Below are 144,179 nucleotides of genomic sequence, written 5' to 3'. Positions count from 1 at the left end.
CACATGACACAAATCACGTCACACTCCAGCAAGGAGGACATAGGCTAGCCAGTGTTGGGGTCTTTACTCATTATTTCTCAAAAGTTATTATTTCTACACTACTTGCTCATGTATCAAACAGGTGCTTTCTCTTCGTCCTCCGCAAATTAAGCTACAGTAGGAAGTTCGGTAGAGAGACGTTTTAATATATTAGCGTTTGCGATTGACAATGCGATTGACAATGTTGTGATAAATAGGCAATATTAACTTTGTAACTCGTTACCCCCAACACTGGACATAGCAGACATATCTCTCAAGTATGCAGATGTCCGTGGCAGAGACTCAAGAAGAGAACGCGAGCGAAATGTCCCAACCAAGCACCAGCAAGGAGGTTGGTAGAAACAGGTAGCCTAGTGCATCCCAAATTTTTCAACATTAACATTTTAATATAACATTATAGTCATTATGGTCTTTAAATTTTTTTTTGGGGGGAGGTGGGGTGGTGCACAATAGGCCCCTGTGGCGCGGCTTAAGCTTTTGTCCTTAATGGCATTTTTTTCCTTACATTACTTTTACTTTTATACTTTAAGTTGTTTTACACTTTTACTTGAGTTGATACTTCAACTTCTACAGAAGTCTTTTTAAACCCTAGTATCTATACTACCTGAGTAATGTGAACACTTTTGACACCAGTGATTATAGCAACACCAAGTGGTGCAGCCCCACCTCTTTTTTTGTGTGTCCCCCATAAGCATCAAATTCAGTGAAAATATCTACCAGTTCTAGACATTTATATGAATGAACACATAAAAATTACCTACCCACACTTGACTTTGATTGTATTTTTTTTGCCACTTATTATCAAAATTTTGATATTTGGCCATTAGCATATAGTCAACAACCTATGTTTTCGATTTTCCTACGGTGATTTCATCTTGATCGGTTTCAAAGATACTTGCGAATGTTGTTTAAACACTAAATCATAATGTTGCACTAACCATAAGGTGAAACCTAGCAGGATTCAGGAAAATAAGGAGATGACTTCCAAGAAAATAAGTCAACCACATCAAGTTATAAGCATGTAAATAATTTTTCCAAAACTTCTCAGACTCCTTCAGGGCATTGTGACAGTGACCCATACGGACTTTCGTAATGATACATTCATGCCTTTATAAAATACAGCATTTTACTACATAATTAAAATGGTAAACGCCCAAAATGGCCGATTTGTGAAAATTGGATATCATTGGACTCAGCATGATGCCCCGAATCTAACAAGACCACTATTATTTTTGGACAAACTGTTCATATGTATAAGCAAAAATAGCCATTTTGCATATCTCCGGACCAGTAGGTGGTGCTGCGCTAAAACGCAGCAGATAACCCCAGGTCATGCTTGTGATGACATGTACCAAGTTTGGTCTGAATACGATAAAGCATTGAGGAGATAGAGACTTACATCTATTTTCACAAATTTGTTTTTCAAAAATGGTTTGACAAATTGACTTGAATTCCATAAATTTTTGTTGCCATGGTCTGAAAATGATCTGGTTCAATTTTCGTGATCAGAGCCTAGGAGGAGTTCAAAAAAGTAGGTTTTTCAGAAAATGGGAGTGAAATCGCCAAGGAATCAAATTAAAAAAATAATTTTATTTTAAAAGTTATTAGCACAAACGAAAGTGCAACTTTGGACAGTTGGTGGCGCTAGAGCGATTGAGTTAGAGACTCCAAATTTGCTATGGTGACAGTTCAGACTGTCCTCTATCTGTGTGCCAAATGTCATAACTTTCCCGCAAGCAGTTCTGTAGCACAAAAGAAGAAGTACAATAATAATAAGAATGCCAATGTTTCAACAGGTGCCTACGAACCTTCAGTGCTTGGCCCCTAATAAACTGTGACATCTAGATTGTGAAACTAGGAATGTTTCAATCAAAGACCTAATTCACCCATTTTTGAACTTTTGAAAAGAAAGAAAGAGAGATGGTTTTGTACCAAAACATTGCTACTAAAGTTTTGAACGCTATGAACGTATGCCTGCAATCAGTTTGTTTAGATTTTCTGAAGTGTTGTTGAGATGTTGAAGGGTTTGCCAGTGCACTGTGTCTGTGATCTTCTGGTCTCACTTGGGATCCTCCTTCAATGTGCGTCTAGAGTTTTTTTCACTTGTTTTCTGGTTTAGCAGGTGAAAATATGCACTGATCACCTCAACAACATGATTTAAGGAATCATTCTGGAGCACAAACACGGCAGGATGATGCACACACTCAACTTTAATACTTAAGGTATGACATTTCTATCAACCTAAGAATAATGATGTATAACTTAAATAGACCCCTTAAACATTCTAATAAAGTCTTGATGTTGAAAACAGTTCTTGTTTGTGAGTATGTGTGTGATGTTTATGCCGTATACAGGACGACAGTGTTTTCCGCCCCCTTCCTCTGGTGATAATTGATTCATGGTGAGTTGTGCTGATTGGTGAGAGGCCCCCCAGAGGCGGGACAGACAGCAGCTGCTCTCTCTCTCTCTCTCTCTTCTGACCAGCTCTTGTTCTCACTGTCTTTACTCCTGTCTTATTCTCTCGTTGTGTTTATCTCTCTGCCTTTTACATTACGACAAGTATCATCTAAACCAGTCAAAAGTTTGGAATATTTAAACAGTAAAAACATTAATATTGTGAAATATTATTACAATTTAAAATAACTGTTTTTCTATGTGAATATATTTTAAACAGTAATTTATTCCTGTGATCAAAGCTGAATTTTCAGCATCATTACTCCAGTCTTCAGTGTCACATGATCCTTCAGAAATCATTCTATTATGATGATTTGCTCAAGAAACATTTCTGATTATTATCAATGTTGAAATCAGTTGTGCTGCTTCAGATTTTTGTGAATTTTTTCAGTATTCTTTGATGAATGGAAAGTTCAAAAGAACAGCATTTATTTGAAATAGAAATCTTTTGTAACATTATAAACGTCTTATTGTCACTTTTGATCAATTTAATATGTCCTTGCTGAATAAAAGTATTCATTTCTTTCTTTTTTACCCCAAACTATACAATGATGGATAGTGTATCACAGTTTCCACTAAGATATGAAGCAGCACAACTGTTTTTAACATATAAGAAAATAATCTTGAGCACCAAATTTGCATATTAAAAATTCTTAATTATTCCAAACTTTTGACCAATAGTGTATATATACATATTTCTATATTACATGCATATGGTTAATGATTTAAATAAACCACTAACCCTAAATATTAAATGTAACTCATCCTGCTCTGTTTATGTTACAGACGTGAATTATTCATCAAATCATACGGCTTTATTGAAAGGGGAGAACACTTTGTCAACCATATTTCACAACCCATAGTTTTTACACACAAGAACCACTTATGTTTTCACACATATAATCAAACACAAGTTCTGCCTGCACAGATGTAAATGATGACAGACAGACACACTCATGAGGAGAGCGGAAGCTGGCACAGACAGGCTCTCGGAGCAGATTGTTCCTCACAGAGGCAGTCGAGGGGTGTGAGGGTGAAGGGCGCACGGCCCTGTCTTTATCCGTTTATATGTCTGTGTTTGCGTTGTTTTGTAGGATAATCATCACTGGTCAGATCCCATGAGTTCTGTTGAATGTTCTTGGAATGAAAATCCCAGAGTCCCAGAAAACAATTTTAGGTTCTAAAAATGTGTCAAATATTCTGTTTTGGTTGTGAGAATACACTGTAAAAAAAATCCCGTTGTTTCTACGGAAAAATACCGGCAGCTGTGGTTACCAGAACAATACTGTAAAAATGACATCTAACCGTAAACATACTTACGGAGTTACATGTGAATTTTACATTTTAAATCTGTTAAATTTACGGTAAAATAACGTATTTCATTAACTGATATAATGTTAATTTACCAACCTAATGAAGTACTAATATCTGTTTTGTACCTTTATAATACACTGACAGTCACCAAACACAGTGGTGATGAGAGTCACATGATGAATCAAAGTTCATCACAAGCAGCTTTTCCACAAGCTGAGGAGGACAATACTAATATATAGAAGGCGCACAGTGTCATTCACACACACACTAAACACCATCATGGTAACATGCATGAAATTTTAAAAATGCAATAAACATTAATTTAACAACATTAGATGTAACATAAAACCCTAATGTACATAACTGATTAGAAAAAAAATGAGAAAAACTAAGAAGAAACAGAGTTATTTCAACGAAAATATATCAAATGTGAAGTGTCACGCAGGGAATTGTGGGAATGTCAATATACGGTTTTTCACTGTAAATTTTACAATGAATTGTTATTTTTCACGTCCAAAAACTGTGAATTTAACGGTATTTTACCGTAAAATTACATTAAATGTACCGTTAGATCTATTACAGTTATTCACCGTATATAGTACGGAAACTTTCTGTAAACCAATCAACAGTTTTTCACCGCAGCATTTTTACAGTCTTTTACTGTTAAAATCACGGTCATTTTTTACAGTGTAGAGCAATTTCCTTTTTTTGCATGGAAGCAAAATGTTGTTCATAGGTTAGCATTTCAATGTTCTCACAAATTTAATTCATATTAATAAAAAATTTATGAAAAATAAAAACCATAATGATAACAAACAAAAAATATTCTTGACAATTATTAGCATCAAATACGAATTGATATTTGTTCAAAGATATTATGAGAGGGAATATCTGACATAGTGTCTGATGCATACAATACAGACAGACAGACATATATATATATATATATATATATATATATATATATATATATATAGATAGATAGATTGATAGGTAGATAGGTAGATAGATAGGTAGATAGATAGATAGATAGATAGATAGATAGATAGATAGATAGATAGATAGATAGATAGATAGATAGATAGATAGATAGATAGATAGATAGATAGATAGATAGATAGATAGATAGATAGATTGTCTTAATTGTACTTAATTTTTCTGCCGGCAAATATGCAAGTATCTTCTGTTGCTTCCGAAGGGCAGTACTAAATGAAAAACAACGATATTTAAACAAAATAAGAAAAATTGTGACATCTTCATCCTGTTCAAATGTTTTCACCCCCCGACTCTTAATGCATCGTGTTTCCTTCTGGAGCAACAGTGAATGTTTGAACCTTTTTTTAATAGTTGAGTTTGAGTCCCTCAGTATGAAAACACAGATCTCAAAATCCTACAGTCACTGCTGGAAAGGGTTCAAATATGCAAAAATGCTGGAAAACTGAAGAATCTGCAGGAGCTGGAGGATTTTTCTGAAGAACAGAGCTCAGTTTAACTGCTCAGAACAAACAAGAGACTCATGAACAACCATCACAAAACATAAAAACAGTCGTGGATCATCAGGTAACCACACACAGTATTGACAATCAATGCTTCACATACTTATGAATGGGGTTATTTTAATCAATTCAGCTATTGTTTTGTCTTGTGAACTAAATGCAAACAACTTTTATGTAAAATATCTTACTCAGGACAGTACTAAAAAAAAAATAACATGCAGTTTTTATTATCCCTCTTATTTTATTAAAATAATTCTAATTTTCACAGATTCTATAAGGGGTTCACATACTTTTTCATGCCACTGTAGTCTCAACTCTCAATGTTATACTGTGCACATGAAATGTGGAATGTTAGAAACAGTTTCTCTGGGATCTAATATATTCCAACATTTGAAAGGATATTCTTTAACAGAACACTGTGAAAACTTTTACATCCCTCTTATAGATTTTGTGAAACTCATAAACAGGATCCTCATCCCTGAACAAAGATTTATATTCCAGTCATACTGTCACTGTGCAAAATGAGTTTTTACATTCAGCCACATGATCAGGTAAAACACCTCAAACTTTTATCATTTGAGGAGTTTAATCTGTAGTCTTGACACACCTCAGATCAAACACTGATTTAACATGACAGGGTAATAAAACCATTCAAATGGTGAAAATTTGACAACTTGTTTTCCTCCTTGTTCCTCTTCCACACCATGGTTGCATTAATGCTCATTCTAAATATTATTTTGCATCTCATAATGAATTGCCTGGGGATGTTCTGGGGAAGAGGGGTGTCTTTTTACTTGTACAGTTAAAACATAATATGTAACAAAGAGGTCTGTGGTATCAAGACACAATCCAACTATATGGTGAAACTAAACTATTTCATAATTTTAATACCTACTGTATGTACTTGACTTTGTTCTAATCCAAACATTTGCATTTCTATAAAATGTATTTTGATGAAAGAAATGAATTTTCAACCTTCATAAAGTACATTTTATAAAACATTTTGTTTAAGTTTAACGTGTTTACATTGAAATAGCTAAACGTTATATATATATATATATATATATATGAGACACAGTTTAGTGTACCTGCACAGTCGAACGCACAGCCTTGCAAAGTATGCTTCATTTCAAAGTATGCTTCATTTGACTCATACTCATACACAGGCATTCGACGCATGCGCTGTTTTGAGCAATCTCTCGACAAGTTACAACCCATGTAAACAATTTCGTATTCTTTCATTCTAGAGTTGTACAAAGGAGGGTAATTTACAACCTCTTTGCACAATCTCTCGTTTATGTAGGCCTCCATCCTCACTGTAACTTGCATGCTTTCCAGTCTGTTCTATTTATGCAGTTTTTCTTTGACTACCTTGTGAATTGACGCCATTGACATCATATAGGTAGACGCCCTATCGAACGCTACTGCCTATTGGCATGGACGAGCCGTGGAGCCGCCATCTTGGACCGGTCGCCAGCTCCACTCAGTGTAACTTGTTTGACAGGTGCAATGAGCTGTCAGCGCATTTAATTAATCATATCTCACTGAATACCTAACTGATTTTGACGCAGGGTTTTTTTTTTGCTGCAAAGGTCATTCATGTAGCTATGATACAGGACACATTGTTCAGTGTATTTTAATATTCATAGTAGGCTTAACAGTTATATAATATTCTGATATAAGATATAAAGTGACCATACATCCAAAATCAAAATATGTGATGTAGGATATAAGGTAATTTATAAATCACACACTATAAATATGATAAAGAAGCAGAAACAGATAGTTGCAGTAAAATAAGATATCTCAGTACTAGCAGAAGTGGCAGGGGTAACTCGATTTGCGCTTTGCCGTCATGTGTGAATACATTGCTTCCTGATATCACGTGCACAAACACAAATAACAGTTATTATGTCCGGTCGAACAATGTATGTATAACTTCAGATTGGATTGTGTTGGTAATAGGCACTTAACGTTACCTAACGCTAAAAGTAAGTTTCGTGCATTGAGCGCATTCTAACAAGTGCTTTCGAACTTCTTTCTGATCTGAATAGTAGGCTAAATTATGTGGAAAACACTTGCGAGGTTCGACGGTTAAGCAGAGCGGTTAAGATAAAGGGGCTTGAATAATTAATAATCAATATAACCTGACGAAAAGATATTTATTAAATGTTATCCACATTATATTTCATCTGCAACAGCATTGTGTACTTTTATAATGATGCGTTGGTCATTAATTTTTAAATGCATCATTATGCAAAGATGAGGAGAATTCTCTGCATGAAAGACCCATGACTGGCAGATCAACGTGCGACTACATTTCTCTCCGAAATGGTAGGAAAATAAATTTAATTGAATGTGGAGGATTTTAACTGTGACAAGATGATTGACAGGGTAGTTTAAACAGTTATAGGTTGCGTAAATAAGCGACGGAAACGTCAATTAAAGATGCAGTTATGACGAGGTAGTATGTCCCAAAGCTTGTCTACTCTTCTGCTACACACTTAAAAGTATGTACTTTTTCTTTACAAAAACAGTAAATGCTTTTAGGACGTAGTATAAGTAGGCGAATTGGGACGCAGCTTAGGAATACGACCGGTCTAAAATGGCGGCCGCAAATCTCAGCGCCCAGCGGCCAATAGGGCGTCTACCTATATGATGTCTATGATTGACGCCCCCAGGGCACAGTTGCCACCTTGTGGATAAACTAATTACTGCAAAAAATTATGCGCATGTGCGCGTACAAGTACGCACGGTTGCAAAAATCCGGCGGTGGCATATTCCTCTGATTATGAAATTCGCGTCACGCGCACTGTAAACTGATCGAGTATGCGTAAAAACTGAAGTATACTTAGTGGAAACAGAGGTGGATGCTGTTGCTGGATCGGCCTGAAAGGTAAAAAAAGTCTGTCCTCAGATTGTCAAACGCAGCTGCGTGCTAATCTGGCATAATCGCAGATTAATTGCCATTAGTTTGAACACATTGCTCATTAAAGGCGCTAATAAGCTGTGATGAGTTGCTGGAGTCTAATGACTGCAGGTGGAGGCATGAACGCAGAGTAAAGACACAACAGCTTCAGGGAACTCGTACGTTTGAATAAAAAGCCGAATAAAACTATGAGGTGAATGTTTCTACCCAGTGAGAGCGGGAACAGTGAGAAGGAGAGTTTCTGTGCTGTCTCTTTGCGCATCGACAACAGTAATTGGCCTTTTAAGTGACCACACACACACACACACACACTTCTTTCACCTCAAACACTCACATATACACACACAGGTCTGGTGATAGATCATTTTTAATCGCTGTGAAATGCATTAAAATAATAAAGCGTATTGGGAGCGGCCAGGGTGATGAATAGCCCCCTGCCTTCTTTATCTCATTAGCTACACTAACAGAGATATTGCGACCAGCGCGCGCCCAGACATATGTGCCACTTTCCCAATAACTAAAGTCGCATATTAAATTCCAACACACTAACCAGGGATAAAGGACCAGAGAGAGACAGTGGGTTTTATTTTGCTTTTGTTAGGACTGTGATGCTATATTCCAGGGAATTGCTTTACAGCAGATCACACCCTTGCATTTGTTTGATAATTTGTTTGTGGTTTAATTTGCTTAATTATTTATGTTCATTAAGATCCAGGTAGTGGAATAGATGCTTCTTGTTCATGATAATGCTATTTATTATGCCTATGTGTGTATAGCCTACATATATTTGTATATGCCTGTGTGTGTTTATTGTGTGTGTGTGTATTGTGTGTGTGTGTATATATATATATATATATATATATATATATATATATATATATATATATATATACACACACACACACAATACACACACACACAATAAACACACACAGGCATATATATATACATTGCCTTCCATAATTATTGGCACCCTTAGTAAATATGAGCAAAGGCGGCTATGGAAATAAATTTGCATTGTTTATCCTTTTGATCTTTCATTCAAAAATCTATAATGTTTCATTGAAGTAAAACAATTGAAAGTGCGGGGAAAAGCTCATCATGAAATAAATGTTTTTCTCTAGTTCACATTGGCCACATTATTGCAACATCCTTTTCCCAAGATAACAGCTCTAATTCTTATACTATAATGCCTGATGAGTTTGGAGAACACCTGACAAGAGATCAGTGACCATTCCTTCATGCAGAATCTCTCCAGATCCTTCAGATTCCAGCTCCATGTTGGTGCTTCTTCTCTTCAGTTCACTCCAATCATTTTCTTTAGGGTTCAGGTCAGGGGACTGGGATGGTCATGGCAGAAGCTTCATTTTGTGCTCAGTGACACATTTTTTGTGTTGGTTTTGATGTTTGTTTTGGATCATTTTCCTGGTGGAAGATCTAATCACGGCCCATTATTGGATTTCTAGCAGAAGTGGTCAGGTTTTGATTTTTTTATCTGTTGGTATTTGATAGAATCCATGATACGATAAATCTGAACAAGATGTCAAGGACCTCCAGCAGAAAAATAGGCCCACAACATTAAATATCCAGTAGTATATTTAACCGTGAGCATGGGGCACTTTTTATCCATGTGTGCGCCAAACCCATCTGGTGGGTTTGCTGCCAAAAAGCTCTTGTTTTAGTTTCATCTGACCATAGATCAATCCCGTTTGAAGTTCCAGTCTTGTCTGACAACTGAATATACTGGAGATTGTTTCTGGATGAGAGCAGAGGATTTTTCTTGAAACCCTCCTGAACAACTTGTGGGGATGTAGGTGCTGTTTGATATTTTTTTAGGTTTTCTGAGACTCAAGACTCAACTAATCTCTGCAATTCTCCAGCTGTGATCCTTGGAGAGTCTTTGTCCACTCACACTCTCCTCCTCACCGCACATTAGGATGATTTAGACACTCGTCCTCTTCCAGGCAGATTTGTAACATCCTTAGTTGATTGAAACTTCTTAATTATTGCCCTAATAGTGGAAATGGGGATTTTCAATGCTTTAGCTATTTTCTTACAGACACGTTCTATTTTGTGAAGCTCAACAATCTTTTGCTGCACATCAGAACTATATTCTTTGTTTTTTCTCATTGTGATGAATGATTAGGGGAATTTGGCCTTTGTGTTTCCTCATGTGTATATACCTGTGGATCAGGAAGTCATCGCTGTCATCGTCATGTTCATGATCACCCTGGTTTGCTAAAAAATTTAAATATGAATGGGAATATATTTCAGAGATATTTTACTCATAAGAATTTCTAGGAGTGCCAATAATTGTGGCCAACATGTTTTGGAGAAAAACATTTATTTCATAATGTGAGTTTCTCCCCACTTTCAATTGTTTTACTTCGACGAAAGGTTAGAATTTTGTGAATTTTTTGAATGGAAGATCAAAAGGATAAACATTACAGATTTATTTTCACAGCCGCCTTTGCTCATATTTACTAAAGGTGCCAATAATTGTGGAGGGCACTTTATAAATATGTGTAAATATTAATTGATATTTGTTGTCACTGTCTTCCAGTTCATTATGGAGACTTTATTATGCGAATGCAACTTGTGTGATCAGGACAGAAGTCACGTTTTCAAGGAACTAATCTCTGGATTTGCCAAAGTTTGCCAGGTTAGTGACATCAGATATATTTGAAATATATTTCGATTTTGCTTGAGCCACATGTCAAACTCGATAACAACAACCAGAACGATATATTCCTCCATGTTTAAAGTCTGTCAAATAATCCTATATGCTTGGATGGACAGAAATTCTCATTACATACTTTTCCCCTCTATTTTTCCACTGTGTTTTCTTCAGAAAAGTTTCCTGGTGTAGTATTTCTTGGCCAGAAAAAGCTACATGTCTTCCTCTTCATGTCTTCCCATAATTCCCCTCCTTATCCTCCTTCAGTATTTCCTGAGGTCAGGGATCTGAGTTACTGAATTACTCTGTGTGTGCTTTTGCCCTTATATTATTTGATGATATTTTGATGACAAACCGGGATGACGGATAACCTGAAAGTGTCTGTGCTGATTGTGTGTGTGTGTGTGCACAAGTTTTGCTGTTTGATATGTGTTAAAGACATTCATCACTGGTCAATTATCAATAGTTGGTCAGTCAAATCAGTCAAAAGAAAGACATACAAAGGAATGAAGGAGTCTTGTTGAGGTAGAAATCAATACGACAATACAACATATAATATAAACAAGAGATTTTTTTAAAAAAAAGCTCACATGAGGAAAATACTGAAGAGCACATTTAATTTCATCCCTCATTTCATTGTGTATTTTTAAATTCACTTCCCATTTGCATTCTTTAATCTAGATTTTAGACTCATGCACATGCTCATCTCACGACAGACTGTTTATCATCTTTACAGTCATACTGTACTCAGACTCTTTAAATATTACCATGCAACAATATTTTTCTGAGAGAAAACAAGACAGAATTCTTAAACTTCCACATATAAAATAAAAAAATAAATAAAATAATACAAAGAAATTAATTCACTGGTCCACAAGAGAATCCCTTTAAACCTGCAGAAGAGTAAATCTCATGAAAACATGTCCAGGTCACATTTTTCCGCAGGGACATTATTTTCATGACAATCAAGTACATTTAGCCTTTATTTTCTTTGATATATATGCATTTATGTATGTATATCATTCATTCATTCATTTTTTTATTTTTTATTTTGGAATGAAATGTGACCTTGACAAGTTTTGTTAGTGCTTCTTGTTTCTTAATGCTTCTACATGATCTTGTTACCACTCATGTCCACCAGAGGGCGTCAGAAGAAAAGCAATTTGGTAATATGAAAAGTTACAGTTTGCAAATTACAAATTTTATTTACACTTTTCTGTGTATTTTTAAGTTACACAGTCTTAATACTTGAGGTCCCTGTGGGCTGCCGACAGACAGTTAGTAAATGAGGTATGCAGACAATAAGACTGCTACAGTCTGTTCAATGTTGCATCATCAGGTTTTGTTTCTCGTTCTCTTCATTCAAACTGGGCAGGTGTCGAGACTATCACACGTCAGGGCAGGGAATATGCGTCTAGGTTTTGTGTAATGTTAAAATACCTCCCATAAAAGAAGGCTGCATGAATTTCCTTGACCTGTTATAGAGACTATCGATCCTGTAATTACTCTGTTTTTAGATAACAGATCTCAAATATATTACATTAGATTCTGATTGTCACCTGTATGTCGATTGTCAGTCACTTTTGGATGGCTGATCACTTTTATTTAAGGAGGTAGATTGTTGAGTTAAAATGTTATGGCCTGGTGAGAAAACAAAAGAGAAAGAGATTAAAAAAACAACTGGCCTTTACTTACGTTTTTAAAGAAATAGTTCATCCAAACATGAAAAGTCGGTCATTATTTACTGACCCTCATGAACACACCAAAATTTTATGCTGTTAATAATTTTCCCATCCACTGAAGCTATTAAATCTCATGGAGAACGAGATTTGAGAAAACATTCTAGAGCTACATAGCAAGATGTTTAGCAAATAACAACTTAAATTTCAGACTTTTCCTCACATAAAGCTGTCATATGGCTTCAGCAGACTTGGAGTATAGAGCATGAGTTGTATGGACAACTGTTATGCTTTTATGATGTCTTTTTGTTATTGTCATTTTTAAACAAATGTTGTCACTTAAATGTCTTTGCATCAGAAAGAGCTGTGCTCCATGGAATAAAAACACCCTTTGGGAAAGGCATAAGGTTGAGTAAAAAAAAAAAAAAAAAAGCAGATCTTAAAAACTGTAATACTGTAATGAATTCACCAGCCCTTTAGTTGAATCTCTCTTTAAACCTTCAGTAAAATTAATTTCATGAAAACATGTCCAGATTACATTTTACACCAGAAAGAAAAAGTAAATTAGGAGTAAAATTCTTTGACGTTGTGACATTGTTCATGACAGTTAAACTTGTATAACCGCAATTCTCATGACTTTAATGCATCCAGATGTTTTACTATAATTGTAAATTTACTGACAATACTGACAATAATATTGAAATGCAAAGGTCTAAAAGTAGGTTTCATTTTCTTCATGCTATATATAATATATACATATATATATCAGTCCAAAAGTTTGGAACCACTAAGATTTTTAATGTTTTTAAAAGAAGTTTCATCTGCTCACCAAGGCTACATTTATTTAATTAAAAATACAGTAAAAACAGTAATATTGTGAAATATTATTACAATTTAAAATAACTTTTCTATTTGAATATATTTCACAAAGTAATTTATTCCTGTGATGGCAAAGCTGAATTTTCAGCATCATTACTCCAGTCTTCAGTGTCACATGATCCTTCAGAAATCATTCTAATACAGTATGATGATTTGCTGCTCAAGAAACATTTAATGTGTACAATTGTACAAAATATTTGTGTACAATATTTTTTTTCAGGATTATTTGATGAATATAAAGTTCAAAAGAACAGTGTTTATCTGAAATCTAATCTTTTGTAACTTTATAAATGTCTTTACTGCCACTTTTGATTGATTTAATGCATCCTTGCTGAATAAAAGTATTAATTTCTTTAATTTCTTTAAAAAAAATATAAAAATAAAAATTCTTACTGAACCCAAACTTTTGAACGGTAGTGTATAATGCTACAGAAGCTTTGTATTTCAGATAAATGCTGTTCTTTTGAACTTTCTATTCATCAAGGAATCCTGAAAAAAAAGTACACAACTGTTTTCAACATTGAAAATAATCATAAATGTTTATTGAGCAGCAAATCAGCATATTAAAATGATTTCTGAAGGATCAAGTGACACTGAAGACTGGAATAACGATGCTGAAAATTCAGCTTTGCATCACAGGAATAAATTACTTTGTCAAACATATTTAAATAGTACACAGTTATTTTAAATTGTAATAATATTTCACAATATTACTGTTTTTTACTGTATTTTTAATCAAATAAATGTAGCCTGGGTGAGCAGACAAAACTTCTTTTAAACACATTAAAAATCTTAGTGGTTCCAAACTTTTGGACTGTATATATATATATAGTATTCAAGTGTGTCAAATTTCACCCTTAAATAAATAATTTAATTAATTAGATTTTTTTGTTTGTTTGTGACCTAGACATGTTTTATGAGGTTCACCCAGCAAATGAACGGCAAATCTACATTATCTTGTTACCTCTTATGGCCTCCAGAAGGCGACAAAAGAAAAGCATTTTGTTGTAGAAAAAGTTACCAATTAATTACATTTTTACTTTCCTTCCCATGTGTACTTTTAAGTTACATCATCATATTAAAGGGGACCTATTATGCTCCTTTTCACAAGATGTAATATAAGTCTCTGGTGTCTCCAGAATGTGTGTGTGAAGTTTCAGCTCAAAATCCCCCACAGATCATTTATTATAGCTTGTCAAATTTGCCTCTATTTGGATGTGAGCAAAAACATGCAATTTTTGTGTGTGTCCCTTTAAATGCAAATGAGCTGCTGCTCCCGGCCCCCTTTCCAGAAGAGGGCGGAGCTTTAACAGCTCAACAACAACAAAGCTGGAGAAACTCACGCAGCCAAAATGAGGAAAGTGTTCAGCCTTACATTGTTCAAACCGGAGTCGACACTGATGGAGAGACTCAGGAAGAAGTTACAACTTTTAGAATGAAACTGGACGTTTCTGAATGGTTAGTGGTTAAATTATATAGTTGCTGTGGAGTTGATTCAATTCATCCACTAGCATGTGTCGTCATGTTCATCTTTTGTGCAAATCCAGCGTTGAATTGACACTCGTTTGTGAAGCAGTCCGGCGTAAAATGATTTGCGCAAATATAACACTTTACCGACATTCTTTGGCAAATTTCTTTCATAATTGAAATTCAACCACGGTGTCTTCAGTGGCTCTGATGCAGAGAGTCTATTGAGACTCTTATGTTCGTTGGTACATAAGAGTAGGAGTAAATCTGGAACCGTGTGTTTGGAGAGACTGCTTCTGATTTATGGGGATTATAAAAAATGGAGTGGGTGGATTTTACCATTATAGGCTGGTTGTTTACACACACACTGTGGACACACATCTGTGTTTAAACACCTTAATAAAAGTGAATTCTGCATAATAGGTCCCCTTTAAGTTCCCTGTGGGCTGCTGACAGATCGCCAATAAACAAGCAGATACGAAGACAATGAAACAAAAAAACACTAAGTAAATGTTATTTTTTACAATAAATAACACTTTAATTCCCATTAGCTACAATGGTAACTGTAGCACCAGTTGTTGTGTTGCTATCGACCTTCTTCCCGTTTTCAATCTCTTGCAGCAGCACACAAGTTCTAGGCTGAAGCCCTTCCTTTAGTGGAGGAGGGGCGTGTCTACTCATTAGCCCCTCCTCCATTGCTGATATCGGTGTTCTCATCCGTGTTTTACACCTTTGTCCTCCACAGAGCAGCTTGGTGTAAGCGGACCTGAAGTCTCTGTTGAGCATGGCGTAAAGTACGGGATTTAATGCAGAGTTTGCATATCCTAGCCAAAGCACCACCGACTGCGCCGTCCGTGGCGGATTGTCTTCGTTGCGTATCCCCATTATCGTGAAAAATGTGAAATATGGGAACCAGCACACCACGAATGCACCCAGCACCGCCGCAAGTGTCACTGTGGCTTTGTGTTCACGCAGTGCAAGAATCGTCGCGCCTGGTGACAACGACGAACCCCGTCGAGTAGAAATGTTCCGTTTCGCCTGCATCCTTGCAATGAGAAAAACTCGGTGGTAGCTCCAGCACATGGCCACCAGGGGGAGATAAAACGTCGCAAAGGCATCGACCAATACGTACGTTGGATTCAACTCGAATCGGCAGTCTCGCGCAGGGTCGCCCTCTCGAATATTTTGCACGCTCAAGTCACGCGTATTCCAGCCCAGGTGGATGGGTACAAACGAAACGCCTACCGAAACCAGCCAGATTGTCGCTAAAATCACGCCAACGCGCCACGGAAGCAGAAGCATTGGATAGCGCAGCGGGGCGGTGACCGCAAAGTAACGATCCAAGCTGATAGCGAAGAGATTTAGTATGGAGGCAGTGCACAGCATGACATCCAACGAAATGTAGATGTTGCAGAAGTGCGCCCCCAGTGGCCATTCACCCGTAACTTGGTAAAGCGTGGAAAATGGCAGCACGAGGGCACCCAGTAGAAAGTCTGTAATTGCTAGCGAGACGATGAAGCAGTTGGTGACGTTACGCAGGCGTCTCGTAGAGTACACAGCCAGGCAAACCAAAATATTCCCACTGACTGTGAGAAGGATAAGAACGGAGAGCGTTACAGCTAGCGCTATCTGAGATGTCATTCTTTGTTTAGTTTCGATATTTTCTTCAGTTTTATTGGTGGAGAAACACTAGGTAGACATTAAGTTGTGCGTTTGATTCCAGGGAATGCACATATTTGCATCTGCCAAATGCAAGGCATTTTTTTTAGGTCAAAAGCGTGATTTCCTTCACAGAAATCTTGGTAGAGAAACACTAGTAATGCTGCAATGCAATACTTGTAGGTCAAGATTATTAAAAAGGTCTCTGGTGTATATTCCCAACGGTTTCCTTCCACACTCCAGGGTACGTCCACCACCTCCATTCATCCATCTGTTCATCCATCCACCTTCCGTCCAACTATATTCTTGTCCCAGACCTCTGTTAGACTGAAGTGTGTCGGCCTCTGCTGGACATAGTGAGGTACTACATATTCTCTCTCTCCTGTTTAAAATAAAACAGAGATGCTTTTAGATGAGAGGTTGTCAACTTTTCCAAGCTAAGGGCCCTCTAATATAATATATTCTTTTTTTCAGTAAAATTGCATAATATATTCCATTAATAATAATAATAATAAAATTCAGCTTTGATCACAGGAATAAATTACATTTTACAATATATTTACATAGAAACAAGCATTTTAAATTGTAATAACAATTTTACATATTGTATATTTGAAGTAATTGCAGCCTTGGTGAGCAGAAGACTTCTTTCAAAAACATAACAAAATCTCACCGACCCCAAACTTTAAATGGTATCGTCATGATCCTTTACATAAAGTACCACATGCAACACAACTAGTTTGACAGTCAAAATTACATCATACACATTCTTCCACATTACTCAGAGAACAACAAACATTCATGCATCAGTGTAAATAATGCATAAAACTGTAAAAACAGTTAACAATGAGGCAGAATTGTGCATGAATTATTCATAGAGCAGTGCAGACTGGGAAACAGTCCTGTATCCATCAGGTTGGACATCATAGGTTTACTACATAAAAGGTATAAAACCCCTGCTCTTTATAGTAGAACTTTTAGAAAGACATTTTGAAATGCTGTATATAGAATATTCTTACAGTTCTTTCTAAAGCAGGTGGTTTTATTATCAGGTTTCAACTTCCTTCACACACACACACACACACACACACACACACACACACACACACACACACACACACACACACACACACACACACACACACACACACATAGCAAAAGAGCAAAAATGTGTGCATGACTGAAATTTTAAGATGAGGGAGATAGTGCATGTTTGTTTGCCTACAAGTTGATCATGTTAAAGACATAATTGCAGAGTAACAAAATGCTTTCTCAGGCAACCACACTGTGTTTGTAAGTTGAAAGGGAGCACAATTCTCTAGCACTCATAGTAGTGTAGCACAACACAAATAGCACATTATGATCAAAGCCTGAGTGGAGATAATGTCATATCTACACACATTAGCTTTGTTTGGTGTTCAAAGTAAACACACTCTTTTCTTCTTCCTCTTAGAGACTTTATACGCACTCGTTAGTGGCATATTCTTGGACTGATATTCTGTATGAAAAATATATTCACAATCTTGCTGTTTTTCCTTTTTTAAAATGCTCACAGACCATATCCTTGCATCTGCTGCTTTTCTACGGTGTGTGTGTGTGTGTGAGAGATTAATGTCCAGTCTTTTTGAAGAGCTGTCAGCTGGGTAAATTCTGCTTTGCAGTATGTTTTCACGTCTACATCATGTGTCTTACTATATTGCAAAAAATATTAAACTTGCCTTTTCTGCTGATGGCTATCATATTAGTTCATTTTCTTTTATCACAATACTATAATGAAGCGAATTTGAACTCATTGTACTCCTTTACTTAGAGTGGGTATTCATTTCTGTCATGTCTTCGGGTGCTGTACTGATGTCTGACATGAAAACTACAAATTTATTTAGTAATATTCCATTTTTTTTCTTTCTCTAATCAAAAAACTTGTTGTTTATTGTTGTTTCTTCATAAACACTTTTTGTTATACTGGTTGAAACTCTCTTCACATCCTGATAGCAATCAATAATACAAGTGGTCTAAATATTAAAATGTTCATATATCTTCTTTTTAAGTCTCAGGACCAAAAAATGTTTGTCCAATCATTGCAGTCTCAGGTACCCTTTACTTAAAGGCAAAATATGTAAGATTTTTGGATTCGAATATTCAAAAACCACTAGAACAATGTTATATATTTTTGACTTGTGTACTTACATTATCCCAGATGTTTCCAAGAATGTTTAAATCCAGAGAAATAAGCAATTTTATACCGTGTCCGTGTGTCGCCTATCAATTACATCATTCCTGCGTTTCCGCAGAATGAATGTTTGGATACATTAATAAACAGAAAACTAATTATTGTTATATAGTTCAACATGTTTAGTCTTATTGTTTGAATCTCGTTTTCTTGATTTTCCACGAGTACCATGGTTTTATACACTATTTTGTCAAGTAGCTAACAATCACATAAATAAATCAGATGCAGTTTTATTTTTAGTAACAGTAATACAGCATTTTCTCCATCATAAAATATGTTTTTAAAATAAATTGCATGCCATTTATCAACACAAGGCACCCAGCATTTATTAATATGATATTCTAATATTGATCTATCTTACTACAGTGCGCAACAACACAGTCAAATGTATCTAATATGATAAACAGCGCTGCTGTACCACATACGCTCGACTGGATGAAGCTGAACCGGCGACTGTGGCATAATAAAAGCTCCTCTGCTCTCGAGCCGTGTGTCGCGCTCATCTGTCATTAGCAATCACTCCAGCGTCCTCGTTCAACTCGGCCCTGCTCTGCTTCATACTACAGTAACGTTAATAATATCCATGAACATGATTTCAGCCTGAGTCCTGTCCCGATACTTTTCCACCGGCTTTGAGGTGAAGACCACAACTCCCATGATTCCGCGCTCAATCTCGGCGTCGTCAAGCTACGCCTTTGTTTTGAATAGGCGACCTCTTTATTTGACTACAGTTTCCGTGACCCACTCAAAACAGTCTTGTGACCCACTGGTTGAGAAACACTGCTAGAATTAATGAGACCCCTCAGATGAACAGACTAAGCCTGCGTCTCAATGTGCATACTGTGCTGTCTATCCTAAATAGTATGTGACATTAGTAATATTCAATAATATTTAGTGTGGATAGTATGCACATTGGGATGCAGGGTCAAAAAGGAGGTGCGCGCAAATTACGAGTATTCAACGTCATTGTTACGTTGTCAATTAGTAAGTCATGAAATTATCAAAAAGTACCAATAAATCACAACTGGTACATCTTGTGTTATCTGAGAAGGATTACCATGATGTTCATTCTATTCATCAGGATCAGGGTCCACATGTTTTATTAACAGTTCCTGTTAGTATAGGCTACTGTGTATTACTATGGTAACTAGTTTCAGTAACCTTAACCCAAAATAACACTTTATTTTCACTTTGTGTTGTTTTCTATATTTTTGATGACTGTGGTGGCTAATACCAGCTTATTAACTTTATTGAATTAACAAAATCAGTTTGGGACTGCTATTTAATAGCCTTACTGTTTATTCAACAGTTGAGAACCAGTGTTGGGCACGTTACTTTAAAAAAGTAATTAGTTATAGTTACTAGTTACTTCTCACAAATAGAGTTAGTAACTGAATTACATCATTAGAAAAGTAACTAATTACCAGGGAAAGTAACTATTGCGTTACCCATTATTAACCCATTATTGCCCCCATTATTAAATATAAGTCTAAGAATAAATAATTCTTGAACCGACTCGTGGCTCATGATCCGCTCTTGCTTATGAAATTTCTCTGTACTGTCATTAAAGAAAATGTAGTTTCATATTTATGTTTAAATAGTCCTATGTTATGTTTTAAATTAATTTACTTGATTATGAAAAGTGAACAGCATAAGCATAAGATGCATCATAAGATGCGCAATATATCGGGAGACATGGAGTGGGTCAGACATGATTTTGACCACTTCATAAAGTTTTATTTTATTGAAAGCCTCTCTTTAAAGAGAATTTCGTTTTGTAAAAATTGTATCTTAATTTTAATCAATGTTTCATCAACCAATTGCCTGGATTTAATAAATAAGAAGCAAATATAGCAGGCAATATAATCATGGATGCGCAGGCGCGATCACTGGCGCGTGAACTGGAGCACGTCTTACAGGCTAAATGAACCGAAACTCAGCTTATAGGCTGCTTGCCTCGCAGACATGAGAAATATATCTATAGAAAGCTTGAAATATCTAAAAACGAATAGAAATAGGCTACTCTGATTACGTATCCTAATCTAAATGAAATGTGCATTTTCACTCTAAGCTTGTCCAGTAGGCCTATTAAGAAAACATTAATAAACAATTAAAATGTCTCCTTGCTGTTTTGGTCACATTCATAATCATCAATTTTGCCGGTTCTTTGTGGCAAGCTTTATGCGTGCGCTAGGCTAGCCTATATTACAATCATTATTATGGTTTATTCTCTCCAGTATTTAAGAAATTAGATTAATATAAATGTGATTAGTCATCTAATGGCTTAAATGAATGAAGTTTCTGGAGGTACTTTGACAGATTGGAGTTGCTGTTTTCGCAGTAGATAGGACCTAAAGGTTTTTGTCTTTATGCTCAACTAAAGTGAAATAATGAGCATATTTCCACTTTGGGAAACTCGTCTTGCTCTCGCCTTGACTCGCCATGACTGCCGCACATACTTGAATAAACGGAAACGCGCCCACAGTGCGTCTTCGTGTTTACAGTGGTACCTCGCTGCTGTAAACAGGTTAGGCTGTATGCTACACTTCAGCCAAAATTAATTAATTTTAAAAAGTAACGGACAACGCACCATATGGTAACGGAGTTAATTTATTTAAAAAGTAATGCATTACAGTATTATTTACTGTCAAAAGTAACTGCGTTACTGCCCAACACTGTTGAGAATCACTGGAGCAATATTTCAGTATCTCTCATTCATTCAAGTATCAGATTGGTCTCAGATGTTTCTCCTAAAATGTCTGACTTTTGATTGCTGACTTTGGCGTCTTGGCAAATTCTTCTGAAACTCTAGGGGCCTTTTTCTCAGGAAAAACATCTGAGAAGCAGGAGACTTCAGCAAAAATCTCAATTGAATGTAATTACATTTTAAAAGAAACTAAGAAATAGCTATTCAGCATCAAAGCAGGATCAGACTGTTCTTACCTATAAAAGTAGATCCAATTTAATGATTTAGAAACATATGGACTGTTTCATTAACTTAATTGTAAACTTTAACGCTTTGCTTGCTGTCTTCAGTACCACCTGTCTCTGTCTCTGCAGCTCATTGAGATGCACATTTCTCCTCTGATATTGCTAGAAACCATCTCCATAACTGCATGTTAAACTTTAAACAGATAATGAAATATTTAACATTTCCTTCGGCAATTACTGGTATGTCAGCATGGCACATCTGCCTTCTGACAAACCCTTTTCATTTAACAGCATTTTTTCTCTTCTTCCTCACAAGCAATGATGCAATTAAAACTTTGACATTTTCTGAAGAAAGTGTGAGTGGTGTTTACAAAACTCACAGCCAGGATGCTACAGTAAGGTGTTGGTGATTTTTGTCTAGTCACATTTATTTGTATGGTGCTTTATATATTTTAAGCGAATAAAATTTCAGCTGTAAAGCAGCTCTGGTACTTTAATAATACTCATAATACTTTGCACGTTTAAGGGTTTATTTTTTTTTTTTTTTTGTAGTGATAAAGTATGTTTACGAGTTATTTCATAACATTTAATTGAAATTAAAAAAAAGTATTAAAACAAAAATTAATGGATTCATTAAATCTAAGTCCATAAAATGATGGCGGAACCCCTAAAAAATTCTATCTATGAAGTGCCAGACAGAACTCTTTAAGATTCTAAATGGAACCTTTTCATCCAAGAGTGATACATTTTTTAAAATTAAACACGGCTGAAATTTTTTGTCAATTACCTTGTTTAAAAGACCACAGGTGGCGTGTTTCGGTGTTATTTTGATAATTTCATGTACCTGTGCGTCTAAGTGGCCGCTCTGCTCCGATCATTGATTGGCTTGTAAACACATTTGTCAGTGTTCCTCCTCATTTCTGAGGCTGTCAGGAAGTCTGTGAGGAATACAGACGGCCGTCTTTTGATTGCTTTTGACAAGCATGGTCGTCATGGGTGTTGGGTTGCTAGGAGACCACATCCTTTTAAATGTTGAGATGATTTGTTTCTTTTTTCTGAAGTAAACTGAAGAGGTACGATGTGAAGAGGACACGTGTTTCATCTTATGATTCCTCTGACGCACATAAATAAATAGTCTACATTGATCTGTCTCAGATCAAATAGACCGTGATTCACTTCTTTAAACATCTTCTGCAGAGATCCGACTCTCTCTCTCACACACACACAAATGCGATCGAATGCAAAAGCTCAGGCTTAAAAGGCAGATCAGATCAGATCAAGTCTGTCTGGACAGATATAGCATCAAGTCTTCTGTTGAAGAGAGCAAACTTCTAATGAACGTCTAAAACACAATAAACCTCAGCAAGCAACATTCTGGACATCTGATTCCTTTATCAACAAAGTCACAAACACACTCATTCCCACAGCGTCTACATTTTTTTTCTTGACCTTCTCCATGAATGCATTTATCTGTCATTTTCATGTACTGTAAACAGCTGTCAGGATTAATTCGTTCAGCAGCAGCGATTTGAACAGGTTATTCTAGTCTGCATTATCACATACAAACAATGTTGAGCGTGCAGTTTTTATGTTGGAAAGATTTTGCTAAAATGATTAGATTTTACATGTGGTGCAGTAGCAGCGTAACTTACCTTGGACGACCTTCATTCTTCTGTTGCTCTTGCCCTCCTCTCTCTCTCTCTCTCTACACACACACGCGCTCACACACACACATACACACACACAGTTTATAACTCAACACACTTTTTCTTCAGCCAATCAGATGCTTCTCTCTCTATCTCTTTCTTTGCTTTTGTACTGTAGAAAGGGAACGTAAGACTTAAGGAGGACGGACCAGGACTCTCTGTGCGTATTGTTTAATTTTTAAAAGCTGTGTTTTTCTTTATGACAGAAGGGATATTTACTGTTTTGTTCATCTCCACCTTGACTACAGAAAGTATATGTGCAAAAATATTTCTTTAATTTCATTGAGGATAAATGTTTTAAAAGGGGAAAGTCGTGTTACAACCCTTCATAAAGGATTAATGAGGCTTGTAACACAGGTTGTAATGAGGGTTGTAATGATCGGACATTTTCTAAGAAAATTAAAAATTGATATACTTTTTAACCACAAATGCTCATCTTGCACTGCTCTGCGATGCTCCACGCATTACATAATCACATTTGAAAGGCCACGTTGTTGTTTTACCTTTTTTTGTAAAGGGCATTTGACTTAGTCTTTGCACGTTCACTTTGTAGACACTGGATCGGTATGTCTGCTACGTCACGCGTGACCTTTCCAACGTGATTACATAATGCATGGCACATCGCAAAGCAGTGCAAGATGAGCATTTGTGGTTAAAAAGTGTATAATTTTAGATTTTTTTTTTTTTTTAAATGACTGATCGTTTCACTAGATAAGACCCTTATTCCTTCCTGCACTGAAACTGACATTTGGACCCATTGAACCCCTCCAATACATGGAGGAAAATCCTAGAAAGTTTTCCTCAATTTCTTTTCGACTGAAGAAAGAAAGACATAAAAATCTTGGTTGACATGGTAGTGAGTAAATTATCAGGAAATTTTAATTCTGAAGTGAACTAATTCTTTAAACATTTAGGTGAAAATAAGTGTAATATATGAAATTAAACGAATAAGAATAAGAATATGCTAATTCAGAAGATACCCCATGCAATTCTGTAATTTGACATGCATAACCTGACTACATATTTTATTCTGAATGATACCAACCCACAATCTGACTTGTGATGGAGCCATGAATCATAACTATGGTCCCCCGACTGAGCCTGGTTTCTCCCAAGGATGTTTTTTCTCCTGATGGAGTTTGGGTTACTTGCCACTCACTGGGTTTCCATTACAGATTTGCCCAAAACTTTTGCGATACTTTCTAAATGTTGATAAAATTTATTGCAAAATAATGCCGTTTCCATTAAAACAACTTTTTCCTCTCATGAGAAGTCATTCCAGAACTCATGGCAACGGATGTTAGTAGCCACTGCACTAGCTTTTATTTTTAATTTAGGCATGTTATCCAAGCATTAATGGCAAGGAAAGCCCCTTATACTTGTGAGCGTTCATGTATGAGGTGTTTCTGGGTGTTTCTCCCTCATATCTGCTTCAAGGTCTTGATAAATTATGTTATTTCTTTAGAATCCAGTGTTCCTGTAATTCTTTTGTCTTTTATGAGTTTAATAAAGAACTCTGTCTCGTCTTCCTGTCCAAACTTACTGCAACGTCTTTAACGAATGATCGAATTTTACGTACGCCAGGTGACCTGTAAATGCGAAAAAACTGTTTCCATTGCAGTTTTGCGAAATATTATTTTTTCGAATTTCTTGGAAAACCACCTCATGTGAGTGCAAAAACTTTTTTGTGATATATGGGAGTTTTTTTGCGTAATTGACGTTTCCATTGGGTGTATTTTCAATTTGCGCAATTTGAAGGATAAAGGAAACGCAGCTAGTGTCGCCTTTGGCTTGCTTAGTTGGGGACACTTAATATTCAGCAATATTATTGATTTGACTGCACTGATATTGGATGAGAACTGATCTGGACGATGACATTTTCTCCAGAGCTGCTTTACAGAAGAATTGAATTCTGTTTGCTTCACTGAATCATTATTTCCTTGTTTATCACTGTAAAGCTGCTTTAATGTATAAAGCGCTATAGAAATATAAAGGAGACTTGACTGCAAATGTAACCACAGCCCAGAAGTGAAGTGCTGATTTTTCTACTTTATTTATTTGTTTGTTTGTTTGTTTGTTTGTTTGTTGGTTGGTCCTGTAAGTGATTTTATCCCTAGACCTTGATTTTGGGTTAAAGTTCAAACCAGTGTAGGCAGTTTGATTTTAGTGTTGTTCTACTTCTCTTTTTTTTATTAAAGTGGCTCTGAGAATGCCATCAGACAGAACCAGAGTCGCAGTCAAATGCAAACATGGTCTTCGTCTGGCCATGCAGATATTCAAATACGAAATAAATTGCACACTATTGTAAAAGACCCCTTTGAAAGGTCTTCAATAAGCTGCTTGATATTTTCTGAAGGTCAGAATCTGATGAAGGATTTTCAAATGACTGAACTTTAACCAACTAACTGCCATGTTAACATATTATATTGTGCGCTATTGATCATGTGTTCATTCACTCTCTCTCTCTTTCTCAGACGCGCGCACACACACGCGCGCACACACACACACACACACACACACACACACACACACACACACACACACACACACACATTTGCCAACTTATCAAGTGTTTATTGTCATTGTCGAATTCTAATAAATCCACCTCCACATCTTTATATGCTAATAAATTTATATGCTATTACATTTACTTTGAAGTGTTTCATTGATGCTTTACAATTAGCTATTGATTGTTATTATTGATTGTTATCCACATAATATATTGTATAGTTGCTGTGACTGTGTCTAAGAGTGTTTTTTGATCTCTTGTTCAGTGGTGAAATGATGGATTGGACCTGCAATGTTACTGTAACAGCGCAGGGGTTTAATCAATGTGATCCTGGCAGCAGCCGACATGCTGGTGAGTATTAAACAAAGGTAACTTTTATATCTGTACAATGCAATATATATATATATATATATATATATATATATATATATATATATATATATATATATATATATATATATATATGTATATATATATGTATATGTATGTATAAATATATATATATATATATATATATATATATATATATATATATATTTTTTTTTTTTTTTCTTTTTTACACAAACTACCATTCAGAAGTTTGCCATCATTAAGATGTTTTAATGTTTTTGAAATGTTTTTTTTTTTTATGTTTTCTGCTCATCAAGGCTACATTTATTTGATTAAAAATACAGTAAAAATGTGAAGTATTATTACAATTTAAAATAACTGTTTTCTATGTGAATATATTGTAAAATGTAATTTATTCCTGTGATCAAAGCTGAATTTTCAGCATCATTACTCCAGTCTTCAGTGTCACATGATCCTTCAGAAATCATTCTGATATGATGATTTGCTGCTCAAGAAACGTTTTTTCAGTGAAACATAATTACCAATCTTGCATATGTTTTATTTTATTTTTATAAAAATTAAAACAAAAATACAATAAAATAAAATAAAACAAAATAATTTACATTTATTTCTAATTATAATATTGTAAACAAATAAATTATAATTGTTTTTAAATATATAATCTTAATCTGTAGATTTGCTTTGTGGTGAAATAAGGCTTTATGTTCTCTGATCCAAATTAAAAGCCCTCACATTATCCACTTGAGGAAACCAGTGGAGCTGTTTGGACCTCTTTAAATCAAAATGAATGATGCATTATGGGGCGTATTAAGAGGTGCTTTGTGCTTCAACAAAAGGCTGTGTTTATTTCTGTGGGAAGCTGTCCTGTTTTTCAGCACAGATCACAGAAAGAAAGCATAAAGCCGAGCGTTTAATGGCCTCCAGCCAGTTAGAATTGCCACATGTATAAATGTTGGTATTCATTGATAAATCCTCATATATGGAATATAATGCAACTGAAATTTGACATATTCTGAACATAACTGGATGTTCTGAGCAGCTGCTTGGGTCTTCTGGTTGGTTGCTACTTCGTGGTTTCTTTCAGGTCCAAGTGAAAGGAGCCCCTCAAATATGTCTCTAAATATGACTCCTTCAGGGGGTTTTTTTACACAGAAGTTTGACCACTTAAAAGTATTTTACTTATTCATATTTGAAAAAAATAAAATACAAATAAAATAATAATGGCAAAGCTAATTAAAAAGGACACTTCTAATTTATTTTTTCTTTAGCTCTTTTATAGTGTAATTAATGTTTTGAATTAGCTTTTGTTTTTATATTTTTAGTTTCCATTTTAATTTTTTTCTTAATTTTTTTGTAATTTGATGTGCTTTTGTGATTTTTTTTTTTAAATATTGCTGTTTAGATTTTATTTTTATTTTTATTTCTGTTTAGTTTTTATTTCCAGTAAATAATTTCAGTTTATTTCCAAGGCAACATTTCTATAAAAAAAAGAAAAGAAGAATAAAAAGTACATAGACATACTTATTATTAAAAATAATAATACAAATGACACAAACAAACAATGAAATGTTAAAACTTTAACTAAAATTTAATTAAAAATATTATATAAGACACTTCTATCAGTTCTGTTTAGTTCTGTAATAGTTTAATTAGTATTTTGAAATTTTGATTTATTTTATTTTTGAACTTTTGTTCAAAATATATTTTTTTAGTAATTTAATTTTTTAAAATGCTGCTATTTAGATTTCAGTTTTAGTTTTTTATTTCCAGTTAATAATTTTAGTTCTTCAACTTCTTTCAGTTTATTTCCAAAGCAACATGGTTTCCAAAAACATGGTCTTTGAGTTTTGTTTTATTTCAGCTTTATTTCGGTTAACAGAAAAGTTTTAATATTTTTTAGTTTTAGCTAATAATAACCCTGCTTCTATTCAGGAAACTGCATGATTAAATCGGTGTATTATCTCTCAGTGAGTGTTTGCGGTGCCCTCTGTAGACTACCATAGGTATTGCGCTTGAATATTGACATTGTTTTGGTGGTTGATGAGTACAGATAAAGAGCAGCTTGTTTATGTGTTTGTATAGACCTGCTTGCATTAAGTCTCTCAGATGCATAAATCAAACATCTTAGTGGAATCTCTGCTTTGTCTCGTCCCATACCAGATGTCTCCCCCAGCATTAAAGATTCATAAACGATGATTTATGTGCTCCATCACACACCCTAATAGATCAGAGCAGAGTTTGAGACGCAACACATACATGATCTTCAGACATCGATCGATAAAAGCCACTGAAATGTGTGCTTCAGTCACACTGCTGAAGTTGTGCTGCATTACGTTTGTCAACCGATGGAAGGCCAAAAGAGGAAGAGGAAGAAGCAGACAGTCAGACAGAGAAGAGGAGGAGCACTTGCTAGTTATTTCTCACACCCTTACCCATAAAAAACAGCTGGTGTAGGACATAAGAAAGGAACTTAGATACGCCGAAAGAGAAAATACAGACAGAAAGAGACATAGGAGAGCGTTTTATAGGCCAACCAATGGCTCCTTGGACAAAAACTAGTTCTGAAAGATATGGCGTTGGTGAGTTTGGCTTTCTTTTGTGTGTGCATGTGATTCACCTGTGCAGGAATGATCGTTCAAATGTTTTCTGTGCATTTCCGTGTGGGTTTGTGTATATTCCCGCCGCCCCTCGCAGCGGCCATCTATAGTTGCTTTAGTTCAGTTCCTATTTCTCAGGAAGTGGGCAGAGACGGATCAGTCAAGTGGCCCAGCAGTCACTGGCCTAAACAGATTGCAGCGTTTTATCATTTAGCACTTGTTTTGCTTTGAAATCCTGCAAATATTCAGATTTATTCCGCTATGATGGTGCAGTTGTGGAATGCTTGATAGAAATGCACTGAACAAAAGTGCTTAGAAGCATCTGGTTTATTAAAGTCAAAATATCACTTAATGCAGCCCAATCAAACTGAAATAACGTCTTAAGGAACCTCTGCACAGTTTCACTTTTTACAGTCCAAAGGATTTGTTTCTTTAGCCTGTTGAATGATTGTGCTTTAAGGTTTCTCAACATTTAATAACACAAGAGCAACATTCGATTTTTAGAGGAGACCTGCGTGAAATGAGATCTCTTTGTTGTTTCTCCTAGACAGCAATGAGAAATCAGATGTTTGTCCTGAACAAGGAATCTCACACAAGCCTCTTCTAGTGCTTCATCTCACGATTGTCTCAAAATTAACTCATATTCGCTCAAGTGTGCAATCAAAAATCAGAGATCTCAGTTTGAACTCAAACGTTTCTCATAAAATGATGTGAGCTGTTCTCCGTATTTGGTTTATAGCTCTCTACTCTTAATGTAGGACGACTATTGACGCATTTGTTTAAACATGTTTAAAAAAATAATAAAAATGACCAAAAAAAAAACATTAATTCATATAAATATAACAGAAAATACAAAAATATTCAAAAATAACTTTAGATTAGGGTCCAATTCTCACTCTTAACTAACTATTAACTATGACATTTGCCTTAATAAACTTGCTTATTTATAGTTGTAAGGTTAGTTAGTTAAGTTTAGGTATTGGGTAGGATTATGGGATGCAGAATATAGTCATGCTGAATAAAGGCTCTTCAAGTCTTTGGTTATTGTGATCAAGTAACCATCTTTGGGAAGAAATATTTTAATTTAGAAATCCCTTTTAATCACCTGAAGCTCATTTGTGAAGCGTCCAGGAAGAGCAGCAGTAGCATAAGATGGTGACATTGATTAAAGCAGCTTTATTCATAAGCAGAGTTATTTTTGAATGTAGAACTCACACCATGCGAGTTATGTTTGTGCTAAACAGTGTTGAAATGAAGGCAATTGTGGCTTGACTTCTGATTGGCGACATTAGTGCCTCTGGTTCTGTTGTTATGCGGTGTAGTGAGCAGTTTTGTTGCTCAAAACTTATGAACTAATTTATTACAAAAAGCTGTCTGCTCATGTAAATGCATATGAATTGCATTTTTAATGTTATTTAAATTGTAAACATGCTGATGGCGGCGTGTATGGGTGTGTGTGTGTGTGTGTGTGTGTGTAGTGGTGCACAGGAAGCTGCTCTGAGAGGAAGTAGGCCAACGATCTCGTACTTGCAGAAATGAAGTCTGTGTGTGTGTGTAATATGATGTTCTCCATCTCTGTGGATGCACTTTATCTTTTCCATGTCATTGATGTTGGCTAAAGAATCAAAATTCAGCGTGTGTGTCGTCCTGCAGCGTTTGTGTTCAATACATGAATTGCTGGACTCTTTTCATGCCAGATGAGAAGAAAGCAAAGTAGTTGAGGGCAGTTTAGACGGAGGGAATTATCGTTTGATGTCTTATAGAAGCATTAAATGATCCCATTCTGCAGTTTTGCTGAGCATCACTTGAAAAATAAATCCAAACCGTGACTACGCTTTATGTATTTTCAAATGCATCTGATGAATTTCATGCAATTTCTATTTTCTCTCTTTTCCCTGAAGTTAAGTGGAATTTCACCGCCAAAGTGGAAAAGCAGTTGTCCTTGTCTATCGGGGACACGGTACACATTCAGGAGTCATGTGAAGGTGAGGGATTCTGGGATATTGCATTTCCTTTTATGCATTTATGCAACAGAATTTTCCCCAGTGATTAACATTGCCTGCAAATGTTTGATCAGTTCATGCATTCCCTGGGAATCAAACCCATGACTTTGGCATTACTTGCATCATGCATTGAGCTGGGGTTTAAAAGACACTTAATATTCAGTAATTTTATTGATTTGACTACACTGACACTATCATATGAGAACATAACTTGAGTTGAATTGAGCTGAATCTACATTGAACTGACTCGAGCTGAATAATAACACCGTTGTCTTCTGTAGAGCTGCTTTACAGCAGAATGTGAGTTTGTCTCGTATCTAATAAAGTTTGCCTCATTGATTCTCTTATGCTATTTTCCTGTGTATTACCATAAAGCTGTTTTGAAACATTCCATTTTTGAACATTCCATTTTATTGTTTTGCAAGCATTATAGGAATGTTACATTTGAATGTTCTCTAAACATTCTGAAACAAGTAGTAACATTTAAAAAATGTTAGACGAACAAACATTCTATTAACTATATGAGAACAACATAACTTTGTTCACAACTTTGAGAGAACCTTTCCAGAACGTTCTGAGAATGTTAAAGCACTATATAAATAAAGGTGACTTGACTACAGAAATGTTCTCATAGATCTAAACCAGTCTGTTATTTTTCCAGGATGGTATAAAGGTTACGTGATCAAGAACAAAGAGAGAAAAGTGAGTAAATGCATATTTATTTGATAGAGTTTGTTCAAGAGCAGAAAGTTCTCTTCCTGAATATCTGACCTGAACTTCCTCTACGACCTGTTGGCTAATTTATTTTCTTCCTTTGTTTAAGGGAGCATTTCCTGCAAGCTTTATAGAGCTAAAGGAAGTCATCGTCGAAAAGAGAGGGTGAGTATGTTCCTTCCATCAATCCATCCATTCATCCATATCCATATCCATCCATCCATCCTCTCTTCTTCTATAGAGATGAGGAGATCATAACCTCTGCTGAGATGCCCCTGGTGAAGGAGGTGACCACCACACTGAGAGAATGGGGCAGCATCTGGAAACAACTCTATTTGGTAAGACGTTTAAATGTGGGTATGTTAAAAATAAAGGTTCTGTATTGGCATCAATGATTCCATGAAGAACCTTTAAAGTCCCCCTAAAATCAAAATGTAAGTTTTTTAGCTTTTAGTATGAATATGGTTATGAATAAGCTGGTGTGTTCCAAAACAATGACAACATTTGCATTTAGGAGATATAAGCATTCGAAACTTACAGTCTCTCACTTCCGCTAAAATGGATCACGGATTTTCATGACATCATCACAGACTTCAGCTTCTCATCAAATCTTCTGTCCAATCAAATGCTGTCTAGAATCGGAAGTCCCGCCCCCTCCTACACTATCAACAGACGCTGAAGCTGTGGCTCGGTCATTTGTAAATTCACACATTTACTAGTCTCTATAGTGAATGGCACATAGTGCACTAAATAGAGGATAGGGAACGATTCAGACAGTGTAGACAGTGCTTTACATTGACACGAATGAAGTCTGTTTTCGCATTAGTCATGTGAACCACCACAGTGCGAGCACAGTCTGCTCTGGTCCAGAGACACAAGAGCACAGAGTGGATTGTACGCGTGAGTCGGCACAGAGTAGACCACAAAACGTTTGAATTCTCCAAACAATGCTATATTTTAAAGCAACATAGAGAAGAAACAGTTAGAGATTATGAGCTCGACGGCTCTGTTAAAGCTGTGATCTAGGTGAAATGCTGTTGACGATTTTGAAAAAAGGGGAGGAGCTTCTAGGTATATCACAGTGAATATTATTATATTATTATATATTAGGTCATCACAGTGAATAAAGCTACGCGTTCCAAGATTTTGCATTATAAAAAAAGGTTCTTTATATTTTTAAAAGATGTTCTTTACACTACACTCTTAAAAATGATTTTTTGTAGTGATGCCATAGATGAACCATTTTGGTTCCCCAAAAGAATCTTTCAGTGAACAGTTTTTAAAATAACCATTTTTGTTTATTTTTAAGAAACTTTTTCAACTATAAAGAACCTTTTGTATAATGGAATGTTTCCGTGAATGTTAAAGGTTCTTTATGGAACCATCAATGCCAATTAAGAACCTTTATTTTTTAAAGAGTGCAGGGGAAAAAATGTTTACTGATAGGTTCTTTGTGGAACCATAATGTCTCTTCTATGACATTGTTGCCAAAACCTCCTTTGTAACCTCAATTTTAAGAGTATGCTATTTTTGAAGTGTGCATACTGTGTTCAGTATGGGTTTTTGTTTTCTATTGCATGACCTGCTAGAAAGTGGTGACATCAAGCACAAAGTCACAATGAAATCAGAAGTGACAAAGTTTACAAAGCTTATTCCGATTCCTCAGAAAAAAAAAAAAAAAATCAAATTTGATAACTTTCTGCATACACTATAAATTATTATTATTATTATTAAAATTCTATGTGTATAAATACACAGTGCATTTATTTTACATATAGTGTAATTTATTGCAGTGCATTTATTTGCATATATTTATTTTCTTTTTTTGTGGTTATTCCCTGACAGCATCATAGTGTCGGCCCAGATCCAGCCCACATCTGATCCGTGTGTAATCCACATGTACTAGATGTTGGCTGGATCTGGGCCACATGATCTTGCTGTCTGGGTTTCATTCCTGTTTAGAATTCTTTAATGTTATATACCTGTCACCAAATAACATTGTATATCATTTCTCTTGTGTTAAATAATAAAAAAAATTTATTTCCTCTTTAGTTGACCTCAAAATTGGAAAACATAATACATCAAAATAAAAATACATCCCGTTATGTAAGTAAATGGGCTGTGAATGCCATTTAAGTTGACTTCATTGTCTTTTTTTTAAAAATCATTATTTGGTCAGACTGACAGCAGTTAAAAAAATTTTTATACAAAATTTAATTAGAAATTAAACTAAATAATTGAATGAAATAATTCAATTGAAAATCCAACCATGATAACTGGACACCACTCTCTGAATTATACATAATGCTTTAATGAAGTCATGTGACAAGAGCCGCTCTTCCACCGTCAGGCCGACCGGTCGTAAGAACGGTAAGGAGCGATTAAGCAACGAGAAAGGTTTGGCTCGACGGTTGAAAAGCGGCTAAGGTTGCATACTGCTGGATGCTTCAAATAAGTCAAACAACCAAAATAATAAGTCCAATATGTATGCACAACCTGGACGTCTGATCAGTGATTGTCTTTGTTTCCCAGCAGTCCAGTAAGAAGGAGCGTTTCACTCAGGTCCAGAGGCTGATGTGGGATCTAATGGAGTGGCGTTCCCAGCTCCTGTCCGGGACGCTGCCGAGTGACGAGTTTAAAGAACTCAAACAGAAAGTCACCTCAAAGATCGACTATGGAAATAAGTACATATTCCAAGTGTCTTTTTGTGTTCATGTCTGTTTATCAGTCAGGGTATATGTGTGCATTTTTGACCATGACAGTGCCATTGCATTGTTGGCTTTGGAGGATCAAGCACATACCATAGTATATGAAAGTAATCATACAATATTACTGCATCTAAAAATGGTACAAATACCGTGCCTCTATAACAGATCTGATAAAATGTAGAATAATAGGATCCAGTCAGCTGATTGAATTTCTCTTCAGAACTTCTGTGATATTGCTCTGGGCTGTTGTTAATGTATTGGTTAATTTGTATATTAGCATTAAGGAATTAATTAGCAAACCTCAAGGGGATAAAAATGTCTTTCTGACACCTGAACGGTAATGAATTACTGCAGGGAAAAACCTCCCTCACTGTGGCTGTTTTGTGTGTCATGGATTCACATGATTACAAGTTAATTCTTGCTTTCAGTTATGTCCTCATCATGGGATATTTAATATTGGTAGATGTCAATGTAAACTGTTGGGAGAAAATCAGATGTGTGTCCATTTATTGGATCTGTGCAATAGTTCTTAAAGTGACGGCAGCTCATAAACCTGCTGCTGCTTGTCAACTAAGCAAGATAAAAGTAGGGTTGCTGGCCGCATATCATATTAGCTATTAATCACATTCTATGACTCGATCAGTAGTCAATAAATTTGGCCGATTACATGAACCGATTGCAATTTAATGATGTAAATCCGTTAAAAAAGCCAAGACATGCATGCAAGTAGCATACAGATAAGGCTTTTGCACCACATTCTTGTTTGTAACTGCTAAAGCTATAGGACTTCCGGAATCCGATCGTGTCGTGATCCCTTTTTTTCTGGGTTTCTCAGCAGTCTTATAAAATAAGGACATCCAAACATGATCAAAATCTATCAAATGAGACCATGTACTTGATGATACCTTGTTTTCTTCTTCTTTTTTTGTAGAGTTGTAAGTCATTACTTTTAGGTATGCCACTTAGGGCCAGATTTACTAACAGTTTGCGCCAGTACAATCTCTCTTTTGCCGTTAAAAAACTACTGTCAGGATTTACTAAAGACACGCAGTGAGAAATTAGTGGTGAAAAGGCATAGACACAGATATTTATGCAACTGACCTTATTGCATTTGCATTTGTAAGAGTTTCCCTTCCAGATGCAAACATTTTGGGAGGAGAGTGTTTAAATTAATCATGCAAAGTGATTTACTAAGGTTTGCACTATTCAACTTACTGGTATTTGCACCATTATTTACTGCCCAAAAAAAGCATGTCTTAAATCAGACGCTAATTTGCACTGCTCCTGGTAGATTGCATTAGTCATTATGGAAATGAAGCCAGTGACAGTCAACAGAGAGATTACATATCACTTATATACAGCTTGAATGATCAGGATTGGAATTGGTGATCATGTTTTCAAGAAATCAATTGTCGTATCAGCTGCAAAAATCCTGTTTCTGTCTGTGATGTTCAAGAACAAGTCTTAATAAAATGAAGGAAACCTCTCCTGTGGTGCATCATGAGAACACAGCATTTCACAGAGATCCGGGCAAGAACACATCTGTCAGATTATTTCAAGGATCTGTGTGTGTGCTGAATAATCATGTAGATGACGTGTGAGCGAGTACAAACACTTGAGTCCAATCAATCGTTATTCTGCCTGCAGGATCTTGGAGCTGGATGTGGTGGTTCGGGATGCTGATGGGAATATTCTCAACCCCGAGCGAGCCAGTGTGATCAGCCTCTTCCGAGCACACGAGGACGCTACGGCCAAGATCACAGAGAGAATTAAAGAAGAACAGGTTCTCGTTTTCCTTTCATTTAGTGGTTTACAGACGAGCCTCAAAGAGCTTCTCACATGTTCAAGCATCATGGCGAGAGTTGGTAGATTTAATGAGACATTTTTAGATGTTCAGGACAGCTGAACTAATAAAGCAATGAGCTCCCATGGCTCTACCTTCCTTCGGTCAAGGTCTGCTGTGAATTCACGGTGAATGTAGAGGATCCTCCTGATACCCCACTGGAGTAACTTAATGACCTTAACTGAGTTGGATCGAACTAAACATCTTCCAGAACCTCGTAGCAACTGCATAATAATGACCTAGCAACCATTTAGCAATGCCTTTGCAACTGCCCAGACACCCTAGCAACCACATGATGCCCTAGAAACCACTTGGAAATGCCTTTGTAGCCACCTGACACTCTAGAAACTGTGTAAATAATGCCCTAGCTACCACTTAGCAGATCCTTTGCAACCACCCAGACACCCTAGCAACCAAATAATGCCTTAGCAACCGATTGGCAAAACCTTTGCAACCACCCTAACACACTAGACACTGTATAATAATGCCCTAGCAACCACCCAGACATCCTAGACACCCCTTTGCAATGTTTTGGCAACCACTCAGAACACCCTAACAACCACCCAGACTCCCTAACAACACCTTAACAACCACCAAGAACAGCCTAGCAATCACACAGAAACTCCATAATAATGTCCTAGCAACCACTTGACAACATTTTCACAACCACCAAGAACAGCCTAGCGATCACACAGACATAGTAACTCTATAGTAATGCCTTAGCAACCACTTGACAACACCTTCACAATGACCTAGATACACTGGAAACCACACAGACACCCTAGAAACTGCAAAATGATGCCATAGAAAGCATCCAGACATCCTAGACACCCCTTAGCAATGCTTTGGCAACACCCTAGCAATCACCCAGACTTCCTACCAACACATTCACAACCACAGAGAACAGTCTTGCGTGATCACCTGGACAGCCTAGTAACTCCATAATAATGTCCTAGCAACCACTTAGCAACACCTTCACAACCACGAGAACAGACTAGCGATCACACAGAAACTCCATAATAATGTCCTAGCAACCACTTGACAACATTTTCACAACCACCCAGAACAGCCTAGCGATCACACAGACATAGTAACTCCATAATAATGCCTTAGCAACCACTTGACAACACCTTCACAATGACCTAGATACACTGGAAACCACTCAGATACCCTAGTAACCCCATAATAAATCACAACCACCCAGAACAACCTTGCGATCACCAGGACACCCTAGTAACTCCATAATAATTGTCCTAGCAACCACTTAGCAACCCCTTCACAACCACCCAGAACAGCCTAGCTATTACCCAGATACCCTAGTAACTCTATAAAAATGTCCTAACAACTGCTTAGCAACACCTTCACGATTACCTAGACAATATAGCAACCACTCAGACACCCTAGTAACTCCAAAATAATGCCCTAGCAACCACTTGACAACACCTTCACAACCAGTCAGAGCAGCCTAGCGATTATCCGGGCACCCTAGCAACTCCATAATGTCGTAGCAACCACTTAGCAGCACCTTTACAGCCACCCAGAACAGCCTAGTGATCACCGAGACACCCTAGTAACTCCATAATAATGTCCTAACAACCACTTGACAACACCTTGACAACCACCCTGTTCTGTTGTTCTCGGTGCAGTCCAACGTTCAGATGGATCATTCCGGAGTGTCCGCACGGATCCAGTCATCTCCCACACACAGCCTCTATGTGTTTGTGCGTAACTTTGTGTGTCGAATCGGGGAGGATTCTGAGCTCTTCATGTCTCTGTATGACCCCAACAAACAGACAAACATCAGGTGCGTCTCACTGACACGCTCTTTAATAATTCTGACTCTAACTGGTGTTTGTCATTAACACACACACTCTCTCTCTCGCTCTGCAGTGAGAATTATCTGGTCAGATGGGGAGATAAAGGTCTGCCAAAGGACATTGAGATGCTCAACAGTCTGAAGGTTGTCTTTACAGTAAGTCGTATACAGAGGTCACTTTCTGCCACATCAGAAAAAAACTTTGGTAAATTATAATTGTTACATTAAAAAGTCAAAATTATGAAATAAAAATTTAAATTATGAGATATACAGTCCAAATTATGACATTATAATTGGGTTATTATGTTATCAATTAGATTTTGTTTTGTCATACATTTGACTTTTTGTCATAGTTGACTTTTTAATCACATCATTTTGACTTTTTCCTCATAATTATTACTTTTTATGTAATAATTTTGACTTTTTTCTCACAATTGACTCATGACTTTTTAATGTCATAAATTTAAATTTTCTATCATAAATTTGACTTTTTATGTCATAGTTGACTTTTCAATCTCATAGTTTTATCTTTTCCTTATGATTATGATTTATTAATCTCAATATCTAATTTTTTTCTCCAATTTATAGTTAATACATTATACTCACAAATTTGGCTTTTTATGCCATAATTATGAGTTATCTCATAATATTTACTTTTACTTTTTAATCTCAAAATAGTATTTATTTATTTTCCTCATAATGACTTTTTAATCTCATAATTTGACTTTTTCATAATTTTCTTATCATAAATGTGACTTTTAATGTCACAACATTTGACTTCTAATGCCATAATGATGACTTTTTATGTCATCATTATGTCATTTTATGTCAGAATTATGAAATTTTGTGTCATACTGTAATTTCTACATTTCATTTTTTATTCTCATAATGATGATTTACATAATTATGATGGAATTAGGCTTTCATTAAAGTGCCATTAATATTACAAATAAATGTTTATTTTATTGATGGTAAAGTTTTTTTTGATGTCCTAAAGATCGAAAGAGTCTCTTTCTCTCTGTAAAGGATCTGGGGAATAAAGACCTGAACCGAGAGAAGATCTATCTGATCTGTCAGATTGTGCGTGTGGGCCGTATGGATCTGAAAGATACCCCTCATAAGAAATGGACGATGGGCCTGCGGAGGCCGTTTGGTGTGGCTGGTAAATATCAGGGGGAATGTTCTCATTTGATCTGAATTTGGCATAGAGATGCACAGCTGATATATATCTGTGCTTACTGGCAGTGATGGACATCAGTGACATCATCAAAGGAAAGACAGAATGTGACGAAGAGAAGCAGTATTTCATTCCATTTCATCCGTAAGTTTCTTCTCGTCTCCTCTTCGCCCTGTCTGATAGGAATAGTTCACCCAAACGTGGAAGTTCTCTCATTGTTTGCTCACCGTAACGTTGTTTTAATTGAGTTTTGATTGATTTGATATCAATTTTCACAGTTTTCTTTTTCTGTGAATCATAGCACAGTTGATCCAAACACATCTGTCATAGTTTGAGACCTGATTTTAGTCCTTTAATATACAGTAACAGTTCATGCCCATTCAAATATGAATACATTTGTACATATAAAATGTTATATTTTTATATTTTAAATGACATTTTCTATTCCTAATTAACTACTTATTTACATTTGCATGATGCTGTTGTTATTATTATCAAAAGTATCTTGGATAAAACCAACTTTAAGTCAAGTCATAGACCAGTACTTCATGTCCATTCAAATGCTATTTACAATACATTTTGTTTATTAAAATATAATGCTATAATTAAGTCAATATGACATTAAAAGTAAAATGTATGACTTTTGATCTCTAAATTATTTTTTTTTAAATCTCAGAATTGTTTGTCATCATTTTCATTTTGTCATTTTTGTCTCATAATATATAATTATGACTTTTTATATGAAATTTTCTATTTTTAATTTGTTGTTACATGTACTAATGACCAATTTTAATTTATATATATATGTGTGTGTGTGTGTCAATGCACACATTTGTATGTAAAGATTTCTTATTAATGTACATTTACTAATGCAAATTTACCGTGATGTTATTATTGAAAGTAATTAGTGTTATTATGTTCTTCTATTCTTGTGTTCTCATGTCTGTGTGTGTTTCTTATGTTCTTGTGTTTGTGTGTGTTTGTAGGGTCTTAGCTGAGAATGACTTTCTGCACACTCTTCTAAACAAGGTGACGACGTCCCGTGGTGACAGCGGAGGTCAAGGTACGACTCACTGTGGTTATCTCTGCTCAATTGACAGCACAACACCATTTCCTCAGCTAATGCTTTAATACTCGTAAATAATCCCATCTACACACACACACACACACAATACCGGCAGAACAGAGTGATTGAGCTGTGAGAGAGAGCGGTGAGCTTCAGGACTTTTAAGTCATTAACACAGACATTAGAGAATGAGACGAGGAGGAAAGGACAGTGGAGAGATGAACAAAAACAGCCTAACACATAATTTATGATGCTATTTTACTCCATCCACCACCTGTAGTCATCAGTGTTTGGTGCATTGCTAAGTAATTAATTTCTGTAATTTAATTACTTTTCCCTTGAAAAAGTAAAAGATTACTCTTAATTACTCTGTAATTTAATAATACTTCTGATGTAATTGCATTAAATACTGTATAGAGACTATAGAACAATTTTATATTATACAATAGTGGATTTAACATCAAAATTTAATGTCTAATGTTAAAAATGTATGTTTTTAATGTAACCTTATGCCTTTAAATACTTTTGTCAGTTCAAGAATAATTTATGTAATTTAATATTATTTATTTGAAAGAATTAAAAGAACAGTTTCATTTTTCTATCCTTGTATTGTTCAACTGGTCAAGGCTGATTTGGGATTTACAGTGGCATGAAAAAGTATGTGAACCCCTTGCAGAATCTGAAAATGAGAATTATTTTAATAAAATAAGAGGGATAATAAAAAATGCATGTTATTTTTTGTTTAGTACTGTCCTGATTAAGATATTTTACATAAAAGATGTTTTCATTTAGTTCACAAGACAAAACAATAGCTGAATTGATTAAAATAACCCCATTCATAAGTATGTGAAGCATTGATTCTCAATACTGTGTGTGGTTACCTGATGATCCACGACTGTTTTTGTGTTTTGTGATGGTTGTTCCTGAGTCTCTTGTTTGTCCTGAGCAGTTAAACTGAGCTCTGTTCTTCAGAAAAATCCTCCATCTCCTGCAGATTCATCAGTTTTCAAGCATTTTTGCATATTTGAACCCTTTCCAGCAGTGACTGTAGGATTTTGAGATCTGTGTTTTCATACTGAGGACAAATGAGGGTCTCAAACTCAACTATTAAAAAAGGTTCAAACATTCACTGATGCTCCAGAAGGAAACACAATGCATTAAGAGTCGGGGGGGTGAAAACTTTTGAACAGGATGAAGATGTCACAATTTTTCTTATTTTGTTTAAATATCGTTGTTTTTCATTTAGTACTGCCCTTCAGAACCAACAGAAGATACTTGCATGTTTTCCTGGAAAAAAAAGGAGCTTCTGGAGCATCAGTGAATGTTTGAACCTTTTTTAATAGTTGAGTTTGAGTCCCTCAGTTGTCCTCAGTATGAAAACACAGATCTCAAAATCCTACAGTCACTGCTGGAAAGGGTTCAAATATGCAAAAATGCTTGAAAACTGATGAATCTGCAGGATCTGGAGGATTTTTCTGAAGAACAGAGCTCAGTTTAACTGCGGGTTAACTGGGGTTATTTTAATCAATTCAGCTATTGTTTTGTCTTGTCAACTAAATGCAAACATCTTTTATGTAAAATATCTTACTCAGGACAGTACTAAACAAAAAATAACATGCAGTTTTTATTATCCCTCTTATTTTATGAAAATAATTCTAATTTTCACAAATTCTGCAAGAGGTTCACATACTTTTTCATGCCACTGTAGAAGTAATTAGTAATAAGTAATGCAATACCTTACCAGAGTAATAAGTACAGTAATCTAATTACACTGCTTAGTAGCTAGTAATTAATTATATTTTTTGAGTCATTTACCCAACACTAGAAGTCATCACATAAATCATACACTGCTCTAAATAATGTTGTGTAATAATAAGTTTTTACTGTTGAAAAATTGTTTGCATTTTTGTCATGATCCCGATTCCAAAACTGCTATAAAATATTAACAAACATACTGAAAAAAATTGGCTTTGAAACAGTTTTCATTTAAAAATTACTAGTAAATTTCTCATATAAGGACATGACAAGTAACACACTGAATTAAACATTAAATAAAATTTTGAAGTAGAAAGACTAAAATGGTATTTTCTTATAAAACGTTGTTTTATTTACAACTTCGAAATATCATTTTTTAGAGTGTGTTTTTCATTGACTCACATCAGAGTGTGTTTCTCCTGTCACGCAGGTCTGTGGGTCACCATGAAAGCTCTAGTGGGTGACATCATCCAGATCCGAAAGGAATATCCTCACCTTGTGGACCGGAGCACTGTGGTTGCTCGAAAACTGGGTTTTCCTGAGATCATCATGCCAGGTGACATCCGTAACGACATCTACCTCACGCTGCACTCCGGAGACTTTGACAAGTACAACAAAACCACACAGAAGAACGTGGAGGTCATAATGCTGGTGTGTGACGAGGAGGGGAAGGTCGTGCCGGTGAGTGAAACCTCTTAACATGAGGTCAAAGGTCAGCCGATGGGTTAGACAAGGAAATATTCTGATTGGGATAGGGTTTTTTGTGTATACATTTTATATTTTTATATATACTTATATATATTATTTGTCATAATATTTGTTCATGCTATTATTGAAAGTATCTTGGTTAAAATTTATAACTTTAATTCAGTAGAGTAGACCAGTAGTTCATGTTTATCCAGTTTTTTTTCAATAAATTCTTTTTTACTTTATGTACTTTAATATAAAAATTTAAATACATTTAAAATATATTTAAAATGTACTAAACTATTTCTTTACATTTAATAATGACCTGTAATAATATTAGTTCATGTTATGTTGAAATGTATAATTTTAATAAGTCAAATCATAGAGCATTAGTTCATGTCTGTCCAAATAATATTTTCAGTAATTTTTATAATTTATATATATATATATATATATATATATATATATATATATATATATATATATATATATATATATATATATATATATATATATATATATATAATATGCAATTTTAAAATGCATTCAAAAGGCATTCCTAACGATTGGTCAAAGGTCAGCCGATTAATTAGATGAGGAAATAGTCTGATTTGGGTGGGTCTTTCTGTGTTGATTGACAGCTCACTTGTGTTCTTATCATACAGAACTCAATCTGTCTGGGAGCTGGAGATCGGCCTGTGAACGAATATAGGTCAGTCATTTACTACCAGATCAAACAACCTCGCTGGATGGAAACTTTTAAGGTGAGAGAGAAATTGAGCATTAAACAGCATTCACAACCTATTTTTCTTCCATCACATGACATGTTTATGTTTGAAACATGATGTTCAGCAAGAAAAATGTTGTGCATGGCTTGATTTCATGCACACATTCTAACCATTCAACCATTTTTTTATCCATCCAATCCATTTATGAAGCCAGGTGATTTGGAGAGAAGGTTAAAAAATAAGACCAGTAAAATGCATAAATTAAATGGGTTCATGTTGACACTAATGTTCATTTCTAAAGTGTAAATCCTCTTGTATCCGTATCCCCAGTAGTTCAACCCTGCAATACCAGAAGATGCAGTTTCAGGACTGCATATAAATCATCTCTAAAAATTAATAATACAAATACAGAATTAAATAGTAAGTGTTACTAAGTGGTAGTACATACAAATAACTAGGGTCCTAGATATGCAGTCCTGAAACGGCACAATCCTGCTATTTTTCGGCTCGGTTTCAGTCTGTATGTAGTAACGCCTTCCTCCGGCCTGTAGGTGGCGATTCCTCTGGAGGAGATGCCCAGAATCCACCTGCGGTTCATGTTTCGTCATAGATCCTCACAGGAGTGTAAGTTTCACAGTTCCTACAGTATTTTTCTGTATGGAAGCTTGTTTATGCCAAAATGTAAAAAATAAAAAAGTTAATTATGACTTTTCATTTCACAATTCTAAATTTTTCTTGCAATTGCGAGTTTATAACTCTCATTTCTGACTTTTTAACTCACAATTCTGTTTATAATGTGAGATATAAAGTCACATTTAACTTTTTTAACTCCGTGGCAGAAACGAGCCTCTATAGTTCTAAACTACAATTTAAAAAATGTGAAAATATTGATTATCAAGTCATAATATGATAATTTTATGACCAGTACTGCCTTGCTGTCTTGCCACATATTCAGTAGTATATACTTTACTATCAGCAGTTTTGCAAATGTTCTACAATTTTTATCATATGTAACTTTAAAACATCTTGTGTATTTTAAATATATTGTACTACAGTAACCCTCTACTGCACACATGTTGATGACACATGAAAAACAAAAATATTCCACATCATTTTTTTGGTTCATTTGGGAACATTTTATTGATAAAAAATGTTTTCACCCCCACCCCAAAATAATTTTTGTTGCCCTGTGCAACAATGGTACAGAATCATAGATCATCAAAATCACCATTTTTTTTTTTTAAAAAAAGGTTAAGAAATCATTAAGTAAAAAGGGAAAAACACTTGAAATTGAATTTGATATATGCATAGGTTTGTATCATGTAATGTGTCATGTCACATAATGTACTACAGTACATGTAATAAGATTTCAGTCCATATGAAACTTCAAAAAGCACTTCTTCTCGGCTGTGAAATAGAGGTGTATGTTACAATTTTTGCACATCACTTTGGGTGTTCCTGCGCACCCAGGAACCCTGCATCTTCCCTTCTTATAACACATTATGGCCAATGTGATGTATTGTCCAAAACATCCTTGAAAAGTACCGCACAACGTTTTCCTGAGGCAATGAAAAGAAAAACTGAATTTCTGAACATGCAAAATAAAATAAAAACGTCATAAAACCTGACAAAAGTCTTCTCTACATATACATGAGATTTGACCACACACTCACTTGCAAAAAGTTTTTATTAACCAACGTTTCGCCACAAAGCCTTTGTCAAGGTATGAATTTGTGCCGAAACGTTGGTTAATAAAAACTTTTTGCAAGTGAGTGTGTGTTCAAATCTACGGAAGAGGATTAGGGCCAAGCAATAATAAAAAAAATAAAAAAATAAAACCATCCTGAGATTAAAGTTGTTAAATTTCGAGAAAAAAGTGTAGATAAAATGTTGAGAATAAACTCATTAAATTTCGAGAAAAAAACTTGTTAAATTTCGAGAAAAAAGTCGAGATAAAATGTTGAGAATAAACTTGTTAAATTACGAGAAAAAACTTGTTCAATTTCGAGAAAAAACTTGTTCAATTTCGAGAAAAAAGTCGAGATAAAATGTTGAGAATAAACTTGTTAAATTACGAGAAAAAACTAATTCAATTTCGAGAAAAAGTCGAGATAAAATGTTGAGAATAAACTTGTTAAATTACGAGAAAAAACTCGTTCAATTTCGAGAAAAAAGTTGAGATAAAATGTTGAGAATAAACTCGTTAAATTATGAGAAAAAAACTGGTTAAATTTCGAGAAAAAGTCGAGATAAAATGTTGAGAATAAATTTGTTAAATTACGAGAAAAAACTCGTTCAATTTCGAGAAAAAAGTTGAGATAAAATGTTGAGAATAAACTCATTAAATTTCGAGAAAAAAACTTGTTAAATTTCGAGAAAAAAGTCGAGATAAAATGTTGAGAATAAACTTGTTAAATTACGAGAAAAAACTTGTTCAATTTCGAGAAAAAACTTGTTCAATTTCGAGAAAAAAGTCGAGATAAAATGTTGAGAATAAACTTGTTAAATTACGAGAAAAAACTAATTCAATTTCGAGAAAAAGTCGAGATAAAATGTTGAGAATAAACTTGTTAAATTACGAGAAAAAACTCGTTCAATTTCGAGAAAAAAGTCGAGATAAAATGTTGAGAATAAAGTCATTAAATTACGAGATAAAACTCGTTCAATTTCGAGAAAAAAGTCGAGATAAAATGTTGAGAATAAAGTCATTAAATGACGAGAAAAAACTCGTTCAATTTCGAGAAAAAAGTCGAGATAAAATGTTGAGAATAAACTCGTTAAAATACGAGAAAAAACTTGTTCAATTTCGAGAAAAAAGTCATTCAATTTCAAGAAAAAAGTCGAGATAAAATGTTGAGAATAAACTCATTAAATTTCGAGAAAAAAAACTTGTTAAATTTCGAGAAAAAAGTTGAGATAAAATGTTGAGAATAAACTCATTAAATTTCGATAAAAAAGACGAGATAAAATGTTGAGAATAAACTTGTTAAATTACGAGAAAAAAGTCATTCAATTTCGAGAAAAAAGTCAAGATAAAATGTTAATAAACTCGTTCAATTTTGAGAAAAAAACTGGTTAAATTTCGAGAAAAAAGTCGAGATAAAATGTTGAGAATGAACTCGTTAAATTATGAGAAAAAAACTGGTTAAATTTCGAGAAAAAGTCAAGATAAAATGTTGAGAATAAATTTGTTAAATTACGAGAAAAAACTCGTTCAATTTCGAGAAAAAAGTCGAGATAAAATGTTGAGAATAAACTCATTAAATTTCGAGAAAAAAACTTGTTAAATTTCGAGAAAAAAGACGAGATAAAATGTTGAGAATAAACTTGTTAAATTACGAGAAAAAACTCATTCAATTTCGAGAAAAAGTCAAGATAAAATGTTGAGAATAAATTTGTTAAATTACAAGAAAAAACTTTAAATTTCGAGAAAAAAGTTGAGATAAAATGTTGAGAATAAACTCGTTAAATTACGAGAAAAAACTTGTTCAATTTCGAGAAAAAAGTTGAGATAAAATGTTGAGAATAAACTCGTTAAATTATGAGAAAAAACTTGTTAAAGTCGAGATAAAATGTTTAAATTATGAAAAATCATTAAATTATGAGAAAGTCATTAAATTATGAGAAAAAAGTAGTTAAATTACGAGAACAAATTCGTTAAATTACGAGTTTATTCTCAACAACTTCCATCACAACAATTTAACAACTCTAATCTCGAGATGGTTTTCTTTTTTTATTATTGCTTGGCCCTAATCCTCTTCCGTACAAATCTCATGTATATTTAGATTTATCTCTCTTGACCTGCAGCTTGGATGGAGTACGTCAAAAGGCTTCACTACACCATAGGCACACACATATTTTTATGTACAGTTCATTTCATTTTAAATAAGATTTCTAAAGCAAATAATCTTGCCTTCTTCTCACACCATGTGCTCCTGTGACCATGTGTCAGAACAGGATGTCCCACCTTTAAATGGTGCTTGATAGGTACTCCCACACCTTACTGAACTGTTCTCGACCTTTCTAATTGGTTGTAATCATTTAAAGAAAAATTGACTAAACATAGGGCTTAAGAAAACTTTCCGTTGCCCTCGCTGTGCTGTAGAGGGTTAAAGTTCAGCTGATTGAAAAAAAGTTCCTAAAGGGGAGGGGCATCCTAATTCTAGAAAGCATGTGATTGGATAATGCAACATGAGTCATCAATGTTTTGATGTGTGCACTAGCATAGAGATGATCTGAAAGCTATTGAATTAAAAGCATCATAACTATAATTTAGACTCTTCATGTCCAATCTGTCATATGGTACAAGATATGATGCTGAATGATAGTGGAAATTAAGTCAGATATGAATAAATGTGTGATTTGTGTTGTGCAGCAAAGGACAAGAGTGAAAGAAACTTTGCGATGGCGTTTGTGCGTCTGATGAAGGAAGATGGAACCGTTCTGAGAGATGGCATACATGAGCTCACTGTCTTTAAGGTCAGAAACACATATGTACCGAGTCTCAATGTGTCCAAAAAAGTGGTAAAAATGATTTAATATCATTCTTACATGGGTTTTTGAGTGGATTGTAATGGTGCAAAGCATTTTTATGATACGTTTTTCTTTAAAACAATTATAGGCCTAAACGATGCATTAATGAGATTAAAAATGTGAAGACTGGATTAGATTTAAATCACTTAAAAGAGAGAAGCCTCATTTAATAATATTTAATATGCAGAAGGTTTACCAATTATTTACACATTAATATCTTAAAGGTATAGTAGCACAAACTTCCTATTCACAATTACAATTACCGATATAAGCGAACATAATCGTTTCTAATGTCTGTGAACTTTTTAGTTACTACACCTCTATGATTTCAGTCAATACACAAAGTGATCAACATTCATTTCCAGAAAGCAGATGTTTACCTTGGAGCAAATGTAGATGTCCTTATTGATCTTAAGCATGTTAAGTTGGGAAATAACACCTATTATAAGTGTAACAAAATGTTTTCTATATTTAGTAATATCTGTAAAATTCAGTTCCAAATAGATCTTCCATATACTGCCAACAAATATTTTCTTACTTTGTATTTTTGCCTTGTTTTCCATTAAAAATATCTAAACATCTTTTAATCAAGATACATTTACTTGAGCACAAAAATGAGTTAAGATACAAAGTCTTGTTTTCTGAAAAATTGATCAAAATTAAATGAGATTGATTAAACAAAACAAAAACAAAAAAATCTGTCAATGGGGTAAGAAACATAATCTTATTTTCCCTTTGAAACAAGTTTATTTTTCTGACACCACTGACAGATTATTTTTCTTGTATCAAGCTTAAACTGTGTTTAAAACTATTGTCTCATAATTATGCAGAAACAATAAATAAATAAATAAATGTAATAGTTGGAAAATAAATAAAGGGATAAATAACTTGATAAAACAAATATAACTAATTTAACTTAATCATGAATTTATTTTTGTATAATTTTTCCCCCCATCATGCAATTGGTTTATGATCAACTTAGGCTCGCAATGCTTTTGGGATTTTCTCTGTAATTACAAAATAAGCACAGGCATTTGACCAGAAACCTACCATCCACTGGGTGTTTATTTTTCATTTCTGTAGGTTTTGGCTTCCATAAATAATATGACAGCTAAGTTAATCAGCTAAATTAATCAGTTTTACACGTTTACCAGCAAATATGGACATGCTGCATCTCTTTTCTGTCTTTCTGTAGGGTGACAGTAAGCGTATGGAGGAAGTCAGCTCCTATCTGTCCCTGCCGTCTGAGCGCAGTCACCCCGACGGTCACAAGGGGGCGACGCTGATGCGCAGCTCCAGCAGTGTGGGCGGGCTGTCGGTCAGCTCCAGAGACACGTTCATCATCGCCACGCTTGTCTGCTCCACCAAACTCACTCAAAACGGTGTGTGGATGTGTGTGCTGGAGGGAAGAATGGGGGAAAATGTGTCATGTAGGCTAGCTTTTATATTCAAAATGAAATGACATTCACAGTCCATTTCACTTCTGCAATGTTATGAATTTCCATGAGAAAAAAGATATTCAGCGAGGAAAAACATGTAGGGCAGAATTTTATTCATCAGGTGGTGAAAAGTGTTTCTATATGACAGGAGGTTGAAAAATAAGAGGTCTCGATGACATCAGCTGAAAAGGAAAGTCGTTTCAGAGGCGAAACAGGTTATTACATTGTGATGAAAGATAACAAGACAAACCGTTTTTTACAATAACGTGCACTGATTCACAAAAAGGCCAGGAATGCCTTGTTTTGAAAGAAAATAGATCAATCAATTTATATATAAACCATGTAAAGCCTGACGTATAAAATAATAGTCAGATTTTTTTTTTTTTCTAATGAAACTGTTTATTGTGCCTTTATGCAAAATCTAAAAGGTTTGCATGTTTTTTGGTTGTTGTTGAAAATCATTTTTGACACATAAGGCTTTTTGGCTCATATGATATAGTGAGAATATAGAGCTCAAACTTGTGGAGAAAAAACAGCTCAGGTTTATTCATATTGAGAAAAAATATGAAATTTAGATGCTGATATTTATACGGACAAAAAGTAAAATGAAATTCTGATGCTCGTAATGTAAGTCAATGAGATTTTTATAACAGTACAGCACATTTATTTAAAATGCATATAAATATCAGTCGTCATTCTAGATCTCATTCTTATTAAGATGATATTTAAATGCTTAGTTTTATGAAAGCTCTGTAGTTTAAAACATATAATGCAATGCAATACAATGATGACTGACAGATGAACAAATAAACCCGATGATCATATTTGATTCTCACATCTGAGCATGATTTTCCAAAAACATGATGTATGGATAATCAGGTAAACCAAAGTTGCTTCAGTAAGTGTTCATCTTGAAATATTACTAACAATATAAAAGTTATTCTTGTTTAAAAATCAGTAAAGATTTCACAGATTTCACTATTATATTAAATTATATTATACTATTATGCTAAAAGGCCTTTTACTTGATAAAAAGTATAAACTATCAATCAGTTGACAGAATGACTATAGTAGATTATGTGCAACAGGTTTATCAACAAAGTTTTGATCGGGTTAATCATTTAGAGGCCTTCGAAATTTGCACATCAAATAAGATACAGTAGGCTTTATAGGGTAAAATCTAAATGTTTAAATTTAGTTTGTGTCTGTGTGTGTGTGTGTGTGCACTATTGTTGAAGGACACACACTCATACACACACAGACAGACGCAGGTGTGCTGTAACAGCTGTTCTTGAGAAAGCCCGTTAATCACGCTAATGAATCTTCTGGATACATCCATCACAATGCAACCCTAACGAACACACACACACACACACACACACACTCTGACATATTCACTGGTAAACGCATGAACTAAACAGATTCATTAATGCATCCTAATTAAGAGTCAGTTGAGGATACACTGTCTCTGTCTCTCAGTTGGTCTGTTGGGTCTGCTGAAGTGGAGAACTCGTCCTGAAATGCTGAAACAAAACCTACAAGAGCTCAAACTCATTGATGGAGAGGAAGTTGTGAAGGTGTGTTCAAAACTCAAATTACACATGAGCATCTGTAGCTCAGTATGCATGTTAGTTTACATGTGTGTGTGTGTTTGTGTGTGTGTGTAGTTCTTGCAGGACACCTTGGACGCCCTGTTCAACATCATGATGGAACATTCTCAGACTGATGACTATGATATTTTGGTGTTTGACGCTCTGGTAAGCAGCATCCACACACACACATACGCACACACACACACGCACGCACGCACGCACGCACGCACACACACACAAACACACACACACACATTTGCACTCTTGCAGAAAACAAATGTTCCAAAAGAAGGTTTTTGCAGAAGAATGATTTTTGGTTCCCCAAAACCTTGTAGTTCTTAATAGAACCTTTTTTCCCCTTAGTGCAAAGAATGTTCTATTATTCGAAAGAACCTTTTTCTACTATAAAGAACCTTTTGTGCAATTAAAAGGTTTCATGGATGATAAAGGTTCTTTATGGGACTATTGATGCCAATAAAGAACCTTTATGTTTAAGAGTGTAATTTCTAGCTGCTTTGTGGGCATTTCACAGACTTTTGTTGTGTTTATATAAAGCTAATTAAAGTAACGACTAACCCAACCCCTGCAAGAAAACTTAAAAAACATTATTTAGTGTATTTATGAATCACTTTTCTAAAATGAGGTTGCTCCAAAATGTCCCTAAAGGGAGGTTTTGTCCTATTTAGCTCACTTCTGCTGAAAGATTCTAGTCCCTAAATTATAAACCATCCATCCATCCATCCATCCATCCATCCATCCATCCATCCATCCATCCATCCATCCATCCATCCATCCATCCATCCATCCATCCATCCATCCATCCATCCATCCATCCATCCATCCTTTTTAAGTATATAAAGTCTTTTTTTTTTTTTTTTTTTTTTTTTTATAATTACATTTTTAAACATGTTAAAAATGTTCTTTGGAGCTTTTTATGTCCAATGAATTTACATGACTTTTCCAGTCATTTATGAATACAGGATAATCCTTTTTTTTTTTTTAAATAATTTTATTTTAAATGGATATTTATCAGTAATTTCTACCTGAATAAATATTTTAGAGCTTGACATAGATAGAAATTTTCATAACTTTCATTTTATTCATATATTTTATTTTAAGTCTAGAAATCACAAAATCACAGTCTTCTAAGACTGTCTTCTAACAATTGTCGGAGGGGCAAATTAAAATAAGACACATAATGACATTCCTCTTGATTTTTAGATATAGCTAATTTTTAAGTTTATTTTGTCTTAAAATTATTTCAAATAAGCCATCTTGCAGCCCTCTAGTTAGGAACCACAGTTATAATTGATGCATTGCAGATGAGTGTCTCTCTCTTTCTCAGATCTATATCATCGGTCTGATCGCCGACAGAAAGTTTCAGCATTTTAACACTGTGTTAGAGGCCTATATCAAACAACACTTCAGCGCCACACTGGCTTACAAGTAAGTCAAAAGCTTTCCATTGTGCTTCTAAACACTAGATGGCAGTATGTGTGTGAGTCCAAAATGTACATGAATATCAGTTACACAAATGATTAAAGATGACCTATTATGGCCTTTTTTAACCTATTATGCCCATCTTGATTTTGTTTTTGGGCTCTACTAGAACAGGTTTTAATGCTTGGATGTTCAAAAACACATTATTCTTCCCATTTTTGTCATAGTTGCAGCTTCTCTCTTAGCAGTCTGTCAGTAACACTGTTTAGTTCCTCTATGAAGCCCCACCTTCTTAAAAGTTCAGTGCGCTCTGATTGGTCAGCTGGAGCAGCGTGTTGTGATTGGTCAAGTGCTTCGAGCTGCCAGTTTCAACCCACTACTACTAACTAACTTAACCAGGCCCCGCCCCTTTATTCTGCATATGCCTTTGGCAGGAATTATTTAAAGGTGTAGTCAAGAGTTCAGTACATGGAAATGACATACAGTGAGTCTCAAACTCCATTGTTTCCTCCTCCTTATATAAATCTCATTTGTTTAAAAGACCTCCAAAGAACAGGCGAATCTCAACATAACACTGTTACGTAACAGTCGGGGTGTACGCCCCCAATATTTGCATATGCCCGCCCATGTTCCCAACATTATGAAAGGCATTACACAAGAGCAGCCAGTATAAACGTCTGGATCTGTGCACAGCTGAATCATCAGACTAGGTAAGCAAGTAAGAACAATAGCGAAAAATGGCAGATGGAGCAATAATAACTGACATGATCCATGATATCATGATATTTTTAGTGATATTTGTAAATTGTCTTTCTAAATGTTTTGTTAGCATGTTGCTAATGTACTGTTAAATGTGGTTAAAGTTACCATCATTTCTTACTGTATTCACGGAGACAAGAGCCGTCGCTATTTTCATTTTTAAACACTTGCAGTCTGTATAATTCATAAATACAACTTCATTCTTTATAAATCTCTCCAACAGTGTAGCATTAGCAGTTAACCACGGAGCACAGCCTCAAATTCATTCAGAATCAAATGTAAACAATATAACGGTATACAATACTCACATAATCCAACGCATGCATGACGAACACTTTGTAAAGATCCATTTGAGGGTTATATTAGCTGTGTGAACTTTTTTTATGCACTGTTCAAGGCAAGCGCGAGCTCCATGGGCGTGGAGCACGAGAATTAAAGGGCCAGTAGCCCTGAATCGGCTCATTTATAATGATGCCCCCCCAAAAAAAATGTATTAAAAAAAAAACTATGGGGTATTTTGAGCTGAAACTTCATAGACACATTCAGGGGACACCTTAGACTTATATTACATATTTTTAAATGAGGAATACTGTGATGTGCTCATTCCTGGAAGAAATGTCAAGACTACAATGGAGGCATTTCAGGGAGTTCAGAAACACTGACACTGATATAGAGAAGAACTCCTGCTGAAGGGACCTTGTGCTTTAGAACTTTGCAGACATTTTTCATGCTCAAACAGCAACATTACACACTAAAGAAAGATGAACATGGAAAAGGCAGAATAGGTCCTAGATGATGAGATTATGTCATAGTAGCATTAATGTTGACATATTGCATTACTAGTATGTTCTATATGATTTATGTGTATGGTCTTATCTTTGTCTTAAAGTATCTTTATTTTGTAGTTTAATTAATTTAGTTTAAGTTATTTAGATAATTATTGGTGATTACTGTACCTACAAAACCTCATGAACACACACAAACTCTCTCTGTCTCTTTCTGTGTGCTGTAGGAAGTTGATGTCCGTGCTGAAGAAATATCTGGATGTATCCAGTCGAGGAGAGGCCTGTGAACCCATCCTGAGGACGCTCAAAGCCCTCGAGTACATCTTCAAATTCATCGTCCGCTCCCGAATGCTCTACTCTCAGTAAGTTTTAATCAGTTTTATGCATGAAAATCTAAAAAAAAAAATCAGACCTCAAACTTTTGACCCTGATTATGTTTAATTAAGAGATTGGCGTCCAGTTATTGTCTCAGATGTAAATACGGTTATTTTGCATTTTTTCAATTCATTTTATTATTCATAATTTTTTTCCTATTATATGTAAAGTTTTCTGACTGTCTAATCAAAAGAGGCAGTTGCCATTGATATTTTCAATTTTGACACACTGGAAGTGCATTGCATTGTGGGATACAGTTTTGTTTTGTTTTTTTATGCAAAATATTTCTCACTTTTTCCTTTTGAATTCGGCTTGAAATATGACCTGCTCGTGTTCTTGAAAACAGCAAGAAACCCAATAAGAAAGAGTTGTGATGAGTAGTCTGCTAGAGCGGAGTCTGTGACTGTTCATTCATCTGAACGTGGGCTGAAAGCAAAACAAAACACACGGAAATGAACGTCCAGCTGCTTTGGGCTGAGATTAAGGCAGACGTTTTTAAGGCGCCGTGGTCGTTTTTTAGGGGTTTTGACAGGGTCGCATGTCCTCCAGCACGTTCTGTCTGTGGCGTTTTGTCGAGGAGTGTAACAGCAGTGCCTGACGGTCATTAAGGGCCCGTGTCTGCCTGTGATTTATGACTCTGCCTGTGGGGCCCCTGGATGCTGTCATCGAGCGGCACTGCAGAAACACAGGCTGTGGCTGATGCTCATTCACACTGCCATTGCTCTGATAGTTTCACACTTAACTATGCAAACACACAATCAGCAGTGATTGCCAGGTGTGCATCCTTTTATATGGCTGACATAAACATCTCAACCATTCATTAACTAACTTTAACTTGCTCAACAAGACTCTCTTCAAACTGTTGCTCTGCTGTGAAGTTATTTGAGGAGAAATAGAAAACTGTCTCTCTAATGCTCACTATAGCATCGTTTGTATACTTGCATTGTGTTATTAATGTTCTGGCACGTTTTAAAATGCAGCGATAACGGCACGTGAAATTGTGTTGCCATATGAGTCTGCGGTTCACAAACTGTGTGTATGTTGTACAGTGTGTTCAGTCATCAGGTTTGTGTAGAAGCTGATTGCATCATTAATTTGCCTAATAGCCATTGATGCCAAAACAGCTGCTAAATGAATCTTAATGAGTGTGAGTGTGAGTGTGTGTGTGTGTGTGTGTGTGTGTGTGTGTGTGTGTGTGTGTGTGTACGCACTAATGACCGTCAGAAGAAAGCGACAGATCAGTCTCACTGCAAACAACATTTGATCACAATAAGCACTTTAATTATGCAATGCAATCATCTTTCTTTCTTTCTTTCTTTCTTTCTTTCTTTCTTTCTTTCTTTCTTTCTTTCTTTCTTTCTTTCTTTCTTTCTTTCTTTCTTTCTTTCTTTCTTTCTTTCTTTCTTTCTTTCTTTCTTTCTTTCTTTCCATCCATCTCTCTCTCTCTCTCTCTCTCTATCTCTCTCTCTCTCTCTCTCTCTCTCTCATATTAACTACTCTGTTTAATGCCGTACACTGATGCATACTAAGATCTCTAGAAATGCAGCCCCATCACGGCCGGATCATTTTTCAGTGTTTATTAGTCCGAAGGCTCTCAGCAGGAGTGTTTTTGCTCTGGATTCAGTCCCGGCAGGAGGCGATTAGCTCTGATAATGGAGTTTGATGGAAAGCGTCATTGCTCTGCACTTTTAAAATAACTCTCTGATACTTCCAGATTAAACCGCAGACGTTAAATTCCCAGAGCAAAGAGTGTTTTCACCATGTGGGTGTGAGAACGCCTGGGTCGGGTGCATGCTCTCGAAATGTAATAAATCCTTTATATTAGATGGCTGAAAAGAGGTATTGGATGAGGAAATCACCCAAAATTGTTCATGAAATAATTATTATTTAGATATTTGGGTTATTCTTCAATTTAGAGAACGTTTCTGTCCTTTAACATAATTTTAAATGCTTAAAAAATAGATGCTTAAAAAGCTAGAAAGGTAGATTATAGTATATTTTTTGCTCTTTTGTTTTAAATGTGTTGAAAAGTTAAATCAAACAAGCTCTGTTTTAGGGTTACATTTTTTTTCTGAATTAAATTGATTCATGTCGTCCTTTCACTAGTGTGGGGTTTCCCAAACAGATATTGTGTTGATTAAAAAGATAAATTAAATCATAAAAATGTTACATTTAAATAAATAAAAAATAAATAAATAAAATACACAAAAAATTATTAAATATTTGATTTGTTTACCTGCATGTCATGTGAACATTACTGACATCAGAGTAGTTACTTTAGTATTATTTATATAAAGTATTTATTAATGTTTTGAAAATGCTTTTAGTTTTTATTTTCAGTTTAATTTTTATGCACTTTCATTATTTGTATTAGTTAATACAATAAATATTACTATTTATGTTTTTTTATTATTATTTCAGTTTAGTTCAGTTTCAGTGTTTATTTCCATTAAATGATTTGGTAGCACTTTACAGTAAGGTTCATTAGTTAACATTATTTAACTACATTAGTTAACATGAACTAATAATGAACTGCACTTATGCAGCATTTATTAATCTTTGTTAATGTCAGCATTTACTAATACATTATTAAAATCTTGTTAACATTAGTTAACATGAACAAACAATGAACAGCTGTATTTTCATTAACTAACATTAACGAAGATTAGTAACAAATACAGTAACAAATGTATTGCTCATGGTTAGTTCATGTACATTAACTAATGTTTAACTAATGAACCATGTTGCCGATTATTTTATTGCTTAAACTTAAATTTATTTTAGTTTGTTGCAAAGGCAACATTTATAATTTTCCTTACTTGAAGTTTTTCATTTATATTTTAAAACAGTTTCATTTTAATTAACAAAAGTTTTAAATAATTTTAGTTCTAGTTAATGATAATAGTCCATCAGAAAACCAAGAACATGCAAATGTGTTGTTAAATTATTGAAATATTAACTAAAGTAAATATTTTAGCTCAGAGGACTGACAAACAAGTTTAGGAATCTATGCACTAGTAGATCTAATGGTTAATAGATGACATCAGTGTGTGTTTAACACTGCTGGAATGTTGTGTTGATTAATCAGCATCCAGAACCAGGATGTTTGTGTGTTTGTGTATTTGGTGGTTTCTTCAAGGGTTTTCATCTTCTCACACATTCTCTGTGCTATTTGTGTTTTATCTCTTTGAGTGGTTGTTTTTATGCTCTAATGGCTCTCCATCAGGATTAACCCAGTGTGTGTGTGTGTGTGTGTGTGTGTGTGCGCTTAGCCTTGGGCAGCATGAGCAACTTTGTCAAAACCCATACGGTGGTTTGCTGCCGTGTGTATTTGTTGTGTTTTATGAATATATAATGTCTTTGCATAAGTGTGTTTTTTTTGCTGTTAGAATTATTTTTAGGTGATTTTATTGAGGATTAAGTTTGTCGGTTTGCATGCGTTTGTTCTCTGTAGGTTTACTAATTCTAGTAAATGCACATCTACTTGTTTTGATGTATGTATATACAGTATGCATCATTGTTTTGTGAGTGCGTGTGTGTGGTATTGTGTGGGGTCGGAGGTGGTGTATTAACTGTGGCTCTCATGTGGATTAGAGGAACAATGCTTCAGTAATCACGTCTGTTCTTCAGCGGTACCGCGGTAAATACTGTCGTCTGTTACAGCATAATCTCCACCCTCAGAAACCCCACCGACTATAACATCTGTGCCGAGTTACTCCTGACAGACAGACAAAGAGATAAACCAGAGAGAGAGAGAGAGATCTCCACACAACTGACCTGATGGACAGAGACAGGAGAGAGAGTGAGACAAGAGAAAAACGCCATGAAAGAAGAGCATGAGGGTCTCAGAGAGAGTGAGATGAATCTTTGGGCTGTGTCTAAAATGTGATTGAAGAAAGTTTCAGTCACTATCAGAACTGCCACCACACTATTTTTGTATCTGTCACTTGAAACACAGCCATATCTCTCTCAGAAACAGATGTGTTTCTACTGAACAATGCCATAACTGACCCACAAACTAACTAGGCTCATCGCGCTCTTTATCCTGACTAGATGCTTTGCAATAAAGCATTAAGCAGTTGAAATGCCCCTATTATGCTTGTTCAGATATTGCCTTTTATGTAGTGTGTAATAGAGCTGTCTGTGAATGTAAAAGGTCTGCAAAGTTTCAAAGATTGAAGTGCATGATAAATGGAGTTATTGTGTCCCAAAAGAAAGAAGCAATTCTGATTCCTGATTCTGATTGCCCCGCCCTCAATCACTGTAGTTGCATCTGAGACTGGAAGAGTTTGGTTCGTGTTGTTCATGATCTTAACCAGTATCAGTTTGATATTGTAGTTCAGGGTTGCCAGGTTTTCCCACCCAATTGGTACTCAAAAGTAGCTCAATCATGTTCCAGGGGGTAAAAATCTGCGTTTTTGTTGGGGTTCCTCTGGTAAAATCGCTTCAACCCGCGGAAACAAGTGTTAAACTAGCCCAGTTCCACCGGAAAACCGTGGACTTGGCAAGACCGCTGGAGTTGTGTTGCTTCTGTCTAGCATATTTAGTTGTATTTAAAACATTCCAAACCAGCAGGTTTAATGGCTGATGTGCGATACACTGATGTGAGATGTATTACACTGCTCACAAATGTTCTCTATCTCTCTTCAGACTGTATGAAGGGAAGGAACAGGCCGAGTTTGAAGAATCTCTCAAAAGTTTATTTGAGTCCATCAATAACCTGATGAAAAGTGACTACACCACTACACTACTGCAGCAGGTATGAATGTGTGTCCATTCTGAGTGCTGTACTACTGTATTTATTACTAAATTAAATTAAATTATGCATAATTCACACATTAAATGATTGATGATGCAGTGAGGTACAAAAGTCTGGGATCACTAGGTTCTGGGTTTACCAGCTGTCAGTCCTGAAAATGTATAATCAAGCCAGTTTGGTATTGAGTTCACATTATAAGTGTCACAATTTAGCTTTATTGATTAGTGACCTGGAATTGATCATTTATTATTGTTTTAAAATATTTTAAAATATGATTGTATACACATATAATTAAATATGTATATATACACAATATATAATGGATATAATATGGGTATATGTGTAACAGGTTACATTAATTAACATGAACTAACAATGAACAATTAGTTAATTTTAATTGCTACATTTATTAAAACATTATTAAATAAAAATTTGTATCTGCGAGCTAACATGAACAATTAACAGATTCATAAATGCTGTAAAAATATATTGCTCATTTTTAATTCATGTTAACTAACGTTCAGAAATTAGACCTTATTGTTACCAATTATAATATGTATATACAGTATGTTAAATATTTTATATTATATAAAATGTTATAATAAATTATTTTATTGTGACATATATTCTTTTTATATTATGATTTTTTTAAATTTAAAATTCTTTGATTTGTCACATAGTTTTATAATGTTATACAATTTAAAATATTTCTTATGTGTGGGTGTGTATAGGTGGCTGCTCTGAAGTACTTGCCCACAGTCCTTCAAGATGTGGAGACGGTTTTCGATGCTAAACTCCTCAGGTGAGTCTCATAACAGCCTAAAACAAGTCCTGACACAGTCTCGTTCTCAGACGCCACAAACCGCTCTTAACTTGACCTTCTCAATATGCCGTATTGACTGATGTGCTGGGGAGCTTAACAGTTTCTACAAGTGCTTGATGACACTTTGATGACCAACATCAAGTTTGTGACATCAGTAACTGCAGAAATCAATCACGACAAACGCACAGATTCTCCTTCGTTCTGATGCTGATGGTCTTTAATGCACCTGTCCTCCTACATTTACCTGAGCTTCCCTCAAACACTAATGTTATTATAACCGTAATGTGACTTTAACCAGTTTAGCTGCTCATGCGGGTAACTGAGGCAGATGTCTGATGTCTCGGCTCGAGTTTTTAATGAGTTTGAGGAGACAGTGGAGCGAGTTTCTCTCATACTGATTGCAGAAACAGAGTTTATTTTGAGTGTTTTATCTAGTTAGAGCTGAGAGTGTGTGTTTCGCTTCAAGTGACGTCCGATTCATCACTGTACACACAACACAGGCGATTCTCGCCGCTCTGAAAGGGTCGATATGATACAGTAGTTTCTCACAGACACCGGCGGCCTTCAGACTCGATCAATAAAGCACAGGTCACTTTTTCTGCCCTCAGCAGCTTTAGCATTAATTTATGGATTCATTTGTTCTATTTTTATCTTTTATTAAATACTAAAAATACAAACTGAGAGGTTACTGTTCTCCACTAAAACATCACAAAATTGATTGCCAATGAGAAATTAATTGTATGAATTACTTTTGAACTTGTTTTTTGTGCTTTGTTAATGTCTGTTCCTGTTTGTCTGTGTGCAGTAAGCTGTTGTATGATTTCTACACCTGTATTCCTCCGGATAAACTACAGAAACAGAAAGTGGGATCCATGACTGAGATAGTGGGCAGCAAACTCTTCCAGAGACAAGGTGAAATGCATGCACGCGCACACACACACACATTCGCACACACACACACACACACACACACACACACACACACACACACACACACACACACACACACACACACACACACACACACACACACACACACACACACACACACACACACACACACACACACACACACACACACACACACACACAGAGACACAAACTATATACACTGTAAAAAAGCAACAGGACCTGTAAGACATAAATATTTATAAATATGAAAAAATACTTGAAACTATTTTAAAAACCAACATTCAACTACATAAAAAATGTTAGACCAACAGAATTCTCCCAACTAGTCAAACAGTTGTCTGAACAAAGAATTTTGCTGAAAAATTAAGGGGTTGTGAGTTCCCAGCATGCATTGCGGCATGTGAATAAATTATTCATTTACTGTTATAGGATTATTTTGTTACTGTTAGCTGAGTTTTTTAAAATGTTTTTTGATGCTTTGTGATTATTGTTAGTTATTTGTTGTTGTTGTGATATTAGTTGCTTATCTTTTTACATTTGTTGATTGTCAACAAATTACCAAAATTATCAGTTTGTCGCTAATTGACACTTTGCTGAATTAGAAATCTGTAGTTGCCTTAGTGAATTTATTTGCTGAATGTGGCATTTTGCATTTAGTGAACGAAAAAAAAATCAGTGTAAATGTTTTAGCACTTTGTTAGAGGAAAAAAGCAATATTTAATATTCTGCACTATTTTTAGACCCCTATAGTCAAATGTAAATTTTTCAGTTAAACTTTCCAGTCAAATTTTAAATTGCAAAAATTTCATTAAATAGCAGAATATGAATAGAAAACATATTGAACATATTGGACATATTGGACCTCATTGAATAAAACTAATTCCTTTCCTTTCCTTTCCTTTCCTTTCCTTTCCTTTCCTTTCCTTTCCTTTCCTTTCCTTTCCTTTCCTTTCCTTTCCTTTCCTTTCCTTTCCTTTCCTTTCCTTTCCTTTCCTTTCCTGCCCACAGGTTATTTCATTTGTTATTTTACACTGTTTCTTTTCCTCCGCTCTTTCTTTCTCTAGGTTTATATGATAGCCTCTGGCCTGCTCCTGCCAAACGGCCTGTTAACTAGATGCTATAAAGTGATGAATGGTGTGTGTGTGTGTGTGTGTGTGTTTGTGCTCTTTAACTTCATTGAGTTGCAGATGGATGATGAATGTGTTTGTGTGTGTGTGTGTTTTACTAAAGAGCCTGATGATTTTGCTCATGAGAGTCGTGATAGATTGTATTCGGGGTGTGTGTGTGTGTGTGTTTGATGATAATGATAGACAGATACATCATCCAGGCCCATTTAACTTAAAGTGTGTTAACCCTCCCTTGTATTTGTTGTAAAATCTACACTCTTGGGTTATTATAGTTAACTAAAACTAAAACCACAAAAAAACAGGTTTGTTACTTGAAATAAAACGAATGTTAACTGAAATAAAATAACTTATATTATTTTGGATAGTTGCTAAAGGAACAATACCAATTTTCATTTAGGCCACATCCACACGAAGCCAGACTCAAAACGATGTAGTATACATGCCAGATCAGTATGTGGCGCTGTAATTCTGCCACAGAGGTACACTTAAAATGGGGAATAAGACTTGAAGCATGCACATAAACCTTGCACACTGTATACAAACTTTAGTAAAGCTTAGATCAATAAAGCTTTATTTTAGTAAAGCTAATAGGCTCAGTAGCTTCTGCGGTAGGAACACAAGCATGTAGTCTGCTGTTATTGTTGTTGATGTTAGATGATGTAGTGGTGTCTGACTCGGGTCGAGACGTGGCGTGATATCATCATCGTTTCACAAAATATACGGATTGGCTGTACACACGAAAATGCAAGGGTGTCGTTTTCAGATTTATCCACTCAGGGACCCGGTTTCAAAAAATAGCGATTTCAGGCTCCCAAAACGCCGGATTCGTCTGGAAGAAATTCCGCTACGATACAAAATTTTTGCTATAATATTATCTCAATACTACAGTAACACTGTGTATGTGACACATTTTTTCACATTTTTTTGGTTTTGATATATATACAGCTATGGAAAAAATTAATTTTTTCCATAGCTGTATGTATATATATATATATATATATATGTATATATATATATATATATATATGTATATATATATGTATATGTATATGTATGTGTATATGTATGTGTATATGTATATGTATGTGTGTATATATATGTATGTGTGTATATATATATATGTATATATATATATATATATATATATATATATATATATATATGTATATATGTATATATATATATATATATATATATATATGTATGTATATATATATATATATATATATATATATATATATATATATATATATATATATATATATATATGTTATTGAATATTGAGTAAAAGATCATTCAACACATTTATGTACATCTCAATTGACATAATTGTGGCAGCTTAAACTATAACTATATAACTATATACTAATATATAAATATATATAATAGATTTGCATGAGACATCAGGTTTCAAAATTAAATTCATGCATTTTATGAGCACAATCACAAGCTGCCCGTTCCATATGTGTCTGGTGCGTTTGTTCATAAATATTCATGAGTATTGCTTCCTCGCCTCTACTGATTGGTCCAGGGTTGCTTGATATCACAATGCGAGGATTCCTTTTTTGTCCTGCATGATGCAGCAAGCTGTTTACTTATTCATGTGTCATTTTATTTATTTTTGAATAACCGTGTTCCCCGTAAGCCTCCCTGACAGGCATTTTAATTGAAATTTATCCGGCCGGCCACTGGAAAACGAGGCCCCATTTTGTGAAATGTCACTCTAAAATGGGTGCGAGAGCAATGAGACATTTATATGCTGTACAATTACCTCTACCATATTAGCCTCATCTAGTGTGTCCAGCCCTCATCTGGAGGAGAAACAAGGCATGATGGGATCAGCGACAAGTTGCAGATGACGATGGCTGAATCTCCATTTGCAAAGTGTTCATAGTAATAGTATGCAAGATTAACATTAGTGCATTAAGAGCAATATGCTAAAGGTGATTGGTAAAGTTTGTAGAGGATTTTTAAGCTATTTTTACATGTAAAATGATAATGACAAGGTAATATTTCCCAATAGTGCCATACAGTCTTAGTGCATGCTCTAAAAGTGTAGAATTTGAGTTAGTACAGACACTAATGTTCAAAAGTTTTTTTTTTTTTTTTAAGAAACTAATTATCCAGGAAGGATGCATTTAGTTGATCAAATTGACAGCAAAGACAATTATAACATCACAAAACATTTCAAATAAATGCTGATTTCAGATCTAATTATCAAAGAATCCCGAAAAAAAATTATTTTAAAAATATTTTTATATAAAAGTATGGCATGCAGTAGCTTCAAACAATGGTATAAAGCTATTCAAAACATCATTCTATGTAAATTGTGATAATCGTAATTAATAATCACATTTACATAATAATCAATTATGATATTTGTCATAATCGTGCAGCCCTGTTTATCACTATAAAGTTGCTTTAAAGGTGCAGTGTGTAAATTTTAGTGGCATCTAGTGGTGAGGTTGCGAACTGCAACCAACGACAGCTCACCCCTCCCTTTCGAAGCTAAATAGAAAAGCTACGGTGGCCGTCTGACCGACAGAAGTCAAAGATGTCGTCTAAGACAGCAGAGAGTACTTTAGCCAGTCAAGCAATGAGGTTTCTTCTTACTTCTAACAAAGAATGGTCTCTGCTTCTAATAACCCAGATGACTATAACTACTAGTTATTCTTTGTGCATATTCAACGTAGTGACGATGCAAGCTGCCTCTAAAAACATGAACAATTTAGAAGAAGAACAACATAGTGACTAAATGCACTCTGTAGAGTGTTTGTCCGAAAAACATGCCCACTGTGTATGTAGATATAAATAGCTCATTCTAAGGTAATAAAAACATAATGGTTCATTATGTAAGGCATTTATACACCACTGGAAACATAGTTATGTATATTATATTGCATTTAAGTCAATAGATCCTCCCAAATTTAAACATTGCACCTTTTAAACAATCTGTATTCCATAAAGTGCTATGGAAATAAAGATGACTTGACTTGAACCTGGATGCATCATAGATGACAAAATCAAAACAGAAGACTGAGGAGGTAATGTACTGATTTTAGATGAAAGATTCATCATTTTTAAAAAACTCTCGCTGCAGTGTCCGGTGTAGTGACCGAGCAAGAAAGATCACAGTAGATTCACTGTCAGCTGTGACACGCAATTCTGAACTGAACTCCATGAAGCATGAAAGAAAGAAGAGCTTATAGTGGCAGGCATGAAAACGGGTCAGGGGTGAAAAAGGTGAGAAGGATATTCCCCCCCCGGAAGAAAAATTAAATATATCCAACCTGGGGAGAGCTGGAGAAACTCAACTTCAGCCATGAGTCAAAAATTATTATGGCCTCCTTACTAAGTATTATGAAGGGGGATCGAGCGGGAATCTTTATTGGTGCAGATTTTCAGTCTCTTTTTAATGATAGACTTTACGCATCTGTCAATCAACCCCACTTGTTATTTGGAGGAAGAACCTAGCGCTATGATTGGTCGAACTCTTCTTCTTTTGCTGTTGCTTGATTTGAGGACTGCACGTGCACAGAGGCGTCACCAGGTTTTTGTGTAGTTTAGAGTGACAAATCGTACCAGCGTACTTTGAAGTCAAAATGCGTATCCGCTACGCTGAAAGATAAATAACAGCTTTTCCCTGTCCTTACACCCCTAATCTCCAAGGTTAAATCCTCATTCTCCTTTCATGTGACAACCCCTGCTTTCTTATTTACGTCCCTTACAGTTGTCTTACTTGCCAACCAAGAATAATAACCCCAAAGGTTAAAGGTTTCTTTACCTAAAGTTTCCCATACATCACACAACAGAGGAGGGACGTTTAGCTGCACAGCTCTCACTAGCTGGCCTCCATTACACTCGCCCCCCTAAACCTCACACACATCCGGGTCACGGCACCAATGTAACCCCTCCGGTCCTACTCACCCCACTCTGAGCGGGACTTGAACGGTGTCTCCGGCATGGGAGGAGCATGCACTAACAAGTAAGCTAAAGACCACAGTCTCTAGCATCATTTGCCACTACGCCTCTTGAGGTCAGGGGAGGTTTACTTGCACAGCTCTCATTGGTTAACCTCCGTTACACTCGCCCCCCTAAACCTCACTCCTATCAGAGTCACGGCACCAATGTAACTCCTCTGGTCCTACTCGCCCCGCTCTGTGTAGGACTTGAACCAGCATCTCTGGCAAGGGAGGAGCGTGCAGTAACAAATATGCTAAAGACCACAATCTCTAGCATCAGTTGACATTGCGCCTCTTGAAGTCATGGGAGGGAGGTTTACCTGCCCAGCTCTCACTAGTTGGCCACCGTTACACTCACCCCCCTAAACCTCACTCCTGTCCGGGTCACGGCACCAACGTCTTGAACCAGCATCTCCGGTATGAGAGTCTCTAGTATCAGTCACTAGTGTGCCTCTTGAGACCATGGGAGGGATGTTTAGCTGCACAGCTCTTACTAATTAGCCTCCATTACATGCGCAACAAGGTTTTGCTTCAGGAAGAATTGGCAGAACAGCAGTTTCTTTCAGATTTTCCCCTCCATTTGGCCTAAAACTCTGCGTCGTCCAGTTTGAAAATGTTGACTACAAACATGCATATTTTTCGTCGCAGCGTTCTCTCCATATTTATGATTCTTTGCAGCCTTTAGCCGCTGCCTACAATGCGTTGGATCCTTCAATGGAAACTGAAACTAACTCACTCCTACAGGGGTTCAGGCTGTAAGGTTGCCGAGCGACTAAAGAAACTTTATCAGCAAGATAGTAGAAAACTATACATTTCTTGTCTATTACCACCCACTGCAACTTATACCAACGACGGAAATAAGCGCAGTTATAATAGCAAAATATGTGGGATAGCGTTGCTATAGTGTGACAATATTGTATTGCAATAGGGAGCACATTAATGTTAATACTAAATCAAAACTAGTTGGCACAAATAATTTGTAATTGAAAGGGTTTAATGACAATGTCTGATTATGGTTACACTTAAAATAATTACAAAATAGATGTATGAGATGATAAAATTATATACCATTAATTGTACCCAGCATGTATGTAAAAAGTTACCTGAGAGTGAGAGAAACAGAGAGAGGGCCAGAGAGGGCCCAAGAAAAGCCAAGAATCAAAGCGCCAGAGCAATGGTTACAATCTTCTTTTATCCCTTTCTTGACCATGTGACTGAAACCCAAATGTGAGACATTCAAACTGACCAATCAGAAGATTAAAACTTCCCCCACTGTATTAAAGGTGTGACCATTTGTAGACCCCCGATGTACACACATCTTGGCCTACAGGCCTTGATCACTATCAGCACCTCTGAGCCTTTCAAATGGCCCTTGTAGCAAGAGAGAGAGAGAGAGAGAGTAAAGCAAATGTCTTTGTTCATTTTCAAGGTGCCCTAGAACATCTTTTTAAAAGATGTAATATAAGTCTAAGGTGTCCCCTGAATGTGTCTGTGAAGTTTCAGCTCAAAATACCCCATAGATTTTTTTTAATTCATTTTTTTAACTGCCTATTTTGGGGCATCATTAACTATGCACTGATATATAGGTTGCGGCCCCTTTAATTACTCACACTCCCCACCCCTGGAGCTTGCGCTTGCCTTGAACAGCATAAACAAAGTTCACACAGCTAATATAACCCTCAAAATGGATCTTTACAAAGTGTTTGTCATGCAGCATGTCTAATCGTGAAAGTATGGTATTTATTTGGATGTTTACATTTGATTCTGAATGAGTTTGATAGTGCTCCGTGGCTAAAGCTAACATTACACACTGTTGGAGAGATTTATAAAGAATGAAGTTGTGTTTATGAATTATACAGACTGCAAGTGTTTAATAATGAAAATAGCGACGGCTCTTGTCTCCGTGAATACAGTAAGAAACAATGGTAACTTTAACATCATTTAACAGTACATTAGCAACATGCTAACGAAACATTTAGAAAGACAATTCACAAATATCACTAAAAATATCATGTTATCATGGATCATGTCAGTTATTATTGCTTCATCTGCCATTTTTCACTATTGTCCTTGCTTGCTTACCTAGTCTGATGATTCAGCTGTGCAGATCCAGACGTTCTGCCCTTGTGTAATGCTTTGAACATGGGCTGGCATATGCAAATATTGGGGGCGTACATATTAATGATCCCGACTGTTACGTAACAGTCTGTTATGTTGAGATTCGCCTGTTCTTCGGAGGTCTTTTAAACAAATGAGGTGGTATTTGACTCTAGTCAGTCTTATCCATAGCAGACTGGTGGGAGTGGCCTTGGCCAGCAGCATGCCTAGTGCATTATGGGTATTAGGTACTCTAGTTAGGTAGCATTTAAAAAAAATAATAATTCGCCTTTCTACTGTATAGGCAGACAAGTTTTTATTAAAAGCCCATTTTGTCAGCCGTGAAGGACATTTATGTCAAACATCTCATGACTCAGTTATGATAATTATAATGATGTGCAACTTTAGGTCTTGGAACGGAAAACACATACAGACACACTCAAATGTGGATCTGCATTTGACACATTTAATTTCCACTTGAGGTGAAATTAGATTCATGCATAATAATATGAGAGCAGTTAGCTCAAATTATTCCGCTCTGAAACTAAACTGAAATTATTGAATCGTTAAAAGAAATAAAGAATGAGTGAATTACCCAGAAACTCTCATCTGCCCACAGATCTGCCGCATTCTTTTAAATCACGTTGTCAAAGAGATCTTTAAATCACAGCTGGTTTTGAAGAAGCGTCTACTGATGTGAGAGCAGTTTGATTCTTTGAGATCAGAACAAACATACAGACCATATGTCCTGGAGTCCACATATGTCAGATAAATACAAGCAGAATCACCATGCATAAAAGCCAAAGATGGAGATTAGTTTTAATGAAAGCGTTTCATAAACTCATCTGTCCTCTGACTCAGAACTTTATCTGAATGTCTGACATTTTATTTCACTTTTCAGTGCACATGAATAAGTTATCATTTTTATGATTATAAAGTCTAATATAAAATGCACACAGAGTTGTGTGATATAATAATCTTTATTTATCCACCTTTCATTCCTAGTTTTTTAGTGTGCCCTTTACCTTTGTGAATTGAAACCCATCAGAGCGATGAACCTCTAAGCAGCTCACTATAGTTTTGCACACTTTCTTTTGTAATACTTTATTACATTTTTTCCATGCGTATGTCTGTTATTTCAGTGTTATTTACATATTGTTAGACTATTATTAATATTTAGATTTTAAGCTTATTCTTAGTAATTTTGCTGTGCTTTTTTTAATATATAAATTTGTGCTTGTGTGTTTGTGTGAGTTTGTGTGACCCTAATGATGAATTAATTTCTAGGCTTGATGATCATAATGAGAATGTACATTACATAACTAGAGTAATATAGAAATCAAACACACACACACACACACACACACACACAGTAATACACAAATTTGCCATTATTCACTCTCTCTTTGCCGATGCATTAAAATGATGAAGTGCGCCAAACACACACACAAACACACATCTCATCTGACTAATTCAAATGCAGTGAAAGTGAATTAAAGTTTTTTCCACTCAGGCCTTAATGTGGCTGTTGTTATGGTTACGGTTTGCCGAGGGCTTTTCTGACTATTTATCCTGCTGGGTTAAAAGGCATTACAACAGAGAAAATGCATTTCACTCTTATTTGTTAATTTTTTATTATTCTTTTAGGTTTCCCCCTGTTTTACTGTGTCACCATCTGTTGATGGAAGTGATGCACTCGTTTCAGGATCTGTGGGCAGAATTTGTCACTGTTTTCAACTGGGCTCTCAGACAGGGAATTTAAATGGGAATATTTCTTGGAATCAATATTGATAATCGAGACTTAAAGGGGCTTTAAGATCCTTCAGCTAAAACTTTTCAGCTTGAGCAAAACAAGTAATTCCCCTGGCAGTGAAACTGGTCCTGACTTTAACAGCATTTGCCAACTAGATTTTTACATTTTGTGAGTCAGTGGTGCTTGTTTGTGCAGAAATCACAACCATGATGCTGGAGAGTTTGCTAGGATGGTTGCCAGGGCATTGTTATGCAGTTGCTAGGGTGTTTTAGAATATCGAGTATTTATTTTCTACCCGGCAATACAAAGATTGATGCATAATATACATCAGATAAATTACTACTGAGAGGTTAAAATTACTCAAAAATGCCCACCAAACTCATAGTAAAGATCGACATGTAAAACAGTGTAAATGTGAATAGTGTAAACATTTTAAAGGGTTAGTTCACCCAAAAATTAAAATTCTGTCATTAATTACTCACCCTCATGTCATTCCACACCCATAAGACCTCAGAACACAAATTAAGACTTTTTTGATGAAATCCGAGAGGTATATGACTCGTCTATAGACAGCAATATAATCAACACTTTCAAGGTCCAGAAAGGGCATCGTCGATGTGACTGCAGTGGTTCAACTTTAATTTTAGGAAGCGACAAAAATACTACGTCAGAACCGACTCATTATTGGCCAGCTCCTGCATCAGCATCACCCACATGCGTCGTGCTGCTCACATGATCAGCTTTGGCCAATACTGAGCCGGCATTCGGATATAAACACGGAAGCCTTCGTTGTGCTTACTGCGTCATCTGCTTAAGGATAATGACAGGGAAGAGAAGAGATTGATTAATAAAGTCGTTATTTTTGCTTTTTGTTCATAAAATTAAGGTTAAACCACTGCAGTCACGTTGACTGTTTTAACGATGTCTTTAGTACCTTTCCGGATCTTGAAAGTGGTGATTATATTGCTGTCTATGGACGACTCGTATACCTCTCGAATTTCATCAAAAATATCTTAATTTCTGTTCCAAAGATGATCAAGCTATCACCATATTTCCCCAGTTAATTAATCACAGTTTTTGTATTACAATTTCTTCCAAAGTGTTGTTTAAAATGTTAATGACTAGGGGTCCGACGAGATCTTGTGCTATGAGATCTCGCAAGATTAAAATGTGACAAGATTTCTTGTCGAGGAGAAAATCTGTCTCGTCGTATTGCTATGACGGAGTGTCAAGGTGAAATTAGGATAGAATATCCCACCACTACGTTTACATTATGCCTCCATTGTTGTTTTGCTTTTTATAGAAATAAAAGCCATTTAATTCAGTTGGATAACAGTCGCATCAATCCCATCCAGCTCATCCAACATGAGCTGCAGAGTCGTATGTAGTGCAGCAGGAACCACAGTTCACTGATTCACAGATGATGAGATGACTGACAAGACCATAGCAGAGGATTCGTTGCACAACAAAACCTAAGCGTCTGACAAATGTCTTATCTTGTAGAATGCGCTCAGCACCGCCGCTCCCTATTCACAGAGTACGCGCAATCGCGAAATCTAAAGTAAAACACAAGCGCGCATTCAAACGAGATTTCAATACCCCACATTTTGAAAGCGGCTCCGTGATGCATGCAAATATCTCCCAATATGAAAGCTATCTTAGGCTGGGCTGTGTAGTTGTAACCATCTCTTAGCTCTTAGGTCTCCATTTGCACTTTTAATATTGAGCTTTATACTTTGATTATGGTTGCACTTATCGTTTGCACTTAAGACTAAGAGAAAAATTTATTCATTTTTATTTATACTGTTTTTATTTCTATGATCAATTTGTTCAGTTAGGAGGTCAAAAGTTCTCATGAAATCAGTTGAGTTTGTGGGAAAACCTTTCACAGTGCTTAAGTATTGTTGTCTTTTACAGTACTGCATATGATTATTCATACTCAAACTAGAAATGAAATGACATTCATTACAAGATGATTAGTTAAAACATTTCAAAGGCACCTTCAGACTATATATATATATATATATATATAATAAAATATAGGAATAAAACTGTAAAATTTGCCATATAAATGAGCTGCTGAATTGGAGATTTCTGCCTCACTTTGAGGAAATGGCCTTTAAAGATATGCATTGTAATTGAAATCTACAGACGCAAATAGATAAAGTGTAATAAACACTTAAATGTGTATTTTGATGTGTTCTTACCCCTAGTCTGAAAGAAGACAAGATATGGAAGCAGAATAACCCAAAATTGAAAAAAACAATGGTTTTGCCTGTTGTGTCTTGCATTAAAAGTCTGATACTTGTTTGAATGCTGGATGTTTTTCAGTGCCATCGCAGGTTTAGACCAGCTGTTGTTGTTTTTGCTCTGAAAGTCCCATCTTCATAAGAGGCATGGAAATGATGCACTTTAAAGTTTGTGAAGGGCCGATGTCAGAGCCTCCGGCTGCAGCTGTCATCAGTGTGTTAACAACATTTTAGACAGCCGAGAATCCAATTTACAGCTGCGCTCTCGTTCCGCCCTGTAGGAGAGAATTACAGGTGAATTTGAAGCTCAACACATTTCATCAAGGAGAAATATATATATTAACAGCGTGACGAAACATGTTGAGTGTTATTGTGCACGAACATCTAAAATCTTGGTAATAGAAAGCAGATTGAATTAGACCTTCAAGTGCTGCATGAAGAGCCAAAGTCAAAGCTTATTCTCATTTCAATCTTCAATGTCCATGTCATTTCAAACACACACACACTGTTCTCTCTGGCACGGTATGGTGAGTCCGTCTGGTTTAGGCCAGCATCTTATTGCATCTTATTACCATGTGAAATAGTTTATTGTGAACTCTCAGGATACAGCGGCAGATGAAAATGAACGGAGGTTTCTTGCCGAAGAGAAAAGGGCTGAGTTATGATTCTTAAGGGAGCAGTTGTCAGGATCTTTTTCTCCTGAGAGAAGGACAGACACTTGACTGAGATTAGATTAGTTTTTAAATACTCACACAGGGTTTTCTTCAAGAACAGAACAGCAGCGCTGTAATTTAGTCTTCAGTTCAGCCCTAGGGACTTTCAGTTTAGGGACCTTGTAGAAAGATCCAGCAATAAAATCTATCTATCTATCTATGGTTCTATCGTTCTATCTATCGTTCTGTCTATCGTTCTGTCTGTCTATCATTCTATCTGTCTGTCTATCATTCTATCTGTCTATTTTTCTGTCTGTCTGTCTGTCTATCGTTCTCTCTATCTGTCTGTCTCTCGTTTTGTCTGTCTATCTGTCTATCGTTCTCTCTATCTGTCTGTCTATCGTTCTGTCTGTCTATCTGTCTATCGTTCTGTCTGTCTGTCTGTCTGTCTGTCTATCTATCTATCTATCTATCTATCTATCTATCTATCTATCTATCTATCTATCTATCTATCTATCTATCTATCTGTCTCTCGTTTTGTCTGTCTATTGTTCTGTCTATCCTTCTATCTATCCTTCTATCTATCTATCTATCTATCTATCTATCTATCTATCTATCTATCTATCTATCTATCTATCTATCTATCTATCTATCTATCTATCTATCTATCTATCTATCTATCTATCTATCTATCTATCTATCTATCTATCTATCTATCTATCTATCTATCTATCTATCTATCTATCTATCTATCTATCTATCTATCTATCTATCGTCATATCCCAACACACTGATGTAGTGAGTGATGAATGCAGGCATGTATTCAGAGTCCTTTCCTTCGGCATTCGTTCAAATGTTGTCACTGGTGACGCTCGGTAGTGCATATGTAAACTGTGACGTGTCTCACCTGATCACTTATGAGTTGTGAACAGATCACCCTCATTTCACTCCTCGCAGGAAACAGATTGCTTTAGACTGATGTGTTTAAGACAGACAGAGAAAACAATAGAGTATTCTAAAAAAGATAACTGGCAGATGTGCAGCATTTACCATCATTCATTTCCACGTTCCTTGAATTTCAAAATGCATTATTTGTAGAAGTCATCTGATGCATGAAGCACTTTTGGCTGTCCACTAGCGTGGCTTTCAGCCAGGATCAGTCCTCAGTAATAGAGAGTCTGTTGAGTAAGTGTTTTTTCCTGTTAGGTAAGAGCGTTTCAGCTCAGCCAAGAATACCACGAGTGTGAACTCCTGATGTTAAGCATGTTCGGGTCATTCTAGATGTGTTATGTGCATGTACACATGATGCTAAATGTGAAAGCTGTGTGTGTTTTTCATGTTTTAATGGTTCATTTGGATCATGACAGCAATAAACACACACTCGCTGAGCACTGCTTTGGTCCAGGAGGTGAAAGGGTCAGTGTGGCCTTGAGAAAATGCTGGACGGCACATTTTCCTGTTGTTCTTGCCGGTGATATTGATGATGGAGCGGGACACTATAAAAAGCGACACCAGTGAACCCTTCATGAGCTCAGATCGCTCAATATTTCCTCAGGGACGGATCCACAGTAGCATTTATCTCTCTCTCTCTGAGGAGTCCCGCTCTCCATCACTCTTTATCTCACAGGGACATTAAGTGTGACAAATCCAATTACCATTCGCCTCAGTAATTAGCATTAGTGCCGACGTTTATGATTGTCATTTATTTACCTGACTCAAAGTGTAACAATACTGTAAGTGTACGTTAAACTGCCGGTTCACTGCCATGATGTATGTCGCTCGGTCGGTAATCGTGAGTGCCTGAAACTCATTGCATTTATAATATCAGCTTTTTCTTGATGCATCACGCTCATTTTAGAGAAAAGCGCTCCCGCTGAGACTCATTTTGAGCTCTGGGAGAGAGAGATGGCGTTGAGAGGAAGGGTCGTGTTCCTGTAGGAAGCTCAGGTCGATGGCAAATGTTCATATACTGATGTGTACATGCACTGCTGCATTCTGGTTGGACTTTGTTTCTTTGACCTGCATAGATGTGAATCTGGTAAACCAAGTTTTTTTGAGCCATTGTTAATAATTATGTATTTTTTTTAAATCTTAATAATAAAAAGTAATATTATTTCTCAAATTTTAATACCCTGAATCTTTTGTGTTTACATATATGTGTGTGTGTATGCACACACAGACATATATAATAGATATAAATATAATATATACACACATAAATTATGTGAACACAGACTTTTATGTTAGATGCAGTTATTCACGATTAATCAATATAATACACACACAAACACCATGGTATTAAAAATTTGGAAAACAATGTGTCCATCATTGTCTGCATTATCTTCTCTTTTTCTCTCTGACTCTGGCTCTCTCAGCAAAATCAGATTGGCTCATTACCAACTGATTATCAACGATGATCAGAGTTTAAATGAGCTTTTGATGTGCTGATTTTAAAAGGCAGAAGAAAAGATGCTTAAGTAAAAGTCAGTCATGAAGTGCAGCAGATTCTGGATTGGTTTGGATCCAGTATAGCCGTCAAACAGACCCCACCAACACTCTTCAACTGTGGTATCAATTACTGTAGATAACTGTAGTCTTTTATTTTTTCACGACCATTTTGTTCTCATTTATGCATCTATACATTTAAGAATTTGATATTTAAATGACAAAATACAGCATTTCAAATTATGTCCATCCTGGTTCATATGTATAATTTTTTGGCATAACATTTTATGAGTTTTATGTATATACACACACTCACACTCACACACACACATATATACATTTAAATAATTATATTTTTATTTTTACATAGAATGTATATTTTCATATTTTAAATAAATATTTAATATTACTTACATGTATTACAAAAATTTAAAATAAATAAACTTTTTATTTTATGGAGATGAAAAGTTGTTTTAATGTATTTATTTGACTATTTTATTTTATGAATAGACTGAGGTGTTCCGTTATGTTGTCATTTCCAGACTGCCGTGACATCTTGTTACCCATGATGCTCAGGGAGCTGAGCGGGGCGTTGGCTGTGGTGGGGGAGGGAAATCAGGATGAGAAGCGGAACAGCGTTGAACTCCTGAACAACATCCTGGAAGTGCTTAGCCGTAATGATGTGGTAAGAGCCAATCAGAGATCAGCACACTAATTCACCATCCAATCACAGCAGGAGTCAGTTAGGCAGGAAAACTGGAAGGTTTATTGATACACTCACACACTGAGAGATTTCATTCTATTTTATTCAATACTGGAAAAAAATATTGATACAAATAGTTAATTTTCCATTTTAGAGTTTTTTTTTGCACAGTAATATTGTGTGTTTTATAGAATGTGTAGTAAAATATAAAGAAATACTTATTAGTATTACTTATTTATTAACCACCCAGGTTACCATAGCAACCACCTAGCGACCACCCAGAACACCCTAGCATCCGCCTAGCAACACCTTAGCGACCACTCCAAGTACCTTAGCAACTGCCTACCAACACCCTAGCAGCCACCGAGGTTACCCTAGCAACCACCCAGAACACCCTAGCAACTCCTTAGCAACCACCCCAAGTACCTTTACAACTGCCTAGCAACACCTTAGCAACCACCCCAGGTTACCATAGCAAACTGCCTAGCAACCACCCAGAACACCCTAGTAACCACCTAACAACACCTTAGCAACCACTCCAAGTACCTTAGCAACTGCCTAGCAACTACCCAGGTTACCATGGTAACCACCTAGCAACCACCTAGAACACCCTAGCAACCGTCTAACAACCACCCAGAACACCTTAGCATTTGCCTAGAAACACCCTAGCAGCCGAGTTTTGCCACTGCAAGCATCATTCACATTTTCTTTAGGAAATGTACATTCTAGTTTGTGTTGCTATCATACATTCTGATCTAAATTTATTATAAGTATATTATGTTACTACTATTGCTGAATAATAGTAATCATTTTATATTTTAATATTATTATTATACTTATTAAATTATTGTTTTGTTATCATACATTGTGATCTAAATTTATGTATGACACTGAGAATTCGACATCAAGCATTCATTTGCACTTTTTGAATAGGAATTTGGAAGTTTCTGAGGATTCAAATCTTCCAACTTTTCAAGGATTATGATTATGATTATAAAAATGCATCTAATCAAACACACACACACTCACCTCGATGTAAAACTGGAGCAGGTTTTTAATTACTAAAATGACAGCGGATTACACTCGGGTTCTTTGAAGTCTGATGCTCTAATCTCACTTTCCGAAACGGTGATGCATTTAGACACTGAACTTCCTGAACTTCTACTTCCAAAGAAACCGGTGAGACGGAGAGAGATGGAGATAATGAAAGAGGTCAGGACACAGCCATGTGTTTATCAGCGCTGCCGGTTTAACCACAACTGTTGCTCCATCTTTCACACAAAAAATCATTTGGGTGTGTGTGTGTGTTTACATCAGCACTGGTCCTGCTGCTCTTAGAGGAAAGTTCTGGGTTCAAAACACAGACAGCGCTGTGGCATAACTATATGCAAATAAGTGCATTATTTTAAAACAAATAAGTATGCAGTAATAGACTACTGTATGGTCAGATTTAAAAGTTGAAATGTAAAGCTTAGTACAACACTTGAACTCATCCGCATATGAATATGAATGAATATGTGGTAAATATTATAAATTGTGTGTAATTTCTTATCATTACAATAAGTTTCATTAGTTAAACATTAGTTAATGTATTAACTAACATGAAGCAATACATTTGTTACAGCATGTACTAATCTTCATTAACATTAGTTAATAAAAATACAGCATGTTGGTTCACAGTGCATTAACTAAAGTTAAGATTTTAATAATGTATTAGTAAATGTTGTAATTAACATTAACAAAGATTAATAAATGCTGTATAATTGCACTTCATTATTAATTAGTTAACTTATGTTAACTAATGAACCTTACTGAAATATATATATATATATATATATATATATATATATATATATATATATATATATATATATATATATATATATATATATATATATATATATATATATAATATACTGTACATATACTATCTTAAAATGTATATAAACATTTCAGTATTATGCAATTATATATAATTGTTTGTAAATATTTACAATTAATATTTAATGTCTTAATTTAAAAAAAAATCTATAATTGTCACATAATTATATATGCATATTTGTATCAATATTGCTTACTATTTATAACATAAATATATTCATATTAACATATATATATATATATATATATATATATATATATATATATATTCATATATATATATATATATATATATATATATATATATATATATATATATATATATTCATATATATATATATATATATATATATATATATATATATATATATATATATATATATATATATATATATATATATATATATATATATATATTCATATATATATATATATATATATATATATATATATATATATATTCATATATATTTATATATATATATATATATATATATATATATATATATATATTCATATATATATTCATATATATATTCATATTTATATAATTATTTTAAGATATATTTTAATGTCTATATTTAAATAGTTATACAGTTTTTGTAATTATATATAATTTGAAATCATTGATATTTAATATGTCTTAATATTGAAAAATTATATGTATTATATTTAATTGAAATTATGTTTTAAGACATTTTAATAATATTAAGACAATAATAGTAAAATTCATGTATTTATTTATTTTACGGGGTTGGCTTTATTCATAAATTTAACAGTGGGACTGCTTTTATAGAGAGACTTCTAGATATTTGTTTAAGGTTTGATTTATCTCTCTGTATGTCGTCCTTCATTTTCAGCGGTAATCATTCAGTCATGCCACAAGTGCTAAAGAAACACAGCAATGTTCAGCCACAGTGTTACACTCTTCAGGAAGAACTAGATAGTTGCCTGAGTAATATAGTCTTGGATATGTGAAACTGTTTTAACATCGCACTAATGGCACACTTCACTTCTAACTTGTATTGAACCCATCAAATTCCTTAAGGATCTGTTTGTGTTTGAGTGGAGAGGAGAGGTGAGCGGGTCAGACCCGTGTGATTATATGATGATCATCCAGATGAGCGACTGATGAGAATGATGGAGTCTTGAAGAGAGAGCAGAATGAAGATGTGACGGGGTCGTGACCTCTCCTGCTTCCTCTCGTTTGCTCCTTTAACAGGATTCTGAGAGCGTTTCGCAGTTCAAATAAACAGCAATGAAGAGAGACGTGTGAGGAAGATGCTCTCTCTCTCTTTCTCTCTCAGGGCATGTTTCACGCTGCGGTTTAAATTAAACTCTCAGAGAGGCTTCAAAACATTATTCACCTCAAATGATTCTTCTAAAAATACAGATGAGAGAACATCTGTGAGAGCATGTGATTGTAGAGTGACACACACACACATTATGGTGATGATGCTGTCTAGGTATTCCAGAGTGTGGATGAGACGCGTTCAGAGCTGTTGTAAAATGCAAAAAAATACACAACCGTTTTATTGGAATGTGACAAGTTATGTTGCTTAGCAGCTGTAAACTTCCTTCTAATATATAATGATAGAATAATTAAGATAAAAAAAAGTGTCCATGTCATATTTCAACCCCAAATCACAAGACATTATATAAACATATACACTACGGTTCACAACTTTGAGGTCGGTTTTTAAAATGTTTTCGAAAGAAGTCTCTTCTGCTCACCGAGGCTACATTTATGGCCTTCATTTATTTAATCAAAAATGCAATAAAACTGCAATATTATTATAATTTGAAATAACTATTTGAATATATTTTAACATGTAATGTATTCCTGTGATCAAAGCTGAATTTTCAGCATCATTACAGGTCACATGATCCTTCAGAAATCATTCTGATATGATGATTTGCGGGTCAAGAAACATTTCAGATTTTTATCAATGTTGAAAACTGTTGTGCTGCTTCATATTTTTGTGGAAACCTTGATACAATTCTATCAGGATTCTTTGATAAAGTTAAAAAGAACAGCATTTATTTGAAATATAAATATTTTGTAACATTAAACATGTCCTTACTGTCATTTTTAAACAATTTAATGCATCCTTGCTAAATAAAAGCATTAATTTCTTTCAAAAATAAGTCTTACTGACCCTAAACTGTTGGACAGTAGTGTATATACAATGTAAACAATTGTTCTCACATGGGCTGGGCTTGCTTGCTTGTTTTTTTATGTCCAAAAAGTTATATTTCTGGCAAATATAAAGGCCCATTCACACCGTTACTTTACTAGTTACTTGAAAAAAGTAATCTGATTATGTAACTCACGTTACTTGTAAAGCGTTACCACAACACTGTATATATATATATATATTTTTTTTTTTTTCATTACTGTAATGCAACATTTTACTTATCATTGTCAGTTTCTATGTTAATTTTCATTAGATTCTCATTACTGTGATGACTATTTAATCAGCATAACATCACATACTACCATGATGTTTAATACTTTACAACTGAAATGTTTATCATTTACACATTAAATTAAAGGTGCCCTAGAATCAAAAACAAGAGTTCAGTACATGTAAATGACATACACTGAGTTTCAAACTCCATTGTTTCCTCCTCCTTATGTAAATCTCATTTGTTTAAAATACATCCGAAAAACAGGCGAAACATAACATCGACTGTTACATAGCAGTCGGGATCATTAATATGTACTCCCCCAATATTTGCATATGCCAGCTCATGTTTAAGGCATTAGACAAGCCAGTATTAACGTCTGGATCTGTGCACAGCTGAATCATCAGACTAGGTAAGCAAGCAAGGACAATAACAAAAATTGGCAGATGGAGCAATAATAACTTACATGATCCATGATATCATGATATTTTTAGTGATATTTGTAAGTTGTCTTTCTAAATGTTTCGTTAGCATGTTGCTAATGTACTGTTGTGGTTAAAGTTACCATCGTTTATTACTGTATTCACGGAGACAAGAGCCGTCGCTTTTTTCATTTTTAAACACTTGCAGTCTGTATAATTCATAAACACAACTTCATTCTTTATAAATCTCTCCAACAGTGTGTAATGTTAGCTTTAGCCACGGAGCACTATCAAACTTATTCAGAATCGAATGTAAACATCCAAATAAATACTATTCTCACATGATCCGTGCGCATGCATGACGAACATCTTGTAAAGATCCATTTGAGGGTTATATTAGCTGTGTGAACTTTGTAAATGCACTGTAATATAGTCGAGAGCTCGGGGGCAGGGAGCACAAGATTTAAAGGGGCCGCTGCCTGAATCGATGCATAATTAATGATGCCCCAAAATAGGCAGTTAAAAAGATTAATTTTAAAAAATATATGAGGTATTTTGAGATTAAACTTCACAGACACATTCAGGGGACACCTTAGACTTATATTACACCTTGTAAAAAAATGGTTCTAGGGCACCTTTAATTAGTATTTGGGGATAAAGTTGTCATGAAAATACAGATTTAATGCAAAAACTCTAAAACAGACAATATAAACAACTCTAAAATAGACATAACATCAGCAAAAATATAATTTTTCTTTTGATTTTGGGGTGAAATATGAGCTGGACAGACATGCTGTTGATGGGTGTCATGAGATTGATGAGTGTGATATGAGACTGATGAGGGAGCAGTTTTGTGAACAGAGAGAAAGAGAAATGGAAGCTGTACCGTATGACAGGCTACAGGTGACATAGATATCTGCGTCCACACACACACACACCCCGCAGGGATTATAGGTGTACATGATTAAGCCGTCATCCACTGACCTCTGAGAAAGAGAGAAACAGATGAGAAAGACTGAGGATAGAGAATGAGAGGCACAGAGAGAGAGAGAGAGTGTTTGTGTTGGCAGCCGAAGTGAAGAGCTATTGATGCTGAGAAACACAATATGAAATGAAATGCTCCATGTAGAGATGAACAGATGTTTCTCTCTCCCTCAATCCCTCACTTTATCCGCCTCTGCGTCATGAAATTAGTGAGGGGGTGGTAAACACACACTCACACACGGGTCACTTTCCTGTGATTCTCACAGACAGACAGAAGATGTTTGTCGATGAAGGCTTTTGAACATCCACTTTTACATCACTGATGTCAGATGCTCAGAAACTTAACCTACTCATGAGAAGGAAGCAGAGAGATACTTTTAAACTCATTCAAGTGTTATTTTAGTATTATTTATATACTATTATAGAATTTATTGGTAACACTTTAGAATAAGTTTCATTTGTTAACATTATAAACTACATTAGTTAATTTGAAATAACAATGAACAATACTTGTATAGCATTTATTAATATTAATATTAATGTTAATTTCAACATTTACTACTGCATTTTTAAGATCAAATGCTGTATCTCATTAGTTAATACACTGGTAACATGAATGTGAACATATTATTTAATAATGAATGCTATAAAAATATACAACTCTTTTGAATATAAACCTTGCTCTAAAATGTTACCTATTATATTTTGAATTAGCTTTTATTTTTGTATTTTCAGTTTTCATTTTAATTTTTAGTTTAAGATTTATTAATTTTGTTCTGTACTTATGTGCATTTTTATTAACTTTTAACATATTTTTTTATGTAGCTTTAATTTGTTATCTTTAATTTCTTATTTTTTATTATTTATTTATTTGCCAAGGCGACATTTCTAATTTTCATTTAAGTTTTTTAAGCTTGATATGTTCATCTAATAATTATATTTTGTTTTATTTCAGCTTTATTTCAGTAACCAAAAATTATTTTCAAATACTTTTAGTCTTAGTTTTAGTTAACAGTAGCTATGTTTCCATCCAAACGTATGTGCAAAATTGGAATATCGCATGAAACATTCAAAAATAAAGCACCATTTCCATCCAGTGTGTTCTAGAGAACAAAATCCTCACTTCTTGGGAAATTGGCACAAAATATCAGTAATAAAAATGGAAGTTGCTGCAAACTGTGGCTCTTTTTTCCTCCATCATAAATGACTTGAGTCTCAGAGCGGCAGACGAAACACAACAAACGCTGTCATGTTATCTTGCGTTCAGATGCTGGTGTTTGGGAACACAGTCATGTAAGACGCTTCTGGGAGGGAATTAAACCAAATCATTGAAATTGAAATTCTCAAGCATTTCAGAACGACCAATCCAACATATGAAATTCTGTGCGATATGATTAGTCCGCTGGTTAGTCCAGTTATCCAATCACATCCTCTGTTGAGGCAAAGTCATGTGAGTTGCGCGTCAAAGGATTTATTCCGTAAATGTGTTTCCATCATACTTTATGTGCATGCTGCTCAGAAATGTGATGTCATGCCATTACGAGTGACATTTTTCTTTCTTTGGAGTAACAGGCTGAATTGTACAGCAAAAGATCAGACTTTTAAGAGACTCAACATTTTTTAAATGGACTATTTTTGGGCCCAGATGGGTTTTATACTCTCCGAATTGATTTAAAAACTGAATAAAAAGAAATTAAAGGCCTTTAGTTGACATCATACACACACACACACACACACACACACACACACTCATCTGGGCCGTTCCAGAGCTCTTCAGTACGATCAATACATTTAAACAATAAATCAGTGTGAAGGAGCCAGAGAGACCAGACCTGCAACTGAAACACGAACGCACAGTTCACTCTTCATTTGTAGCGTATAGTAAAAAGAAATGGTTGACCAAACAAAAAAATGCGAATTCTGTTATCATTAAATCATGTCGTTTTATGCTGCTCCTTTCTGTGCAAATGTTGACCAGGGGCTGTAAAGGTTCATAAATGAAAACATCACGACAGTAGTCCATGTGACTTATCAGACTTATCAGTAATCAACATCTTCTGAATTCTTTATGTGAGAAAGCAACACAAATTTAAATAGCTATTTATTGAAAATAAATCTTGCTTGACAGCCGTGCTCACCGTTCACTTTGATTTGTATGGAAAAAGAGCTGCTTATGATGACAGAATTGACACTTTGGCTGAATTATTCCTTTAAGATTTGTAGCTCATAAACAGGAAACACTGAGGTGAGGAACTCAAGAGTGAATCTGTGTTTGTTTTTAATTGGGTTACTTAATGAGAAAATCTTTGACCGTTTGGATGCAGTGCGGTTCAGTGCTAGAATACAAATGACGAGCGTTTTTGTCTTTTTCTCTTCCAGGGAGACACATTTCAGCACATTCAGGACATTGTGTCATCTCTGCTGAGGACGATAAACCGCACAGTCATCACGATGGGCCGAGAACACACTCTCATCGTGAGTTAAAACCTCTACATCCTCTCCATTCCTTTTCCTTGTTTTCCAGTTAGTGGTCTTTACTAAGACGAGTATCGCATTAATATTTCTCATATTTAGAGTCAAGGATGTATAATTTGATATTTTGAGGTTTACTTTTACTTGTGATGCTCTGTTATTGTTATTTGTGACCAGACCAGAGACATTTACTGCATTAAAATACACAATTTTATTGACGTCATCTTAAATATCTCAATTACAAACAGGTGGAGGGAGGAATAAGTGCATTGTGGGAAATGTAGTCTTAGACTATCAGAATATTGGCGTATAAAAATACATTGATTATAATATTTGTTATTCTATATATTTGTATATATATACTATATATTTTCAAGTCTGGACATGTAGACAGGACAGATACGGAGTGGAAGACGAGTTTGAACATTACATACTCTAGGAAGCAAGAAGTGCTGATCTGTGTGTAAGAAAGTGTGTATCAAACACAGAGAAAAATATATCAGAACAAATCTAAACATTGAAGGTACAATGTCTGTGAGAACACCGAACATTTACACTTTAATTAAGTCTTGTGTGAGTTTGTGAGGAAATCAGCGGCTGTTGCATTAATGGGGCGTCCATGTCATGATGAAATTACCATAATTACCAGTTTCCAACTAAAACTTGCTCATGTTTTTGTCAGACTTGTTAATTATAAGTCAAAAACTCTCAATGTAACAAAAACTCTTGACTTCTCCCACTTGACCGATGTGTCGTCATGTAGAAACAATCAAAATGGCAGCAGCTTCAATTACAGGCAAATGTTAATGTGCTGCTGTAACTCTAGACAAGACATATTACTGTTTCGCTTGATTTGATATAGACAACGTTAATTGATGCACATTTAAATGTTACTGTCATCATCAATGAAGCTGCACATGCAGTAGTGTTGGCGCTACACAGCAATTTTAGTGTTGCAATAGAAACAAATAATTTCTGATTCAGAGAAACTTACTCTTGAGCAGAATCTCTTTTAGTAATTATGGTAATTTCAATGAGACTTGAAGGTAGCAATAAGGGCTGTTCACATACATTTTAAAATGGCGCAAGGGAACCGAACGTGTGTTTCAAAGCGCTTTTAAAAATGTAACTTCTTTTAAATTGAAACAACCTTAAAAATGCATGTTTATGTACATAGACCAACTAAAAATGGTGCAGATGTAAAACGAGAACAGCAGGGCTTGACATTAATACCCGCCAAATGTGCGTGGTGTGTAACGCAGTCTCTGTGGCAGCTTGAATTTTTTATATAATATATACATTTTTCAATTAGTCTTTTAAAAAGGCATCTCAAATAATAAACCAAGTACAATGGAGTGTTGTCAAAAATATTGATTTTTCGATATATATCAATACTTAAAGGTACAATATGTAAAATTTTTGCAGTAAAATATCCAAAAACCACTAGGCTAGTGTTATATATTTTGTCCAGCTGATTACAAACAATATCTCTAATGTTTTCAACTACTTGTAAATCATGAGAAAATTCCCATTCTAAAACAGTGACACGGGGCAGTGCAGTCGCCTGTCAATGACGTCAGTTACCTTTGTTACCGCCTTTACTGACGTAGAAACCACATGACAACAGTGCCGTGGACAAATGCGGGAGTAGTGTCTAGCGTCCAGCAAACCACTAGCTTGCTTCAAGCAGTTCCTTATTTACTTCTTGCACGTTTTATGGTGGATTGTGTTACTTATTTATGGAACATAGTTACTGTTTACCATCTGCCGCTGGTTCTGTCGACAAGGACAGCTCCCGTAAACTCATGACCGGAAAAGCGGAAGCGGCGCCGGCGACTGTGTCATAATAAAAGTCCCGCTGCTCGTGAGAAGTGTGTTGATCAATCGCTCCAGCTCCTCGTTCAGCTCCCGCAACACTCGGTCCTGCTCTGCTTCATACTACAGTCACGTTAATAATTGCATCCACGAACATGAGTTCTTCCAGACTCCAATCCCTATTCTTTTGCACCGTCCATTGAGATGGAGACCACATGTCCCAAGTTTCCGCTCTAAAACTTGGCGTCATCAAACTACGCCTTTGTTTTGAATAGGCTTCTAGCGACCTCTAGCAGAAAAAAAATATCACAGATTGTACCTTTAAATATCTGAAACGCTTCCAATACTCATTTTCCTCTCAATAGATACACTTTCATACGCTCTCTCTCATCTCTCCGACAGTGAGTTTGACACACAAACTCACCTCTCCTCACTCAGTCCTTTCATTTGCTCCAGATGAATATTGTTGGTGTTTCAGGGCTTGAATTTCATCATGGGGTTGCGCAAATTGCACATAATTTTACTCATTCCCGCAGATTTTGTGCTCACACCCAAAGTGTGTATGCATAAACCTGCCTCTCGGTACTAAAAGTTCTTTTTCGCTGCTTATTGTGCTTAAACAGTCAAATAGACAAAATTGTCAAAATGCCGGTCTTGGTGAGTATTCACATAAACACATTCAGTTATGTCTGAAGTGATCGTAAACAGTTGAGAAAGAAAACACATGTGTAACAGTATAATGGATCCGTGCTTCAGGTCTTAAAGTGACAGCAGCCTAATATACAGTACCTGCTGCCAAATTATGAGATTATAATAAAAATATCCATATGTCAGTTTTTCCCCATGGTACTGATGTCAAAATTAGGGCCAGTGAAAATGCTGATTGGCTAGTAATTTTGGAAAATCACTAGACAGTGGCTGGTGAGCAAAAAAGTTAATGTCAAGCCCTGGTGTTCAGTATGAACAGCCCCTTTAGTCACACTTTCTCTCCTGCTTTTGCTTCTAGAATCACATTGTAACATCGGAATTTTAGAACTTTTGGAATTCTGAACTACAATGTTGAAAACATTTAAACTCTGTTCCGAAACCTGCGGTCTACACAGGCAGCATTTTTACTGAAATAGAGCCTCATAAGAGACTGATTGATTCCAAAAGAGTATTTCAATAAGCAGATGTCAGTATTGATAAGTGTTACAACTTGGATGCTTATTCTTGTCACGATGCATTCTGCAATTGCCTGTTCCATTAAGGATATATGCATCTTATAAGATGGCCTTCGTGTCTGGAGCTCAACTACCGGTTACTTAAAATGCTGTGTAGGTAGGCAGATGACTAGGTTTGGGAACAGAGCTTTAGACATTCATTAGTCGGGGACGAAAGCCATCTGCACACAAAGGTCAGAGAATGGTGACGAGGAGATGAGACGGAGAATCTCCATCAGGGTAACGCTCTGTCCATCAGCGTAAAGAGGGATATCGACTCCGTCAGACACTATGAAGGGGATTTATTGACTGGTTAGACGCGAGGTCTTGTGGGTCTCCTTGGATTTTAAATTGTCCTCAAGTTTTCAGGATGTCAGATGAGCTTTTGGTTCAGCCTTGGCAAAGTTCATCGCGCTGTAACAATTATTTCAAGGTATAATCCGTTCAGTAAGAGCAAATCTTTTATCCTGCGTCATAAAGTTGTTTTTGGAAGCTGGAATGTATTCATATGTCCAGTCAAGTGTTTGGCTCTCCATGACAGCAGCGATGCTGGTGGAATTTTCCACAAAGGTCTCAATGGTTTTCTATAGCCACCAGAAACACTTCTTTCGCAGTTTCTTGACGCGGCTCTTGGTTGGCGGGCGTATGTGGGCGGGTTTTGGGATGGGGGCGGGAACATCGTACTCCGCTTCATCCAAGGCTTCCAGAATGTTTTGAAATCGTCCCTCTTGCACACGGAAGTCGTGCTCCACGCTAAAAAGACAGATAATATGATTAAATTAAATATTTAAAATTAAAAATGATTAATTCTGCAATTAGATATGCACCCATTACATCCACCTTTATCTTTATTGATTACTAAAATTTTAAACGGGATATTCTACAAAGAAAAATTTGAAAATGTATACATTTCAACAGCAAAGTTTTACTTTTCAACAAAAGATCAAAAAGACCGACTCTTTTTTTTCTCTTTGGGGAAACATGCACTGATGAATAATTCAGAAAAAGACTGGAAACCTTTGGTGTTATTTGTTAAATGAATATAATTTTAATGTTTTTTATTCTTCTGGTCTTATTGTGAATGATTCATCTGTGCATGTTATTCTAAATGAAATAATATTTGTCTTGTTTTTTTTTTTTTTCTTCTTCCAAATGTAATTTGTTTGTAAGTTTGTTTGTAAGCACCGAAACAACTTTTGGTTGATGTAATCAAGGCTGTGTGGAAAAATAATATAATTCTCACAATCCAATCATATCACATCACATTATTTACCACTCAGAAATGCATCAGAATTAAACAAGTTTTTTTAATAATGTATGTTTGTTGCAAATATATAGGATACATTGAAATCGGGCTGGTCCCACTTTATATTAAGTGGCCTTAACTACTGTGTACTTACATCAAAAAGTACTTATTAAATCAATGTACTTATTGGGTTCATATTGAATTGCAAAACACTTTTGCTGTTATTGAGGTGGGACACGGGTAAGGTTAGGGACAGGTTTGGTGGTATGGGTAGGTTTAAGGGTAGGGGTAAGGTGTAAGGGATGGGTCAGCAGTGTTATTAAAGTAATTACATGCAGGTGTCTTGAAAACATAAGTACAATGTAAAAACATGTATGTACACAATAAGTGCATTGTATCAAATTATTAATTTAAATGTAAGTACATAGTAGTTAAGGCCACTTAATATAAAGTGGGTCCATTGGGCTTTTGATGTAATTACAAAAGAAATGGATACATCTTTTTTTTTTTTTTTTTTGTGAATGAAGAGTGTGATTGATGAAAGAGAGAACGGAAAACAAAAACACTTTTCATCATCTGTAATGACACATTGTTTGTCATGACATAGAAATGAACATTGGGACAATATGACACGTCAAAATAACAAACAAAACTAAAGACAAACCTACAGAGAAACATTCTTCAATCTCTCTCTTTCTGCGTTTCTCACTCTTTTCATCTGCTCAGTCCGTCATTCATCTCACTTTCTTAGAAGTTTCACAGCACAGCAGATGGGTTCAGGAAGTAAAAATTCATTTTCATTCTCATTGTCTTTTTTTTTTTTCCATAGAGAGATTGATTTTTAATGATAATGTATAAACCTTTCAGGGAACTTTGACTTTGAGCTCTGAAGTTAAGTCACTGCAGCTTCAGTTTTGTTTGAAATCATGTTTAATAGCCAAATCCAGATCCAGCATTTAAAGAAGTTTCTGTTACCATTAAAAAATAGTGACTACTTACACACCTTAAAGAAGTTTCTTCTGCTTATTTTATCAAAAATACAGTAAAAACAGCAATATTGTGAAATATTTTTACAGTTTAAAATAATATTTTAAAATTAATTTATTCCTGTGATCAAAGCTGAATTTTCAGCATCATTACTCCAGTCATCAGTGTCTCATGATCCCTCAGAAATCATTCTAATATGATGATTTGATGCTCAAGAAACATTTATGATTATTATTAATGCTGAAAACAGTTGTGCTGCTTCATATTTTTGTGAAATTTTTTTTTCAGGATTCTTTGATGAATAGAAAGTTCAAAAGAATATAATTAGTTGAAATAGAAATATATATATTTTTTTTGTCATTTTTGATTTATTTAATGAGTCCTTGCTGAACAAAAAATATTAATTTCTTTAAAAAACAAACAAATACAGAAACAATCTTGCTGACTTCAGACTGTAATTTGGCTTTAAATGGTAGTGATTATTTGTGCATTTTTGTTTTTAAAATGAAAGTTTGTAATATTTTGCTTCATCTCAGAGCTGGTTGGTTCAGGGTGAGGATTAAAACTCTTTATAATGAGTTTTTTTTTTTTTTTAATCTCAAAGTAGAAATGAATGAAACAAATACTTTTGGAGCCAAGGCCGCTGACACAAACTATTATCACAACAGCATCATACACACAGAAATTTTGACCATTTCATCTGCCTGCAATCTAACATCACGAGGAGGATGTGTGTGTGTGTGTGTGTGTGTGTGTGAGGGGTTATGCCCTCTATTTACAGTATAGCCACAGTCCTGCCTGCAATTTCCCAGCAACTAAGTGAGTCGAGAGAAAGAGAGAAAAGAATGGGCGTGATGAGCAACAAAACGAGAGGTAAAAGGATGAGAGAATAATACAGAGCGATAGAGAATGTATTGAAGGTTAACAAACCCCATAATGAGAGACAGAGATAAATGAAGCATGTTCAACAACGGCTTGTAATAGAGCCTAGTGAACACTGTATGGAAAATACACCCGTCCCACATCGATTGTGCTATTGCTTTTCTTTTCTAAATCATTGTATTACTTGCACACCGAATTGCTTTTGTCCTTCTTTCCCTTTTTGCCTTTATTGCGTCTGTGTAACCATCTCTGGCTGCATTTTGTAATGCAGAGATTGTGTGCGATGAATGTTGATGCTCAGCTGATAGTAAAGAGGAATTATTCTGCTTTTTTACATGTTCATCTTTCTTTAGTGTGTAATGTTGCTGTTTGAGCATGAAAAAGGTCTGCAAAATCCCACCAGCATGAAAACCTATTCTAGGAGAGCCCAAAAACAATATCAAGACTTTGAAAAAAGGACATAAAAGGACATAATAGGTCCCCTATAAACATGATGCTCAGAAGCAAAGCATCTGAGATGCAGCATTTTACACGCAGAGCTAAATCTCAAACTTTCCATTTGCCATCCTGCAAGCACTTCTGTTTTCTTCAGGAAATGCAAATGTAGTTATTTCTGTATTGCATTTGAAACTCGACAGCTTTTGCCGGCTGTAAATCTGTTTTTCAGTGACATTTCAGAGGGCGTCATTTGTCACTAGAAATTGCTAGGTGATGTCTCTCATTTGCATATCCAGATGACACATTTATATGTATATGATTGTTGCACCGTGCAAATTCATCTTCACTGAGTTTTTTTTTTTTTTCCCAGTGTAATTGATTATGCTTTTTTTGTCATCAGTAGTGTTTGCATTACTGTTGTTGTTGCTCAGACTTTATGTTTGTGGTTTAAAGAGACCTTTAACCCTAAATTTTTAACTTTGTTGCATAACGTTTGTGCTAAAGACATGAATGATTCATAAAGAGGATCATAGACTCTTTTGACTCGGGCTAGTAACCACTGAGCAACCACCTGAGGTTTGCATGGGGAAAGGAAATGTTTGACTTCAGAGGAGTGCCAATTTCTGTATTTAAAGGAGCACTATAACCAAGCCCATCTCGACTTTCCTGCATCCCTAGAGAACGAAGGCACCAAGACAGAGAGATTAAGGAAGAGAGAGAGAGATAAAGAATTATGAAAGCAGAATTTGTGATGAACGGATCTTTTGAGGGAAGAGCGTTCACTCAGTCAGAAAGCTCAAAGCTGGAGTCTGCACTTTTAGATGGGGAAAAATCTTAATCATCAATATTATCTTCCAGAAATCATGAGTCAAAGGATATCTAGCACTATAAATCACACAGCTTGCATGAGTGCAAAGCAAACCCAGAGGAAATGTGTTTTTTTTTTTTTGTTTTTTTTGCTCAGATGTTACTTTTTTGCTGCAGATTTTTAAAGACCTTAAAATCCTGAGTTTTTTTCAGTCCATTTTTATTAACTTTGAGCTCATCTATGATGCTGGTGTACTCTTAAAAGTTGACAAAAGTATACACGTTCAAAATTTCTCTTGTGGGAAAATGAGTACTGAAAACTAGAAGAAACAAAACTTTACCATTGTTGTCAGACTTTAGTGCTACTTTGAATGTTATTGAAGCATAATCCCATCTATATCAGACCGATATAGTTATCAGACCAATAGCAGGTGTACCTCTGTGCTTTTTACTAATGGACAAGATGGCCAATGAGTGAACTAACTTGCCTTAAATATATTGTTATTTCATTTTATTGTAGTGATTTTGTTGTAAATTTGTCAGTTTTGTGTCTGACACCTTTGCTGCAAAACTGTCTTGGTGGGATAATAATTAAATGTATTTATTGAATTAATGAATGAATGGATGAATGAACAAATACATGCATAATTGAATGAATCTATAAATTTATAAATGAATGAACGTATGCATGAATGAATGAATGCATGAACGAATACATGCATAAATGAATGAATAAATGCATGAAAGAATGAATGATGAATGAAATGAATGGCTGGATGAATGAATGAACGAATGGATGGATTAATGAACAAATGAATGCATGAATGAATAAATGCATGCATGAACAAATACATGCATAAATGAATGAATGAATAAATGCATGCATGAAAGAATGAAAGAAGGAATGAACAAATTAATGAATTTATGCATGAACGAATACATGCATGAATGGATGAACGAACAGACAAACAATTGAACGAATGAATAAATGTATGCATGAATGAATACATGCTTAAATGCATGAATGAGTGAATGAATGAATGAATGAATGAATGAACGAACAAATTAATGAATGCATGCACAAATGAATGAATGCATGGAAACATGAATGAATGAATGAATGAATGAACAAATTGATAGGCGAATGGATGAACGAATGCATGAATGAATGCATAAATTAATGCATGAATACATTTATGCATGAACAAATACATGCTTGAATGAATGAATGAATGAATAAATGAATGGATGAACGAATGAATGAATGAATGAACAAACAAACGAATGAATGCATGGACACATGAATTAATGAATTAATTAATGAATGTATGTGTGAACAAATCAATGAATGCTTGAATAAATGAATGAATGCATGAACAAATTAAAGAAACTTTGTCAAGTCTACTGTCTACTTTCACATGAGTTGCTGCCTATGTAGGGCGCTCCAAATCAGTCACTTTAGTTAGTATGCTGTCTATGTAGACAAAGAAGCTGAATAGCAATTGGAACAGAACCTGTGTGTGTGTGTGTGTGTGTGTGTGTGTGTGTGTGTGTGTGTGTTCATGGCTTTTCTCTTGCTGTATTGTCATGAGATTAAACTTCAATAGGAAATCCATCTCTCTTAATTGATTCCAGAGGCTTTACCTCAGTGTGAGTGCTGGAAACATGCATTAGTGTGCGATTAGCTCTTCATAGTACGGGAATAATGATCCTGTTTATCCCAAACAGGAAAAAAGAGGAAGGGAGATAAAAGAGCTGAGGGAATTTCATACACGTTCACTAGCTGTTCGTGTGTGTGTTTGTGAGACTGGAGGGATATCTCAAGGTTCAGAGTTTTCTCTGGTTTTATGATATGTGTCTGTGTGTGTCTGTGTGTGTGTGTGTGTGTGTGTGTGTGTCTGTGTGAGTGTGTGTGTGTGTGTGTGTGTGTGTGTGTGTTTCTGTCCCTCAAGGCTTCATTATGGTTGAATGGGAGTTTGAGCTCTGTCCCCTGATTAACAAACTTACAAACCAGCTAACTCTAACAAATACATCACACACCTACAGAAACACACACACACACACACACACACACACACACACACACACACACACACACACACACACACACACACACACACACACACACACACACACACACACACACACACACTCACATCCATTTTAACTGCTTATTTAAAGTTTTTTACTTTTTTTGAAGACAATGCACCCCTAACTATGATAAATAGTAATAATAATGCTTGATTTAGCAAGCAGCACTAATTAGGACTAACACAATCTGTTTCTTCATAGAGTAGATGCTCGTGTGTTTCTGGTGGCCGTCGGAAGTTTTGATCTGCTGTAGGATATTGATGCAACTCTTAAATCATCCTCATGGTCTCCTGGTGCATTTCTGTCTGTTTCTGCCCCCCAGAAGAGACATAACTCAGATGTGGCTCTGTGCACGATTTATAATACTTTAAATGGGTCATAGGAAATAGGATTTTTTTTTTTTTTTTTGCTCTAAAGAGTTTTAACCCTGTATAACCTACTGTATCATATTTAATAAGCAAATTCCAAGGCATCTAAATTATTGACATCTGCTACAATGCCTTCTGTCATCTGCTTGATAGTTTATGCTTTTCTATCAAGTAAAAGGCCTTTTAGTATAATTGTACAAACGTTCTCTTTAGCTCGTGGTTCACGTGTCTCCGATGGAGCAATTTCTGGGCTAATTTTTAAAATTTTGATCTACAGTATGTACATATGCATCAGATGGATGTTGCATTGCATCTCTCTAGTGTTGCGTTTTCAACATGACTTCAAGATAAAAAATAGACCATGTTCTGCTCTGTTCAGGTCTGATTGGTCTGTCCTGTGTGACACCAGCTAATGCTCTCTGTGCAGTGTTGAGCGCTGTTGCTGAAAGTCTGAGAGTAAAGTGTTGACGTGAGTTTTGGTCAGCCTCTAAACAACTTAATAGCAAAATTAAATCACAAAATTAAAAAAGAGGCTCCATTTTGACATGTTTGCATGTGTTAATGGACTTTGATTTGTGTGAAATGCTTTGATGTTAAAAAAAGGCATGCAATGAATGTGTTGTCATGTTTGAACGTTATGTCACTTCCCATTGTTAATGTGAAGTGTAGCCAATCACAACAGAGGTCATTTACATATAGTACAGCAGCAAAATCAGCCTGATTATTTGTAAAAGTCAGACAGGGAGGAAATTGGTCATAAAAGGCTAAATTACGACATGATAGACATACGTGGGCTGCTATGGTAATGTTTACCTGTATATAATGCAGGCTGTTTTCTGGCAGGTTGAGCAGTTGTTGATGTCCTGACCTGTTCTATACGAACAACGCCTGAAAAAACAAGAAAGTCTGAAGACCTGCACATACACACACAGACGCTTTGAGCATGTGATTCACACTCACAGAACATTGAATTAGAGGTCTGTGCTTTCCCATCCTGCTTCCACCCACAATGATTGTCATCCTACATGTCTGCATTTTCAAGGAAGTGCATTATATATATACAGTGCACAGCATAAATGAGTACACCCTCTCTGAACAAATGCAAAATATGTATTTTCTTTATGATCACTAATACAATTCATGGAAAGATGGCAAAACTAAAATGTATTAAACATATACATAATAAAAACTGAGAAATATCTCATTAATAGCCATAAAACAAGTAAATTAGCCAATTTTCTTTAAATTAGGGATTGCAGAAATGAGTACACCCTAGATTTAATTCAACAAATGTATAATATTCTAGTACTTAGTATGCCCTCCATAATTTTGAACATACTGCTCTGACCCCTCTTGGCACAGAGTGTACAAGTTCATGACAAATTGTCACATCTGTCCTGTTTAACTCCTGGATGATGAGCTCCTTAAATGCCCTGATCTTTAACGGGGAGTGTTGCTCAACTCGTCTCTACAGAATCCCCCACAGGTGCTCAAGAGTGTTAAGATTGAGTGCAATACATGTCCACAGAAGGTTTGGGAGAATGCATATCCTCATTGTCATGTTGAAAAAATGCCCAACAATGCAGGGAATGAGGAAAGGATAACATCTTCTGTTTCAAGTTTGTGTATTAAACTACACAGTGGTGTGGGAATTCATGACAGCATTGATAAAGCACAACTCCCTCACACCTTCAGCACTCATACATCCCTATGTAAGAGTTTTAGTACCACTGAACTTTACTGTGGGAACCAGGCACTTCTCACTGTACTCCTCCTCTAGCAACACCAGAACATTTTGGATGCTGTTAGATCCAAAATGATTGATTTGGTCTCATGAGACCAGAGTATTGATTCCCAGAATCTATATTTTGAAAATATGGGCTTTGGAAATGGCTAACTGACTTTATTGTGCTTTGGCTACAGTAGGTAGTTCCAGTGAGAACAAGAACCATGCATGTCATTTCTTACATCTTACTCTGTGAGATAAACAGTCACTCTTTTCATAGCTTTTGCTGGCTCTGAGACACTCGCTTGGTATTTCTCCTGCTCTTTGTCTAGCAAAAAAAATAAAAAATCCATCATCACTAAATGAAAGCTTAAAATGAAGGCCTGATTATTTCAGTGGCCTTGTCACAAGTCCAATGTTTTTGAATTCCTGTGTTACTTTTGCTATATTTTCACACTTAAAACAATGATTTGGTAATCCACTGTCCTATTTTGTGCTAAGAAATAAGTCTCCTGACAGTTCTCTCCCAAGTGGTTCCATTGTTGTCAGCATTAAGTCTGAGAATGATTCATTGGTTTTTATTAAACACTTTTAATTACTTCACTTTAAATGTTTTGGTTCAACATACTTACCTGTTGATCAAACATTGCCTTAAACTTACACCAGAAAATGTTTTATTTCATTTTATTTAGTAACTTTTAGAAGGGTGTACTCATTTTTGCTACACAACATTTTAACACCTTGATAACAAAATATTATTTTCCTGAATAATTTTGACATGCTTCTTTGGTAATTGATTAAGCAGACTTGCTAGAACATTATATCTCTAAAGAACCCTAACATGTCTTCTAAGCAACTGCTGTAATTTCTGACTTTCAGAAGTTTATGAGGGGGTGTACTCATTTATGCTGTGCACTGTATATACATACATTATGATAATAGTTAATATTTTTGTGGAAACTTTTATACACTACAATTCAAAACTTTAGGGTAAAAAGAAAAAGAAAAAAAATAACTTTTTTTCAGCAAGGATGCATTTAATTGATCAAAAGTGACAGTAAATACACTTATAATGTTGCAAAAGATTTCTATTTCAGATGCTGTTCCTTTGAACTTTCTGTTTACCAAAGAATATATATATGGTTTCCGAGCCCGCATACTCTACTTCTGTAGAGTTTTTCTACAACTCAAAAATTTACTCCTGCGTCACAACAAATAAAATCAAGGCCAGCAGGAATCCCACAGGCATACAGACCTCTATTGAATGTCCTTGAATATGTAATGAATATGAACACTTTAAAACATACAACACAGTCACTTTCCTGATCGATTCTGGCAGATCTGAGCTTTCAATCAGAGCAGAGGTCTGACGAAACTGTGTGTATGTGGATGGAGGATAAAAAAGGGAGGCAAACTTTTAAGAGATTAAGAGAAAGAGTGTAAATGCGTTAGGAGGTGCAGCGGTGAAGATGAGACAGAAAATAAGACATCAAATGTGAGAGAAAGAGTGTAGAGAGAGCGGTAGGGGGTCGATGTTCCATTGATGATCGAGATTCCCGAGGTGTTGCCTCAGGATACATCAGTTACCAGGGGAATTATGGAATGATGGATGTGTGGAATCGCAAATCAAACACGCTTTCATGAACTCCCGAGCCTTAATCTCTCGCTCTCGCTCACCCTTCGCTCATTGCCTTGTTCCTCTCCAGATCCTGGATGACATTGAGAAGAACTTTGATCTTTTCCTGATTATACAGCAGGTTTTCCTCTACATTCTGCAGCAGTCCGTGTAGAACACCAGGTGCCCCGTTGCATTGTGGGATATCATCTGTTGGCGGTGGGTGGGTTTCTTTAGAGTCCGTTTCTGTCTCAGTTTTAGGTTCTGAGGGAGGGGGCGGGGTTTGTGGTTTAGGTTCCACCCTTGAGCCAATCAGAAACTCTGGAGGCGCTGGTTTAGATTTGACCTGCACCTGAGACGCTTTCTTGGGTGGAAGAGTGGGCGTGGCTTGTGACTCACAGCCAATCGGTTTAGACGTGGCGGATACTGATGTGTGCGTTTGCGTAGTCACACACTTGTCCTTAGTCTTTTGTTGTGTGGTTGATTCTGTTTTGGCTGTGTGTGTGACTCGTGTTTGTGTGTGTTGCGTTTTGTGCTTCGTCGAGTCATTTTTAGGTTTTTCAGGCTGTGTCGATGTCTCTGTTTTTGCGAGTGCGTCTTTTTTGTTGGATTGCGAAGGGGTGGAGCATGTTGTCGCGTTTTGCGTGTGCGTTATGTTATTGGGAATTTGGGCGTACGTTGGTTGCGCCACTGTGGAGTTTTGTTTCTGCAGCCGAGGTGAACAGCATTTCCTCGGCGGCATCGGAAGCGTCATGCTCGCTTGAACCTGACTGGCGGCTCGTTTGCGACAAGCGGGTGCCATGCAAGGCGGGGCTTGAGACTGTCTCCGCCCACAGCTGGCGCACAGTTTGGGCGATGACGTCATCATCCGGCATGGCCGAGGGGGTGTGGCGTACGAGCCGACGCTTCCGCAGTGCAAGGACGGCCTGGATGCTTCCCCTTTCAGTGATTGTCCCCGCCTACAATCACGTGTTATTGTTTGACTCTGCCGTCTCGCTTCTTCAGACTCCGCCCCCTCGCTACAAACTCCGCCCACCACCTCAGATGCAACAACACTTCCGTTAACATACCGAGGGGTTCGTTTTAAACTCCCTCTCAGTCCTGTTTGGTTCGGATTGACTTTGCCGGTGTTGATTTGACAGTACACCTCGCTCTCCTGGGACGCCTGGTCTGGTCCATTCCTGACGACATGCCTGCCGTTGACCTCACAACGCCTCATCCGGTCCAGCGACATGGTTTCCGCAGTCGGTCCATTGGCCGTATTGACCACTTGCGTCCTCCTCTTTAATGACGGAAGCGAGCGGAGGCCCGGTGATGTTTGGACGCCAACGCTGCACAGAGGACCCCATTTCTGAGACAGCATGGCCCGCCCACCAGCAAGAGGCACCTCCAGCGCCGGCACAGCATTGGATGCATCAGCCGCCCGTCGGCCCATGACCTTTGCTGATTGGCTCAGCCCCCTGAGGAGGAGCTGGAGGGGGTGTGGCCTTCGTTTCTAAGCATACTATCTAAAACATAGGTAATTATTCCACGGTGTATTTCGGGAAATTATATTCCACAGTGTTCGCATTGGTCAGAAATCCATTTTCAGATCAAATCTGGGTCACCATTGCCTTGCTGTGAATCCAGTGTCACTTTGCTTCTTTTTTTCTTGTTTACCTGTCTGAGAAAGAAGAAATATGTGTGTAAAAGACATTAGAATGATTGTGCATGTGCTCAAGCTACACTTTGGAGCTGCAGTAACAAAAAGAAGCTAATTACTTTGAAACTACTTAAGAGGGTGTTTTCAGATTATATCATTTTTTATTCTGTGTAGGATTTATCTCACAAAAACAATGAGGATCTCACTTAGGTTGGCGATGTTAAAGGTGCACTCAGTAATTATGTGACTCTATTGCACACAAAATAAATCCTGGTTAAGGCTAACTGTGAAGATTTTTTTCAGTTGCTGTGTGGTGCTGCATCCATGTAGTTTCAGTGCATATCCAGGTCATATTGTCTTATGCAACATTAGCAAAATATTACTGAGTGCATCTTTTTACAGCACTTAAACACATATATAATTGAGTTTAAAACAACTATATTTTATTGAAAGGTAACACAAAATGAATCAGTGAATTGATTTTGGAGTCAGTTCATTTAAATCAACCATCCAAATGAACCAATTCACTAAAATGAATCAAGCTTTGCAATGCAAATTGCATTTACATTCATGGAGGATGAAACCTGCAAGATAAAGAAATGAAGAAATGCAAATGATCCATATAGTTCATGAATTTATACATTTCATAAAATTACATTTATTTTATTTACTAATGTATTCATTAAATTAATGTTTTATTGCATTTATTTATTTTAGTGCTTTCAAATGGTTAAACATGATTAATCACATCCAAAATAAAAGTTTGCACACACTTGCATGTATATAGTTAACAAAAATATATTATATTTATATACTGTATAAAATATTTATATTTATATATAATATAAATTAAATATATAAATATACATGTAAATATTTCTTAAATTATTACATGTATGTGTGTTTATTTATACATATTTATAATAAATATACACAGTACACACATGCATATTATGTTTATTTTGGATGTGATTAATCGTTTGACAGCACTAATTTATTTCTGTATTTATTTATACATATTTATGAAAATGTATATGTATTTTTGCTCTCCTCCCATAGATTATTGCCTGACTTCACCTGACTTTAAAGCTGTGTGTGCAATACAATATGTGACAAAAAACATGTAGATTGTTACGATACTTGATGGAAGGAGTAGCTTGTTTTTGTAAACCCGCTAAACTTCAGAAAAGTTAGAAGCAACACAACTTTTAGTTAGTTTCTCCCCAACACTATGCAAGTTTGTGTCTGTAATCAAGAATGCTAGTCAAGTGAAGAAACCAGAGAGAGACGCTCTTAAAGTTCACGTCCGTCTTATGCTCAGAGACGCCAGTAACCCCAGCACGACTATTACGAATATTAATGAGGGTTAACAAAATCCCCCATATGTCACGTCCAGCTGATTAAAGTCTCTCTCTGTCTCACTACTTTTCTTCCTGAAGGGCCTATTATTATCACTTTATTCCTCTGTAATCTCCTCCTCCTCTTAAGTGTGTCCCTGCTTCCACGAACATTAAGATGGGAGTGTTCGCCCTCCTTTCTTTTGCTCTTTGATAAGCTCTCTGTGTGTCTTGTAGTTCATATCTTGTTTTCTGTTAAGCTTCTTTTCTTTTATGAGACCGACTCAAAGCTGTGCGTCTCATCTGTGTGTGTGTTTGTGTGTGTGTGTGTGTGTGTGTGTGTGTGTGTGTGTTACTGACATTTCCACAAATAGGGAACAAAATAAGGCTTAAAACACTTTTATTTCTTCATGTTCAGCAAATGGTCAGTGGCCTTCAGTGTTGGTCATTCACCTTTGGAGGTTTTATTATCAAAAGGCGTTTTATTTTATATATGTTTGACATTTGTCCAACCCTTTAGCAAAATTTGGAACATGTCTAAAATGAGTTTTAAACTCTGATTTGTGTGATTTCTTTATTTTCTATCACTAAAAATCATTCAAATAAATTTTTTTATCAAAATAAGAACAAATGAATAAAATTCAGAATATTGGGGTTTATTGATTTTACAATAACTGTGATAACAGGGTTGGTTGAGCTTGAAAGCTGTCAGCATTTTTGTGCTAAAACTGAGAAAAAAGCAAGAATGAAATAACATTTTGGTTAACTTTAATTTAAGAAAATTTATCTAAAAAAAAAATGTTCTACAATTTAAATTACTCAAATTCAGACCTCTAATGTAAATTTTAAAACCGCTGTGCTTTCAAAAATAAGTTTACCACATCAGAACTAAAGCCATAAGGATGTATATTTATGTGCATAATTAATCAGACAACAGTTGAAATTATATGTAAATTATTTTTTATAAGAAATGTGGAAGTCTCTTGAAATAACATTAACCACAGACCTTATTTGACTTATTTAAAAGTTACTCATAAAACCTAAATCGCTTATGAAAACCCATTAGCAATAGATGAGTTAGAGGAGGGACAGGCCAACATACTCCTTAATATACACACATTTGATGCATTTAAAATGACCTAGTTTTCATGCTAGGTTAATTTTTATGATAGATAATAGTTTATAGATCAAAGAGCATAGGATTTGTCCCTTAATCATAGTGGAAACTGTGTGTGTGTGTGTGTGTGTGTGTGTGTGTGTGTGCGCGCATGTGTGTGTGTGCTTGTTTAGCTAAACTTGTGAGGGCCAAAAGTCCTCTCATATATAGTAAAATATCATGACAACCGACTAGTGTGAACATTTTACCAGCCTATAAATTGTCCAAATCATGTTTAAATCTAGTGTTTTGCACATGCTTCTGTGAAGGTTTGTTTAGGGTTTGGTTTAGGAGATAGAAAATATTATTAACCTGATAGAAATACAAAGGAATTCTGTGATGAGCTTACTAATATAGACAAATGTGTGTGTGTGTATGTGTGTGTGTGTGTGTGTGTGTGTGTGTGTGTGTGTGTGTGTGTGTGTGTGTGTGTGTGTGTGTGTGTGTGTGTGTGTGTGTGTGTGTGTGTGTGTGTGTGTGATGTTGGTTGAAAATGCTAATGACCCCCATTAGCCTCTACAGATTAACATTATCATACAACACTACTTGCTTATTTCATGCACACACAACAGGCCTAATGAGGAACAAGTTGTGTGTGTGTGTTCAATTAGGAAAGTCTGGAATATTTAACGGAATATTTGCAATTCTTACGAACACCCAGCATTTACGTTCATTAAGCATCCAAAGCCAAATCTCCTCCCTCTCGTCTTTCATGTCTGCTGTCTCTGAATCCTCCCGAGAGGGAATGTGGGTTTCAGGACGGCTGTTTGCTCTGTGATTTGTTTACAAGAATTTAGATTCATTAATCTGGTGGATTTGACACATTTTGACCTTGAAATGGATCCGTTTAAAGTACTGTGGTAATACAATGCTGTGCTTTTGCATTTATTAACAAAAAATACTAAAGAGTTCTGTATACTATATAGTATACCATGAGTTGGACATACCAAAATAAATGCTTAAAAATCCAACAGTGATTTTTGTCTAAAATGTACAGTACATACGTTTTCTTTAACAAGAGGAAATAAGTATTTGACTAATAAATTATATTTTTAAAATATACTTAAAAGTTTGTTAAATTTCAATCAAAATATTGGAGAATTGAGATATTATACTGATCAGTTTCAAGAACTACAATTATTACTTATTTCATATCAATATTATTCATCTTTAACAACAACTTAAGAAATTGAGTATGTTGGACACAAAATAGAAGGAATTCTCATTTTTCCAGCAAGAAATATTGAAACAAATTTCTATTTTGTGTGTTTTTTTGTTCAGTGTTCTCAGATGACAAGGGCGGGGCAACCTGTCACTCACATGAGATCCACCAATAGCAAACCACAACCATCCAAACATCCAATCAATTCTCCGTGGACAAAATCAAGCCACTCCCTACATTTGTTCTTGTATCACTCAGATATACGACATAATAGGGAAGAAACGACTAATGAAACTTCAGTTTCATGCCGACTTTAAAATTTACTCAGTGTTTTTAAGCATAAAAATGTTTCATCAAAAAAATTAATAGTGTGTGGTTTAGAGTGTAAATTTGTTTGAGTGTATATTATCTGATACATTACTATATTATTGCAACGGTGCTGTTCTGTAAGGGCACCTTGTCTTTATGAACACACACACACTCTCTCTCTCTCTCCAGTATTGTATTCTTGAGGTCTCTTGTTGATCTTCGTTACGGTTCATCAGCACACACTTAGATGATCCACTTTCATCCCTCCATTCTCGAGCAGACACACACGCACACACACACACTAAGAGTCTCTGTTGATCTCTTCATCAGCTCTGGTCTAGCCCTGTACTCCTCCTCTCTTCTCTTTCACACTCCGTTACTCCTGACTTTGATTTTGTCTTTCTGAGCCTCTCTTGTGTCATCATTCAGACACACACACACACGCACACACACACACTTTATCTAATAGACTCTGGCATCTCTGTGTGCGGTGATCGATATTCAGGAACCGCAGATGCAGTGTCCCGTCACCACCGTTCTGAAAACACACTCACGCACGGGCCCAAATTATGCTTTTGCCAAACCTGCCACTGGAGTGAAGAATGAAAGTTTACTGGCCATAAATATATGCAACCAGACATTAAACCGTATTTTGCATTATGAAGTTGAATTGAAATGACAGGAAGATAAATGTACTGAACTGTAATTCAAAGAAATTCAACACAGTTCATGTGTTGAGTGTTTTTAAACGATTTACCCTTCCTTCCATCCATCCATCCATCCATCCATCCTCTGTCTTTTTTCAAAACATTCAAACAAGTCTTTTCTTGTTAAAATTACAGTCCTATAAATTTCTTTACATTTTAATTCTGCTTCTCATTCAGATTTCAATTGCAATTGTGTGTTCTGTTTGCAACCAGTTCAATTCAAATTTGTTGAATTGGATTTAAAGTCAAGTCATCTTCATTTATATAGTGCTTTTTACAATACAGATTGTTTCAAAGCAGCTTCACATTGATAATAGGAAAATTAATAGACAGAGATTTAAACTGCATTCTCAATTCAGTTCTGAATGATGCACAACCTTAGTTTGTCACCATTAGATATTTTAAGTCATAAATAATGCATGAAAATGTATGCACTTAAATTTGCATCTACTGTAATATCAATTCAAATGTCAAGTTAATAATATAATATAGTCATGAAGGTGTTGAGCTGTAACTATATGCATGATGCTCTTGTATATTGCTTCACTAAACAGTCAAAAAGCCAAATTTTTATTAACAATTGGCTTGCAGGTGTTGATTTTGGACCATGTGTGCATAGAAATGAATCAAAACAACAAACAGAAGCCAGGATAAGCATGCATAAAGAGTGTGTCAAGATGGTTCTTGTGTGTCCGTTTGAATGAAAGATATGCAATAGTTTGAAAAAGTCTGTGTTCATTCTGTGCCGTGACTCCCAGTCGTCTGTTCATTAGCTGGAGTCTTTAACTGCTTTCAGTGGGATCTAATGAAATTTGAAGGAATCTGCCTCTTTTTTTCCAATACTCCAATAACAACAATTACATCAAATATGGTCTTTTTAACTTCTTTTTGTGATGATTTCATTGGTTTGGCTGGAGGTTCAGGCTTTGCAGTGGTATGATGTAATTCCGAGCTTCAGTTATTAGAAGCATAAAACTGCTCTGGGAGATTTTACAAAGCGAGACACACGGGTGTGTGTTTAAGGCTATGATATACAGTATTAACCAGTCAAAGTGTACAGCACCTCTGAGACACACTGAGAGAGGAAAATGCCGGGAGTTATATTACACGCATAACTCTCACACACACACTACTCACATGGTGACCTAATGGAAAAACATTGGAAATATTACTACATACACACAGGTGCATATAGTGTGTGTGTGTGTGTGTGTGTGTGCGTGTGTCAAATGGCTTTCACTGTGATGTTTCTCAATGCACACTGACACTCACTAATTAAAAATACCCCAAAATACTAAACCATAACAATGTTTTTTTCTTAAATATGTATGTATTCTCAATATATGAATGAAAGTTATGGTGGTTGCCAGCATTTTTCTGTGTAGTTGCTAAGGTGTTCTTAGTGGTTTTTAGCATGCTGCAGTGTGATTTCTTGGGTGTTCTGGGTGGTTGGCAGGGAGTTGTTAGGGCATTTTTAGAGGGTTGTTTGGTTGTTCTGGGTGGTGGCCTGGGTGTTTCTAGGGTGTTCTTGGTTGTTGCCAGGGAATTGCTACGACATTGTTACGAGGTTGCTTTCTGGGTGGTTGCTAGGGTGTTTTGGGTTGTTTCCAGGGAGTTGATAGGGCATTGTTAGAGGGTTACTTGTTTGTTCTGGGTGGTGGCCAGCGTGTTCTGGGTGGTTGCCAGGGAGTTGCTACAGTATGACATTAGAAGGTTGCTAATGTAGGTTTTTTGGGGTGGTTGTTACTGTGTTTTCTGGTTTGTTTCCAGGGAGTCGCTAGCGCATTGTTAGGGTGTTGCTATGTTGTTCTGAGTGGTTGACAGTGTGTTGCTAGAGGATTTCTAGGTTGTTTTGGGTGGTTACCAGGGTGTTAAGGGTGGTTGGAGCACAAACATTGCAGGACGACACACACATTAAACTGCAATACATGTTGCAATGTGGTTTCTAGGGTGTACTGTGTGGTTGGCAGGGAGTTGCTAGGCTGTTGTTTAAAGGGTTGCTTGGTTGTTCTGGGTGGTGGCCTAGGTGTTGCAAGGGTGTTCTAGGTGGTTGCTAGGGAGTTGCTGTGACATTGTTAGGAGGTTTCTAGGTTTTTCTGTGTGGTTGTTAATGTTTTCTGGGTTGTTGCCAGGGAGTTGCCATGACATTGTTAGGAGGTTTCTAGGTTTTTCTGAGTGGTTGTTAGTGTTTTATGGGTTGTTGCCAGGGAGTTGCCATGACATTGTTAGGAGGTTTCTAGGTTTTTCTGAGTGGTTGTTAGTGTTTTATGGGTTGTTGCCAGGGAGTTGCCATGACATTGTTAGGAGGTTTCTAGGTTTTTCTGAGTGGTTGTTAGTGTTTTATGGGTTGTTGCCAGGGAGTTGCCATGACATTGTTAGGAGGTTTCTAGGTTTTTCGGAGTGGTTGTTAGTGTTTTATGGGTTGTTGCCATGACATTGTTAGGAGGTTTCTAGGTTTTTCTGGGTGGTTGTTAGTGTTTTCTGGGTTGTTGCCAGGGAGTTGCTATGACATTGTTAGGAGGTTTCTAGGTTTTTCTGAGTGGTTGACAGGGTGTTTGGGATGGTTGCCAGGGTGTTGCTAGGGGATTTATAGGTTGTTTTGGGTGGTTACCAGGGTGTTTAGTGTGGTTGGAGCACAAACGTTGCAGGATGACACACAGACTAAACTTTAATACCGACTTCTAGAGGTTTGTTTAAATAGTAATAGTTATACTTAGCTTATCAAACAGCAGTAGTAAACCAACAAGAACACACAAAGATACATTCCAATGCCCACTGGTAAATGTGTGTTTATTTTACACAAGTCATGTGGCGGAGCGAATGTGTTTACCAATCAGACGCATGTGTGTTTGCATCTGCGAGAGTATCAGGGTAGCTTAAAAGATTTATCAGCTTAAAAAGAAAACAGCTTTTAAAAAAAACTGTGTGTGAGAGAGAGTGTGCATTTGTCTGCAGAAGGACACAAACATCCCAAGAGACATGCTGATGTTTGTGTCTTCACCTCTTTTGGATGATGACGTATGTTTTGTCAAGGGTCTGTCCGATTTTTTTTAATGTTTTTGAAAGAAGTCTCTTATGCTCAACAAGGTTGCATTTATTGGATCAGAAATACAGTAAAAACAGAAATATTGTGAAATATTATTACAATTTAAACTAGCTATTTTCTATGTGAATATCTGTTAATATATAATTTATTCCTGTGATCAAAGCAGAATTTTTTTTAGCATCATTACTCCAGTGTTCAGTATCACAGTCCTTCAGAAATCATTCTAATATGCTGATTTGCTGCTCAGGAAACATTTCTGATTATTATCAATGTTGAAAACAGTTGTGCTGCTTCATATTTATGTGGAAACCAAGATTTTTTTTTCAGGATTCTTTGATGTTTCAAAAACAGATTATTTTATTGCATTTATTTGAAATAGAAACGTATCATATTTTTATAACGCTTTTATAAACACCTTTACAGTCAATTTTGATCAATTAAATGCATCCTTACTGAATAAAAGTATTAATTTCTTAAAAAAAAAAAAAAAAATCTTAGACCACAAACTTTTGATTATGTATATTTTTCATGCTGCCTGTCCTGTGCATTTATTTATTAATTACAAATTCTCTCAAGACTTATAAATATTTTACAATCTGAATTGGATTGGGATTGCTGTGTGCATTACAGTAATACGAGTTTGAGGGAAATATAATTTAACTGGGTATTTAATTGTCATGAAAATGTCAAAAAAAAACTCTTAATGGTCTTTACAATGGGCTTCATTTTCTTCATGTCAGGCATTCTTATTCCTTCCTTCTCATTCTGAGGTGAAATATGAGCTGGACATCTTCCTGACAGCTGTCTGGAGATTCACCTCATTCAGAGGGTCAGCTCCTTCTCTCTTAAATACCTGTCTGTCTCCTGTCTTTCTGCTCATTTGTCTCTTCTTTTCTCTTTCGCTGTCACCGTCTGTTTGTTTCCTTGTCTTTCCTTGTCTTTCCTTGTCTTTCTTTCTTTCTTTCTTTCTTTCTTTCTTTCTTTCTTTCTTTCTTTCTTTCTTTCTTTCTTTCTTTCTTTCTTTCTTTCGTTTACGTGTGTTTAAGTGTGTGTGTGTCTCACTGTTTCTGAATGTTTAGATTTCTTCAGCATGACATCAATTTGACACAGACTTGTTCTGAATCACACACCTGACACACGCTAGTTTGGGAACTAATGCGTCCCCAGAAGTGAGATAAATAGGATAAAACTTCTCTTTGGGAATATTCTGGGACGTCCTCAAACCATGTAAATGTTATTTAAATGAACATAATGGTAAATAAACAAGTTAAAGGAATAGTTCACCCTTATTTTTGCCATCATTTAATCGCCCTCTTGTCATTCCAAACCTTTATTATGACTTTCTTCTGTGAAACATGAAAAAGGATATTACATGTCTCTGTGTTTATTTATTAATTTTTTGTCCATACATTAAAAGTCAGTGGGGTCCAATGTTGTTTGACTCCCAACATTCTTCAAAATATCTTCTTTTGTGTTTCACAGACGAAACAAATTCACACAGGTTTGAAACCACATGCATAAATAATGAACATGAGTCAATTCATTTGCGTTTAGACAAAACACACACTGTAAAATGATTTTTCTGAGTTGTAAATAACAGATTGTTGGAGTTTGTTTTACAAGAAAATACTATTCCAGTCTTTCTACTATTGCATATTTAATTAAATGTCTCCCTCTTTCTTTGTAATTATTCGTGACAATTAAATTACAAGTAAATTCTACAGCAATTTTTTTTCAGTGTAAATGCACACAAAAACACACAAGCACACATACGCATTTAAAAGCATTACATATGCACACTCATTTAAATACACACACATCACTTCATCAGAGGTCTCTGTAACAGATGGGTATTAGATACCTGTTGTTACATAACAAATACACACACACACACACACACACACACAGATCCCATTGAAACCACAGGACATATGTTTACAGTACATTCAGTAAACTTGCTCTGTATAATTAATGATGGTTAATTACACACACAAACATCATGGGAGATTTTAGCAGCCAGAGACACTTGCAGAAGTACTGCGGTGGTATCGCTTTTAGAAGATGCCAACACTACAGTATTTTGATATACACCAAGGTACTGAATGATTACCATATTAATTTACCATGCTGCATACATGTTACTCCACAGTACCACAGAGACGTCAGAGCATTACTGTGGTACAAGTCCATAAAACACAGTATCACCATGGTACTTTGATACTTTTTTGGTATAGCCACGGTACAGGTTGAAAGTAACACGGTAGGACCAAGGTTCTTTTTACAAATTTTCGTTGATGAAATAAATGCAGAAGCGCTTCACACAGGTGAATTAAATGAATACAGATGTTTTAGATGTATGCTAATGACTTGAGCGGTGTTGTTATATTTCATTAGATGAATAACTGTTACTGACCTTCATCACAAGAGTGTTGTGTAGGTGAACGGACTGTTCTTCATCTCCTCATCTCTCTCTCGTTCACTCGTTCTGTTTCTCCTATATTCCTGTGAGATCAGACTCCTCTGTGTTCTTCTTTCTTACATCCGTCTGTGTGTTTATGATCTGTCTCTCTCTCACGAGCACATCTGTCTCTCCCTCCATCTACTGGTGAACTGAGCGTCTCGTATCTCCTCCCTCTCTCTCTCTCTCTCTCTCTCTCTTTCGCTCTCTCTCTCTATGCGTGTGTGTGTGTGTGTGTGTGTGTTAATCCCACTGTGTGTCCTGGTTTCTCCCTCCTCCTCGGTCACATTAGTTGCTGATAGGTCCAGATACACACACATACACAATGTACAAAAGCGTTCAAGGTTTAGGGTCAAAGAAGTGTTTGCAGCACAGAATGTGTTTTTTGCGTGTCTGTGCATTAAATGACAGAAAACGTTAAAAAACATTCAGCGGCCCCCTAAAATTATTTATTGTTATTAATATGTCAATGCATTAGGCAGGAAGTGTTATTTACTGTAAAGAAAAATGCACAGACACACTTTGCAATAAGAACATTTGACTGAAAGAAATGTGTTCAGTTTAAATTTTATTTAAAAATTAATTATTGTTTCCAAACATGTTTCCAAGACACTGATCTTGCCTGTCATTGGTCAGTTAAACAGATAGTCCCGCCTCAAATTCACTCCATTGCTCAAACAAACTAGTCTGCTAGTTTATCATTTTAAACTTCTTTTCATCAAATATTTTGTTTGTAAAGTGTGTTTGTGCATCTTTCTTTAGAATAAATGACACTTGTTTTAATATTTTGTATGCTATGTAAAGACATCCAGACATGTAAGTGTGACTTAAAGGGATAGTTCACCCAAAAATGATTTATTCACCCTTATATTGTTCCAAACCTGAATTTGTTTTTTTCTTCTGTTGAGCTAAAAAGAAGATGTATTGAAAGAGTTTGGTACCCAAACTGTTGACGGTAAGTCAATGGCTCTTGTTAACTGTTTGGTACCAAATTTCTGGTTTTTATTGTCATTTAGTTTAACTTGATGTACTAAAATAACTAAAACTGAAATAAAAATGAATAAAAACTATAAAAAAATACATATAAAAATGACTAAAACACACAACAAAATTACTAAGATGATTATATAAAAATGATATAAAAATAAAAACCATTTCAAAATATTAATAAAAAATATAATACCATCGCAGTAATACTGTGTTAATATAACACTGGTGTGATGTGTGCTTAATCTGACAAAACCTCCCTTGAGGATGACAACAATAGGAAATATGATTGGAATTATTACGTTTTTTTTTTTTGTTTTTTGTTTTTTTACATCTTTAAATTGCAAACATTTAGATTTAGAGTTACTTTTGGTCTGTAGTCATTGCTATTCAAAACAATAGAGGTGTATGACGTCCTTATTTAGGGGTGTGTGTGAGATTTAAAACGGGATGAAGGCAGGCCATGTGGTTTGCTCTCACTAAAGCTCATTTTAATTTGATCTGAAGTGGAGCTGGAATCTCATAACATCAGTTTACAGAGGGAGAGAGAAAGAGAGACAGAGAGGTGATGAAAATGAGAGGGGGTAGAAGGAGGGAGAGGGGGGGAGCTGTGAAAAGGAGGATAACAGGAGGAAAATGAAAGAATGAAAAAGATGTAGATGAGGTTACAGCCGCAGGGAAAGAAGAACTAAAACCAGGACAAGTGACTGCAGAACACACACACACACACACACACACACACACACACACACACACACACACACACACACACACACACACACACACACACACACACACACACACACACACACACACACACACACACACATACACACACATACACATTAAGCATACTCCCAAATGCTCACGGACGTCACAGGTGTGTGTTCAGGTGTGTGTGAGTGTTTCTGTGTTTTCATTGTCATCAATTATTCTGTCACAGTCTGAGCAGAGTGTCAACCCTCTGTCTCTCCGTCTGTCTCTCGTCATTTTTATTTTTATCTCTGTTTGTCTCTCAAAAGATTTTTTTTTTAGTATTTCTGTGTTACCATGTATCCCAAAACCATTCAAATACAAGTGCAATATCAAGTGAAAATGTAGTGAACAAGAATGGGGAAATAAAATAGATTAGAGTAAAATTAGAAATGAAAACATAACTCTCAGTATAGGGAGGGTTTATGATTTTATTTATATTTTTGGTAACACTTTATGTTATTGCATAAATGTGCTATAATAATTATTTTGTGGACTAATTGTATTGTCTTTGTTATTGTAATTAATATAATTTATTTAATACTTTATTAAATTATGTATATTTAAAAAAAATTACAGTTTTAGTTCTAATTGTAATGCTAGTAAAATTCTAAATTCTAAATATAATTCTGATTTTAGTTTTTACAGTTATCTGTTTCTGGTCTTAGTTCTAATTTTATATCTGGTTTAAATTAGAATTTTCAGTTATATATAAATGATTGAAAATTCAGATTACACACACACACACACACACACACACACACACACACACACACACACACACACACACACACACACACACACACACACACACATGCACATACAATTTTGGTCCTGTAAACTTTGGCCTGATTCTATCTAGAAGCCACTGAAAATCAAATTAACATTTTAGCAGAGATATGAAACGGTGGGGGTCCGTATGGATTATTTTCTCAATGAATAGTAAAAGAAACAGGAAACAGATCAGAAGAGATAAGAGATGTTTGAACAGGTGCGACGCTGGAATCAGGATGAAGGGATATTCATGACTCATGTGTGCGTGGTTTTATTTTCATTTGGCAGAGTGAGCCATCTGTCCTTATAGATGACACCGCTCTATTTAATTAGATTTATTACATAACACAGATTACACCTCTACCTCTGCCCTGCCTGCCATTTCTGTGCGTTTGTGCGCGTGCGTGTTTGTGCGTGTGTGTGTGTGTGTGTGTGTGTGTGTGTGTGTGTGTGTGTGTGTGTGTGTGTGTGTGTGTGTCTCCTTAGTTGGCTGTAGATTTTCATCAAACATTATGTCCTTTTCTCTGCCTTTGGGTGTTTGTGTGAGTTTGCGTCTGTGTGTATTTACTTTGCTATACTTCAGGGACAAATTTGTCCTCAGAAGTCAGATAAATCTGACTAAAGGACATGCAGGAACGTCCTTAAAGGAAAAAGCTTTCATAAGAGTAGTGAACTCATTGTCATGTTCAAGAAAGCAGTTTGAGGTGATTTGAACTTTGTGACATGGTGCGTTACACCGTGTCCTAACCAAACGCCAAGACGCCACAAGAAGCAATAAAAGGTATCTTTTCCATGTTAATCAGAGTTGTAAGTATGGCAATGGGAATGATAGTTAGTTAGGTTAGACAGATAATGTTTATGTGCTTTATTTAATGTTAAAACCGTCTAATGTGAGTTTGAATATCATTTTGTCTTGTATAGTCACACTGAAAGCAACAATGGACAATTCACCTCAGATCTTCAGAATAAATGAAATTAAATGATTATCTACTCATCCATTCAATTGCGAGTGCCGGGAGCTTGCAGAGAGAGTCCACCCCCGCGCTCTTCTGATTGGCTGTGATTTTTGATTGACTTTATCATGTCTCATAGTCACGTCACATCTGGTGTGGACGGTCAAATTGTTTGTTGTTGGCATCTTATCGCATTGCGTCTGGTTAGGTTGTGTCAAATAGACATCAGAAGATAAAAACTATTTGGTCATAAAGTGATAGACATGGTCAGCAACAGTACTCAGGTAGCCTATGGCATTTAAACAATGCTCAATTGTTACTAAGGGGCCCAAAATGTGGCAAGAAAATATTCCCACACCTTTATATCACCAGCAGCCTGAACTGATGATACAAGGCAGGATGGATCCATGCTTTCATGTTGTTTATTCCAAATTCTGACTCTACCATCTGGATGTGGCAGCAGAAATCCAGACTCATCAGACCAGGCAACGTTTTTTCCAATCTTCTATCATCCAACTTTGGTGAGTCGATGTGAATTGTAGCAGCAGTTCTCAGCTGACAGGAGTGTCGTTGTGTCTTCTGCAGCTGGAGCTCATCTGCTTCAAGGTTTGACGTGTTGTGTGTTCAGAGATGCTCTTCTGCAGACCTCGTTATTTGAGTTTCTCTTGCCATTCTATCAGGTGGAACCAGTCTGGTCATTCTCCTCTGACCTCTGGCATCAACAAGGCATTTTCACTCACAGATCTGCCGCTCACTGGATATTTTCTCTTTTTCTGACCGTTCTATGTAAACCCCAGAGATGGTTGTGTTCAAAAATCCCAGTAGATCAGCAGTTTCTGAAATACTCAGACCAACAACCGTGCCACGATCAAAGTCACTTAAATCACCTTTCTTCCCCATTCTGATGCTCAGTTTGAACTTCAGCAGATCATCTTGACCGTGTCTACATGCCTAGATGCATTTTATTTTAAAAATGCAAAAAGGTTTTGTATATTATATGCATTTATAAATTATATGTATGTATTATAATTGGTGTGTTTCTGCAAAGCTGCAAAATGGACCAGACTTTATGTTGATAGTCAGACGTGTGTGTGTTTGTCCTGACTTGGAGCAGGGATTGATGTCTGTGTGTAGTTAGGCAGCTCACTAGGTTTCAGTGAATGTAGATGTGATGTGTGTGTTGGTGAGCAGAGCTGATGTGTGTCTGTTTTATTATCATTCTGTCTTTGTTTGTCACACTGCAGGCAGACAGAGGTGAGATGTATAACACTCACAACAGAGAAATCTCACCTCACACACACACACACATACACACACACATATGATTTAAAGGAACAGAGGTGTATGTGATCAGCATATTTCCAGCAGCAAGGCGGATCTCAGAGCTCTTTAAACAGCTGATAGGAACCTTACTTGCGTCTGTCTCAGCACAATCGTTTGAAACTCTTCTCTTTAGGCGAGCGAGAGACTCTGTGTCTGCCTGCTGGATTAAACACAACTTTTCACAAGTTTTTGTGTCTTAAAGGAGAAGCGTGTCATTTTTTTCAGTGTTAATATATTTTCTCGTGTATTCCATATGGAGTATAATGCTCCCATGATGCATTACAGATGACTTAATCATTTTCATTACACTCTCAAACTATTTGCATATCTATTATGTTTATATAGAAATAGAATAGATATGCAAGTAATTTGAGAGTAATGATGCTGAAAATTCAGCTTTGATCACAGGAATTAAATTACATTTTAAAATATATTCACATTGCTGTAAACTATAATAATATTTTACAATATTACTGTATTTTTTATCAAATAAATGCAACTTCTTTCAAAAACAATTTACCGACCACAAACTTTTGAACTATAGTGTATATAAATTTTAATAAGTTTTAATATAAATTTTAATGTAGTTCCAAACGTAGGTTCGGGAGGAGCCTAAACATTCGGTCCTGTCAATCATCATTATGAGCATATATACAGTGGGTACGGAAAGTATTCAGACCCCCTTAAATTTTTCACTCTTTGTTATATTGCAGCCATTTGCTAAAATCATTTAAGTTCATTTTTTTCCTCATTAATGTACACCCAGCACCCCATATTGACAGAAAAACACAGAATTGTTGACATTTTTGCAGATTTATTAAAAAAAGAAAAACTGAAATATCACACCTAAGTATTCAGACCCTTTGCTGTGACACTCATATATTTAACTCAGGTGCTGTCCATTTCTTCTGATCATCCTTGAGATGGTTCTACACCTTCATTTGAGTCCAGCTGTGTTTGATTATACTGATTGGACTTGATTAGGAAAGCCACACACCTGTCTATATAAGACCTTACAGCTCACAGTGCATGTCAGAGCAAATGAGAATCATGAGGTCAAAGGAACTGCCTGAAGAGCTCAGAGACAGAATTGTGGCAAGGCACAGATCTGGCCAAGCAATTTTTGCTACACTTAAGGTTCCTAAGAGCACAGTGGCCCCCATAATCCTTAAATGGAAGATGTTTGGGACGATCAGAACCCTTCCTAGAGCTGACCGTCCGGCCAAACTGAGCTATCGGGGGAGAAGAGCCTTGGTGAGAGAGGTAAAGAAGAACCCAAAGATCGCTGTGGCTGAGCTCCAGAGATGCAGTTGGGAGATGGGAGAAAGTTGTAGAAAGTCAACCATCACTGCAGCCCACCACCAGTCGGGGCTTTATGGCAGAGTGGCCCGACGGAAGCCTCTCCTCAGTGCAAGACACATGAAAGCCTGCATGCAGTTTGCCAAGATGGAGAGAAATAAGATTCTCTGGTCTGATGAGACCAAGATAGAACTTTTTGGCCTTAATTCTAAGCGGTATGTGTGGAGAAAAACAGGCACTGCTCATCACCTGTCCAATACAGTCCCAACAGTGAAGCATGTTGGTGGCAGCATCATGCTGTGGGGGTGTTTTTCAGCTGCAGGGACAGGACGACTGGTTGCAATCGAGGGAAAGATGAATGCGGCCAAGTACAGGGATATCCTGGACGAAAACCTTCTCCAGAGTGCTCAGGACCTCAGACTGGGCTGAAGGTTTACCTTCCAACAAGACAATGACCCTAAGCACACAGCTAAAATAACAAAGGAGACTGTTCTTGAATGGCCCAGCCAGAGCCCTGACTTAAACCCAATTGAGCATCTCTGGAGAGACCTAAAAATGGCTGTCCACCAACGTTTACCATCCAACCTGACAGAACTGGAGAGGATCTGCAAGGAGGAATGGCAGAGGATCCCCAAATCCAGGTGTGAAAAACTTGTTGCATCTTTCCCAAAAAGACTCATGGCTGTATTAGATCAAAAGTATATATACTTAAGACCATGTGATATTTCAGTTTTTCTTTTTTAATAAATCTGCAAAAATTTCAACAATTCTGTGTTTTTCTGTCAATATGGGGTGCTGTGTGTACATTAATGAGGAAAAAATGAACTTAAATGATTTTAGCAAATGGCTGCAATATAACAAAGAGTGAAAAAATTTAAGGGGGTCTGAATACTTTCCGTACCCACTGTAAGCAGCAGTCACTGCATCATCCCAGTGACAATTCTTCCAGCATCCCTCCTCCTCCCCATCTCCTCCTCTATTTCGCTTACTCTCCCTCTACGCAGTACTGTTATAGGGGGTTTAACTCTGAGCTCAAGCCGAGCCTCGGGTTCAAGCCTCCTTTCGAGGACAGCAAGCCAAGTTTGTTTTACCATTAACCATTCAGTCTGAATGGGCAGGCAAATTGTGAAATACGTGTAATGTACATATTTTAGTATTTTGGGGCTGTTTTTGATTGAATTACATCATTTGCAGGCACATGATACTAAAGACACTATGTCTTCTTCCAATATGTGTATACTGTTTTACTTCAGATCCGTGTGACAGAATAAACTGCACACTTCATTTCATTCATATTCACACACGCTTTATCAGCAGAGTACAGTCAGGATAGTGAGGTCTCTGTGAGTGATGGGTCTCACCTCTGTGTCTGCAAACATCCATCCTTCATCCATCACTTTTCCACTCTGCCTGTATCATTTATCATCTGATCAAAGAGAGTGAGAGAGAGAGGGGCGGCACATGCAGAGTGGTGGTGGAGGGGAAATTGGACGTCGATTGGAATGATTGAAAGATTCTCTAAACCATCTGAAATGTTGTTCATCATCTTCTGCCCCATCAGCTGACTTTCAGACTTTTGCATTTGTTGTTGCTGAAGTTCAGATTTCATCCTCGGACCTGTCGGTCTCTCTGTCTCTCTCTAGTCTCGTGTGGTGGCCTGTATGACAGCCATTCTCAGTCAGATGAGTGACAGACACTATTCACGCTACATCGAGACCTTCAGTGGGACCACAGACCTAGTGGTAAGACTATCTATCTATCTATCTACCTATCTATCTATCTATCTATCTATCTATCTATCTATCTATCTATCTATCTATCTATCTATCTATCTATCTATCTATCTATCTATCTATCGTTCCATCCATCCATCAGTCGTTCTATCAATCTATCAATCTATCATTCTATCCTTCTATCATTCTATCTATCTATCTATCTATCTATCTATCTATCTATCTATCTATCTATCTATCTATCTATCTATCTATCTATCTATCTATCTATCTATCTATCTATCTATCTATCTATCTGTCTGTTGGTCGTTCTGTCTATCGTTCTATCTTTTGTTCCATCCATCAGTCAGTCTATCTATCTTTCGTTCTATCTATCGTTTTATCGTTCTATCGTTCATTCTATTTATTGTTCCATCCATCCATCCATCAGTCATTCTATCTATCTATTGTTCTATCTGTCTATCGTTCTATCATTCTATCTATCGTTCTATCAATCGTTCTTTATATTGTTCTATCATTCTATCAATCTTTCTATCTATCTATCGTTCCATCCATCCATCAGTCGTTCTATCTATCATTCTATCATTCTATCTATCGTTCTATGTCTATTGTTCTATCTGTCTATCGTTCTATCGTTCTATGAATCGTTCTTTATATCGTTCTATCTATTGTTCTATCAATCTTTATCAATAATTCTATCTGTTGTTCTATCGTTCCATCCATCAGTCATTCCATCTATCTATCATTCTATCATTCTATCTATCGTTTTATTGTTCTATCGTTCATTCTATCTATCTGTCTTTCCATCCATCATCCATCAGTCATTTTATCTATCTATCTATCTATCTATCTATCTATCTATCTATCTATCTATCTATCTATCTATCTATCTATCTATCTATCTATCTATCTATCTATCTATCGTTCTATCGTTCTATCGTTCTATCGTTCCATCCATCAGTCATTCTATCTATATCAATATATCTGTCATTTTATTGTTCTATCGTTCATTCTATCTATCTATCTATCTATCTATCTATCTATCTATCTATCTATCTATCTATCTATCTATCTATCTATCTATCTATCTATCTATCTATCTATCTATCTATCTATCTATCTATCTATCTATCTATCTATCTTTCCATCCATCCATCCATCCATCCATCCACCAGTCATTCTATCTATCTATCGCTCTATCGTTCTATTGTTCTGTCATTCTATCTATCGTTCTATCAGTTGTTCTTTATATCGTTCTATCTATCATTCTATCAATCTTTCTATCTATCATTCTATCTATCGTTCCATCCATCCATCCATCAGTCATCAGTCCATGCATCTATGAGGCATCTATCTATCTATCCGTCTGTGGTTCTGTTTGATTCAGCATCTTGTGTTTGTGTTCTTGCAGGACTTCCTGATGGAGACGTTTCTGTTGTTTAAGGATCTCATTGGTAAACATGTCTATCCATCTGACTGGGTCACCATGATCATGGTGCAAAACCGGTGAGAACAAAAACACACAAAAACACAAACACACTAGAGCTCCTGAGATGATCTACTGTAACATCCACCATCAGTCCAGAGATCTCAGAGTCTTCAGGAGCACAAACACTATGTTAACATTGATTACACTTCAGACAAGAGCTCAATGAGAGAGAAAGAGAGATTTAGAGAGGAATAAACCTGCAGACTCAGAGATAGGGAGAAACGTCACATACTGACTCAGTGAAAATATGGATTGTTTGTGTATTTGTTTGTGTGTTCTTTTTAATAGCAGACAGTGGCAGTATATTGCGTTTTATTGACCTCAGTATATTTCCCTGGAATTCGATATCACAGTTTAAAGTTCATCTGTGACCCTGCTGATCATCAGATACTTTGTGTCTTAAGTGTTCAACTGTTGTTTGTGCTCACTTAAAAATACCTGTATGTCAATAGATAAGGAAATACTAAATCAAAAATCATTTATTTTGAATAAAGTTGCACAAAAACTAGTTTTACTACACTTTACAAGCAACACATTTGGAGTTTATACAGTTTGAAAAAATCTGGTGTTGAAAATGAAAATATACATAAAAACTCTTATGTATTATTCAAATTGTATTATATGCTTATTCAAAGATATTGAGACTCATTAATGAAGAAATGTGACGTTAGTGAAAAGATCCTGCAGAATTTGTGACACAGATACAAACACTTGATCTGATGAATGATGTTCAGACATCAGTTATCCAAATACTTTATTTGATGTCATTTGTAGAAATACAGATGTCAAACAAACACGCTTAAAAAGTTTAATGTTTGTCTTTGTGTTTGTGAACATTTATTAAGAATCAACGTGTTTGTATGTTCCAGTGTTATTTTAGTATGATTGAGATAGTATTGTAGTTTTTATTCATATTTTGAATGTTTTTATTTTTATATTTTCTTTTTTAATTTTAAAGTTAAAGTTTTTGCCATTTTGTTGTTGTTTTTTCTTCTTTTTTTATTTTTTTTAAATATCTCTGTATAGTTTTTGTTTTTATTGATTTTTATTTTGGGTTTTAGTTTGAGTTATTTTAGTACATCAAGTACATCAAGTCTGTCTTAGTAATTGTCTTAGTAATTTTTTATTTATTTATTTTAATTAACGTTTATTTTTTTTCAAGTAACAGAAATGTTTTTCTGTGGTTTTATTTAACAATAATAACCCTGGTATGTTCGTCCAATCAGAGTGTTCCTCCGAGCGATAAACACATATGCTGACACCATGAACCTCAAGTTCCTCGACAACAACAACTTTGAAGTGCAGGTCAGTGTGCGTGTGTGTGTGTGTGTGTGTGTGTTTGTGTCTTGCATGAGCTTTTATCAAGATCAGATTCAATTAGTTTTAATAGCCCTGATATAATCTTTCGTCTCTCATCCTAATGTCATTTTATCATGATTTCTCTCTCTCTTCTGTAGTTATGGAATAATTACTTCCATTTGGCTGTGGCATTTATTACCCAGGAGTCTTTGCAGTTGCAGCATTTCTCTCCCACCAAAAGAACCAAGATTTTGGCCAAGTGAGTCTTAAACCAGAATCATCCCAGTTAAACTAGATGGAACTGCTCACAGACACACTCTATTTATACTCTTTTCAGAAATCTGGCCCTCACAACTATAGTGATATGATAAAATATGCGTAAACACGCCTGCTTTCTTTCATTCAGATACGGGGACATGAGGAGGCTGATTGGTTTCGCTATCAGAGACATGTGGTACAAGCTCGGTAAGACTCATACACAGTGATACTTGCGTTATGAATATAAAGTTTATGCTAATTCACTTTCATAACTTTAAGGTATGAATAAGATCTGTTTCATTCCCGGGATGGTGGGTCCTATCCTGGAGATGACGCTCATCCCTGAGGAAGAGCTGCGGAGAGCAACCATCCCCATATTCTTTGACATGATGCAGTGTGAACACAACCACTCCGGACACTTCAAAAAGGTTCAAGCACACATATATCAGGGTGGAGACCTCCATTTGATTTCCCTTATGCTTAAAATAAGCTAAACTCCCATCCTGAACATTTTAACATTCAAATAACACATTATTTAAATCTTTTCTGAAGCTTTTATGGTCTATATAAAACCTAACATTCCCAAACATTTACATATTGTGTGTCATTGTGGGGACTTGTTCGGATAAGTTAATTATAATTAGCATAGACCAGGCACGGACTGAATTTGTGTGTGTTTTTTTCTTTTTTTTCCGATTTAGATTTAATAGATTTAAACTGTAAAATATTTCTAAAGATATTTCTATGGCATATTTCTATAATTTTATAGAATGGATTTAAAAATAGTAAAATGTGTTTAAAATATTTTAAAAGGCATTTCTATGGAATATTTCTATAATTCTGTGGAATGGATTTAAAGATAGTAAAAAGTGTTTAAAATATTTCTAAATATTTATATGGAATAGTTCTATAATTCTATGAATGGATTTAATGATAGTAAAATGTGTTTACAATATTTTAAAGACATTTCTATGGAATATTTCTATAAATTTATAGAATGATTTAAAAACAGTATGTGTTTAAAATATTTCTAAAGATATTTCTATGGAATATTTCTATAATTATATAGAATGGCTTTAACAATAGTAAAATCAGTTTAAAATATTTTAAAGATATTTCTATGGAATATTTCTATATGGAATGGATTTACACAGGGTAAAATGTGTTAAAATATATTTAAAAAATCCTTGGAATATTTATGATTCTGAGGAATGAATTTAACCATGGTAAAATGTGTTAAATATCTGTATAAATATTTCTTTGGAATATTTCTATAATTCTGAGGAATGAATTTAAACATGGTAAAATGCATTTTGAAATATATTTTTAAAAAATATTTCCCTAGAATATTTCTGTAATTAGGAATTTATTTAAACATGGTAAACCTTGTTAAATATTTGAAAACATATTTCTCTGCAATATTTATATAATTATTTGGAATGGATTTAAGCCATAGACTGGAAAAAAAGATGGATGACGCGATGGGCTGATGAATGGGCGCTGACACGTTACGCAATACGTCAAAAAAAAAAAAGTTTGGAGCCTGGGCATGCGCAGAAGGAATCGTCAGTTGAGCCGGAGGCGGAGTCGCGATATCAAACATTCATGTATTTTAAATAGACTATAAAAATTATACACAATTTAAATAATAGGCTATTCTGTTTCTAGAGCAATAATATTTTTGAAACAGCAAATTCAGTAGATAAAATCAATATAATATGCCACTAGAAACAACTCTAAATCGTCAGAAACGGTCCTGCCATTTTAAATCAAGTTCAACTAACGTTACAGGATTCGATTGCTGTAATTACAGTAAGCTATCATTAGTTTTGTCCTGCTAATTATTATTTTATACCCATAAAAATAATAAGTAACTGCCAGATAACGATCACCTGCTTTTTCCCGACATGGTTAACATTAGGTGTGTTATCTTAACTAATAACATTTATTAATTAGCTTATAACGCCCACATTTGATGTTACAGAAAAAAAGTTCAGTGATCCGTCAGATCCTGTAGGTCGGTTAGTACAGTTTACGGCTGAACAACTCCTTTTGTTGGTGTTAAATAACAAAGAAATCGAAAATTATCAGTTAGTTAATACATCTTCAATCTCCCCTCGAAGCTCCGACAGTCCTCAGACAACCTGTCAATCAACTTCGAATCATGACGACACGCCCCGTTTTTATAGAATCAAATTGCTAGCTAAAATCTAAATCATCACAAAAACGAACAATTGAATATATATCAGTGTGATAACAACTACCTTAAATGACCAAAACCATCTTTCAGAAAGTTTTATTTGAAGCAGAATTTATTTTTAAGTTTTCACTGAAGTCTCATTCGACTGCATTGAGAGGGCGGGGTTTATGACCTGTACTGCATCCAGCCTCCAGGGGGCGATCAAAGAGCCCGTGGCTTCACTTTTCAGAACGTATGAAACACACCCGATTTAAGCATGCTAAAATATTTCTATTGACTATTTATAAATTCAGTGAAATAGATTTAAAATGATAAAATGTATTTAAAACATTTTTAAATATTTTTATGGAATATTAAAAAAATTCTGAGGGAACTGGATATAAAAATGCGAAAATGTGTTAAATTATTATGTTAAATTATTAAGGATTTTTCTTGTTGGGACATCACAACAACAAGGTTTTGCATTTGTTAATAGATGCTTTCCAAAGAAAAACCAGAGAAAAACCTGCCCATGCACACAGTAAACTGCATATGCACATTGACACTGTTGAACTTTTTAATGAACTCTCTCTCTCTCTGCCTCTCAGTTTGAGAACGAAATCATTCTGAAGTTGGATCATGAAGTGGAAGGAGGTGGAGGAGACGAGAGATACATGGAGCTGTTACAGAGCATGTAAGAACATACACACACACACACACACACACACACACACACACACTGTGGTCTTGTATAATCTTGGCTTCACTCCATAAGAACCTCCAAATCCTCCTGAAATCTGAATCAAACTAAAGCCAAGAGCATCAGAGCAGGTCTGACCGTGTGCCGCTTCAGTCTTCTAGAGTGCGCTCAGGGACGCCCCCAGCTGCTGACCGAGGTGAACAACTTCGTTGCCCTGGTGACCGGCCTCCTCGAGCGTCTCCTTGACTACCGCACGGTGATGAGCGATGACAGTCGAAATAACCGCATGAGCTGCACTGTCAATCTTCTGGTAAGCCCCGCCCACCACTTCATTTAACATGTCACAGACATAAAGTGATTTTCTTATTGGTCTGGTCTGATCACTTTGCTTAAAGTCGTCGATCTCCTGATGGGTCCAAATGGACGACTAAACTTCTGAACCGACCTGTCATTATATTTAACAAACACAAAAATGAAGATAAATATTCCAGAACAAAGTCTGGACGCAGCTCCTGCCCATAATGAACTGTGATGAAATGAGCAAAAACTAAAACAATTAAAAATTATTTTTTTGGAAATTGAAATAAAGATGTAATAAAATAAAACATAAACATTGGATGAATAGCATAAACTTAGAAAACTTTAAATGTAGTTAAACTTAGAAATGTTGCTTTGACAACTAACTGAAACAAAAGATGGTAACATTAGCTAACATTAGTTAATGCATTAACTAACATTAACTAACAATGAACACTTGTTACAGTATTTATAAATCTTTGTTAAAGGTAGTTAATGAAAATATAACTGTTTGTTGTTAATTCATGTTAACTCGGGTCCATTAAATAATATTAACACACTGTAAACCTGAATAAGTTGAGCTAACTCAAAGCATTTGAGGTAATCAGTTATTTTTTAAATTATGATGTTCCCAATTTTAAGTAAGTTGAACTATCAAGTTTTGAGTTTGTAGTACTCATGCATGTTAATTGCTCCTAACTTGAAGAACTGAGTTAGCTAACTCATACACTTTGATAGCAATTAACATAAAATATTTATTTTTATTTTTTATTTATCTTGCAAATTTAAAGTTATTTGACCTAAAGTTATTTTGAAGTTATTTACTTCACTGTAAACCCTAATAAGTTGTCAGAACTCAAAAAAGTTGAATGAGAATTTTTAATCTAAGAAACACAAAGTTTAAGATATTTATTTTGTACTCATTCATTTTTATGAATGCTTAACTTGAAATATTTGAGTACACTATACATTTAACTTAAAATTATCAGGCAATCTCAATGTAAATATTTTGCTTGCAATAACACACTAATTCAGAACTTGCCAACTTGCTAACATGTTAACAATAGCATGGCATAGCACTTAATGAATGAGAACAGCAACTTAAAATACTTAACTTACACTTAACTTACCTGCTCTCAAAAAAAAAAAAAAAAAGCATGCACCACTTGTCACCATGTTGGAAACTCTCCACTCTCCAAAAACCCACATTAACAGAAACTCTTCTAAAATTAGCATAACAAAACATTAATCACTACTAAATCTCGCTTAACATTAATCTTAAACAAAAAACAACAACAACAAAAAAAACATTATATAACACTTAATTTTAGCATTGAGTGCCATGTGCAAAGCATGCTGGGAAATAGAAACCCCAGCCCAGTTTCAGTTAACTTAAGTTAGTCTAAAAAGAAATGTGTTCATACAACTCAAAACAATGAAACAGCTCAGTTTACTTGAAATATGTCAGTGCTGTAAACTCAAAAGAAGAAGAAAGTTCTAAATACTCTCAACAGTTAATTTAACTGAACTAATTTGTTCAATTTAAGTTTGGCCTACTCAAACCAATTAAGTATTTTGAGCATTAGGGTTTACAGTGCAGATATTGATTTTAATAATGTACTAGTAAATGTTGAAATTAACTAAGATTAATAAATGCTGTAGAAGTATTGTTCATTGTTAGTTCATGTTAACTGTAGTTACATAAAATTAGTAGCTAATTCAGAATATTAATAAATGCTATAATAATATAACTAATACTAAAATGAAACTGATAATGAATGCCTTTTCCAATGGAAGTGTTTAATTAGTATTACACTATTAAACCTCAGCATGTAACTCATCCTGTGATGTTACTTTAAATGATCAGACACGCAATTTTCACCTGGCGGATGATAAAACAGGTGAAAACATTTCTCAGGGTTTCCATCCATATATTAGCATAATATGTAAATGTGATAATCTCATTAAAATTGTCAGATGGAAACATCAAGATGCAAATAAAACTTCCAAAATGTGGATCAATGTTTTTTTGTTTTTTCTCCCACATACATTTTGAGATGCAAATTAAAAATGTTACGTGACTTGGAAACAGGAAGTCATGTGACTAAATAATTCCCTCATGAACCTCATTCTAGCATTTTGTCTGTGGCTTTAAACCACAACTCATTTATTACATTGAATAAAACAGCCACGGTTTCTTCCCCAGTGGATACAACTTTCATTTCCTTTTCTATTTTGTGCCAGTTTTCACAGTTTTGTTCCCTGAACACATGGGATTGAAACACTGCTTTATTCATAAATAGTTTTCGCGTTTTTTTGTTGTTGTGTTGCATAAATTAAATTCGCAGCTTTGATGGAACCAAAGCAAATGAAGGACAACCTGAGCTTTTGAGGATAAAATAATTATGAACACATGATAAAGTGATTTCAGAACATTATTGTGAAGATTGTGAAGTGATTCCCACATGACCTTATGTTTCAAATTTGAATTCAGCCGTCAAATTCATTTTCTGGCTATGATGAATCTGTCAGCTTTCATCTGCTTTTAATGATTCAATACCACAAAGATCCAGGTGGAATATTTCCTCTAAATGAACACACACACACACACACACACACACACACACACACACACACACACACACACACACACACACACACACACACACACACACACACACACACACACTAGTGTGATTAACAAATTAAAGCTCCAGTAATGCAACACATGGCCTACAACTGTCTCTCTCTCTCTTTATTAACTCCTCATAAATATTTATCTTTTCCTTATAATTCATTTGAGATTTGAGTTTCTTCTCACTTCTGCTTGTTTTTGTCTAACGGTCAGAGTGTCTCTGGTGCCACTTAAATGAAATTACTTCAATATATGAATAAACTCTATAAATGCGCATTGTGGCAGTGTGTGTCATATTCAAAAGATTCCAAAATCCATCATCATAATTTTGCATTACATATCAGCAGCTCTCAAACACACACACTCGTCTTCAGAGATATGTCAACACAAAGCCTCAAAGTTAACGTTTCCGTTTCATTGCTTTTCAGAATTTCTACAAGGACATCAACCGTGAGGGGATGTACATCAGGTAATTTCCATATTAAGTGTGTGTGTGTGACTGTGATTGTAAGTGGTTGTGTTTCTCTGTGTGTGTGTGTGTGTGTGTGTGTGTGTGTGTGTGTGTGTGTGTGGTTGTGTAATCTGACAGAGATTATCTTGGTCTTGCTGAATTAATGTCAAAATCCAAAGGATAAGCATCCAAGCATACACACAGAGACAGACAGTCGGACGGACAGAATGAGGGACGGAGCGAGACGCATCCGTGTTATTTGACATACTGCTACCTTACAGGCACATTAAACTTAAATGACTGCAGAGATGCATTCTGGGTAAAACGTGAGCAAATTCTCTGATACTCTGATTGCCCGGGTGAGATGAAGGAATATGTGAGGGTTTATAGTCTTAAATGTTTGCTATTGAGGTTGTCATTAAACATGAGACAATCAGATTATGTGTCACGTCCTTGAGAAACATAAATAATATTCAGCTTTAATACAAGACAAACAGAGATCATCTAGTTTATTTATAACTTTCATTGTTTTCCTGTCATGACCTTTGACCTGTGAAATGAGCAAGAAAGATATTATGAAAATGAGATTTCTATAAAGGCAAGCTTAAAGAAATAACAATAAAATGAAATCATGCATGCACATAATGTTGAACATCAATTCTGCACCAGTTTACATCTATAATATCACCTACAATAAGACAAATGGACTGCAACATGTAATGGCTTGGTGAATAGAATAGAATAGAATAGAATAGAATAGAATAGAATAGAATAGAATAGAATAGATTTATGTGCAGCTACAAGTATAAGTATGCAGATATGCTTTAGAAAGTATAATGTACAATACAATATAATATACACTATTCAGTACAGTACAATAGCAATATATATCAATATAATAATTGCTTATTGCAATTATTACCATATGTAATCATGAATCTGAATTGAATATAGTTTTCTTTGATCATGTTGCTCTTGGAATAAACTTTTGAAGCCATACTTTGCTGTAATTTTACCACACTTACCACACTATGATTTTAAACACCCTGAAGTTTAGGCTCTTTGCTTCATGTAGTACTTAACACCCCTTACCACGGTAAAATCTCTTTAACAACGGCCTCAAGTGCCTTATGACTTTATGCAGTACTGCCTCCTTGTGGTAAAAATGGAAACTTAATACAATATCACAATGTCAGAATGGAGTGTGTGTGTGTGTGTGTGTGTGTGTATATATATATATATATATATATATATATATATATATATATATATATATATATATATATATATATATATATATATATATATATATATATATATATAATTAATTTATAATTGAATTTTTCATTTTATACTTTAAAGTATCATATAATTTATATTTTATATTTTAATATAATATATTTCGTTATTTAAATATAATTTATATTAATTATATATTGTTCAGTGTTCATGTTTCTATATATATAATTAATATACATATTTATATTCATAAAATGTATATTAAAAATAATGTTTAAATTAATTATATATATTAATTTATAATTTAATTTATATGTAATACTTTATAAAATCAAATATTTTTTTTATTTTTATATTTATACTTTTTTTTAGAATTAATGAATTAATTTTGAATGTTCTGTGTGTGATTCCAAGGTACCTCTACAAACTTCGGGATCTTCATTTGGATGGAGAAAACTACACCGAGGCGGCGTATACACTGCTGCTGCACTCCAAACTGCTGAAGGTGAACAAACACACTTGCTGACACACATTGTATTTTTGTATCTTCATCAGGGCTTTCCATTGTATTGTTTTTAAACTGAGCTAATGATATTTTTATACCCTAAACGTAACCCTCACAGAAACATGTTTGCATTTTTACATGTTAGAACATTATTTTGGTGTGTTTATTAATCATTTTTCAATTAATGATTGGCTGGTAGCTGATCTCAAGTTTTGCTATCTTTGTTGGGACATTTGTACACACACACACACACACACACAATCTCAGAGATGTTTTGATTGGGTCACATAATACAAATCTTCCCTGGTTGAGTTACTGTCGTCCTGACTGTGTCCTGTGATGCCCTGTGTGCAGATAAAGCCTCCAGGTCAAATTTATGACATCAGCACAGTTACCGCGAGCCGGGCAGCAGATTTATACAGCTCTTTACCCTGCCTTCTCTCTCTCTCTCTCTCAGATGAGAAAGGCAGCAAAAACACTGCACAGTTTATGCCTTTATACTAATGTTGTTTTATTACACTCAGCATCTCCTCCCATTAGAAACCACTTGAGTTCGTCCTCTCGCTTTATTTCCTGTCACACAAACCTCAATTAAACAAAAGATGAAAGTTACAAATGCTCTTAGAAAAATACTTTTGTGTTTAATAGGTTATTTCAGTTTTTCTAGTGGTAGTGTTTTACGAGCTGCTTAATTCATAACATTCAATTAAAATTAAAAATGTAAACAAAATGTTAAATATTTTGTAGATTTTACACACATAACCATATAAAGTATATGTTTTACTGTGTGTACAACACACACTCTTCTATATAGATTCTATATAGAACTCTAGGGTTCTTGACTCTATTTTAAAGACCCCTTTTTGCTAAAAAGGCTCTATATAAAGAGAAATGTCTTAAATGATTGCATGATACTTTCATGTTCAATGGGTTAGTTTAATTCATAAAATGTAATTAAAATTAAAAAGAATTCAAACAAAATGAATGAATTAAAACTAAATCCATAGAAAGATTCCATAATCTAAAAGGTTCTAAATACGTATCACCTGACGGAACCCTTTAAGGTTCCATATAGAACCTTTTGTTCTAAGAGTGAGATTGACACTGACATGCAGATTTTTGTATATCAACACTGTTATTGAACTGAATTGAGCTGAGTAAAAAAAAAATTGAATCTGTCTCCTATTTGATGAAGTTTCCTTCATTGATTCTGTTATTTTCCTGTTCATCACTGTGAAGCTGCTTTAAATCAATAATGAATAAAGTGCTATAGAAGCAAATGTGAGTTGACTTAATGTTGTGATGTGAATGAATAATGTTGTGATGTGAATGAATGATGTTGTGATGTGTTTGCAGTGGTCAGAGGAGCAGTGCGCCCTTCAGCTGGACTATCAGACACCTCAGTCGCAGCGGCAGCTCAAAGAAACACTCTATGACACCATCATCAGCTACTTTGATAAGGGCAAGGTCAGCAGATCCACACACTTTACAGATGGACTTACAGTAGAATATTAATTAAATTTGACTTTTTGGGGAACTGAAATGTATGTTAAATAGTGTAAATTTGTCTGTAAAACTGTTTTTTTGCGTGTCAGATGTGGGAGGAGGCCATCACTCTGTGTAAGGAGTTAGCGGATCAGTTTGAGATGGAGGTCTTTGATTACGAGCTTCTCGGACAGAAACTGGTAACACAAACTATAAGCTTTCCATCTTTTAGACATCAGTTTTTCTTGGTGTTTTAGCATTAAAAGCTTTTTAGCATTTTCCCTCTTTGTTTACTTCATGAATTAATTCCTTCTGCAGAATCAGCAAGCTAAGTTTTACGAGAACATTATGAAGATCCTGCGGCCCAAGCCGGACTACTTCGCTGTGGGATACTACGGATGCGGCTTCCCTCAGTTCCTCAGGGTCAGTGTGTGTTTATTATTTTATTAATAATTGATAATAATTATTAATAATGGCAAAACTGTCCTAACAGATCCTGTAATCTAGATTATGATGTTTTATTATATTTCATTTCATCAGAATAAGGTTTTCATTCACCGTGGGAAGGAGTACGAGCGCAGGGAAGATTTCCAGAGTCATTTGATGAGTCAGTTTCCCAGCGCTGTGAGACTCAACATCACCACGATGCCTGGAGACGACATTAAAAACTCAAGCATGCAGTGTATCCTTTACATATACTTTATGGGCATATATATATATATATATATATATATATATATATATATATATATATATGTATGTATATATGTATATATATATATATATGTATATATCTATATTTATATATAGATATATTTATATATATCTGTGTGTTTGTGTGTGTTTATAATTGAGTTCGACATTATCGTATATTATATTATATTATTTTATATTATATTATATTATATTATATTATATTATATTATATTATATTTTATTATATTATATTATATTAATTATATACTTTAGCCCTTATATGACATAAAAAAAAAACAACATATTTTCATTTTTAAATATACATGGTCAGTTTGGAAATACACATTCTCATTTACATAATATTGAATTATTATTTTATAAAATATATTTACTAATTTTTAATCTTTTAGTTTCATTTTATCACTTATTTTTAATTATAATGTAATGCTTTTATATTACTTATATTATGTCTTTAGTCCTTATATTTTTACTCTTTTTTTAATTCATTATCTTTTAGTTTTATTTTATCTTTTTATTTTATTTATATATTTTATCTCCCCCCCTTAATTTAATATATGACTTTAGCCCTTATAAAACTTCTTCTTCTTCTTCTTTTTTTTTTTTTAAATCATATTTTCACATGTTCAAATATAAATGGTCAGTGTGTTGTTCTTATCCAGTCTGGATCAGATATCCAGTGTTTTACTGTCCAACCGGTTCTTGAGATCCCTCCACGTCTGAAGAACAAACCAGTCCCTGATCAGATCATCAAGTGAGTCTGCAGCTCACTGACCAATCAGAACAATTACAACACAAAACACATTCAATACGTGTAAATCTACAGCCGTGTCATGATCTGACATGTTTCTCCTCATGTGTTCTGTGTCTCTCTGTAGTTTCTACAAGTCGAACTACGTTCAGCGGTTCCAGTATTCCAGACCCGTGAGGAAAGGGAAAGTGGATCCTGATAATGAGTTTGCTGTGAGTCCTAACATATTCATTACATACAAATGTGTAAAAGATGTTCTCTCATACTGTAGATCTCTGTTGTTCATATTATAATCATTTCACCCTAAAGATTCCTTTTCACTGTCTGTGATCTTCGGATGCACAGAAAACATGGCACATTTATTGATAAAGCCTTGATACATATTTACCATAATGATCATTTCTGACTGATTTATTTTCAGATTTAGAGCAAGCATTTAGAATAAAGTTATGTTAATAATTCTCAATTCATGCACAAAGTTTTAATTGGAATACATCCTCAATTTTTTTTCCAGATCTCTCTAGAAAAACAAGCAATGTGGTCTGATAACACTAGCCTAAAATAAGACTAAATAAATGACTCCAGTATTTTGTGGTTTTGGGTGTGTGGAAGAGTTTATAAACCAAGTTATTGCAGCATAAACTTGAATAAAACACATGAAACAAGACTAAAAGAAAATGTCACTGATTAGATTCCTTTGCAAAGTTAGTATTTCCATATACAAGTGGCTAAAATCATTAAATAAATCTCTCCAACGTTAATTATATAGTAATATAGTTCCACGTTAATGTATGATTTGGGTCGTGAAGGAGCTGAGAAAGACAGAAATGAGACCCAATCTATGATGATTAAATGACATTATGCAGTGTGCAGTTTGAACAGCAGATGGAGATGTTTGACCACTTCTATTAGTAATTTGATATGAAGCCAAACACCAACAAGGAATAAACCCCCAAAACAAGCCAAAAGCCACAACACACTGAACTCAGTTTTCAGGTCACTTTGAAGAGTCTTTTGTCACTCACAAACACATTGAAACACACACACACACACACACACACAGACTGGCTCATTTACATTCTCTGTTCTCTTTAACAACATGAGTTCTCTATCTTCTGTGTCTTTTCTCTCTCTTCAGTCTATGTGGATTGAACGCACCACATTCATAACTGCGTACAAACTCCCAGGAATCCTGCGCTGGTTTGAGGCCATTAGCACGACCCACGTGAGTGTCCGTCCCTGTCAATCAAACTTTGCCTGTTCTGCATAATGCGCAGTGTATACCACTATAATTTCGAATTGAATTTATAATATAATAATTTGTCTTTATTTCTCTGTCAGGCGACGGTGAGTCCTCTGGAGAACGCCATCGAGACGATGGGACAAACGAATGAGAAAATCCTTACCATGATCAACCAGTACCAGTGTGACGATGCTTTACCCATAAACCCCCTCTCCATGCTGCTCAACGGCATCGTGGATCCCGCCGTCATGGGCGGCTTCGCCAAATACGAGAAGGTCAGAGAGAGACAGTGATTGTGTGTGAGAAGACAGAGAAACGCTGAGAAGGGTTCTTGATCTGTGTGTGTCTTTCTCCAGGCTTTCTTCACAGATGAATACACACAGGAACATCCTGACGACAGAGACAAACTCATGAGACTCAAAGACCTCATCGCATGGCAGGTCAGAAACACTAGACACTTTAGACACTGGGTTTCTCTTTTGATTTGTATTTCTGTCGTGTTGTGAAATGACTTGACACTCGAAACTAGGTTAGGAGGACAGATGGTTAACCTGTTTAAACTCCCGTCTGACTCGTGTAGATCCCGTTGTTGGGCAGAGGAATCAGTCTTCATGGAAAAAGAGTGACCGATGACCTTCGTCCTTTCCACGAGCGCATGGAGGAGTGCTTCAAACAGCTGAGGAAGAAGGTGGAGAAGGAGTATGGAGTCAGAGAGTTGGTAAGGACGAGACACAGAAAGTTGGTCAGATGTGGAAGGATGAGTGTCTTGTTGATCAGAGGAAGTGGACATATAATGAGTTTTCTGGATTTTATCTTCTTCCTCTTTTCTAGCCGGATATGGATGAGAGAAGGTCCACCCGCCCACGCTCTATGCTTCGCTCAGTCCGACAGTCTATCTGCTCATTGGCTGGATCTGAATGCGGAACGCCCACTAAGTTACACCCAGACAGGTGACCACGCCCACATGCACATGACACTCTATGGCCATGTTGAACTTACTGTGAACATTACAAAAGTGTATCTTTTAATATGGGTACTGTGCATTGAATGCAGATTTTCTGTATTTTTATAGAAAGTATAATTTTTAATATTTAATGAAGTTTTATATATACAGTCAAACCAAAAATTATTCAGACATTTTTGATATATTTTTACTAGTGGGTGCAGGACACTATATCTCATTTATGTAAGTGAGGATAGCAAAATAAAGTAAACTGTGACATATTATACCCAAAAATTCTTCATACAGTGAACTACCAGTAAAATTGATAAAAATTTGGAACCAAAAATTATTCAGACACTTTGACCTGACCATGTTTTGCTTAAATGTTATCTGACATAATTAAGATATTTTTTTTCTGACATAGTTTAACTCTGAGATCTTTTCATATTTTATCACCATTTATTTTAAACTATAGTGAATAAACTGTATTAATGAATGAAATGTTCAAAGTGTCTGAATACATTTTGGTTTGACTGTATATATATTAGAATTGAAATATATCATTCTGACACACTATTCAAACTTTGTTGTTATATTGTTTATATGGTTTTTATTGGACTTTTATCAGACACACCTACTAATGATTCCAGTGTGTGAGGCAATATATTTCATATTTTTTATATAATTTTTTATATATATTTTAATATATATATTTTAATTATTTGTATTAATATTTGTCATTTTATTTATTGTTTTGTTATTATTTGTTTAACCCCTTAAATTACATTACAATTTATAGAAAATATGACTTTTTTTTTTTATAGTTTTTAGATTTATATATTTTTAAAAATATATTAAACTAACACATATTAAAAAAAAATATTTTTTTAAATTTTAAATTTTTAAAATTATGTCAGTAGTTTATACATTAATATGGGTATTTTGCACATGCAGACTTTCTGTATGCAAAGTGTCAAAAGTTTAAAAAATTGTATAGAAAATATTTTTTTATAGTTATTTTATGTTTTATATTTTATATTAGAAAAAGTATATTTTATTTTAATTTATTAATATTTGTTTTAATATTTATTTTTTTATTATTTTATTAATTTGTTATTAATATATTGTTTTATTTCTTTTAATATTTGTATTATTTCTGAAATGATGCTAAATTAAGCATGCTGTGAGTAGATCATGTGACAACAATGTAACATGATACTGTTTGAGTTGTTTATCATTGCATAATGTGTTCTGTTACACATCATATTTTTAGAAAGTAGTATTCTATGGCAAACATAACCCCTGTCTCTGTCTCTGTCTATCTCTGTAGCTTGTCTTTGGACAGTTGCGTTCCTCCGTCTCCCTCCATCATCCCTCGTTCCAGTGGAAGTGTCAGTGTGATGGATGAGAGCGGTGTTGAAGTGGAGGTGAGGATGATGAAGATATTCACCTGGAAGTGACTGCTGTCACATGTTTTGACCAATCACAAAAACAGAATCAGAAAAGGGACCAATGAATTGCAGCTCTCCATGGTGACATCATCATGCTCAGCTGATTCTTTCTGTTCTTCCAGGTGAAACTGAGGAAATCCAAGAAGAAGAAGAAATCCAGTCGTAGCAGTATGATCTTCATCAGCGAGGAGAAAGAGCGGAGCAGCACCCTCGACAAACGGGTGAGAGAGAGAGAAAGTACAAGACAGATGTTGTGTGATTTCTGTATGTAGGGAAACAAATACATAAATGTAAAAATAAAAGCAATAAAAGAGAAATAAGTGCAGAAAAAGAAAATACTAAGAATCTAAGAGTAAACTCGAAGGCAAATGTAAGAATAAATAATAAAATGTGTGATATAATACTCCACTTAAAAGAGCATTTTACTAATACTTTTATCATTTTAATGCATGCAGTGGGCACAAGGACATTTCGAAAAAACATCTGTCAGACAAGGTTAATGGAGTTCGATCAGAACAAAACTCATTGGGCTTGTTTGACTCACAGTCCTAGAGGCCTGTGAGGAATTCAAAAGAAATTGGCCACCAGGGGATGCTTCACATTTTTCACATGCATGAATGATTGGATATCACATGATTTTTTGCACATGCCAGTTATGGTTGAACTTTACCTCTAAGACCACCACTGTCAATCAAATCGTTAGTTAAATATTGGAGATTATTTCAAAAAACAACTTTGGCGAACTAGTCCTAGGTTTTTGGCTCAACCTCGATAACTGATAAAATGCTTTAAAACATATAATTCCTTAGTAAATTGCCCGTTTTGGCTGTAAATGGTCTTTTCCATCTATGATCGAGGTGGTTACAGGCTTGCAGCTATATTTTTACAGGTTTGGTCCTTCATTAATCTGTTTGTGTTTTTTATTTCATAGTGATTGTGAAGATGTTATTATGGTAACTATTTTCTTCACTCTCTGTCTCTCTAGCTCTCCAAGAAGCAGGAATTCCGCAGCGACACGAATCTGTCCGAGCCGAGCGAGAGCGGCAGCGGCCTCGTCAACTCCAGATCTCTGCCCACTATTACAGGTACAACACACACACACACTTGTTTAGATCATGGCGGTTCTTCAGATTCATTTCTGTTGTTCTTAATTGAACTTTTGCCGTTTTAGGTCTCTCTCTGTCAGTGGCCAATGGGAGTGAGGAGGTGGAGTCAGCGCGGTCCAAGCGTGACAGTAAGAGCGTGTCTGTGTGTCTGCCGTCTGACCGCACAACTGACCGTCGCTCCAAAGGAGTCATAAACCTGCTCTTTAAAACCAAGGTAACACACACAACAGTGCTTTAACAAGCACAAACACTGGGAATTCTGGGATATTTATTATGGACACAAGCACTTAATTATATGGCCTGTTCTTACATATTTTGGCTATGCATAATGCACTGCATGTATGATGAACACTAGTTTTGTTCATTGATTCAACATTGTGTGTGTGTGTGTGTGTGTGTGTGTTTTTCAGCATAGCTCCAAAGCTGATGAAGCAAAACCATCCTCTGACCCGTCCAATGATGCGTCCAGTCATCATTTTTGAGTCTTTTGTCTCTCAATGTTCTTTACATTTTTGCTTGTTTTTGCTGTTTTAACTATGAAAAGAAATGCTTCAAAAGCTACTAAAGACTTTCTGAGGGTTTCCTCCTGTTTCATCTTCAACTGTAATAAACTGAGCTCTGATTTCATTGAATGTGTTTGAAACAAACTTTAATGAAATGAAGTCATGATTTGCATGAACTTATAAATGTGCCTTAAAAGATCTGCTGTGATGTCAGTAATAAACTTATTTTGGAATCATATCCTGAATGTATTTCATTATTCATATTATGGGCAATATTGGTCACGTTTTAATTTTAAAACAGGAACGTTCACGTTTAATAAAAGGTAGAGCAGAAAGTTCATTTTAGAATTAAATATAAAGTGCTGAAGTTGTTAAAGCTTTGCAAGATCCTTGCAGTGTTTCTGATTCCATCGTTTGAACATCATCAGTAATTAAGGCTATATGAGTAGCTAACACAAATGTTTTATTTTAATGAAATAATCCTCTCGACCACTATATGATCTTGCCAAATTTTATTCAAAAGAAATTCATTCAACAAGAGTCTTTTGCGCCTGTACAGCAGGGGCTGGTTAAATACAAAGTGCAGATGCTTCACACAGCATGAAATTAAAGAAAAAAACATTTAATTTCAGTCCAATTAAACAAAATATTAGGGGGAAAAAACCATTCAAAAAGATATTACAATTTCTTAGACCTATACATGAGGATAAACAACAGAGATCCTCACATTAATCACTTATAGTTTCATGGTCCTTTAACAATTACATAGTTTAGTTAATTACCAATGTTGGAAGTTAATAAACAGTTTCAATACAATTTAAATTCAACTTCAGTTTAATTTACACAGAAGTCATAAGGTAACAAAGCAATCTTTTGATTGTTTTATCATTTGATAATATTGATTATTTGTTGAATAAGCAAATCATCTCTAATCGTGGTCTAATTATTTAATGTTTCATCTTAAGGATAACAACAGTGTAATGTAATCTGTTGACAGAAGATATGAGAGGACAGCAGTCTATGATATAGTTATAGTCACGTACACAAGCTTTGAAAGTGTCTGGGGTGAGCTGAAGCTGATCGGCGCTCATTTTCTCAATTAACAATGTGTATCATTTGTAAATCCTATCCATTTACCCAACAGTTACTGTAAGTACATTCATTTAACATTCTAGTCTTCCTTTGATTTTTTCTAATCTTTAGATTTTATCAGTTCTGGCTCTATTGTTTTTTAAATCATATTAACTGCCATTAATCACTGACATTAAATTTGCACAAATATAAATGTTTCTTTAAAAACAATCAAATTTTGCACCCATTTTGCTAAAAAAAAAACCACTTAGACCTTAACTTATGAAAATTATGAAGAAACTTCAATGACTGTTTATATAAAGCCATGCAATCAGAAACAAATTGAGAACAGATTAATCGAGCATTGACTTTTCATAGAATGACACCTCATAGAAAAATGGAATTGAGAAGTGAATCTTCAGTTGCACCAGCATTTTGAAGGTGTTTAAAGGTTTGCAGAGGCACTTGAAATATTTAGTAGGCTGTAATACATTCAAACAGACTATAAAGATTTAGACTATAATATAGTAGTATATCTATTCTAATAGACATATAACCCATTCTGTAACCTATATTCACTTTATAGTTTACCATAATTCAGGTGCACTTCATTGTTCAAGAAGCCAATTTGAGAGAAAATCAATCATTAATTAATTAATGTAATCTGCTGATGTCATTGAGAACTGCTGGTGCAACTGTGTTGTGATGTTCAGCCTGCCAGAGGAGTCAAACGCATGATATCAGCTGCAGCATCAAAGATGAAGCCTGAAGACGAGTACAGAACACAGAATATTAGAAACATGACTTTACATGCAAGCATTAAACAATTTCTATCCTTAATTCCTTTATTTTCACAGGAGAAAAATGAAATTACTGCAGAGCTGCTCAGAGGGACCACTGTGGCCCTTAAATAAAATGTTATTAAAAACAATACGTTGTAAACACTTTGCTGTATCGTGATTGTGCAACATTAGATAATGCTAACAGCAGTGTTTCTCAACTGGTGGGTCGCGGAGAGCGTGATCAAAGAAACAACAACACATAATCCTATGTTTTTCTGATGCAAGACTTTTATTTTGAAAGACGTGCATGAACGCTGTTGACTCTTCTGTTGGACACAGATTAAGTAAAGAGTGCTTGAGAACAACGTCCCAGTTCAGTATCTGTGGTCAGATAGGATGTTATCAGGCTATACGTCAGTGTCATTATTCTAATGTCACTTTGAGAAAACCAATGTATGTGATAAATGGGAGTAGATATGCATTGTGCCAGTAAAGATGAATATATATACAGATGAGTGTACTATATATACAGTGTTGGGTGTAACGTGTTACTGTAATCAAATTACTTATCCACTGAAAAAGTAAATTAAGGGATTACGGTTCATTTTTAGGTCATTTAATTACAGTTACTTATAATGTTCTTGCGTTACATACTGTAAATTGGTTCAACAGTTCTGTATAAATCAATATTGAATTTAAAATGTAAATTTGTCATCTAAAGGTAAAAGTGAACACTGCCTCTTTATGTAGTCATTAAATGTGGATTTTTAACTCCAACTGTTGCAGTCTGTCAGTCATTTAATGCATGTCAATGGGAACATCATCTATAAGAGTAAAAAAAAACACGCACAAACAAATCCAAATTAAACCCTGCAGCTCATGACGACACATTGATGTCCTAACACGAACCAATCGGTTTGTGCGAGAAACCGAACGGTATTTATATAATTTTTTTTTTTTTACTTCTAATACAATACTATGTCCAGCTGCCTTGAGCATCCGGTGTGTGAGGTCTGAAAACGCTCTGATGCCGGAAGTGATCTCTCACGTGTATATGTCAATAAGTGCGAGATATTACTTCCGTTGTCAGAGCTCATTTTAATGCAGAGTTAAAATATATAGGATTGTTTTATTTGATAGATTTATACAATATATTTAAGTATATCTGGTCAAGGTTTATATGGATTTTAAGAAGTAATTAGTAACTAGTTTAATTACTTATTGCGTAATTATATTACTTTTCAGACAGAGTAATTAGAAAAGTATTTTAAATACAACATTGATGATGTAATTAGTAATTAATTAGTTTTTTAAAGTAATTTGCCCGGCACTGATTATATACTGAATATAACACTGAATATAATGTCAAATAATACTATATGGGTGCTTACATTATGGGTGAGGACATGGATGGAGTGATGGTGCCTGATAAGTGATTTCATCAGTAAATTTACAGCACATTACTGCCATTATTTTAAAAGTTATACTTACTAAATAATATAATCACTGACAATATTATTTAAAAACTTATAATATAAATTCCAAATATTAATATTGTATGCAGTGAGTGAAAGTCCAAAGTGTCCAGCAAATGAAATACAGGAGGGACAGTGCTGCAGTTCAGACTAGAATATTGTATATGCAGCTGTACGTCCTCGTTCAACCTTGGACCGGAACGTTACATCAGCTAATTAAACGAGTCTTATAGGGATGCACAATGTCTAGATAGAGATCATGTGTACAGTTGATAAGAATAACGATGAGGCACACAATAAAAAAATAAGGTGAACCTCAGGCAGTGGGTCTTCACATTAAGATACATTATAGTGAGAAATTATCATATTAGAGCACATTACTTACTCTGAGCAAAGTTCTGATGACCTTGACCTCCATCTTTTCCTCCTTCATTGACTGGTTCTTCTCCAGGATCTCTGAGTGGGTATTTTCTCCTTTATTGACTGATCCTTCTCTGATATGAATAAATTATATTACTCTTAGGATTATTGTTTTACCGTTTTCTGCATTTATTTATTCTGTTGTTATTGTTGTCACAAAGAAAGCTTGAATAAACTACTTAACTGTTAAAATCTGTTTGTTAAAGTCAGAATTCTGAGATATAAAGTCGCAATTGCGAGTTATAAAGTCAGAATTCTGAGATAAAAAGTCGCAATTGCGTGATATAAAGTCAGAATTCTGAGATAAAAAGTCGCAATTGCGTGATATAAAGTCAGAATTCTGAGATAAAAAGTCGCAATTGCGTGATATAAAGTCAGAATTCTGAGATAAAAAGTCGCAATTGCGAGTTATAAAGTCAGAATTCTGAGATATAAAGTCGCAATTGCGAGTTATAAAGTCAGAATTCTGAGATAAAAAGTGATATAAAGTCAGAATTCTGAGATAAAACTTTATATCTCAGAATTCTGACTTTTTCTCACTACTGTGAACGTTATTTCTCACAGTTCTTACTTTGCTTGCGTTTCCTTTCATTGCGACTGACCATCAGGATTACTGCTTTGTTATTTTTATACATTAAATAGAGGACATCATAAAGGATTATTTTTAGCGCCGATTTACCGGTAAAGAAATATTGATTTTACTGGAGGAGACACATAAAGATTAGTCTCCGGACATATGCATTATGCAGGAATATGCATATAGAATGTTTCCACGGTAACCTTGTACACAGCGTTTCAAGGAGAAAAAACAGCTTTTACTGCCATCTAGTGGGCTTAATACTAAAACAACCAATACCTATCATGTTTCATTAACTTTGCAACTCAAGGGTAGAATCATGCAATTCTGCAAATTACAGTCGAGGTATTTAGACAATAAAAGTTGTTTTTAACAGAATGGATACACTAATGAATTTGACACAATAATAACAATATAATAGTAATAATAAGAATAATCAGCTGTGGCGGAGGCGCAATAAATCAGACAAAGCTGAAGTGGAACATTTTAATACATCCAACAGCTTCAGACTTCACTGCAGCACGGCTTTCGTTGGATGCACTGTTATAGACAGAGATACTGACCATCAGTTAATTGCGAGAAAAAAAGTCAGAATTCTGACTTTTTATCACGCAATTGCGACTTTATATCTCAGAATTCTGACTTTATAACTCGCAATTGCGACTTTATATCTCAGAATTCTGACTTTATAACTCGCAATTGCGACTTTATATCTCAGAATTCTGACTTTATAACTCGCAATTGCAACTTTATATCTCAGAAATCTGACTTTATAACTCGCAATTGCGACTTTATATCTCAGAATTCTGACTTTATAACTCGCAATTGCGACTTTATATCTCAGAATTCTGACTTTTTATCACGCAATTGCGACTTTATATCTCAGAATTCTGACTTTATAACTCGCAATTGTGACTTTATATCTCAGAATTCTAACTTTATAACTCGCAATTGCGACTTTATATCTCAGAATTCTGACTTTATAACTCGCAATTGCGACTTTATATCTCAGAATTCTGACTTTATAACTCGCAATTGCGACTTTATATCTCAGAATTCTGACTTTTTATCACGCAATTGCGACTTTATATCTCAGAATTCTGACTTTATAACTCGCAATTGCGACTTTATATCTCAGAATTCTGACTTTATAACTCGCAATTGCGACTTTATATCTCAGAATTCTGACTTTATAACTTGCAATTGCGACTTTATATCTCAGAATTCTGACTTTATAACTCGCAATTGCGACTTTATATCTCAGAATTCTGACTTTATAACTCGCAATTGCGACTTTATATCTCAGAATTCTAACTTTATAACTCGCAATTGCGACTTTATATCTCAGAATTCTGACTTTATAACTCGCAATTGCGACTTTATATCTCAGAATTCTGACTTTATAACTCGCAATTGCGACTTTATATCTCAGAATTCTGACTTTTTATCACGCAATTGCGACTTTATATCTCAGAATTCTGACTTTATAACTCGCAATTGCGACTTTATATCTCAGAATTCTGACTTTTTATCACGCAATTGCGACTTTATATCTCAGAATTCTGACTTTATAACTCGCAATTGCGACTTTATATCTCAGAATTCTGACTTTATAACTCGCAATTGCGACTTTATATCTCAGAATTCTGACTTTATAACTCGCAATTGCGACTTTATATCTCAGAATTCTGACTTTATAACTCGCAATTCTGAGATAAAAAGTCGCAATTAATCTTTTTTTTTTTTTTTTTTTTGTGGCTTTTTTTTTTTTTTTAAGTGGCGGTTTTTTTTTTTTTTTTTTTAGTGGCGGAAACGGGCTTCCATAATTATCCCTTAATAAAACAAGAACAAAAACATACAGTGAACTACAGTATTTTTATTATCTGACATACATTTGTCAGTTATATTATTTATTTATTTTAAGTGAAAAAGAACTTCAAATGCAGCCACAAATCTAACACTGTAAACTGAAAAAAATATAGTATATTAGTTTTACAATTACTATAAAAACAGTGCAACAAATAAATCTAGGAATATAATTATATAAGAAAAAAAAATCTCTTTAAAACTTGAAGCCCAGAAACAATTTTGTTAAATAAAAATCTCACGTTTTCGACGACTGACAGCAGCTGGTCATCCAGAACAATAAACCCGACAATTTTGTCGGTTATTTTTATTTGTCTTTTGAAAACTTTTCTCTTTGTTTGAATGAAGCTGGCACGCCTCATCCTTCTCTATCTTAAGCGCGTCAAACGCCCAAATCGCTCAATTCGCACCGCGTCATTCACGCGAATCGCGCCGCAGGGAGTCAATTCGCGTCTTTGCATTGACTTAACATGTAAATCACTCGCGCTTATCGCTTCATTCGCGTCTGGTGTGAATGCAGCATTAGCCTTTATGTAACCATCGTGTTGCGCAGGGTGACGCGTCTTCAAATGCTTTATTAAGTTATTTGTGTTAAAGTTGCCAATACTTGTGCCACTCGAAATTGCAGCATTGCATACGAGACATGTCGCCGTTTTACTGGCGCGTTTTCACTTCTCCGCTGCTCTAAACAGTGGTTGCTTGTGGCAACACAGCACAACTTCCTGTGTTTGCATTCTGAGCCGCGAAGAAGAAGTGATTTCCGATTTGCTGCGTTAAGCAAAGATAGCGGGCACAACTAGGTATTGTTTAAGAAAATGGTATCGGATCGGTACGTGAGTTTAAATACTCGCCGATACCGATGCCAGACATTTTTGTGGTATCGGTGATATTTCCGATACTAGTATCGGAATCGGAACAACCCTTATTTTGGGGGGCAGTCATGGCCTAATGGTTAGAGTCAGACTAGTAACTAGGAAGTTTGACTAGGAAGTTTGCAGGTTCTATCGTCAATACGGGCAGGAAATGAAATGCTCTTGAGCAAGGAACCTAACCCCCAATCACTCCCCAGGCCATCAAAATGGCTGTCCACTGTTCCGGGTGTGTGTGTCCACGGATTGCAGTGTTTGTGCACTAACTTGTATGGGTTAAACGCAGAGAACAAAATCAGAGTATGAGTTACCATACCATTGTGTTGTAAGTGTGGTGTTTCTTAAAATAATCTTAAATATCTTCAGGCTGTAAAATGTCCTCTGCTTTATCATTATAATGCAGTTTTTATCAAATGACAAATTAAAGTGTTTGTCACTGAACATTTGCAGAACAATGGGCTGTAGTGTAGTTTGTGACATGCTGCAAAATTTCAACAGCAACAAAATAAATAATATAAAGCTGTAATAATTAATACTTACTGGTGTGCCTTTTCCAGAGCTCTGCAACAAAAATGAAATCAAGAACTTGAGTAAATAAAACTGTTACAGCAGAGGTTCAATTTAATATCATTCAGTTTAACAGTGTTTCAATATATGAAACAAGAGAAACAGACTGAAGAATGAAGACTGGTCTAATGCTGATGTTTTCTTCACATATCCTGATCTCTCGTCTGAGCAGCTGAGTGTGATTTTGTGGAGCAGGAATGTTCCTGATCATCATCATTCTCAGGATTGTAGGAACAGGGAAAGGTGCTTCAGCGGTTTGTCTCACGCTTCAACAACATTCTCATCAATGGATCATTTCAGCTTCATTGATGTTCAGGGAGAATCAGGACCAGGATTCTCTCACAAACACGTGTTACTCCACAAAATCACACTGAACGTCTGCAGACAAACACCATCCTGACACAAACACCAGGACTTACACACATTTATTTCTGCAGATCAAACTTCACACAGCAATGAAATTAACTTTCTTGAATTCAATCCCAACAAAGTTTTGTCTG

At 35.4% G+C, this 144,179-nt stretch overlaps 3 protein-coding genes and 1 long non-coding RNA gene across 4 annotated transcripts; 1 reads left to right on the top strand and 3 right to left on the bottom strand.

Moving 5' to 3' along the window:
- Positions 1-15,471: 15,471 nt before the first annotated feature.
- On the bottom strand, positions 15,472-16,575 carry hrh2a (histamine receptor H2a). Its single transcript, XM_067383304.1, has one exon. The coding sequence runs from the start codon at positions 16,573-16,575 to the stop codon at positions 15,472-15,474; it is 1,104 nt and encodes a 367-aa protein (XP_067239405.1).
- A 12,149-nt stretch (positions 16,576-28,724) lies between these two features.
- Positions 28,725-136,425, top strand: dock2-like (dedicator of cytokinesis protein 2). The gene is made up of 53 exons (XM_067391226.1): positions 28,725-28,899; positions 30,819-30,902; positions 31,582-31,622; positions 31,744-31,799; positions 31,876-31,972; positions 33,687-33,740; positions 34,167-34,318; positions 35,990-36,125; positions 37,832-37,989; positions 38,076-38,157; positions 39,028-39,163; positions 39,247-39,322; positions 40,165-40,241; positions 42,430-42,680; positions 43,352-43,450; positions 43,966-44,038; positions 47,790-47,893; positions 49,143-49,329; positions 50,866-50,963; positions 51,054-51,143; positions 52,324-52,424; positions 54,190-54,324; positions 58,988-59,096; positions 59,828-59,898; positions 60,725-60,831; positions 75,660-75,802; positions 83,896-83,991; positions 116,715-116,813; positions 118,216-118,310; positions 119,520-119,598; positions 119,751-119,851; positions 119,999-120,057; positions 120,130-120,278; positions 122,638-122,723; positions 122,883-123,039; positions 126,090-126,130; positions 127,766-127,856; positions 129,213-129,323; positions 129,452-129,541; positions 129,660-129,764; positions 129,882-130,023; positions 130,728-130,809; positions 130,934-131,018; positions 131,945-132,031; positions 132,148-132,324; positions 132,406-132,489; positions 132,630-132,767; positions 132,881-132,999; positions 134,323-134,419; positions 134,566-134,664; positions 135,429-135,528; positions 135,615-135,763; positions 135,960-136,425. Exons 1-53 carry the CDS (start codon positions 28,857-28,859, stop codon positions 136,029-136,031), a joined length of 5,550 nt encoding a protein of 1,849 aa, XP_067247327.1. The 5' UTR covers positions 28,725-28,856; the 3' UTR covers positions 136,032-136,425.
- On the bottom strand, positions 87,313-99,259 carry LOC137024123 (protein INSYN2B). Its single transcript, XM_067391332.1, has 3 exons — positions 97,228-99,259; positions 94,638-94,712; positions 87,313-87,758 (listed from the first exon to the last, which is right to left on the bottom strand). Exons 1-3 carry the CDS (start codon positions 98,598-98,600, stop codon positions 87,590-87,592), a joined length of 1,617 nt encoding a protein of 538 aa, XP_067247433.1. The 5' UTR covers positions 98,601-99,259; the 3' UTR covers positions 87,313-87,589.
- On the bottom strand, positions 132,324-134,559 carry LOC137024278 (uncharacterized). The gene is made up of 3 exons (XR_010895672.1): positions 134,443-134,559; positions 132,601-132,725; positions 132,324-132,439 (listed from the first exon to the last, which is right to left on the bottom strand). It is a non-coding gene; the product is annotated as an uncharacterized lncRNA (long non-coding RNA).
- Positions 136,426-144,179: the final 7,754 nt, after the last annotated feature.

The sequence above is a fragment of the Chanodichthys erythropterus genome, chromosome 1 (assembly GCF_024489055.1).
Source record: "Chanodichthys erythropterus isolate Z2021 chromosome 1, ASM2448905v1, whole genome shotgun sequence".
NCBI lineage: Eukaryota > Metazoa > Chordata > Actinopteri > Cypriniformes > Xenocyprididae > Chanodichthys > Chanodichthys erythropterus.
The sequence above is the reverse complement of the archived record's forward strand: the minus strand, read 5'-3'. Positions and strand labels throughout refer to the sequence as shown.

What these genes read in the sequence shown, in the direction of transcription:
- hrh2a (XM_067383304.1), bottom strand. Translation starts at nt 16,575, where the DNA reads ATGACATCTCAGATAGCGCTAGCTGTAACGCTCTCCGTTCTTATCCTT.
- dock2-like (XM_067391226.1), top strand. Translation starts at nt 28,857, where the DNA reads ATGGCTCCTTGGACAAAAACTAGTTCTGAAAGATATGGCGTTG. An exon ending in CCACTACACTACTGCAGCAG is followed by an intron (nt 59,097 to 59,827) that starts GTATGAATGTGT and finishes GGGTGTGTATAG; the next exon opens with GTGGCTGCTCTGAAGTACTT. An exon ending in ATGGAGCTGTTACAGAGCAT is followed by an intron (nt 122,724 to 122,882) that starts GTAAGAACATAC and finishes GTGCCGCTTCAG; the next exon opens with TCTTCTAGAGTGCGCTCAGG.
- LOC137024123 (XM_067391332.1), bottom strand. Translation starts at nt 98,600, where the DNA reads ATGGGCCGACGGGCGGCTGATGCATCCAATGCTGTGCCGGCGCTGGAG. An exon ending in AACAAGGCAATGAGCGAAGG is followed by an intron (nt 94,713 to 97,227) that starts GTGAGCGAGAGC and finishes TTGTTTTTTCAG; the next exon opens with GCGTTGTTCGTATAGAACAG. An exon ending in ACAGCCTGCATTATATACAG is followed by an intron (nt 87,759 to 94,637) that starts GTAAACATTACC and finishes CTGTCTTTTTAG; the next exon opens with CGTGGAGCACGACTTCCGTG.